The 122,163-nt window shown below is 41.0% G+C and overlaps 1 protein-coding gene across 1 annotated transcript; it reads right to left on the reverse strand.

Moving 5' to 3' along the window:
- Positions 1–34,336: 34,336 nt before the first annotated feature.
- me1 (malic enzyme 1, NADP(+)-dependent, cytosolic) lies at positions 34,337–121,609 on the reverse strand. Its single transcript, XM_055042030.1, has 14 exons — positions 121,409–121,609; positions 89,632–89,765; positions 86,381–86,530; positions 60,570–60,645; positions 58,652–58,813; positions 52,541–52,644; positions 44,741–44,850; positions 42,860–42,957; positions 42,551–42,664; positions 41,251–41,356; positions 41,012–41,154; positions 39,225–39,398; positions 37,693–37,791; positions 34,337–37,599 (listed from the first exon to the last, which is right to left on the reverse strand). Exons 1-14 carry the CDS (start codon positions 121,535–121,537, stop codon positions 37,432–37,434), a joined length of 1,767 nt encoding a protein of 588 aa, XP_054898005.1. The 5' UTR covers positions 121,538–121,609; the 3' UTR covers positions 34,337–37,431.
- Positions 121,610–122,163: the final 554 nt, after the last annotated feature.

The following is a 122,163-nucleotide window of genomic DNA, read 5'->3' on the forward strand; positions in this document are numbered from 1 at the left end:
AGAAACTGCTGAAATATCTTCCATTGGGGCCAAGGGTGGCAAGGCCCACGAAACAACAGCATGTCTCTGGTAAAACAAGCCATGAGAGCTTGTCTCAGTCACTCAGCCGGCTTCGACTCGGACAGCGTTGACGTTTCCAGACCGCTTCCCGGCCGGCGGCCTCCCACCCCCTCCTCCGGAACAGGCAGACCGTGAAATCTGTGCAGGTAAAGCCGACGTACACAACTGGTCGGATCCAGGTCGGAAGAGATGGAACAAATGACTTCACGTGCGTGCGGGCCCACCGCCCCAGCAGCACGCCCAACACGGCCCTGGACAAGATGGAGAGCACGGATTCAAAGTGACGGCAGCTCCGCTGGCGGCCTGGTTGTCTCGGAGCAGGTGAGTCAGGTAGAGTAAACACATGCAGCTGGTTTCGCAAAGCAAAGTAGATGGATGATGCACATAGACACAAGGAGGGGGAAAAAAAAGCCACAAGGAGGATGCATGTTGGCATGCATGCACACTGCTGTGGGCGGACGAGGGAAGGACACAAGTTGTAATCAGAAAGATGGACGGATGCAGAAAGAATCTCAGCCCACCGCTCAAGCTTGTACTGTTAATCCCAGATTATCACCCAGCCTGTCTGTCAGTCGGGTTAGCAGCAGGTAGGAGGTTTACACTGTGGCACACCAGCTGCGGCCCACTGGTGCCTTCTCCTCCTCTGTCCCTCCGCCGCCTTTGCGACACAAGCACATGCTAAACAGGCCGCCGCCGCCCACATTCAGCTGCAAATGAGCCAGATCCCCGTTTGATGTCGTGAATAATGAGGGTGAATTTTTCATTTTCAAAAATCAAAACAGCACAATTTCTCTTTTACAGCTGTCGCACCAAGCAGTCGGGTCTCTGGAGTCCTAGGTTCAATCAATGAATTTCAAATCTGAAGGTGTAAAATGTCAGAGAAAAAAAATATAAAAAATTAACAAATGCATGCGGATGGTGTCTGATTGTCTGACTAGCTGTTCCTTTTTTTTCCCCCAAGGCAGGTACATCCAGGTTTTGGGGTATTGAGAGGCGTACGCCGTGACACACCATGTAATCACGAGGATGTCATGATGGAAGTCTGACAAAGTGAATGTGAAGGATTTCCCCTTTTGGCAACCTTCCCCAGACAGAGCAGGCGCTTACAAATAAAATCACTTTGTGGGAAAGGCAGAGAAAAGGCAAAGCAGGGGAGACCAGGGCCTCGCAGAAGTCTTCACACCTCCTGACCTCTTCCACGTTTTGTCACGTCTTGACGAGTTGCACGACGCGACGGATCAGTGTGACAGACGTACGGGAAAGAACGCATTGATCTGCTTCCAAATGAGGTGATTTGATAAACTGATAAAATGCATCCATTATTTTTCATGGTTTGCCGTCCAGCACATGAAATCCCCGTAAAACGCTCCAATTGTTGTGGTTGTAACATGTGAATAAGTCGAAGATTTAGCGTTGTGTCAATGTAAACAGTGAATAGGTTTAATGATACTGGAGTGAAGTTGTCCTTAATGTGGGAACCGCAAGCTTAGACTTGGTGTTACAGCATCTTAATTAAGTTATTACACCACCATCCAACTAAAGTACATCATAAACTTCAGGCTAAAGACATGAAATAATGTGTAACATATAAAATGTATTGGAAAATAAAACACATAAACAAAAATTGTGGCGATAAAATGATGCTTTTCATCATTGTCATTTCAACAACCCATATTAACTGTTTGGCTGCAGTGAAAGGAAAATAAAAACATGTCTGGGGAGGTTGTGTTGTATCACTGGCTGCATTTCCGTTATAAATGTGCGCAAAACTTTGTCGATATTCTGCTAAAGTTGAACAAAAACAATTTTGTAATTGTCGCGCTTCCATTACATAACAGGAAACATGACAAAAAACCCCGCACGTTACCAACTACTTCCTGTCGTCTTCTTCGTCTTTTCTGGCAGTAGTAAAAAAAAGTGCTTCCATTGCAGTTTCGCGAAATGGACTAATTCTAAAGTGTATGTTGTCCGAATTGCACAGCTGAAGTCCACAGTGTCATGTAAATCTAATGAAGCTTTGTGAACTGCTGAGCAAACTGTGACTGGACTGTTCAAATGCTCTAATTTCCTCATAAATTTCTCTCCCTAACCTCTTCACATAATGAGGATAGGTCTCGGCAAAGCCAAAAGGCCAAGAGAACACGCTGCTATTTGATTGCTGTAAATGCTGAACTGTATCCGAGTGAAACCAGCAAGTCCTGACCGTGACAGTCAGCTTTATCCGTTTACGACTCCCTGAAAATTAAAGCGAGGCGCATCAAACCGTGTGAAACTGAACAATGAGCCACTGGAATGTAAGGGCTTCTGATTCTAATAACTTACTGTAAACGTTATCTGTGGCAAACCTTCAGCAAGTGCGATGAATTAGCTGAAAGACTTCATCACAAACAGGACAATATCTAATTCTTATTTTCCATGAAATAAAACTGCTCAAACCGACTTTGTTATCTTAGATCGTGTGCTAATCTAAGATAATGGTCATTGATTCGCCTTCCCATTTTCCCTTTTCTATTCATCGGATTGATAAAATAGACATGTCAGAGGATGCTGTTTCTTTGTACTATGACTATTTTCCATAATTTGACTGTGAAAAATGATGATGGGGGGAAACAAATGCTACAATTGATAAACAAGCGAGAAAGAAAGGTAACTGGTGAAGCACTCATCAAATAAATGGTGGGTAAATGGTTGAATTTAACTGAAGCCTACAGGCTAACACAAGCCAGTATTGATCATCTGTTTATGGGACTCTATAACCGAGGGAGAAATTGTAACTTTGGGTTATATATCACACACAAGTACTTTAACGTTTAGAATCTAAGACAGAGAAGATTTATTTATTTATTTTATTTTATTTTATTTTGAAAAAAAAGCATATTTGATGATAAAGCTTTAAACATGTTGAGTGATGGCAATTGATTTTCCAATTACCTTCAGTCTACTAAACAACCCAGCAGCTGCTAATGCACTGGTCATTACCATTCAGCGCGACAGGCATGGTGTGTAAAGGCAGACCGTCGCCTCGGTCGTAAAGCGCTTCAATCATTTTATTTTGTGTTGCATTGGTCAGAAGTTGTCTGACATACCAGGTTTTTTTTTTTATTTAACCTCATTTTTTGTTACTGTTCTGTGCTGAAAAACTAAAACTATGCGGGTTGTGTCCTGCAACCATGACAACAACAACAACAACAACAAAAAGTCAATAGAGATAGAAGAAAGACAGAAGAGATACATCTACCAAGAAAAACTACATGGATTTTGAGATGATGTTATCAAAGCAAGTCAAGTTCTTTGGATGCATTTTGTTTTTTTTTTTTGAAGGATTTTTAAAGATTCATGATGTTTCAGTCCTAAACCAAATCAAGTCAGCAAAAACATGCCGTTGGTTAAAACGCTTACAGTGTAAATCAGCACTATGACTTTTTTTTTTTCTAATTATCATTATGTCTGATGTAACATTTCGTGTGTCTGAATGCAGATGTTGGGCTGAACTTTATACTCTTTTGACCAAACAATGAAATATTCCCCCCCCACCCCACCCACCCTCTCTCGCCTGACTTTGACATCCTGCGGAGACAACCATTACCGGCCGTCACAAAGGAGCGCTATTTAAACCCTTGCTCCCGCCGAAAGCAGTGGCGCTCCAAGAAAAAAGACGGACGAAGAGAGAAAAAAACAAACAAAACAAAACAAAACAAAAAAGGAAACAAAAGCTGATATGGACCCCGGGACGACATGAAGAGGAGAACTGGGATGGCTGAAGACGGGAAAGAGAGCGAGGAAGAGAAAGAAGGAGGACGGTGCACAGAGGGACGGAGATGAGGAGGCTCCATTGGGGTGCAGTGGGCTGTGAGACGGGTCCATTCACCCCCCATCTAAACACAGTGTCCCACCGCGCATCATCGCTCTCACCCGGGCAGCCAACGCTGTGGCCACAGACACAAAGTTAACCAGTCAACTCCATTACAGTGCAGGGGGCGTGTACAGACCTGCCACACCAAAGGGATCACGCAGGCCGGCCAAGAATATTAATTGCTTTTAAATGAAGTGGAAGTCTCTTTATTGGGTGTCTGGTGTTGGTTTGTTATCTGCGGGGTTGAAAAAGGCCTGACTGCTCTTTGGTCTCGCCGCCTTTGAAAGAGAAAGTGACTCTGGATGAGGTCATTGATCAGTGGGGGCCATATACTCCCAGTGGGTTTTTGTGTGTCCTGCCCCTTTAACTACCCCTTTTATCCTCTGATCCATTGATGGCTCGTTGCTCTGCAGGTTGATATACATACTTGTTAATGGCGCTTCCTCTCGTTCGAGGACACGGCCCAGTGAGGATCTCTGTTTTGCAGAGTCAACATTAGAGACACAGAATTGAGCGGTGCAGTTTTCCAAATGACTCATTTTTGAAATGTGGTGCTAGTAGACAGAGTTTTAGCTATGAAGCTGCATTTAAGATGTAAAACACTGTCTTTCAAAAATCATTACTTCTGCGGTTACTTTCTGAATACCACAGTGCAAAAAAAAAAAAAAAAAAAGACAGTTTGGATTATTTTCATAAAGTGTGCAGTTCTGAAACAGGCCTGAGTTACCGGCTAAAATGAGTTGAAGCGACTATTGATTCATAATATATTCTAAAAGGGTATTTGCGTTGCATTATTTATAAAGAACAGTGTAAAATGTTGCCTGTCAACATGGAGTCTGTGACCAGTCCTTTGGTCGTAACGTGAATGTGGATCGTTCCTGGTTCCTGGCTTTTCTTCTGAGTTCTTCTGGGATCAGGAAAGCTATGAAACTATTGTGCTGGTTTCCACGATAGAGCACACAAGTCAACATATTTACATATGTGTCTGGATAAAACAGCACAAGTCTCACCAAAGCATTTTTGCCACACCTATGAGCTAAAACAATGTTAAAGTAGGAGACACATCACCTTTAGCAAGTGTTGTCAGTGAGGAAAGGTGCAAAAAAAAAAAAAAAAAAAACACATGACGAAAACACACAAGTTCACGAGGCCACTGTGAAAAATTTGTCAGGTTCTTCCAAGGAGTTGAGATTCCCTGCAAAAGCTCCTCTGTTGAAGTACTGCTCAAAAAAATAAAGGGAACACTCAAATAACACATCCTAGATCTGAATGAATGAAATAAATATGAAAATAATTTCCACCTGTTGTCTATTCTAATATTGATTGTCAATCAGTGTTGCTTTCTAAGTGGACAGTTTGATTTCACAGAAGTTTGATTTACTTGTAGTTATAATGTGTTGTTTGAGTGTTCCCTTTATTTTTTTGAGCAGTATATTTTAGGGTCAGATGTCGGCCTGTTTGTCTTACACCTGAAGTTTAACCAATGGCTCCAAACACAGCAGGATATGTGTTCAAATAGGACGTAAAGGTTGCAATGGCCCAGTCAAAGTCTAGAGGCAAACATCTAATGAAATAAAGCAGTGTTGAAAAGTCAACCACAGTCACTCAAAGTCCTCCAGAAATAAATACAAAAGGATTGAAAATATGCAAATCCTTTAATCGTGGAGAGTATTTATTGTGGTTTTGCACGTTTCTTAGCGATAATAGGCTCAATTTTGGTATCTCCCAATCTGTGAAACACAGGAAGCGAAAAAATAACGCACTTTGTTTGTTTTCTTAAGTGTAACTACAACATCTCCTGGTGACCGCCATGCCCAGTGCACGGTTTCTACTTTATGCCAGTCACCAACTCGCTGTTGTTGACTGCGTTGCCACCGGCGAGCCCTGCCAGGACTGCACAATGGCTGCTGTAGCTCAGATCATGTACGGTACAGTGTATCCACCACGGTGGTCCCCGCTGAGCTGTGTGCGTCTGAGGCCTACAGCAGGCTGACGGGGAACAGTGGGGTGGTGGTGGGGGATAGAGGGGGGTTAAAGGAGAGCGGATAGAGAACATTATCTATAATTCCCCCGCGCTGTCTCTCGCTTTCTCAAAAGGGGCCCAGGCACCAAACAAAGCCTTGCTGCTAGACAGCTCTGAAGATGAAGACGACACTGAGGTTTCACATCCGCATGAATACGGCTAGATATTAATCCAGCTAAGAGAAGAAAAAACATGCTACAGGTTGCTTTCTAAGCTTTCTTTGTGGGAGTATTTCTTTGTGTTGCTGCCTGGGTCTTGAATAGAATCCCCCCCTCCATCCCCAATGCCCCACCACCACCTCCTTTGCTTCTCACTATGTCCATTGAAAAAAAAAAGGCTTCCAAATAAAAGCTATTAGAATATTTGTGTAGATGAGTAATAAGTTATTAGTTGCAATTACTGGTCATCTATTAGCCTGGTATAATAGACTGATTAGGCAGTGGGCCTTTTAACTTCTGAAGAAGTAATTTGGAAGGCAGCCCAGCTTTGAGAAGCCAAAGAAAGGCTTCCTTTGTTCGGCCCGTATCAGGCTATTGTACTAACAGACATGTTATAATGGGATTACTAGCGACTACCATGGACGGATAAAATCAATGGCGAATGCATCATTTTGTATAATTCACAGGTACTGGAGATGAGAAGAGATCTGTGCTAGTGAGAGGGCACTTCAAACGAGATGAATAGGGAGTGGTATATGCATCTTGCCACCTATATTTAATGTAATTGACCGCATATGGGAGACGGTGGTGGGACGTTTCACTGCCTCTGCCTTTTCCCGCGGGCGGCCTCGTGCGTTTTTTTTTCCTCTTTTCTTTTTTTTTTTTTTGACTTCGGAAGCGATTAGAGCAGCCTCGTGGAGCGAGGTTGCATTTTTTTTGGGGGGGTGACATGTGTTTGACCTTGGAGAAATGGGAAGCGTGAACTCCTCTGCACAGGTAGCGGCGCTGGTCCTTTGTCAGAGACGATGGCGAAAAGTTCCATTTAAATTCAGACTGAGCTTTTCAAAGACACCCGATTGTTGGCAGACATGCCCCCTTAGCTGAAAAAAATGTTCATTCTGAACAACAAAAGCGTCATGGGGCAAATGTTCCTTCTTCCTTTTTTTTTTTTACCTAGTTATTCTTTGCCTTCGTTGTTATCCTCAGTCCAAAGAGATGCTGATAAAATTCAAAGCTCTCTTAACCAGCTTGTTCAAATTTCATAAAGTAATATTAGGAAAATGTGAGGTAAAATTTATATTTCTCAGTAACTTACAGAGCTCTGCAGAGGTACAGATTTCTATTTTCTTTTCTTTTTTTTTTTTTTAAGGCAAATGTTTCACATCATTCAGGTTAGATTGCAATTTAATTTAAGGAGAAACAAACTATCCAAACCAACTTGACCCAGTGTGAAAAAGTGACCCAACCCATGCAACTTAAATAGAGCCGGTCTGACAACATGAAGTCGGGTTAAAGTTCCCACAAAGCAACACGTCAAGCCCCAATCTAATGGAAAACCAGAACTAATCAAAAATGATTGACATCCGTCAGACTTGGAAGGGTCGTCAATCATTTCCTCGGCTTTGAGTCTTCAATGAATGTCACTGAGGGCCATTATCCACAAATGGAAATAGCACAAAATTGCTCCAATAGCCCATTTCAGTTCAATCTTCCATTTCGAGATCCACACACATTCTTTACGCCTTGAAGTCGCGACATGAAGAAGAGACGGATCAGGGCAATATTACAGCCCTGATCCGCCTCAGCAGGTGGTCGCGGACCCTCCGGCAGAACAGAAAGGGGCGACACGGGACTGCGGCAGGAGTGTGACGTAGCGATGAAATTCAAAGCGAAGACGGCTTCGCTGCAGAATCAGCAGACACGCCGTATGATCCTAAAGAGTGAACTCTGTGTTTCTTCGTTGAATCTGATATGAATGCTAGTATAAGAATGGCTCGGAGCAACTTCTGATGACTTTTGCGTGTAGAATCCAGAACCACATCTAAAGAAGTTGGCCCGGGCTGAGTTCTGAGCAGCAGAGAGTGGGTAAAAATGCCGTAGAGTTTCAAAACAACAAAAAAAAAAAAAAAAAAAAAAAAAAAGACCAAAAAACACATTTTTTTAGTTTCATGAATTATTCTGAAACAAATAATTCAAGACCGGTGAAAATATTCTTTGCACTGGTTCAACAAAAGTGGATTACAACTAAAAGTTAAAAAGAATATAATGAATACAATTAATCATGGCGGTCGCTTAATCGTCAAAAATAATCAGTAGGATAATCGATTGGATTTGTTATTACTCAGGTTAAGTTTGGCTGAAATTGGTGTGACCACAAACAAAAAGCCAAAGCAGAATAAATCTGTTCAGTAACTGGCAGAGTGACCAAAACACCAAACCACCAGAGAAGTTTTGCTCCATGTCTCCTCATTCAGCGGCGGCCGCAGATGGAGCGCCGCATTGACACCGGGCCAAATAGCCCAGTACAATATCATCCTCCTTCCACTTGCAAATGACAACAGCAGCGCATTGCTGTCTTCCTGAACCACTTGTCTGCTCTCTTGGGAGCGACGCGTCTTCCCTGCCTGTTGTTTATTCGAATGCGGTCCGCGAGGAGCAGCTGGTGGTGACGCGGCGTTGATTACGCCGCTCTCACAGTGACATACTCAAAGGCAACAGGGGAGAGCGCCATTGTTGCTCGCGATCTGCGGATGACAGTCCTGCCTGTTGAACCAGCTCCACTGTGGTAATCTTGCGGTCAGAGGGCAGCGCGCCGTGCAAGCAGGAACACGTGCAGGCCGGGCTGGCTTTGAAATGGAAATGTTGGTACCTGGATAGTTGTTGCGTCTTTTTGATGAAGGTGCATAACTATGAAACACCCAAATATTCTGACGTCTTAATTTGCTATAGGAGGTATTCAAGATAGAATCAGCACAGCTTTCGGCACTAACCCTAAAAATGAGGCAGTCTCCGGTTTCGGTAGGAGTTCTTAAAGGGATTGTTCAGGACTTTTTAGGTGAGATTTTGGTAAAAGATCATCTGCGTTTTAGACTCTGAACACGACGTTGACTTGACTTTTAGACCTTTTAAGACCATTGTGAATGAAATTGAGGCCTGTTTCACAACAATAAATCACGTAAATTACAGGGGTCGGAAAAAAGAAGTGAGCCAATATTTAAGACGAACATCATCCAGCCAGCTGGAGATAAAACTGGCACTTATCCACGATGGACATAAGAAAGCTGGCTCGGTTTAGCAGCTATTAGCAGCTAGTGATTGGTAATGTCTCAGCAGTCTTCCATAACGGTAAACTCCTGGATGAAAAAAGAAAATTGTAGAATATGTGTTTCAATAGACCTGCCACAACCAAACGTAAGACATGTGCTTAATGCATTTAAGACTAGCTTATTTTTCTCTGAATTTAAGGCGTTAATTACAGATACATGAATTTAAGATATTTTTTAAGGATGTGTGGACATCCTGGATTTATGCGGAAAAATTATTGGTGGTGCACAGCCTCCAACCTCAACTTGTCGTGTTACTGATACATGGTTTCTGTGTGAATGACTGATCACTATGGCTCACCAGCATGCAAAATAACACGTTTCCATCTTTATCAAAAAACATGTTTTTTGTTGTTTATTTAAATTTCTGCATTTCATTTCTTTCCATAATTTCCATTTTTGTAATTATGTATGTGGTCCATAGAAACACAGCTAGTGATGAGTTTTGACTTGAGTTTTACTTTGGAAGTCAAATTTAGTGAAAATTGACAACTAAGCATTTAAATTTGAACTTTGTTGAAGAAATAAAGATATTAATTTCAACTGGTTAAAATTGTCGATGTGCAAAGGTTGTTTGCGATCTAGTTTAAATGGATCAACTTTTGATAAACATAAAGACTCATAACTGGTTGGATTTTATGGCTAGTAATCTTAAAAAAACAAACAAACTTGAATGCACTGCCTTAAATCCCTTAATGATCACAATTACTGATTAATTCCTCATCTCCAGGCTTCGCTTTGCTCTACATTATGAGAAAATTGCATATGGAGAAGGGTTTTTGTTTCATCTAATGCCTGGTCTCCTCCACGTGTTCGCATGGCCTCCTATGCGCGGCGCATAAACACTCGTATATGTCTTGAAGCACTTGCTGCCCCTGTTCAAAAGCAAAGGATAAAACCATAAACACAAGCAAATAAGAATAGGAGAGCCGGTCAGTCAGTCCAGCCTCTTCATCACTAGGCCCAGTTTGGATCATTTGGTCCGTAATTGGTGCCCACAAGTGAGCCACTCCACATGAATGGAAGTGCAGTAAAGCGACAGTGGCCATGATCAGTGTCTGCTCCCAGGTAATATATCTCGTTCCCTCCCCCTTCCTCCTCTCCCCTTCTCCAGCCCAGTTTCCCTCTCCCTGGCTGCTTCTTCTGTTGAATGAGGGGTTAAAAGTAGGAAGGACGACGCAGAGAGGGATGGGGGGGTTTGAGCAAGGAGAGGAGGGCCGGGAGAGAAGGGGTGGAGGGGCAGCAATATAGGCAATCCATAATTACCTGTAATGAGACTTTTGTCTTGGAGCATTACGGGGATGTTCTTGAAGTCGCTGCGGAGGTGGTTTTCAGATGGAAGGAGAGCTGCGCGCGCCTCAAGTCCTCTCGTGGCCCATCTCATCCATATGTGCAGTAATAAGTAATTACTGAAGTCTCATTGAAGTCCAGGCGGAGCATCCTCCGTCCCTTTCTCCCGAGGCGGATGAATACCCGCCACTCACCTATTACACAAAGTGACACTCCTGAAGATCCAACGTGTCATCTCAATCTTCCTCTTGAGTCCTCCTCGTTCCTGCCTCCATCCCCGCCTCGGTTTGAGAAAACAGCTGGCGTCCTTTGATGTCTGACCGGCGCTCGGCGCTGGGTCGCCGTCACTGCCGCAGCCGACAGGGTAGCTATTCATGCCAACCTCGGGGCACTGAAATCATTTTCTATATAGCACCATGTTGCAAATAGCTACCCCAGGCATCCTGTGCTGCCGCCTAACACCTCAGTGGCTGATAGCTCTCACACAGGGAGCAAAATTACAGAACTGCTCTGCTGGCTGTTTGGTCCTATTGGACGTCGTCTCCTAAGTCCACTTGGAAAATCTGCCCCATTACGTGTCAGTTGGCAGAAACTGTCTTACAAACCAATTCATTAAAATTAGCCGCTCTTTAAGGCAATGCAACCCAAAAATCTATATGGATTGAAAATCTTCCTGCATGAAACACATACTGACAATCGGCTGTTTTTAGAGTCTCACTTTTGTACTCAAACGTCATGTTGCTGTTGGATGGAAAAGTCACAGAGCGCACATTTACGTATCGTCTCCAGGTGGAATTTCCAACACTCTGTTAATTCGTTAAAGACACACAGCTCATTAAGCTGAAATGGGAGCGACAAATACGAGAGATATGAGTTGAGACAGATAAAATCTGAGGCTGATCAGCTACAAAACAGTAAAATGACAGGAAGTGAATCACTGCATTCCTTCTCAAGAAAATTGAGCAATGGAGAGATCCTTAACTGAAGCGACCCGCTAACAGAGTGAGACTTATGAAGTCCTGCTGTTTGGCCTTGACGTTCTGAGTCTGAGAAGGCCACATGGCTTTGGAAAGGCTCTGAGACTCGCATCCTTTTGGCTAAAACTGTCCAGGAAGGAACATTTAAAGGCAGTGACACCATGAAAGCATGTTTTTAAGAAACAAGGACAGGCTGTTGAAAAATGTGTCCCTGCAGACAGAAAGACACATTTGGCTGCTGAGAGAAAAAGGGCGTCTAGAAAGCAGCAATTTACTTTTTCGGCCCGTCGTGCTGCAGTGGTTTTACTCGGTGGTAGACTGTGTCTTTCATGCTATGGTACTGACAGGAAATTGCAACATCATATTTTGAACTTGGTGTTTGTTATGTGATGAAATGTGAACAAGTTCTTGATGTATGTCCCTCCATCTCCAATTTCTCCTCATTCGTGAGCACATCCCGGAAACAAACCAGCGGGTGTCGCTTTGGTAAATGTGTAAAAACATGTCCAAAATGTCCAGTCTTTGACTGCCAGGGTCCTGCAAATATCAGATGCGCCCCGTTGGTCTACATTCAAATGAAATAACTCCATTGCTTCCTCAGCCTGCAACCAAGTTCTACAGGGAATGACCCGATTAATTCATTTAGCCCGAAGTCGAAAAGTCGTAAATCGATGGCCGGAGATCGAGACACCTGGTCCAGACGCTCGCCTTTGTTCGAGCAGAAATATTGTACCAGCACCGGCTGACATAAGCCGTGGCAATGGCAACAACCACAGCGAGACGTTTTCAGACATCTTTTTATTCCTACTGTACCAGGATGCAAACGTAACCTGCTGCAAGCCGCTCTGCAGAGAGTTGTGGCAACACTCTGAAGACGGCTGTGACCTTGCTGCTGTTGGGAGGACGACTGGGGTGAAAGGGAAACAAAAACACACACTGCGATGCAACAAAGAGATTTTTATTTTTTAAAACATAAAAGCTGTTGCTTTTCCTCATTGCGTCGCCGTGAAAACTAATTCAGCGATGTTATGCAGCTCCTGTAAAGCAACGGCAATGCATTCCCCCCATCAGGCTATTCATTTGTTTTCAAGGCTTTAAGTTGACACAAGCCACCAACATACTCATTAAAACAGGCAAAGGAAAATTCGAACGCCGTTTGAAGCATCTCCAAATGTACTTGAAGGGTGGCATAATTTGAAGTGCGTGGGAGGGAGAAAAACACACACACACACACACACACTTGATATGTATATGAACTTGAAAATGGAACTGAAACCCTTTCAGCTCGATTGTTCAAAAGAGAGAAATACATCTCTGAGATAAGAGCTGCTGTGGCTGGGAAATAAATACATATGTTCAAAAAAAAAAGTTGAGGCATTTATGAACTAACAGAAACACACTGATGAGGGAGATGCTGAATGCTTGATCCTGAGCCTCAAACATTTGGCTGTCAAAGCAACAAATGACCCTCTGGTTGCACGTCGGCGTGCTCAGACTCACACACCGACGTCCGCACTTGTGCGGCCCGTGCAAAACAAAGCAGCCGTGAGGGTGGGCCTCGTTTTTGGGCCTGCTTCGTTTCTCCTTTGACGGATGGGAAGTTGCATTGCGCTGCTGCTCTCAAAAGTGCATTCTGGGGCGAGGGAGCGTGCCATGTGGATCGGTTTTCAGGGTCCACTTGGCGCTGGGGCTAATTTGCATTCCATTGTTTACAGATAAAAGACACCTATTCGGAGGACAGAGTTTACCAGCTGCCGTCCGGGACTAGTCCTTATTAGAGCCCTGCTGTTCCTCTGAGAACGCCAGCACATGTTCAACATGCGCCGGCGCTCACACACGGCCACGGGGCCCACGCACACACGCACAGACACGCTCAAGGACGCACGCGTGCCCCACCCGGAGCTCTGGCAGCGATCCATCCGTACACGAACCGAAACACACACAAAAAAAGAAACACAGGCAAACAAAAACAGACACAAACTTTTCCAAACAAAAGGAAACACTAGCAGAGGATCGAAGCGGCAATTATCTGCCCCAGGGGCAAAGGCATCAAGAAGAGGGAGGGCAAAAGGTCAAACTCACACAAGTCAAACTCAGACCCTGGATAAGCCACTTCTGTCATTTGTTTGGAAAGTTTTTTTGTTCCCTCCCATTTTTGGAAACATTAAAAACTGGTGTAACCCAAAGCATCATGGGTTGCATTGTTACATTGTTGCCACTAAATGTTGGCAACAATCTGGCCTGCTAAAAACCAGACTCTTGTTCAACACTAAGAGAAAGGTCTTGACCTTTGGTTGTTGAGAAACAATTCCTTCTTGGAGGATTGGGCTGCCACTTGCTAACCCAATTGCTAACATTTGCTCGTGACGTATTGAACGCGGCAGTTCCACGCTAAGCAGTTCGCAGGAAATAATCTGCCCCGAAAACAACCGTGTGCCGAGACGAACAACGTCGGACCAACAGGGACTGAATGAACTTCGTGCCATTGCTAAAGAAAAAAAAATCAAAAAGAGGAAAAAAAACAAACTTCCTCTGTCCAGTGATTGGCTAGGTAGAGAATCTACTGAGGAGAATCCACTTCAATGGGAGAAAGACTGAACAGTGAAGAGAAATTTAAGACACAACTAATATGGAGCTTCTTCCATCAGATTCATCCTGGCTGAAAATGTACGTTTGTTCACATCAAATACCCCATTTAAAAATGGCCTATTCCGATAGAGTTGAATGCTTTTAATTTGCTGAAATTCGGTGAATGTCTTTCAGGGAGTTTCATTCGATGAGAAGTTGCAGTTACCACATTTTTCACTGTTTAGGGAAAATTCTTTGCGGTCAGTGAACCCGAACTGACCGTCATCACAAGCCGCTGTCGGAGAGTGGACAAAAAGGAGAGGCGCTCAGGGGATGCGCAGCTACCACAAATTACCTCACAGAGGACTCTGACCACTTCATTAGTTATTAGCGGCACTTTGTCGTGCCTCCTATCAGAGGTCTATTTACTCCGAATGTCATTTAATTGCAGATTGGGGGGGGGGTCTCAGGATTGAAATAGAGAAACAAATTGTTCAATTTAGCCTAATTAACACAGAAAATGAAGAGGGTGTCGGTGTGGCCCTGGCTTGAAAAACCTAATAAGAGCAAGAAAGGACTGTCTGTCCTCGCCCGCAAAATTACAGGCAAAAATTATAATTCACCTTAATGAAATAATTTACATGAAACTCAAATATACTCCCTTAATGGCTACATTGGTTAGGATTTTTTGTTTTTCTTTCTGGTTTACAAAAGGTCTTCCGAGGTTCAGTCTGCTAAGTTTGGGTAATGTTGTGTCTTTTTAAAAAAAATAAATTTAGGATTATAGTCAGAAATACAATGTGGTGAGAAAGTGCTTACCCTCGTACAGAAGACTTCTGGTTTTACTTTTTGGGTCATTTAAATGTCTCAAATCAATTTAATTTAAATGTCAGACTGAAAAAAAAGTAAGTAAATCTTTTAAAAAAATAGCAATTTATTTATTAAGGAAAAAAAACCCAACCAAAAAACAAAAAAGAACGCACGATAAACCAATATTATTCTGGGTGGAAATATAAGTAAAATACGCCTCTTATTTTAAATGAATTATGATTAACCAAAAATGTTTTTGGCTCAATTTCTTGCAGATTTTTCCTGGAACATTAAGTTGACTAGGAGCTACAAACGGACACGGCGGCGTTAGAAAGTCTTACGTTTGACTCGCTGAAACATGGGGATGCTTCGTGTTCGCCCGAACTGGCCTGTTTAATAAAAAAACCAACATGTAAACTTCACACCTCGTCACTGAAGGTCAGAGCAAACGGACGCCAGTCATCCGAGCCGTCACCTTGTTACGAAAAAATAATCAGACAGAAATATTTAGAAAATTGTGCTCGTGTGTAAAACAACCAAGACATTACCTTGTGGCAACAACAACAAAAAAGCAATAATTAGATTCCCTCAATATTGACTAGTTTAATTAAAAATCATTGTGGACCACCGCATGCAGGTGAACGCTAGTCACTGAACTGAATCCAGCCCCTGACTCACAACCTAAAGGTCGTATGAAACGGCTGTTAACTGTGGCGACTGGGTTTTTGTAGCCATTACTCCGATTGCGGGATCCTCAGAAGTTACAGTGGGGCCATGCGATGGAGTGTGACCGCTGTCACAATACAGACAACAGCAGGGCATGGCGAAAAATGTCGTTTGCCCTCCTTTTTGGCGGGGCGCGAGGAGGGAGAGCGACTCGGCAGAATTATTTGCCTGCAACTGCTAGAGCTTGTGGTGATTACAGTAATGATGTCACCAAGCCAGGGCAGAGCCAGTGCGGCGGTCACACAGAGGCTGATCAGAAAACACAGAGCTGAGGGCCCAGAAGGCTGCTGCATTCCTCTCATTATTACTGCATGCTAATGCACTGCCAGGCATCCTGGCACCACAAATGTGTGGTGAGGAGGACAACTCTGTTGGGAAGGGATTCCCCAATTCTCGGTGAATGCCGACCATCGTTTCCGTTTGCCTGCAGCAGATTAGTTGAAATAAATCTAATTCACACAATGGGAGACCGCCCAACATGCTGAGCTGGGATTTCTTTGAGGCGACGCGTCATTCAGAGGTTTTCACTGTGTCAGCTTTATGTTTTACTAATGGTAGCAAATCCACTTGAGCTTTTATTTTGTCAAAAACATTTTTTCCAACACAGTGTTACTGGCTGATGAGACCCTTTTTTTGTCAGTTTGTTCAGTATACAGCAACTCAAACACTACTTCCTTTCATACTTCAAAATAAAAGTCTCAAGCCCAAAGTTTTTACCTCCATAGTGGGGGTTCGTGACAAAACTTGGGAGTTGGTCACATTATGACAGCAACTGGAAGACTGACTCTGCATTGACAAGGCGTGCGGCGGCCTTAGACAGACGCTGAAGTAACCCTGCTCATGACCTCTCAGAGGTTTTAAAAACCTTCAATTTAAGTTGAATTAGTAAGTGGAAGTGTTTTGTTATGTTTTCTTTATGAAGCTAAACGCTTAAACAACCCGAAAGCAAAATGAAATAGCAGGCCGTGATTTTTGAAGCGCCTCCAGAATGTTAGGAAAAATGCATCAGAGGGCATCTGGAGGAGTTTACTTGCCCAAATAACTGAGTTTAGTGAATAGCATGAAATAAGACTGAATTGGGAACACAGCGCAAAGCTCTGCAGCAAACGCAAACCAAGAAGAAAGGCCCGTTCGATGGACGTCCAAGAATTGACAGCAGAACCGAATTTCTAACTTTTTAAACAACCCTGATTCCAAAAATGACACACACTCATCCAAACGCAGGTTTATGAATCTTTAACAGAAACATATTTACAGTAGGCAGTAAATTCTGCAGAGACTGATAATTATTTTCCAGCAAATACAGGTAGGAAGCAGTACATCATCATCCTGCATGAGATTAGCCTGGCCATTGCCTTCTTATGCAATTCCACGCAATTCTCATCTCCCTGCCGGGATCGATTTGGGATTTCTCCCATTGCCTTGGATTCCTCTGGTAGACTTTTTAACCAGCCCAATCAACAAACAATAAGCAGAGTTGTGAATGATAACGTCGATTTTATGCTCTGTTTTAGAATCGTAGTCTGGCTGTAATTTTAGCAATGGCAGAGGAAGACGTGACCAAAGTCATTCAGCTTGTGCTAGCTGCGCTTCCAAATACTGAATTCATTGTTGAATTAGCATGAACAGGATGGTCGTTCACAGCACAGGCAATTTTCTTTGAGCTTCTTAGCGTGAAACTGGCGCGTTTCAAACGATGCGGCAAAACGTTGAGTAACATTTAAAACTTCAACAGAGTCCATTACTCCAGGAAGTAATCATTTCTCAATAGTCGAGAGCCTGCAGTAAAAAAAAAAAAAAGAAGAAAAAGGGTTATTTTAAACTGCAAACCCACTTTACTGTTATCAGATTGTTATTTCTAACAAGGAACACTTTTGTCTTAGCTCATGTTTCACAAGGGACGATGACAGACGATGCACCATTCGGACCTGAGTTTTTCATTTACGCCGTTTCTTTGATATTCTTTGTGTTATTTTATACATAAACGTCTTACTGTTTTTCCACTGTTGCTGTGTGATTGTTTCTGTGACTTTGTTGAACTTTTTTGTTTTCTTCCCTCCTTGCTGCAATGACATTTCCTGAAGAGAACAACAAACAGAGTGACACTGATGCTTTCAGTTTTAATTTCCTGTCTAATCGTTCATCACATAAAATGCTGTGACGTTTAAGTTAAATCAGTAGAAGTCAGCTTTTGTGTCGGCTCTTGTCTTTAGCTTCAAGCTCTATAGCAACCGACTTGAGATTGAAGGTGTTTTCACAGGCGATAGTCCAATCGACTCGGTTCGATTAGGAACCAACATTGTAGCGTCTGTTACGTTTTCAGCTGCTGCAGTTTCCCTTCACACCGCACTGTGTCAAACGAACCAATCCCTTTGAAGAACATCTTTTGTCCCTCTCCTGTGGCGGTGCTGTACCAAGAACCAGAAATGAAGTGGTGTCAGATCATTTACCTTTGGGAAAAGAACATGATCCGTTTCTCCCTCTTGCTCTAGATTCTGGTGTTTGTTTTAGTTGCATTCACCCAGAATGCCCTGCGCTATAGTTTGCTTCCTGCTTTTGGAGCAGTCTCTGGTCCACTTCCATCCACATATCGATTTGAGCTGCGTCAGAGTTCACTTCAGTCAAACTGATTCCTGGGTTTGCAGACAAACCAGTTAGTTTTACTTGGTCGGCATTAGAGTTCAGTTACTCGTTCAAGCCTCTCCGAGCGAACCAAACTTTTGAGGCAAACAAACTAGTTTTTGATTAAGGAGGACTAACCAGGGCTGGTGTGAATGCACACTAAACATTGGTAAAGACTACGTCAAATGTTTACTTTACTGCTCCTGGTTTGAATCCTGAGTGATCCCCTGCAGGAGAGCAAAACGAAGAAACTCAGCCTCTGTCAAGAAGAGAGTCTCCTGCTAAAACACGGCAAAATCGGCAATTTCTCTGCGACCCCGTCCTGAGAAGACATGGTGGACATGCAGGGACTGTGGGCGGCCGATTCGCACAGATGTTCCCCCTCACATCTACGAGGGTGACGCCGCACTCACTGGTTGGCGCACCGTCGCCTGGCGCCCGTGCGCCCACTAACACATCTCCTCTCGGGTCCCCGGCCCTCCTTACACACAGCTCCGCTTGAGTCTGATGGGTCCTGAAAGCCGGGAGACATACGCAGCTGTAACAACATCAATGCGCTTCGCCAGGTTTTCAAGTCAGGGGCCGGCGTCTCGTTATAATTACTACCTACGTATTATTTATTTTGCTCCAGAGCGGGGACGAATTGTCATGGTGCTTCACGGGGCGGTTTTGTGTTCACCTCCCCTCCGTCCCTCCCTCGCCTCTCTCTCTCTCTCCTGTCCTCCTTTTTCTCGTCCCGGGCAGCAGGAGCGAGCACAACAGTTTGGGAAGGATAGACAGGGTGAGGGGCAGGGGGGAGGTCGGTGGGGGCGGCAGCGATCTGCAAATCATTTATTTACGTTTGGCATCTGCATAATGAGGCAGGGAGCCAATGGCAGCCGAACACAGGGTGGCATGCCTTCAGTTTTAATGGGCACGTGGAGGAAACTTCCAATCCTTCTTGACGTTTCTCATAGCAAAATAAACGTGCTCCGGGTCGGAGTGTCTATTAGGGAGATAAGAGACGAACAAGTCAATTATACTTCAATGACTGCATAGCCAGGGGACCTCATTAACATGATCAGGAGGCCCGTGCCGCAGCAGCCCCCTTCATTCCCCCCTGTGTGTAGCCCCTGATTAAGTTCTGGAAGAATGACATGGCCTTTTTTCATGTTGGGAAAAGAAAGGATGAATATATTCACTTGTACACAAGCAAGTACAAACCTACACACACACACACACACGAATGAAACGAGCAGACATAGCCAGGACGTGGTGTCTGGCCAGCCAGCCAGAAATTGTTGACACATTCAAATAAGAAAAAAAAAAAGAGAGAGAGAGAGAGAAAGTGAGAGGCATCCTCCACCGGAGGTTTGCGGGGAGGTTTAATCCGCTGATAGGCTCTGAGAAGTGGATGCATGGGGAAAACATTTGTGGCAGCGAGCTGTCATGCACAGCCTGGATGCATGGCCTTGGGTTGCAAGTGGAGAGGGGTGATGGTGGTGGTGGTGGTGGTGGAGGAGGAGGGGTAGCAGGCTGAAGCGGGAGGCTTGGGTTAAAAAAAGCAGAGCCTGGGGTTTCTTGGGTGGAGTGGTACATGTTTTTTTTTTCTTTCCATCTTTCTCCTCCCCCCCTCTGCATCCTCCATCCCCTTCCTCTTCGTTTTCTCAGAGAGGACGCTTCGATCTGCTGACGTTGATGGGATGAGTGCAGACAGGGCACAGGGAGCGCGGCTTGTCTTTTCTAGTGCTTGCATAGTGTGCATCATCTCCAGCCGCCGCTCGGCTGAGGCTCTAATTATTTAATCCGAGCACTTCTCTCTGGATCAGCGAAAATTGATCAGCAGCCGTCGTATCGGCGGAGAGATGCCTCTTGCACCGCAGCGCCTCTTTTCAAAAACAGACCTCAAAGCCAGCTTGAAGCGGTTTCAAATGTATGCATTTTGCAAAACTCGTGCTTACATTTAGCTTCACAGGAAAATCAAGAATCGGATTCAACGGAAGCAAGACGCCGTGGAGAGGCCACCGTAAGGTCACCAACACACAATCCTCCCACATCTTTGAAATTCCTTCACACATCTGGGTTTTGTTTGCATGAAATGCATCTTATTTCCATAAAAGAGAAAAGTAAGGCGTGTTTGTGACGAGGCCGGCCTTTGTCCCCCGAGCACACACTCAAAAAGCAAGTGAACATGTTCCACTTGAGAAAGGAAGAAGGTCCTGCACGTCACTGCTCCCTGAAACAGAACTGATTTGATTATTTGATGACAGCTTATTTCTTAAATCTGTTCCGGCACCGTATGTGTCTAATGTGCGGCCCTGACGGAGGCCGTGCCCCGGGGACTGCGAGAAGACCGAGCAGTTTTCTCCCCGACCTGGAGGGGAGGATCGGCTTGTGAACTCAGACAGGCATGCTTCCTCGCTGTGCAAATGCGCATTGGACTGGATGTAAGTGCATGTTCAAGGAAACGTCCTCCTGCTGCTGCCGCACTTCGTCTCTCTTGCTCTCCCACGTTCTGTTTTTTTAATATATATATTTTTATTATTATTACAAATTAATTATTGCTGCTTTAGGCTAAGAAGGGCTGCTTGCGAGCGTCTTGGCCCGGACGACTTGGGCAAATCGGGCAGAAAGGAGCTACAGAAAAGCGCCGTCATTATTTCCATCCCTTCCAGAGGAACAGTCTCATTATCATAATTGGTCCCCCGTTTCCTTTGGTCCTTTTCTTCACTGAGGCACTTTTAGAAACGAGACGCACATTCGAAACTAGCATCACCTGCCTTTCCAAGCATTTCCAGCTGTTTCACTGGCTGCTCGGACGATCTAGTCTAAAGTCGCGGCGCCATTTTCCCACGTACGTTCCACGCGCCGGGTACCAATCAAGTCAAATTCTAAGATGGCCGAAATTATGAAATGGGAGACATTCAATATAAATACTTCAACGATTAGCCTCTCCTCTCTTTGTCCAGTTCAGTTCAATTCAAATGACTTCTGTGATGATCCACTGTTCTGGTTGACTTTAACTTGAAGTTTCCTGCAATTTCAAATAACATGATGCTTGAGCGACAGGCGGTTCGTTGTGCCTCCGACTGATCAACTACTCAATTATATTTTTATGTCTTACAGTCACATCAGTCAAATTAAAATAAAAATGTTTACATTTGCCCCAAATCTATCCATAACCCATCTGTCTGAGAGGTAGGGTTGCTTAAATCTCTCTTTATCCAATAGAATAGGAGTGATGTATTGCAACATGACAATATATTCATTCTTAGAATCACAGTATCGACACTCGGACCGATGACGCATCTTGTTACTAAAATAACCAACTGTTCTACCAGTAATACCACTGATATGTTTTAAACAATTTATTAGGCAAACAAACGACTGATAATAAGTTTGTCATGCTCAGTGTTTTTCTGTTTTCTTGTTTTTCTAAAATATGGAGTTTTGCAAACTCTGTGTTTATCTCTATGGCGTGTGAATGGAAAACGTCTGTTTCATTGTTTAAATCTGGTCACTAAGATGTTTCTACTTCTTTGTATCGAGAGCCTCGTTAGCATCAGCAGCATTCTGCATCAGCCATTCTTCCTTTGATTGGTTTACATAAAAAAAAAAATATATATTTACAAAACATCACATTACAGATGAAGTAGTTAAAAAAAAGTCCATATACGTGTGTGTGTGTTCACCAAGAGACGACGCATCCTAGCTTGTCTTTTCCATCGTAAGAGACTGACAGGTCTGTTATATTTACACTCCAGAGACACAGGAAGTTGTGAATTACTTAATAAAGATTCCCCAGAAACTTAGATAAGTAAAACTAAACGCAAAAAATACATGTAATCAAATAATATTATTTACAATATGAAATTAAGCATAAGAAATAAAATGTAACCAAATAACTACAAATGAATGAATGTGGAATTATTAAATAATTTTCCATCGAAACGGAAGTGAATACAGCCACATGTCGAAAATGTGACCATTTTGACCAATGCAGACTCCTTCCCAACAACACAACAAACAAACAAAACAACTGTAATCATCAAACTGTGAGATTTAGTGTATTTCCTAAAAACAATTAGGGAAACCATGAAGAACATCATTTATCTTGATTCGTTTTCTGCCCTCTCAAAACAACTTTTCCCCCCCCAGCAGTCGGAGCGTACCAGCCTCGGTGAATCAAACCCGATTCACAAGCTCTGAAAGAGGTCACGCGGATACACGTCTTTTTTTATCGAACCGCAAATAAAGCGTGGCGCCGCTTCAAGGTTTGTGCTGAAACATTTCTCAAAGGAGGGAAACTGCAGCGAGGGCACGTTCAAACACTTTGATCCGAATCTATTTCGCTCCTGCAGAGCCAAAACCGGAAGTGGTTTCGAAGACTCACTTCGATTCGCAACGTGGGTGAAAAGGAGAGAGGTTCAATGCTGGGCTTTGCATGCGTTTGCCATTGGAAGAGGCCTCTTCGGCTTGTCACGTCTGAACTACTCAGACCTCGGAGGACAGGACTCTTTAACCGACAAACCTCACTTTGTCAGACCATTAGGTCTGGGGAGAGAAGGGAGCTAGTCAAGTGATTTTAAACGGGGAGCAGAATGATTGATTTTTGTCTCTGCTGCCTCAAACCTCTGCTGAAGAGACTGCTGTAACAAGACATGCTGGTCATGGATGACTTCCTCCCTCCGAGGCTTGTCGGCAGGGTGGGGGCAAAAGCCCCCCAAACAATCGGTCGAAACGTAACGATTGCGGCGCACGATCATCGTCTCACTCTTTGAACGTCTGAAAGACCAAAAAGCACCAGTCAACTCAATACTGCCCCTTATATCGTCATTTTCGTAGGGATTCGGATCATTGGCTCGTCTCCCACTAATGCTGCTTATTACTGGGAGGAACTGAAGCACATAATATCTGTCCCTGCAGTAACTTGAGAGCCATACGAGAGCTGTTATTTCTGGAACAGAGGACGGCACTGCGCTGCCTTGTGGCAGATTCTCCCACTCTGCCATCGCAGGAATAAATAATGCTTTACTGTCGTTTCAGACGCGACTTTTCAGATCGGTCACTTTGAGCATTCTGAAGTGAAGGCAGATGTTCTTGAGGAAAGGAAAAGCTTTGATGAGTTTCGTCCTAATGGCTCGCACTCAAACCCGCTTTGGTAAAATGCAGAGTGGATGACGGCACAAAATGAAAACTATTTTAGTTTTTAATAAAGTGTCAGTTTGTTTTATGAATGAAGCCATGAAATCTTCATTCAAACGTCTCAATAGCCGTTTGAAAATGGACTCGTGTTTAAGCTGCACAGGCTCCTAATGGCGGGTGACAGAAAAGGAGCTCAAAAAACAAACCGACCAGACAAGACATGACCGGAAACTTGAAACGGTGACTGATTGCACGACCGCTGACACACAAACGCTGGTCAGAATGGTGCTGAGCAATAACCTTTAAATTCGTCCAACGCAATTAGGTCAGAACCAGCTGCCTACAGTGAAAGGAAAACGGATGAAGTGGTGAAAACAAACTTCACCTCTCCTTCCAAACAGGACAGCTTTCTCCACCTGCAACTCCAATTTAACTGGCAACTCAAAACACAAAGAGATCAATATGCTGCACATTAACCACCGAGCAAAGTACAACAGAGCTGGAAATAAAGTTAACTGCATGTGCGCTCTAAAGAGTAGGGCTAATGAAAACGATTTTAGTTTTTAATAAAGTGTCAGTTTGTTTTATGAATGAAGCCATGAAATCCTCATATTGTTGATCCATGTTCTTTCAGGTCGAACCAGCAGACGGCATAATAATAAACTGAATCATTTTATTACTAGGATCTAAGCTACGTGTTTATGCGGCCGGGCTGAGTTGACTTCATAATACCTTTGTCTTTATGTTGCACAAACTGAATTTCTTTTTGGGACAAATTGGATTTAATTACGTCGTGGAGTTTGTTGTCGCTCGTGGCTGGAACTTGGCAAAAGGTGGGAAGAGTTCAAGAGTGCAAATACTTCTTTCAAACGCCGTGTCCTTCAAGAACACGGCGATTCTGGGGTCCACAATAACGTTGAGCTGTCATTGAGGCCGTTTCCGTGAAACCAATCATTTTACGCTCGCAAACATTACCGGGTTGATATTATATACGTGGCCGTGGCACCAGGCCCGTGTCCTTCTAAATCATTTGAGCGGCGACGCATTTGCGAGACGCGTCAGCGGCGTCTTGCTCGAGAGCGCGCATTGAGCAGATTCTATAGAGCTCCTCTTTAAAGTGCCGGCATTGTGCGGTAAAAAGTTGGACCTCAGGAAACGTTGCTCCTGCATTCATCCGTCTCCCGAAGGCTAAAACGGGTCAGTGTCAAAACACTCATGTGAAGATTAGTGTTTGCTGTACTTTCACGCTTCTGCATGTGGTGCCAAATGGACTGGTCAGTAATTTGATTTTAATTATTCTTCTCCCCTCCTCTCCACGTTGCCTTCATGTTTGTTAGATACAAAGACAAGGCCTGTTTTCATTGTCATATTCAATAAAGGCGGTTTGGGACGGGGGCAATTAATACCTTACAGCATCCCAACACGGAATGAAAAAAAGAAAAAAAGTGGAAGCTAACAGGGGCGTTTCCTGAGGACATCACAGAGTCTCATTACATCAGCTCTCATTTGAGCAATTGTGCCTGCAGGGAATGGGTTTGTCTTAAAGGTCACACCTAGAAAATGTTTGGATAACCGAGATCCTGAGCTGCAAACTCCGATTAATACGGGGATGAAAACCAGAGATGGACATGCTTGTCAAAGTAGTGAATAACTTTTACGTTCCCGCTTGCCTTTTGTTGTTTTTCAACACTTTATGCTTCATTTTGGTGCCAAATGTTTTGAGCAATGAGAACAAAAACATGGACGTCTTTCATTTGTAATTTTCCTGTTAACGTGAAGATTGATTGTGATGAGTAGCAAGCGCTTCAAGAATTCTGCATCTTGCGTTTTTCACCTACGGAGTTTGCCGTTTTCGTCACCTGTGCAATGCATGCTGGGCCGACGTGAAGGTCAAAGTGTAGTCCAGTCGACAAACAAAGCAAGAGAAGTGGAGGTCTGACCGGGACGAGACGTCTGGACTGAGGCAAACGGACTCAAAGTGCCTGTTGAGACAAATGTAGAGCTAACACCATCAGCAGGAGCTGACACAAAATCAATGGACAGTTTTTACATTTGAAATTAATGTTCCTCAAAGTCTTTTTCATCTCAACTGATCATGAAGGCCTTTAAGAATTTGATCTCGCAACAAATGCAAATCAGCTAACGTGTTTCGATTTTCTCCAGTAATAAAGCAGAAACTGTCAGGAAAGTCGAACGGTTAATTTCTTTCTGGCTTTGAAAAGTCCTTTCACAATCCAGTGAATTTTTTCCCCCCACTGCTGTCACTCTGATACCACAACCGCTCTTTACTCTCTGGTAGTTCGACTGATATCTCTGTGTGTCAGCTCACACTGTCCAGGGTTAGTCCAGACTCTCAGAATTGTAACCTTATGATCCTCCAGGCCAAACTTAATGGGACACCAGAATCCCAACCCGCCCCAACCAGTCCACAGGATTAGTGCTACTCCTATCCCATCACGTCCGGGCCCATCACCAAGGCTCTTCAGGCCGCAAAACTGAAAATACGAAGCGGCATCTCCGAGCCCAAGACCTGCCTGAGTTTACCCATCGCCTCGGGGTCGTGTGGCTGTGCGGACCTGCTTTCATGGCCTGAGGAAACGGAACGAGCGGCAGCGGAGGAGAGGGACTAGAACAAGGCCTACTGACCCAGAAAGACCCGCAATTTCAGAAACAGGATAGTTGGACTCAACTGTTTTCCTATATGTGAAATGAAGAGCATATGAAAGGTATCTCTGCAATTAAAGGTCCAGTTTGGGATTAATGTAGGATGAGGAAAGACCAGCGAAGGAAAAGGGTAGAAATAAGACAAAGTATGACGTGGGTCTGGTTCTGAAACGCTACATTCCTACATTCGATTGATTGAACCCTGTAACCTTTACTACTTTGCAAAGGTTTTCATGTTAGAACACATTGAATGAACAAACTGAACTTATACAGCGATTTTCCAATCATTTTGACCAATCAAAGCGCTTTACACCAGAGTCACATTCATCCATACAAACGCATGATCAAGACGACTGCTCTACCCTCCGTCTCCAGAGCTGAAGTTTGTAGTTGATTTGTAAATCATGGTCTTCTGGATGAGAAAGAAATGCCCATGCTTAGGATTTCGTCTCTAGTGACATTGATCAGACAAGGAAATCACTCTGTCCGTCTGCCCATGTTTCATCTTTGCAGGGTCGTAAGTGTCCAGGCCATCGCACAGCAACACAGAGTCCGAAAACCAAACCTAAACTACAAATCGGCCATAATGACCATCATTCAATTTGGAAGAAAAATGGAAAAGTCGGGAGTTTCTTAACACAATCCCAACTGAGAAGTAGAATGATAAAAGCATCAGGTTGTGGGGATATTTTGCTACAGGACATTTTGGTGCACTTCTCAACATTAATGACAACATTGTGACTAAATAGCAGTTGGAAGCGGAAATATTGAAGCAACGTCTTAAGACAGGAAGATAAAGCTTTGCCGCAGGCGGGTCTTTGAGATGGCAAAGAGGTGTGAAGCACTCTGCAGGTGCGCAGAACGAAAACCTGCACGATTTGCTCTCTGCATGGGCAGATAACGAAAACAATGGCGGGTAGCATGGCGCTGTGTTAGCATGGCAAGGTGTTAGCATGGCAAGGTGTTAGCACAGCACTGTGTCAGCATGGTGCTGTGTTTGCTACTTAACCTGTTCAGCTTGAAGTGACTTCTGATAAGGAATATACTTGTGACATGACATCTTCCTTCATCTGAGTTTTCTGGAAGCTAGGGACATGGAAGCCAAGGGTCAAAATGCGTGTTTCGACAACATCCTAAAATCACAGCGCCACCCAGTGGCCTGGCACGACAACCACAGCCGACTCAAGGTGTTGTGGCGACCTCTTCTGAAAAAATGATGAATAGTAATATCTGAAATCTGAAAACACCGGCGGTCTCCAGACAGAAGCTTTGTGCAAACCTTGCCCAAAATTGACTTTATTGGAGGACATTTGTTTCATTTCGTTCCAACAAAAGACAAACAAGGTCAGTTTTAACTTCGGAAGCACTATTGGTCGAGATCAGTGGACAACAGGAGACAATGTTGAAATAAACTGATAGAAACATATTAATTGCACTGGCTGTAATTTGTGTGCGTGGACATTTAGACATGTATATGTACACATGTGAGAGACACACACACTCAGACACACATCGGTACAAATATTATTTCGGACCCATTCTTTACCTATCAACAGATACAGGTTTTTCTGATTAGAAACCCGGCTCTCCATTCATCGTCTTTTCCATTATGCAGCAGTGTTTTCAATTAGTTACTCGCTGTTTACAGGTATTGTGCTCACAGAGACCAGCGCAGCCTGGCCTCCAGGCTAGTGCCGCTCTCCACAAAGGATAATTAACCATCCACCTATGCGCGGCCTGCAGAGGATGGACACACACTATGATTTCACTAAGACAAGGATACAAACATGCTTTCATGTGTTGTATTGATTGATTTGTTCTGCTTGTTTTTCCAGGTTTTTTTTTTTTTTTTTAATGGCAACTTTCTTTTTGGAGTTCAGGATATTACAGTGGCCATTCAGCACAATGTCAAGAGTCAAGACATAGATAGATGATAGGGGAAAAATGGACCTTGTTTATAATGAAGCTGTTTTGAGGACTTTTTTTTTTTTACCACAGACAACACACCTTTGTCACAAACACGGCGACAACATAAATGGATTTTACTCCTGGTGATTCTGTGGATTTCTATGATCACTCTGAAGCTCCATCGGCTCAAACTTAAGCTTATGTTTCCTCCCTATGAATAAAAGCAAACGTGACAATAACAATTTGCAGAAACCTTCCATTAAAACCTGGATACACATTATTAATATGCGTCTTTTGATAAGACGGAAAACAGAAGGAGGTTTGACGAAACTTAATGCAGGGAGGCAATGCTGGCCACCAGATGGGATTTTATGTGCATATTCTGATGAAATATAGTTCAGGTTAAAATGTTACACTTATACTCATGTAAGTCTTGGATATCAAATTATGCATGATCAGCATTTTTTTTTGCAAGATGAAATATGAATGCTACTACTGGAATAATAATAATAATAATAATAATAATAATAATAATAATAATAATAATAATAATAAAACCTCAACAGAATTAATCAACATTATGCAGAAATGTGGGTTTGATGAAAAGTCTGTTCAAAGGTTTTCAAATATCCTCAGGGCCAAAATTTCTGCAAAATATTGTGCCAAAAATATTTCACCAAAATCATACAGTTTGAAAGGGAGCGACACCAAAGAAAACATATCTAAGAGCCTCGCTCCACTGTGATCCTTGCATTTATCAAATGCGAGTAATTTCTGTAATTTATGTTATAATTGCACAATTTGACACCCCGAAAATAAATGAGCCGGAAACGCAAAAGTTTCGCAAACTCTTGTTTTTGATCAAAAGTTTTGCTGATAGGATGAGGAGTTTTTGTCGTTATTGTTTTCTTTTCTATTTCACAAAACTGCGACGGAAACACCGTTTTCGCGTCACACGAGTCACAGGTTCAACGGTTTGCCGGCGGCGTGTTGGCAAACCACAAAGAAGAAGAAGACGACAGGAAGCAGTTCGTTGTTTTTTTTTAACATTTCTCGTTTTGATAGAAGCGTCGTGTTTGGTTTTTTTCCCCCCCACATTGGCGAAATACTGACAAAGTTTTGCGCAAATAAAGTAACAAACAGATCAGAGAGAATAATAATAATTAAAAAAAACCACAGAGCCTTTGTTGGTTGTTGAATGCATCCGTCCGTCAGGCGGATGGACTCAGGTGGGGCCTTCAGCAGGTAAGGAGATAAACACAGCAGGCAGATTTACATGCCACAACTGATGCTGACCACATCAAGGAGGACCTGGCCGTTAACAGGCAAAGGGAAAAACACTGGATCACCGTCGCGTATACGTCTGACCGCCGCAGTGACTCACATTCTGTGCAGTGGGACGGGCACCATGACCACACAAGCTAAAGGAGGCAAACTACTTTTTATACCCCATAACAAGCAGGAGCTGTTGTTGCCTCTCACAATTAATTAGGCAACTTATTGAGCTCGAGATGCAATATGCATGTTAATTTAATGGGCTAGGTCTGGTTCCAGAGAGGATGAGCAAGTGCTTTGATGTTGACAAAACTTGGCAGAAAAATCACTGGCGGCGAACAATTACAGAATTAATGAAGACCAAAAGAACAATCGCAGAAGGCTGTCCCTGCAAATACATGCATGCTAATATCTGGGGGTGCGCGCGCGTGTTGAATGCGACGTTGGCCAATCGCGAGCGACCGAGCGCATTCAGGCTGAACATCAATGCTCTCCTACCGGTCATGAGAGCATGGAGTGTGTTGGTGGGCTTACCTTTCTTTGTCAATGAGTGCTGTTTATTTTGGAACAGGTTCATACTCACCGAGTCCACAATACAGGAAAGAAATGCACCAATCATACAAAAAAGGCAAAGATATTGTATTTAGGCGTCGCCTTGTGTTAGATAAGGTACTTAATAGTACTTATAGAAAAATTATCGCACCAATCTGAGCAGTTTTTTTCTTTGGCGTGTGGGAACTGCTGGCACCAGGTCCTCTAGAACCTTGCAAGGATAAGTAGGGATGGATGGATGGATGGATGGATGGATGGATGGATGGATGGATGGATGGATGGATGGATGGATGGATGGATGGATGGATGGATGGATGGATGGATGGATGGACAATTGCATAATCTCTCTCTTTTATGGTAAAATATTGAGTTGCACTCCCTGAAACTATTGTTATTGTTTCCTAACAAACCTCTTTAAGTCTTCACAGAACGGCTGTATCAATTGTAGGGCCGTCCACGTTAACTCTTGCGATTAATCTAAATGTTTTGACGCCTCAATGTTATGTAACGCAGATTAATCGCATTACCTATTTTGACCTGAAAGCCTCTCTCCTGCGGAGGGTTACTTAATTCACAGAAGATCTTGTACTGCTGTCAGCAATGCAGCAAAAATGTTTGGGTGAGACCATGATACTATGTAACCTACTTATAGCAACCATGTCTTATTCTTCCAGTTTATAGTTAACATTTCTAAATTACATTTGAAACAGAATGACTTCTTTTGAACCTTTATGAACATGACAATTGAGATGCTTGATTTGAATCATTTTCTTGTAACATTTCAAGCTTACAGAGTTAAGCATGACGATTAATGACATCACTAATCTGAATAAATTCTTTAACTGACCGACTATTTGTAAAAAATAAATTTAGCCTTTGAAATCAGGTTGACTCTGAATGCTATTTCATTTAGGAGCATCAGGTTAAGGGGGACTCAATACAAAAAGCACGCCACACTTTTCAGGGTTGTTTTTTTGGGGTGGGTTAAACTTGTTTCGAAAACCATGTATCATTGTTCTTCCTCATCACAATTGCACCTACAGATTTATTCTGCATAAATGTGAATAAAATGCAATAAGGTTTGTGATCGTATCGTGTTAAGAAGTGCTATGAATCTGCAATGGAGGCAAGTTCAACAAAAATGTCCAGTAAATATCCAATAAACATCACCAATAACAAGCTTTTGAGATGTGTAGAAAAATTCAAAGGATGCGCTATAAAGCTTATTACTCGCCTCGCTAGCAGTTTGCTTTTCTGCCCTTTAAAACATTTTCTCATCCATTTTCACTCATTCCTTCAGATCGTTTCTCAGCATCTACAGCGGCCTCCGTTTTCAGGCAACAAAGGAAGCGAGCGATTTGGGTCACATGCAAATATCCCGCCTTTCGCATTCTCACCATGTGTTAGTCCATCTGCAGCATGCAGCAGAATCACAGGCAACAAGCCCGTCCACCGTCCACATTTAGTCCAAAAGCGGCAAACACATGTTCTGCAGCTGAAGGCGTTATAATGCCGCTTCCATAAATGTTGATTTTTCATCTCTCTCTTTTTTTTTGTCTTTATTTTTAAACTGTGTTTCAATCTGCGTGCTTCAGCTGAAAGCCTGCAGCCTGCAGCCTACTCACCACCTGTTGAGTTTGATGTGAAACACATAAACATAAAAAAAACAAAACAAAAACACTCAAGTGTCTAAAGTGAAAGCAAGTGTCCCATTTCAGTTTGATTTTGTTATTTTATTTATTTATTTATTTTTGCTGCAGGGACTGAGGTCTGAACGCCTCGTGCTGCGGCAATAAATAAATAAATAAATAAATAAAAAGGATTTAATTAAACACGACTGTGGGTCGTGATCACACATGTCACGTCGGATTTCGGGGCCTTGTCCAATTATGGAAAAGTCGTCAAGGCTCCTGCTTGGTAGCCGCGCGTGGTACCCGCCTGAGAAACAACAGGCTGCCGGAAACCTGCGCCCGCCGAAGGCCCGTCGTGGCGCAGGTTTCCGTCTGTGCCCTTGTCTCTCTGAATTAGAATTCACAGGGACAGCCGAGCAGCAGGAAGCTGCTGAGCAGAGGTGGTTTCTGGGTAAATGGTCCTGGTTCAGCGCTGGACATATCGCTGAGGGAACAAAAGTCCCTCCATGTAGCTAAAGCTAGAGCAGAGCTTGAGGTGGTGGGGTGTGTTTCTGGGTTTGTTCTGTCTTGCTTTAATTGTGGGATCAGATCAGATGTGCATGTTTACTCTTATAGCGAGACAAAAAGAAAAAGAAAAAAATTAAGCAAAGAAAAGAAACGTTCAGTACAAATAACTCGGTGGGGATGAAAACAACATGTGCAAATTCAAAAATATCTATATTTTTTTGTCCCTGAAGGAAAATTAAATGTTGTAACTTATATTCAAATTCTTCACTTATTGGAAATGGTTGTTGGCAGTGAAGATCTTCTAGCAGTCTGTATTACAACAAATTCGAAGAAGCCTCTGACTGAAGACACTATTTTTCGAGACAGTCTCGTGAACAGGGCGGTCAGTGAAGCCTGTGACTTCTTGAGTTTATGCCATCTTCCTTAAAGATGAGTCAAACTGGACGGAGAGCATAGGTGAAGATCTATTTCCATCCTTTTGCTACATTTTGTCAGTGAATTTTAAGACTGGCCTTTGACTGGACCATTGTAGCACCTGGACTTTGCTATACAGTTGATATGGTTTGGAGATCCAGGAGAAAACGCTTGGATTATGTTTCTTGGCTGGCCTGAATTGGGAAGCTGAAGCTTCGCTCAGGTTTATAAATTTCTTAGAAGTGCATTCATGAGACAAATAATCTGTGGAAAAAAAAGAGAAAACAATTGAGCTCCTCTGTCTTCACCCAGAGCCAACTACACACAGCTTGGTCAAGAACAACCAATATCAGAGCCAGGGTCTCTGCACTGTCAATCACATCTGTGTGCACGCTGCTCACAGCCTGCCACTTTCTACACTACAGCTGGTTGCCACACAACAAAGCCTGCCATAAATGCTAAGGCTAGTTAGCAAAACCACCGATGACGACGGTTAAACAGCTTTTTCCGTAACGGTGAGTTGCTTCTCTGCCGTTAGCACATAGAGCAGCATTGATTGACAGCGCTAAGCCTCTCCTCCTGGCTCTGATTGGTTGTTTCTGACTGAAAGTGGTGGATGTTTTTGCAGAGGGCAATAGTAGAACTGGAGGAGCTTGATTTTATTTTAGTTTTTACATGTCTCATACTTTTATTGTCAAGACATAGAGACAGTTTTCATAAATGTGTAAAATTCATCTTCGTGACGCTTACATGCTGCAGCGTTGAGATTTCATCCCAGAAACGTCCTGAATGTTGTTCCACCCACCAACACTGACTAGTTTACATCCCCACAGTCTGACACTGCCACCACCGTGCTGCATCATAGGGCTTTCTGGACGAGTGCTCAGTGACATTCTGCTCGCTAATGTCCTCTGGCAAATACACGAGTTATGCACTGCTTTCCTTTCATGTTTACTGGTGACACTTAACGATCAATACGCTTCTTCCAGCCGTCGGCTCTCGCGAGCGTGGCTCTTTGTGCGCGAGAGGAAAAGCGAAGAGAGCGGCACGCGCAGAGAGTCCTTGAGGCAGCGCGAGCCTCCGCTGTCCAGCGGACAACAGAGAGGAGCTGCACCATCCCCGCCGCCGATGGAAGGCGGCTGAAACAAAGCGTCCACAAGACCTTCATCCAAATAGTTTCCTTCCCCTCCACCACCATCACCATCACCATCACCATCACCTCTCTCTCTTTACTTGTCAAGGCTTGTGGTGTTTGTGTCGACAGTTTCATATGATTAACCTCGAGGTTTTTTTTTTTCAAACAGAAAAATATTTTCTTTTTTTCCTTCTTTTTGTTAAGATTCTCATATGTATATATATATATAGGCTATGTGTGTGTGTGTGTGTGTGTAGTTACTACACAGACTGAAAAGAAAAAAGTAGGTACAAAAAAAAAAAAAAAGACAGCCAACATTAACACCAGAGTGTATCTCGGAAATGTATTAAAATTGTGTCAAAAGTGTTGATTTATGTTGCGCTTACTTTATTAAGCACTAGGGCTGGAAGTCATTTTCTTGGTAATCAATTATTCTGACGAGTAACTGATAAAAATAATAATAAAAACAAACAAACAAAAAAGCTGACAGTGTACTTAAAGCAATGTTAGAAATATATTCAAATAAACAAATAAGTTCTCTTTTTACGTGAGAAAATAAACACTTTGTTGCCTAAAATGTGCAGCATTCCTTTAGTGAGTTTGAACCAGGTGAAGCTAAAACTATGAAACTTGAGACAACTAATTTTGTACACTTTTGGTTTCAGTATATCTTTTTTTCCCCTTTTAGCGAAATGCCATCTTTTGAGTCCGATCAGTTATTTCAATAATCGATTTGTGATGATTAAAGTGATTAATTGAGCAGCAATTATTAAAATGCTGATATGAGATTTACTCCTGTGCAACATTAATGTGATTATTCACCATCTCCATGATCCAATAAGTCTCATTAGTTCAGGTTATCAGTATCATCAGGAGGGTTTGTTTGATCCATAAAACTCAGTCCTGAGAGTAAAAGCAGTCTTTAATAAATCAAATCAAATCAAATCACATTTTATTTATAAATGTATAGCACATTACAGCAGCAAGGCATTTCAAAGTGCTCTACATCATAAACACAAGAACACAAAGTCATGCATCATATAATAGACAATGCATTGTTACATATTACGTTTCAAATACAATTAAACAGGTGTGTTTTTAGTTGAGATTTAAAGGAAGTCAGGGTTTCTGCTGTTTTACAGTTTTCTGGAAGTTTGTTCCAAATATTTGGTGCATAGATGCTGAAAGCTGCTTCTCCTCTCTTGGTTCTGGTTCTGGGGATGCAGAGCAGAACCAGAACCAGAAGACCTGAGAGGTCTGGAAGGTTGATACAACAACAGCAGATTGTGATGCCAAACCGTTCAGTGATTTGTAAACTAACAACAGTATTTTAAAATCTATTCTTTGAGCTACATGGAGCCAGTGGAGGGACTTCAAAACTGGTGTTATGTCTCTATCTTCCTGGTCTTAGTGAGAACGCAAGCATAAACTTCAAATTCAAATACAGTATGTTCTCTATTTAATACTGCATCTATGTGGTTCTAACCTGAGATGCATCAAACGCAGCAATGGAAGCTGAGAGCGTCTCAAATAACGTGTTAGTGCGCCCTCTGCTGGGCATTTGCAAAACCTTAGAGTGCTCCTTCACTTGAGGGAGGTAACTCTGAGTTGTTAGGGTTTAATGACTTTCGTAGGGTGAGTAAGATAAAAGACTAAGCTCACCGTACCAATAAGGACAGAGCGTGCGAATCATTGGCGCTGGAAGCAATGGAGGCTGTTCTGGTCTCATAGCTTGGTGGACGTAGAGAGGGAAATGTGAAATGGCAGAGGACGGGGAGGACGGCTAGACACAGTCACACTGTGTCTAGCCTCAGGGTTTGGTGGGGGGAGGTTTACTGATTAGCACTAATCAGAACGTCCAAGTAAGGTGCCATTTAATGAAACTGCAAACAAGGTCAGAGGGGTGTAAGGTTACAGATGCCAGTCAGAGTCTGTCTGTCTGTGACCTCAGAGGTGTCAAAGGCCTGCAGGGCGGGGCCAAAATGTGTCAGGCAGAAGCTTAAAGTTAGCTCAGAAAAACATGCAGGCAAAGCAGCGTTCGCTCCACCAACATCCTGCTTCTCCTACTGAAAAGTGGACAGAGATAAATGGGAAAACCCATCACCGTATCTGAACGACTGAAACTACGGGCAAGTTAATGAAGCAACTTGTGTGATCTGCTATATAAGGTGGGACCTTTCATCACAACCATTTTGAGTGGCATTAAGTATAAAAGCTGAAATGTTTAGCAGCAGATCTGGAATATTATCTTATTGTGTGTAAAGTGTATGTAGAGCTATATTTTCTTTTAGGGGTGTTCTACTAAATCTGCATGCAAAATAGGGAAAATAACATTTTGTTTCTTTCTAGAGGTACATTTACAAAACCACCTACATTGTATATCAGTAGATTTTGATCAATCAATGTGAGCAGCAATTGTCAGTGCAGCTCACAGTTTACAGCTCAACGACTGTAAACTTTTAACTTATTTTTCAGGGCAATTTTGCTCATCTAACAAGAAAACAAACAAAAAATCTAAAACTCGCTTGTGATTGAATCTTAAAAATGTTACGAAAATCTATTACGTCTATTTCAATTAGCTGGCATTTTAACAGTTTCCCAGACAACCACAGCCAGGATGTACTGAGAATGACTGGCTTAGCTAGCCTGAGCTCGCTAACCAGCGTTAGCGCTGGTTAGCGCTAACGCTGCTAAACTAGCTGCGTCTGGATAAAACCGGAGCGCTGTTTCAAAACAAGTGTTAACTTTTGTGAGGTCGAGGTACATTCATTCCTCGGCTTAAACATTTTTAATGCCGAATATTTAATGCGATCAACTACTTAGGCCAACAGCAACAATAGCTAAAAATCTCTGAGAATCTGAGCTGTGAAAAATGTGACAGTCGCTCAGCTTTCTACACAAATGCGCAAAAATACTTAAATCTGGTGAGAGTGTTTCTGATGAATACTGGCAAAGGATCAAAACCGTCTGCAGCCTGCACACTTAAACTGGCCCCTGGATGGTGCCGACATTGAGACATATTGATCATCAGGGCAGAACTGGGGTTCCCTAAGGCCAAAATGGGGGATTTAGTGGCTGAGCGAACGGAAGGACTTGGGAGGACCGAACGGCTCTGAGTGCATTGCCTGAGGAGGGACGCCAAGCACTGGATGCTGACTGGTCTGTTTGCTTCAGACGGGCCTGGCTAGTAGGCCAGCCCAGGCCTCTGGTAGCCCACAGACTGTTTGACTAGTTATTGATCGATTAAATAACGTTAGTCTGCCCCCCCGTCTCCACAGTTTAACCCACACCCCACAATATACGATCACAAACGGACGCAGCAGACGAACTGCTGAGTCCGTTTGTCTTTCATTTTACTCATGTTGCTTGTGCTTTTCTAAGGCCTTGGTTTAATTTACTTTATTATTAAACCTGAGAAGAGAATATTAGTTTTGGTAAAATTGCTGAACGCACAGTTACATGAAATCACATGTGGAGTGAGTGCCTCGGTTGTGGCAATCCATATGTCACAATGACATCAACTGACCACTGGAGGGAGCCAAAACATCATCCACACGTCTGAGACCATCAGGGGGAAATCCTGGACTTTTTCATGATTTCTTCCAGCAGAAGAAATCATAAAAGTTATAGAGGTTAAAAATGAGCCTCCATAACTCTGAGAGCATTAAACTGACCAGAGAGCGTTTAATCCAAAACTTTTTATTAATTTGGCAAAGTGTCTGGATTTTAGCCGACACAGTCATAAAATAACTATTACAGTACGATTAAAAAGTTACACCATAACATCACCCTCTATGTAAAACAAAGTGGTGACAGCAACAGACGCAATATTTCATAATGCAAACCAATAAAGCTCGAGTTGTCTTTGATTAATTTAAAGTACATTAATATGATCAAAGGGAAGGTTATGCACACATCTTTTACATCCCAACTCTCAATCCTTGGATAACTTTGCACGTCAGTGGTAATAATCCCCTTTAAGGGCTTTTTTTGATTTTTGGTGCTTCTTTTGGTTTCTGTGTACAGAACATCAAAGTTTGCACGTCTGCACAGCTGTGCAGTCCTCTGGCCACTGGTACGAGTCAAAGGTGAAGTCGTCGTAGTCGGTGCTATAGCAGATCGAGCGAAGGTGCGCTTCTTTGTCGGACGGCTCGGGGTGGAGAGTGGCCATTTTGTGGTGGTAAGCGTAATCCATGATCTGTAAACGGAAATTGTTGAGAGGGTTTCGGGATGGAGCGATACTTCTTGCTGTGTTCGCATGTTGGATGTAACATGGTGCTGAGGGTCTCACCTTAGCAGCCAGTTTAAGAGAAACCTTCCTCATGGAGCGGAGAGGAGGATAGAGTCTTCCCTCGGCGAGATCCTCGTCAGTCACCTGGTCAGCAAGCGCCTGCAACAAACCGCTTATGTCAGCGTAAAGAAGCCAATCGAGCTACTAGGAGGAATTGCTTTCGTTTTAAGATTATCCAGAACCTATATAAACGTTTATGGGGAAAAAAATAAAAAAATAGGCATCTTATCTCATAATTACTAGACCCGGATCTTGTAATTATGAGAGAAGAGGTTGTAATTAGGAGACAACTAGAGATGTGCCATTTAAAGACACAGAACGTCTGATATTCTGTCGCTGGTATTCAGAGACTCCCATGGAGAACCATCACTTTCATTATTGACTGATTTTCATTTTCCAAGAGTAAGGATGTTCATTAACCAGCGATGCTCGATAATAAACTGTTTGTGGAATGGCTTTGTTCTTTCAGCAAGGTAACGAAGAATTGACTTCAGAATCTAATAATGCCAAATTATCCGACAGACGAAAAAGGTAAGAAAACAAAAAATTCTTGAACGCATTTTGTAATACTTTCTGCCGCGTTATGTAATAATGTTATAATATTTTGAACCGATTATTGAAAATACAGTGGTTGCTATTTTAAAAGCATAACAATATGGCCAGATAGAGGACATGATCCTTTGCTTGTGTTCGTCTTAATCAATATGCTTCTAAGAATAATCACGAATTAGGTTATGGATTTTAAACTTTGATCAATAAATAAATAAATGCAAACTTTCAGTTGCAGACACTCACTCTTAAACCCACATGTCATTCAAGGCAAAACAATCAAAACACACAACTTTTTCAACGCGTTGTTTTTTGCGACATCTCGTCTCGTAGTGATGAGATGAGATACCTGTTTTTTATTTTTTATTTTTTTGATAATTGCAAAAAAAACAACAAAAAAACATCTAGTGTAATTTCAGGATTTTAAGCTACAATATTGTGAAATGATTTGTCTCATTATGTAATGCCTCATTGCATTATGTAGCAATGTAACGATACAAGGAGTATGTAGTAAAACAACATTAAAGCCACGTTATGCAATAACACACAGTGATGTATTTTAAGGTAGAGTTCTGATGATGAGTCTGAAAAGACACCTAAAACACCAAAACCTCAGTGTTTATTGACCAAAGTTTCAACTGAAATCTGCAACATGATCGTTATGAGGAGTGTAATTATTAAGATGTTTATGATTGTTTATTATTACATTCCATCATCGCTTCTAACAAAAATGAGTGACCTCCACATTTTGCACAAAATGGAATGCTGTTACATCCTAAATAAATGCAGAAAGAAGGAAAAAAAAATGCATTCAAAGAATTTCACGACGTAAAGCCATTTTAACAAAGTTTCATCACATTCTGAAGTCCGACTCATTACACTTTCACATGATGCGGCATAATAGCTCAGCCCATCTCTGAATCCTCTGTGTGAGCGCTCATCATTCAGTTTAGCCTTGACATCTACAACCGTTCGTGCATCACCTCTGCAGTGGTCAGGAAGACATCCTGGGTGATGTGTCGCAAGGAACACGCAGTGACGCCCAGGGCCATGCCGGGGAAGATGTAGGCGTTGTTGCCCTGGCCGGGATAGAACGTCCTCCCATCAGGCAGGGTGACGGCGCCAAATGGACTGCCGCTGGCGAAGATGCCACGGCCCTGCAGCAAGAGGGAGTTCAATATAATGCAAGTTAACCTCTCGGCCTCATTATAGACATGTATAAACCACTATACATATACATATTATATTATTCCCTTCTGGTTCTTATCCTCTGAACTCGGGTCCTCTACCAGAGGCCCGGGAGCTTGAGGGTCCTGCGCAGCAGTATCTTGGCTGTGCCAAGGACTGCACATTTCTCTACTTATAATATATATATATATATATATATATATATATATATATATATATATATATATATATACACTACCGTTCAAAAGTTTGGGGTCACCCCATTCAGTACTGTAGCTTCTGTGAGGAGCTAAACTGTTTTCAGATGTGTGCACATGGTTGCACAAGAGTTTTTTGAAACATCAATTAGCCTTCTGAGCCAATGAGCAATCACATTGTACCATTAGAACACTGGAGTGATAGTTGCTGGAAATGGGCCTCTATACACCTATGTAGATATTGAACCAAAAACCAGACATTTTTAGCTAGAATAGTCATTTACCATATTAGCAATGTATAGAGAGTATTTCTTTAAAGTTAGGACTGGTTTAGAGTTATTTTCATTGAAAAGTACAGTGCTTTTAGTGACATTTTAATGTCACCCCAAACTTTTGAACGGTAGTGTGTATATATATATATATATATATATATATATGTGCACTGAGAAATCAGCTATTTGTCTTATTTCCAAGGATTTAAATGTGGTTAAACTAAGCTTTATCGCAAAAGTCATAATTATAAGCTAGCTCGATGAAATCACACTTAAGATGACCATGGAAATAAAACCATGATTAAAAACAAAAACAAAAAAGTCATAGTTGTGCTGCTTCCAAAACTACAAAAAGCAAAAATCTTCACAAAGTTTGATGATTATATTTTATAAACATGCTGAGTTGTAAAATGAAAACTAAAAATTGACAAGACCAACATTTTTAGCCCTGCTCTGCTTTTTATTTCTTGTTTTTTTTTTATTTCCAAGACAAATCTGGTGGCGGCAGCAACAGCAGCAGCACTTTTTGGTGTGGAAGTTGTTTCTCACAGTTTGCTATTTTATCCATTTCCTGTAACAGTGAGGTGTTTAAAATGAACTCGGTGGAAGAGCAAAGGCGTTAGAAGCTATTTAGAAGAACAGTTGATCCAGGCTGCGATAGAGTGAGAGAGAGCAAGACTTTCAGCAGAAAACTGAAAGGCTGAGTGGAGAACAGTCTCTGGTCTATCCTTGCGAACTTCTAGTCTCCTTCGGTCACTGAATGTATCGAAAGAAGAAAAAAAAAGAAAGAAGAAAAAAAAGGGCATACCCTACTATTAAGGTATGCCTTTATACTTTTAGAAATAAACACGATGAGACTGCTGATTTAGAAATGCCTACTTTACTAAACTACAGTAACAACCAACATGAAACACAAAAGCTTGTTTAAAATTTAAAATTCATAATAATTTTTGTTTGTTTTTAAAATAATAGTTACACAATGTTTTACATAGCCCATCCAATCACACAGCAGTGTGTAGCTCCCGATACTCCTACTATAAATATCTAATGGCTATTAATGGCACATAAAATAAATAAGAATTGGAGCTCTAACCACAGTGCAGCACTGCGTACCTCTGTGAATGTGTAGCATTGCTCAGCAGTGCACTCGGCTTTGCTTGTTGGATTGCTGAGGGCGAGGATGATTGGTCGTTCATTGAAGGAAGCCATGTCCCTGATGATCTGCTCAGAGAAAGCTCCGGGAACAGCGGCAACACCTGAGATTCAAGAACGCTGAAGTTCAGTGGGGGTACTGAACCGTGTCTGGAAACGATCTGCCAATGTCTGACAACATGAACAGAAGTGTTGCTCACCAATGATGGCTGTGGGTTTCAGATCCCTGACCACGTCCTCCAGGTTTCTCATCTGAGGATGCTCATGGGCGAATTGCTCCTTCTCGTGGGTCAGGTTGTCTCGGCCCTGAGGATGCCGAGTGAGGGGATGAAGTTTTAAAATATCAAAGAAAAAAAAAAGGAACATTACTCATCGGAAAAATATGATTAATCTGCATCTTTTCTAAAAATGGTCACAAGCCTGCTATGTTGGTTTGAAATGCACAAAATACCCTGAATATCCTTCCTGAATATTTGAACATACAAAATCTTCCAGGCAGGTAAAGTAACCTATAGTTCTCTAACCTATAGTGCCACCATGTTTTCTAAACTCTCCCAAGAACCTTTAATCATTCGTCCAAACCAAGGGAAAGTTCAAAGTGAAAACCAGGATTCAAAATTTTGCTCTTAAAAGTTCCAAAATTACATTTCTTAAAGGGGCAGTGTTATGTAAGAACCCACTTTTTTGAGCTTTTCTTCATCTCATAGTGTTATTCTTCCATTAAAAACATACGTGGACTGTGGCTTCGATTCTTTTGTGCATATTTGAGAAATCCTTTGACCTCCCTTGATAACCAATCAGCTGTGAAAAACGCCTGGGTGAACCTAGCCCCGCCTTCGAGACAAAGCTCCTCCTGAAAGCTGCAGCTTCTGAGCTTCGTAGCTTCTGCCTCACAGAGCGGCCCTCCCTCTCCGCCACTCAGCTCCTTCAGACTAGCCAGAAGCAATTAGCAAACACCTGCTGAGCTCTGAGCTCATTATAGGAGCAACTTTTCAGTGAAATGCTGGTGAAAACTTTGTTAAAGGGTTAATAGAGGAACTATGTTGTGACAACATCCTGAAGGCGAAGATTCAGAAAGAGGCGGCGCTTTTAAAGAGAGAGTCCCAATTTAAAGGCTTTAAATTGCAAAGTAAAATTCATTTTAAGTCATATTTAATATATTTTTTAACAACTGAAGGCAATAGTCTAATGATTGTGCTATAAAAACACATAAAACCTCCCCATTAACGTTTTCTAACAGCACAACCTTTGCGTTGGTCACTGCTGTGAGAAAATAAATAGCAACTCAAGTGGATTTTCTTAAGCTAAAATGTGAAAGTAAAAAAAAACCTCTCCAGTGCAACATGAACCAAGGACCACAAGTCTCCTAAGTGAATATGAACATGTGAAGACTTTGGATTGGAAACACAATTAGCCAAGGCAAATCATTGTACATATAAATTTCTCCCTTTGTTGTGTTCGGTTTAGTTTGCGTGTGTCTTTTCAGGCCTACTAAGACACCTTGACGATGAGTCCCTTTGAGTCAACCATCCAGATTTTTTTCAAGCATTCTTCTTTGCCGAGTCCCTCCTTCTCCATTGCGGAGGAGATGAGCTCGGCGATTCCCATCGCTGCCTGGAAACAGCAGAGAAAGAAGGGGAGAGAAAAGGACAAAAGGAAAAAAAAGAAAAAAAAAAAAAAAAAAAAAAGAACAGACGCAACTTTATTTTTACTCTGAAAGTTCTGGCTTCAAAACGTGTGACACACATCGGTCCTATTAGAGACCAGACCATGATTTTTCTATTTTATTGGTATGGCTGATGCACAAACCTCTCCTGCCCCTTGGAACACAATGGTGTGGCTGCTCATTTTGCTTTTGGTGATGCGGAGGGCGGAGAAGAGTCCCGCTACTGCGACAGCTGCTGTGCCTAAAGAAAGAGACCGGAGTCAATTAGACTTTTCTAACACTGAACTCAGAGTTTATAGTATTTAATGATGCTGCATGTTAAAAGACTGAGTTTTGAGTGGATTTGAAAGAAATAAAGAAATAGCAGATCAGAGCTGCAGATTCTTTCTGGGCGAATGCCGTCCGTACATGTCTTATGGTATACGTAAAAGTCTTTTTGTCCTGAGCTAAAACCCTGAAAAAAAAAGACTGTCGTTCAACGCTGAAGACTCGGCTCCTCATTAAGCTCATTAATGACATGAGGAACAACAAAATGTTCCACACTCTGACATTTTATTGGCTCACTGTTGACTTTATTGTTCTGCGGCGTCTCAGCCTTCCCGTTCAGAACAGACTGAACTTTTCTCTGCCATGGTCTGCTACTGCTCTACATCGTAACGTCAGTGGTGCTACGGTGTAGAGGTTGTGGCTAAACCGCCATGATGAGCAATGTGTGGAAATATTGTCCCGTTTCCACATTTGTATCTTTTTTAAATTCAAAAATGTTCAGAAGGTGAAGATGGATCCTGACGTTTGTCTCTGTCGGACTTTTCAACCTGTGATATTGCTTTTGTAGTTATAGCTTCTTCCTCTATAAGTGTCCCTTCTTCTCAGCGATAAAATAAACCATTTTAATGCGGATGAACACATGCCAGGCGGCCATATTTGTGCCTGTCTACATGATGAATATAGCATCTTCAGGGATCCTCAAATGGAAGCCCTTGGTGAACCAAACCTCTGAAGGTTCACAATTCTGCTCCTCATATTTTGTCAATTGCTTTTTTTTATTTTTCTTTGATGCCACACAAGGAAGCAGTGTCCAGACACACACACACGTGTGTCTTTGACCACCTTAAACGTTGTGTAATCAGCAGTTTTCCGAAGTCATGACAGCAACACACCATCGTGACAGACAGAAGACTATATCACGCAGTTAAGGCGGTCGTAATAAGCAGTAAATTAATTAATCTTATAATAAATTAAAAATAAACTCAATAATTTATCGTTTTCTCTTTTTCTACCTAAAACTGGATGACAAATCTTCAGTCTGGTGTTTTAGTCTCAACTAGACCTTTTTTTTGTTTTGTTTGAAGAACACTTTTGTTTATCATTCATTTTATTTCTTATTTCTGTTGTTTGTTGAGATACTTAAAATGTCTTCCAATTCCAGTGTTAAATGTTGAATAGAGTTTAAAGTTTATTGAACTTTGAGAACATGTTCTTGTGTTATTATCTTCAAGTTATATTACTTGAAGATGGTCTCAAAACAACAATAACATCGTTTGTCTCCATAACGTCTGGCGACAATTTATTGTCCATCAAAATTTGCTATTGCGACAGGCCTAGACATGGTAAACTTAGTCCATGTGGATTTCTAAATTTGAAGGAATCGTTGATGCAGTTTCTAAAATTCTGTCCGCCAATATTCTGCCAATTATTGGATAGAAAGCATTTTGGTTGTCCTGACTTGATGTAAAACAAGCACAGATGAGTTTGAGTCAAAGTGAAATAGTAGGAAAAAAACTGCATATGTAAAAATCTGCCAAATGCATTTTCTTTCTTTTCCACTGGACGGCTTTTACCAAAAGCCTTTTACAGTGGCTCTTGATAAAAGCCGTGACAGTCTAATGTGCTGTTGCTCCTCTGGTTGGTTCCGTCGTTCTTCTTTTCCGCTGCTTTAACCTCACTTTTTCCTCTTCATTCACCATTTTAAACCAGAACTCCTGACACTCTGTTGGTGTTGGGTGAACGGCTCCCCCGGTTACCTTGGATGTCGTCGTTGAATGTGCAGTATTTGTTGCGGTACTTGCTCAGCAGTCGAAAAGCGTTGATGTTTGCAAAGTCCTCAAAATGAATCAGACACTCCATGCCGTACCTGCAAGCAGAAGACATGCATTTTGTTCATTGCTGAACCGACGCAGTGGGAGAAAACAAAACGCATTCACGAGGTGTAACTCGGCTCAGAGGGAGGAGCGGCCGCTCAACACTTCCTCTCAAGCAGATGAGAGGAAGTGTGGACCTTTAGCTGCTAATTGAAAATGAAGCTTTGTGGAGAAAAAGGCAATAGAACATTTTCCACCTGCGTGCCCCCATGTGATTTTAGGAGTTTTAACGAGGGAGCTCAAACACCCAATAAAAAAAGGGCAACAAACATCTAATTTCAGGGGAAAGAGCCAAAAGCAGTAAACCAGCGGTGTTCGGTTTTACAAGCTGCTGCTTAGACCACCTATACTACCCAGACAACACCTGTAGGCTCCTCAAAGAGCCACATCTCTTAGCAAAACTTAAGCCCAGCACTACAAGGTTTGCATCTGGACTCGTGACAAAGAAGTTTCTCCTCTGTTGAAACAGGAAACAAAATGATTCTCGTCTTTGTTTCATGTCATTCTTCACATCCTTTAGCCTTTTCTGTAACATTCTCCTGAAATAATGACCAAGGTCTGTTTTGTTTTTGTATGTCAGTCAAAAAAAAATACATTCAACAAAAAATTACTTAGGATGATACTTTAGGAAGATGACAATGTACTGTCATTTTTAAAGGCAAACATTGTGTTAATAGGAACAATTTTGTTCTGCCTCATTCTTACAAACAGGTCAATGGTGTCAACAAACTGCAACTTCTACAACAGAGAAGTTTAATATTCAAAAGTTATTCTACATATGAATATACTGATATGAAGACGACAGAGTGGGTCTGTCAGAACCACCAGAACTGATTTTAACAGTAAGAATGGCGGCTGCTGCTTGACAGCAGACGAACCGAAACGGCGTAGTGCTTCATTCTGGAAGGAAACAGTTTGTGACTTTTCTTTTTCCGTCTTCTCTATAATGTAGAATTGGAAAATGAAGCAGGACCAAGTGCAGCCATGTTTAATAATTACTGAAAAAGTTCATTTATTTCAGTAAATTCACAAAGTGAAACAGTTAGAAATTAATTAGTTTTCATTTTTGTTCATTATAATTAGTTTCTGTTAACAGATCATGAAAATGTGACATTTAGGATTAGAAAGTGACATCAGAAATCATAATGCAGAAAAACGGGCCTGCCGAAAAGCAAAGTTTAATACTTGTTTAAAGGTTGTTGTTTTTAAAAATATCTGTTTTTTTTTTTTAAGAAGGCAAACAAGCCTCATTGTACTGGCAGGAAACTAACACTGCACAGCACACTGAACACATCGCCTCCACACGGCAGTGGCAGGACCAGAGTGGGAGTGGGGAGGTTTCTGTGCAGAAGTTCAGGGGCAAATTCTGCTCTGAACTGTTTGAAACGAGGCCGTGGAAAGAAAAAAGGAGAAGGTTCATCTGAACTGGAAATTTAAGAAAACACAACTTCTGTTCCAGTGACAGAGCGACGGAGGAAATTGGGGACAGGCTGGGTAAACATCAACTTCCAGGACAGAGACACTGGATAACAGAGGGAGGTGCTTGTTTTCAGCCATCCTTTCCTTACTGTTTCCAGGTATTCTGCTCTCCTTTGCTTCCCTGGGTCCTCTGTGAGCAAAGCACCGTCATTGAACAGCTCTGCAAAGCGGTTTCCCACTTGTTACGGCAACTGCAGAACCGCTTAGGTTTGCAAAGAGCTGGGCGGAAGTGAAAATCAAAAAAAACAAATGATAAATTTCAGATGCAATAAAACTTTACGTCCTGTTGAAAGATTTCTGTCCCGTGACTCACAGCAGGACACTGGACGCGCCTGCGCAGACGCTGACGGCGGCACAAGCTTCCCGCCAACACCGGAGCAGCGCCGACGCGAGAGAAATGTGTTTTCTATCAGAGACGCAGCGCTGCTGGGAGACGGCAACAAAGACGAGGAATTATGAGGCCAAAAATGGGAGCTATAAACATTTCATTGTGTTTCGGCTCGAGGACAAGGAGACGGGCGACCGGCGCGGGGTGGATGCGGGCACTGCCCTATTGCCAAGGAAAACGGCGTGAGTGAGAGGTCACGCAAGTTCACAGGCTGGCTTGGGTTGACTCGGAGGAGAGCTGCATTGGTCTGCTGCTGCTCGGGCCGCTCGCTGGGAAAAGACCGAGCTGCTTTTCTTTTAACTTAAGCTCGAAATAGACATTTTAGCGTTAACCCTAATTGCCTCTTAGATTGAACATAAAATAAACGCATGCATACTTATGAGCTTTCGGTGACCACAAATTGCAGAGTGGATATCTATGATTGTGGTGTTAAACAAAGGAACATTGCCTCTCTGCTGAGGCGCTTCGATCCGATGTACGCACCAATAAAGATAGGGTTCTTGTTCTGTGTTTTATTTTATTTTATTTTTTAACAATGTGTGTGAGGTTGTTTTTTCTGTGGCAAAACGAAGCTTCTGTTCAGCGATCGGTGTCTTTGTTTTGCGGCTGTAACTTTCACTGGACCCCCAGGGACCTCGTAAAGTCCCAGCGTGTTCCCACGGCAACTCAATTAAAGAAAACGACAAAGATGGAAAGACATGATTTGCTTCATGTTCTTAGTGAAGAAGTATGGGCAGAAACCTACCCAGGCCGAGGCACACCCAGATTTAAATGGCTTAGTATTATTCCTGACCATGCTCTAAGAAGCAAACTAATCCCTGAGCAGCAGAGCTTGCACTCAACTACCGTAAGCACTAAAGGAAAAGGTGGATTTGTGATCATTGACCATAAAATTGTGTAACTTAGCATTTTGAAAATAAAATTGTCAAATGGTACCACAGCAATTAAAAAAACAATACAAAAAAGCAATAGTTTTTTTTTGACTAAAGTAATTGGGCCCTATGCAGTAATGTGTTACTGACGTAGGGGCACGAATGATCTAACGCGTTGCTATTTCAAATCCAGTAGTGAGTCTACAGTTACGTATTCAAATCAATTTGCGTTACTGTGCATTTCATTTTCTCTAGTGAATGACTGCCGTTTCTATGCGACAGTATCAGCAGCAACAGAAACATAAACAATGGCGGAAGAGGGAGATGCGCATTTTATTGCTGGAAAAACAGGAAGTACTTTGAGTTTTGCTCGCCAAGTTTGATCATTATAAGCGGCTTTGGGCTTGTTTTTTTCTAAAATCATTTGCAGATTCAATGAGTCGTGGGTTGCGGTTTTTGGGCTTGGAAATAAGCCGACATAAACCCCAGAATTTGTCTAACATCCAGTTGGTTTTAGTCAGACTCTCCCTGTCCATCATTTCCCGGATGATCCGTCCCGCTGTGTCTTTGTTAATGTGAAGATAATATGTTACCGCTGAATGACGTCGACCTACGCGATGTGCTCCAGAAAACTGAAAATGTCGAGACTAATATGAACATCGCAATAAACGTGAAAACAGCCACTAATGAATGAGTCCGTAAAAGAAAACTAAACTAAATTTATAGTTTTCCAGGCAACATTGGAAAAAACACGCACAAATTACTAAAGAGTTCATGTAACCATGAAACGATCTCCCCTTGAGGTTAACCTTATCAGTGGAGACTCATTGTTGATTTTACAATTATAAAATAACTTGCAATTAAGTATTGGCAAAGATCAATGTCATTTTCACAGGTGGTGGAGCGTTGCTGTTGTTCACAGCTGCTGAAAGTAACTAAAAACGTTACTTTTAATGTAACCTAGTAACTTTCCAAATCAAGCAATCAGTAATCTAACCAAGTTACTTTTTCAAGGAGTAATCAGTAATCCGATTAAAGCTACGTTTTCAAAGTAACTATACCATCACTGGCTCTATGTGAGTTATTTTTTTTTTTTGCCTATCGAAAATGGTTCATTTCGCAAAACTGCAACGGAAACACTTTTTTCGCATCACGCAAATCACATGATCAAAAACCGGATGTTACCACTGGCGCAAACCACGAAGAAGTCGATGACAGGAAGTGGTAGGAGGAGGATGGCTTGACAAGTTTTTTAACAACTCACCGTGTGAACAAGCTTATTCACATTTGATTTCAAAGGCACTTCTTACTTAATGAAACCACTGTACCTGTGAAATTGTGATTTTTCAACATTCGTGAAATACTGACAAAGTTGTGCGCAATATGAAATAGAAACAGCTACTGATGCAGAAAAAAACTGTTAATGTGCAACAATGGGTGATTTAAATCTGTTTTGGACAACCATCTTATTCAGATTATCATTCCCACTTTATAGATTGTCAATTTAAAAAAATGCAAACTTCATCTGCATACGTCTTCTTTCAAAGCTGGGGTATGCAAGTTTTATATATAATTATATTAAAAACACTTTTTTAGATATTATTTAAAAATGTCACTATGTCATATAATACGGGACAGATAATCTGCGTGTGTTGAAGAAATTTGAACAACAGAACCTCAAAGTATTGAAACCAATATGGGGCGGCGGGGGAAAACAGTAGTCTGTCAAAGCAATCTGAGCCATTTCACCAAAACAACACAAGACTGTTTTTGCCTTCAACTTTTACCTTCCTGTGATTTATGAGTCACCACAAGGATATGTTGAACAGAAGCCAGGGTTTGCAAAAATGTTATTAAGACTGCTGCACTTGTCTTAGGAGATCTTTTAGCCGACTTTAAGAATCTCATCAAGACCTACTGGAGATAATTGCAGATGGTTGATGGAACGATATGACAAAGCAAACATTCCTCATTTCCATGTGTTTGTTTAGTCTATGGTTCTCATTTAGGTTCCTATAGATGTGATAAGTGACTCTTTCAAGAAACTCAATCTGCTGTTATTACAGCTGAAATGTGCTGCTAGAGGGAAGTAGCGCGACGCATGTTACTTTTCCTTCCAGTGCAGAGACTGGAAACTGATGAGGAGGTACGAACCGATTCGTTTAGCAGGAGTGCCTTCACCAGGGCCGGAGAGCCCAGGACGACCAAAACAAAGGTCACAGACAAGGGCACTCTGTCCAAACACAGCTGTTGAATCTGTGTGTATATCCGAGCATTGGCGTTCACACACACACACACACACATTCATAGGATGTGTGTTACCTTTGTCCCTAAGGGGTTTTGTGGAGGAGGCCTTAATAAATCCCCAGCCCACTCCTGTTCTCCAGAGAGCCAGCATCTCTCAGCACACATTATTTCTCAAATCCCTGAGCCCATCATTAAAAAGAAAAAAATGAAAAGAAAAAAAAACACATTCTTTCTCTCCCTTTCTGTTGCTGCCTCCATCGGCCTGTCTGCCTGGTTCTCACTTTTTTTCAGTGCCAAGAGTTTTAAAACAGCTGATAGCATTCCTGTACTATTTGTATGCCAACAAGCCTTGTACAGGAACTGTCTCGGATCACCAACCATTAAAAAAATAAAATAAAATTAACTGGGTTGTTTGGTTTTGAAAGACTTCAGGTTTCTGGACAAACTAAGGGTGAGTTCACACAAGTTCGGTTTGGTCGGTTTTAATCCATCTTGCTTGCCTCAACGGTTTGGTTCGTTTTGGGAAAGCGTGAATGCAGAACCAAACTCTGAACTCTGGTCCTCATAAAAACCTGGGTTTTGGTTCATTTAAAATGAACTTTGAGGCTATTTGAATGCATGAAGGCCAAGTGGACTGGAGGCCGCCAAAAGCAGGAAACGGACTATGATGCAGGGTATTCTGGGTAAATATAACCAAAACAAAGTAGTGTGTGTCTGGCACTAATTTTACCAAAAGGAAGAGAAATGCTACAACTTCTAAAATCTGACACTTCTCCATTTTTGTTTACATTTTGTAAAATGTAAACAAAAATGTAAGTGTGTGAGTGAGTGTGTGCAGTCATGTTACTGGGATCATTGTGAAAACTCAGGAGTTAAGCTGGACGGTCTTAAACCAAACACGAGACTGCATCACGAATCGATTCCCCTTAGCAAGGGGCGGTTTTGACTGAAAGTCTAAAACTCACTTTGTCCCAGACTTCTGCTCATCGATGATGACTCAGTGTGGAGTGTTTTAGCTCTGTTTAGATTCTTAGAAAACTGAACGTGAATATTACTTTGGAGCTGTAATCATTCATTGAATGTCTGAGCCCATAATTATTCATTTTCCGCCAATCTGGCTCCGATGGGGAGAAAAAGAAGAAAAAAAGAGGCAACTCTGTTCCCTGCATTTGGGAAGCTACCCGGTTATTAAAGTCATGGTTTCCTGTTGCCAGCTGGAGCAGACCCAGACCCAGACTTCTCTCCCTGGACTACAGTCTCTGTGGGTTGAGGATGAGGCTTAACCAGGCCAATGTGTGTGCACGCATGGCTTCGTGGCACATGGGCACAGACATGATGGCACGCGGGGGAAGAATGTACGAAGGTTCTAATCAGAAACATGACTGCAGGAAACACACAGGGTAATAATCAGACCAACCAGAGTCAATCTGTCTCAAACAATTCCTGCTCCTCAAAGGAAGGGACAGCTCAGATGAGAGTCAACCAAATAAGCAACACGTCCAAGCAGTAAACTTTAACAGAGGCTTCTGCAGTCTAGTTAAAGAAGAAACAATGAGCAATATAAAACATTTTTATGCATTAACATGGCATTATACAACAACATTACATATGTTATTTGACTGGAAGGGGTTTTAAGTACTTTTCCTGGATCCTGTTACCAGGACAAGCAGAAGAAAACAACAAAATAAAGGTGCCCTTACCCTTCTGTATTCCAGCTCTAGCATCCTCAAAACACTCTTCAGTGAGGGAGTTAATGAATGACGAGGACTCAACGGTAGCTATTTTCAGTATCGCTGTGGTGTTTAAACTGAAGTCACAGGTGTAAAAAGCCTTTTGAAAGAAACTTGCTGTAATGTCTGTCGTCCATTTAGAGAGAGAGCAAAAAATTCAGCAGGTATCAGGAAGGCCTAATCCAGTTCAATAAAGTTTTTTTTTTTACAGAACTCTTAACTATTTAAGCCTCAACTTTTGTCTTTAACGTGCTAACAGTCTTTCGGGATTCTCCAAGTTAAAGAAAGTATCAGCGCTAAAGGGAATCCACAAGTCCAGGAGACTCAGTTTGAATAGGGATCAAAACTGCAACCTTGTTAAATTTTTGGCTGGTGTGGTTCACATTCACACTGCACTGTGTCAACCAAACCAAACCCCTGGAGCAACTTGTTCCTCCTTTCCAAGTCAATGGGAGAAAGCGCAGACGTAGAATTAAGAAGGGAAATTAATTGAGAGGAATTATCCAGGAAGGCAATGGCTAGGCTACATCTCCCCAAATGCATCTGACTTTCAAGGCAAGTCAACTGGAGTTCACACCAAAAGGGTGCTATCTTATGTAAGATAATTATATTGGTATCAAATGTCAACACTGTATTTAATTTGTCTGTTGTGTTAAACTACAACTAAAACCCTGTTTCCAGTCTTCCACAAAATTATCCCATCGTCATCCGAGATTGACAAAACAGTGACGAATAAAAACATTTGGCAACCAGAAAGTCAAATTGCTTGAAAGGAGGTAAAACTGAATTAATGTTGAGGTAAACTCCAGACCTCTGAATCCTGCAACAGCTGGCCACTTTGCATGCTAAACTGCTTAACATTTTTCTTTTAAGGGCCCTGTGCGATTACTGGCCTGAAATGACGATAGCAGACAAAAAAAAGGAAGTGGGCAAATGATGGCTGGAAGGGTCAGTGCGGTCATCGTACCTGGCCGAAACGGCTTTCATAAATTCATCGATCAGGTCATCGTAGGCCTGGCCTCGGACTCTCTTATGCCTCAGTCCGATGTAGAGGGGGTCCTTCAGGAGTGCCTGGAAAATTAATAAGTAATAAAAAAATTAACACATAAAGGAAGTGGTGATTGATACCAGAAATTTCTTGAGGCTTTGCAGCAGGGCTCTCAGTAAAAATTTATGCTGCAGAGCTTGAACACCTTTCTGTGAGACTTCACCGAAGTTGCTCTGCAAATGCAATTCACACCAGATCAGCAGTCCCCAAAATTACTCAGTGATTCCATGCCTGATTATGTGTACTCCTTCTGCTATTTTTTTTAAAGACCAGAAACACAGCTCAGCATGAGCTCTGACTAGTATTCCTGCAGTTTTTGGACCTCTGTGATGACAGCCATGTGTTATGGTGAGTGAGAGCGGTTCCTCCTGTGACATAAATTCACGTCGATCTGCAGACACTTCTCAGAGTTAAGCAAATCTTTCAGTCAAATGATATGGTCATGATTTATGAGAAGTGGTTATTGTAACTATGCATCACCAGAAAAGCTGTGTGATCCCTCATCTTGTGTTATTTTTGAAAGGAGCATTCATTGCTTTAAATTTGTAGCTGTAGGAAACAAGTTCAGATTGGGGACAAATGTGACCCAGTGGATACAGCAAATCGGTGGGAGGACTGATATGACCTTTTGACCAGAACATCACAAAATTATAAAGAATGAAGGAATGCTAATGTGAAGTATGAGGAGTTAGGAACTATGTATATCACTGTAAACCATTCAGAAGGAAATGAAAAGAAACAGAAAATAATTTTGAGTCAGGTGCAAGGAAAGGTCATTAGTTCTTCCTTGACAAATACCTTGAAACCTTTTTCACATTCTGTCAAACTACACACACAAATTCAAATTTTCCGGGTGTAGAGTTGCGTTCCAGACAAAATATTCCAGCTCAGTCAGATGAGATGGAGAGCGTCTGTGGCTCTCAATTGGATTTAGGTCTGGGAGATTTAAACTCTTGGTTCTGCTTTGATCTAAATCATCCTGTTGGGCTTCTGGCTGTATATTTAGGGTTATGAATCTCCCACTTTGAAGTCTTTGACAGCCTCCAACATGTATTCTTCCCAGCATTGCCATGTATTTAGCTCAATTCATCTTCCCTTCAACTACAACCCACCTCAACTAAAGTACTCCCACAGCATAATGACACCAAAACCATGCATTTCCAGCTTGACTGTTGAGCTCCATTTGTTTTTCAACCAACTCTGTCCAAAAGGTCCAAAGCATGATCAAAGATCAATGACCAATGTACATGGCCCGTTGCTTTAGGTCTGTCTTGTTAAGTCAGCGTTATATTTTTGGATGATATAGAGACAACTCAAAAACCTGGGAAGTTATCCTAAAACCTAGCCCTACTTTAGATGCCCCTACAACTTTCTTCCTGACTTGTCTACTTTCTTCTTTGTTCTCCATGATGTTGTTTCCCATGTTCTCTAACAGACCTCTGAGGCCTTCACTGAACAGCTGCATTTATATTGAAATAAACTGCAACAACACAGACTCTATTTACTGATTGGGAGACTTCTGAAACAAGAAGTCTGCAGGGTTTAATTTCAGAGTATGACATTAAAGAGAGAGGAATATGAGAGTATTCCATCACCCGATAGTCCGGTAAACTCGGTTCAACTGGGGACCAAAATTACACCACTTGTTACGTTTTCAGCTGGAGTGGTTCGCTTTCAAAATTGATTGTCAAATAATTTAAACCCTTTGAGCAAGTTGTTCGCCTCCTTTGCATGTGGTGGCGTTTGGCCAAAAATGAAATGACCCTCTGAAGAAAACACTAAGCACACATTCGTGAGCGTGAGATTTTTGCGATTGTAGAATTTTTGTTTGTTTTCACCAAAAGACCATGAGCCATTTCCACAATTAGCACCAGACACATATTTGTTTTGATTGTATTTACCCAGAATGTCATGGGTTGTAGTCTGCGTCCTACTTTTGGAGTGGTCTCCAGTCCTTTTGACATTCATATATGCATTTGAACCACACCAGAGTTCACGAGGCCTAGGTTTTTAGGTGAAAAAGAGTTTGCCTAAAAACTCTGGTCACAAGTTTTTAGGCAAAAAACTTTGATAGACAGTAATCAAACACCCGCTAGCATCAGTATTCGATTACGCATTCAGACCTCTCCATAACAACCGGACGTTCAAGCCAAACAAATCCCAGTTTGGTTAAAGCGGAGTAAACAGGGCTGCTGTAAATACGGCCTGTAAATACGTACTTAAATATGGCCTTTAAGTAGTTTACTGGTTTTGTTTGACATGCATCGTCTTGGAGAAAGTTTACCTGGGGTGCACGAAAGTTCACATTTTGTCCTAAAGGTCAGTGGACTGCTCTGCAGCTTAGTCATGTCGTACCGGCATAGGCAGCTCTTACTGCAAGACATGTCAAATTAAAGGCTGTCATGAAGATGGGCATTACTTTGAGAAGACATAAAACAAACTTTCCATGGCATGGTCAACAGTCAGTACATCCAAGAACAGCTCAAAGAGCTTATGCTGGACATTTATTTAGAAATGGCAACTCATTTCCTGGCATGTCCTTAACAGATAGTTATAGGGAGGGTTTGGCCGAGTTCATTGGTAACTAAAGCAGGGGAAACCTTTTTCTGGTAAGTAAGTACAATTTATTTATGTAGCAGTGTCATTATGGCGTTTCTCAAGGAAACTGGCTTCATATCATGGTGACATTATAATAAGAATTTAAAACAAACGATGCAAGAGCTTGGGAAAGAATGAAAAACTCAATGAAAGGCAGTTCATTTAGAAATGGGGACAAAACCTGCTTCGTGGGTGAAAGAGAAGAAGCCCTGAGTGGTTTTAAAGTGGTCCGATCTCATTGACCTGGGATGAGCTGCTGACATGAGTTGTCTTTCTGTCCTAGATTATCTTCTGTTATTTGACTGAGCTGTCCTTTCTATTCTACAGGCCTCTTTCTCTTGGAAATTAAACCTCTCATGAGAGGCAAAGCTATCTTCGCTCACTAAGGCAAAAATGTCAGCTTTAGGGATAGCGATATGATGTGTTAATATTAATATTTAATCTATTACTTTACTTGCCCTGCTTGACAAAGTTTCAGTGGTGAAGAAGTTTATGTTATAAACTGGACCGAAGCCTTTAATCTCAGGAAAGAGACACAAGAAGTCATGACATCCGTAAAAGACAAGAACTTTAGCTGTAAAGTCCCATCAGTAATTTACACACAAACAGCACATCGTCTAGGATGACATGGTGCACTCATGAGCCAATGTTTGCGCTGCGCTTGTTCCTAAAGATGTTAGACTGAGTTCTGCCTGTTTTGCTCATAATTTCTATCTGACAGTGCTAGCAGGACACAAGGACAGGAAGAAATCTAGAAAGTTGTAATTTATTTTTGCAGACTAAGAAACTGTTAAATATGAGGTTAGAATGACCTCATATTTAATAGTGCTGAAATAGTTTGTTACTTTGGATATAGTTAGTTTTCAAATGTAAAATATAGTTAAACTAAGATTAGGTTTGAAGAAGATTGCTAACTGCAACACCATGGAACGTTGCATGGCAAATGGACAATGCTTATTTTGTTTATTAGCTGCCCATAATTCCTTGATCAGCATTGCCTGTAACTCGTTGGCTAGCACTGCCTGTAACTTCTTTCCAGACATGCATTCGATAGTAACCAACCACTTCACTGGCTAATGGATGGTTGGTTCACTCTCTTCACTTCCATGACCACTTTGGGCTTCAGTAATGCACCACAGATCCAACATTATCCGCACGCTCGTATCTTCACCCAAGTTTAGAAATGTTGCTATTGAGTCAGGCTAATTATTTCTTATTCTTCACCATCATTTTCAGGTCTACTTGATCTGTGGGCAATTGCAGCTGTGAATGATCCCTCCTGTAATCCAGGGAATGAGGATTAGCAATAAAAATTTGTGGTCCGATTGTTTCAAAAAGGTCAGATTTAAAACTGTGCCTGGATACTCTATGCCTCAAACCACGCTGCATTCCACGCAACCTTGATCAGATTGACCACTTCCTAAGTACGTGTGTAGGCAGGCTCTCCATGGCAAGCAGGTTTCCATTTTCCATGCAGGAAGATTGTTGTAATATCCATTGAAAAAACAAAAAAAGACTCCTGCAACAAACACGGCAAAAACCTTGTGCCTCTGTCCTCAAAATATAAACGCTAACAAACATGCTACCCAGCTGCTGACTTTACAATTACTGCTAAGATAAAGTATCGCCTGGCTCATCCAGCGAAAACCACAAAGTAAATAAGTCCTTAAAACTTAAATTATAAGTTTGGAGAAAAGAAACTTCAACATTCTGGGATCTGTCTGTTTAAGTTCTTGGCTGTATTCGTGTCTCTCTATTAATCCCTACACCCACTCAAGGATAAACATAATCCTTTAATAGTAGTCATTTTAATAATTAGCCAAAGCAACCACTGCCTCGTACCCTGCCTCCCGCTCTTCTCCCATTATGCGTCCAGAAACGGGGCTGCAGAGTGAAGCAGGTTACCAAGAGGCCACATCCTGGCCTGCTGTCTTCGTGAGTCTAGTCAAGATGAGCTACACTCACACACGCACACGCACACACTCTCACACACTCACACTCACAAAGCAGCTCCATTTATCCAATTACATCCCATTTAGCTTGTCATCCCTTCAGAATGGCAGAAATAAAGAAACCTCTAGCAGGGCTTGGCAGAATACAGTGAAATCTCAGTTATAAGCGTTTGCAGGACAGAAACCAGAAAGCCAAATACATCTGCGCCTGCATATATATGTGCACGGTGTCTTGCAAAAATATTTACACCCCTTTAACGTGTTTGGAAACTTTAATGTGTTTAATTGGGGTTTTATGCTCTGTTAGTTTTTATCCCCATGCAAGACGTCCAAGACATTGGGCTTTAATCGATCGTCGGGCACTTACTTCCTAAACTTTTCCTCATTCTTTCTAAGAGGTCTGTAGATTTTATTTGTTAAAGTCTATCTGAACTGCACAAAGGTACGGACTAAAAACTGAAACAAACTGATGATTGAAAATGGCCAGATACAGTATTCATGTGCTTTAAACTGTTATCCAAGATGGGACACACACTATGTAATATATTTTCAAACACTAATGATGTAAAAAAAAACAAACAAACAAAAAAACATCTAAATAAAAAATTTTTGGAACAAAGCTCATATTCCATATATATAAAAACTGCCGTGCAGTATTTATTTTTTACTTGAAAAACATTATTTAAAGTTTTGTTATCGTAAGTTAAATTTGCGTTGTCTTCATGGACCAGAGGAAATGGTGAAAAAGACAAAAAAATCAAGTAGAATTTTTGGATAGAGAGCCCCATAAAGAAAGAGGTCAGCAGAGTTACTGCAAATGCTGTAACCCTGTAAAGATTAAAAGCTCCAGTGGAGGATTTGGCAGACCAATGAACAATTTTACTCTCAGTTAAGTTTGAACGGCATTAAAACAACTGACTATTATATCTTCTGTGTGCTTTATTTTATTTTTTGGGGTCGAGGGGGGTATGCTGGTATTTTTACGGCTGAAATGGAAACATTTCCCGTGAGCCAAATACTAATTAAATGATCAATGGGAAAGCTCCATCAGATTGTGACCTTATAATTAATGAAAAACTGTCTGTTGCCGTAACCGAGAGGGCAGCATAAAAAAATTAAACAATTACAGACACAACTATGAGTCTCCAAGCTGCTTTTCAGCACAGACTGGCAGAGGAAAAAAAGGTACTTTCCCAACCGGAATGGGCAGAGATGCTTAGCTCACCAAAGCACAGAGTGTTTCCTGATTGTAAACTGTGAAATGTGTTAGCTACACTTGGCTGCCCCTCTGAGGCATGACTAAGGAGGAAGAATAACTTTACTTCTTTTTAAAACAATTACAGCCTTGTTAAATATACAATATACATTTGTGTTTGGGTTATTAAGGGAAGAGATGGTCTAAAACCGCATCATTAGGCTCCTGAAAAAAACTGGGTTCTATTTAGGGTGGTTATTGTGATTTGCCGACATCACCGCTTACCTCGTTGTCTGTGCCGACATCCAGCATGACGGGCAGACACTGCTGGGGAGGCATTCCCCCGCAGGCCGTGTAGAGGGCCAGCTTCCCCACTGGGATGCCCATGCCATGGCAACCCAGATCCCCCAGTCCCAGGATCCTCTCTCCATCCGTCACACAAACAGCCTGTCATTCGACACAAACCAGAACGGAAACACATTCCTCATCTCAGGCGACAGATTTGTTCAAATAAAACAAGAAAGTACTCTAATATCCATGTTTTGCATATTTAAAAATAAAGCAATTTGATTTAGACAAATTAAACAGTGGCCTTGATTTGCCTAAAATTTTTTTTTTCTCCATTCTGTCTAACTGCAACGTTCATAGAGCGAACCTGAAAGGTTTGTGGGTCAAAATGGGGAAACCCAGAGCTGATTAACATACCAGGCTTTATTGGCTATTCATTTTGTTTTGATTTTGTCCAATACGTTTGGCTTATAAACTCACAGCCTTGTTGGAAAATGGAGTCAAAATCCGGAAACTTCAGAAAATGTATATTTCTAAGTAGACAAGTCAAGTCACCTGTAGAGAGTGTAGACGTGTCGTTCACGAGTGATTGTATTCTTTTGAACGGCCCTTTGGTGTGAACAGCAGGACTCAGTCAGAGCTGGTCTTTGTTTCTTTATTTTGCCATGTTTGAACAAATATGAACTTTTACACTATGAGTCCTCGAGGAAACCCTGCTTCAAATTTAATCAATAAACTTTCGTTTACTGCTTTACACACGTCATTTATGTAACGCCTGACGTAAGAAAAAGAAACTTTTGCACTTTTGCAAAAAGTGTCACTGAAGGCGCAACACTTTCACAGCTTTTTTTCCCCTCCAAAAATCTCACAATTTTGGAGTGTGCCTGATTAGTTTCCATGCTGTTTTTTTCTTCTCCCTTCTTGCCAAATGCTGTTAATATGTTCCAGTAGCGCCTCGGGCTCATCAGAGAATGACAACCTTGGCTCCTTTGTGAAATGTTGAAAGTAGGACGTACCGACTTAGGTTACAATAAGACCACCTTCAGAACGCGCAGCAGCAGTAGCAGAGCTCAGGTACAGTAAATGCCTTGCTGTTGACAGCTGTGAACAGGTGGCTGCGGCTGCAGGTAAAGCCGACATGCGAGGAATGCCTGACGGTGTCGTCATGCTGCCGAGAGCGCGGCACGTTTTTTTTTATTTATGAAGTGCAAAGAGAGGAAGAGACTGTTTAGCTTTCCTCTGGGGTAGCAGAAAGCACACTAGGGTTGACCAACCTCAGTCTAATGCAGCGGTTCCCAAAGATTTTCTTCCCCCCAAAAAAGAAAAACAAAATCAGCTGGACACACACATCGTTCAACCCGACATAAAGCTCTACACATATTTTGTTTTCAAACTCCACTGAAGTTTATTTCACACTTCAGGTAGCAACAAAACAAATCACAAACCATTTTTACAATGAAACACTTTTGTATAACTGTTTCTTTTATTTTTATTCATCCACACTAATGTTTTTGTTTGTTTGTTTGTTGACCTGTAAACAAGCACTTTGACACCCTGGGCAGGAAGCCATATTGCTTTTATGAAAATATTTTGAGAAAAAGATTTATTTTCCATTGCTTGGGTTTTGCTTTTGGAGGGATATGACTAATAACTGGTTCCCACTAAAGTCTCTGCAGTAGACTTTGGTTGCATTATTTCTGCATATTTTTCTTACAGTACACACTGTTTTATGTCATAATCGATCAGTTGCCATTAATTATTTCCGATCAATAAAATCCACAATATTAAAAACCTCCACTTTTTGTCTGCAATTACATTCGAAAACAACATATTCTGTGATGCACTTTGTTTTGAGTTTAGCACAAAAAAAAATGAAGTTGAAAAAATAGAACAAACTTTCAAGTCAAAGGTTTACCTTTATGTCTTTTTCTGGCCAGTTTTGGAGAATTGAAGCAATGTGCCCTCGGTCATGAATGGTGATGAAAAGCCCCCTGAAATCACACAAAAATACACAACAGGCTTCAGCTTCCTTTCTGTGAACGTGGTTTTGCCATTTTCTGTGTTTTTTTTGCTTTTTTTGTAAAAAGTGCTGCGTGCCCCTTAAACATTAGATGCAACACAAAATCAGCACTTTTGAGCTTTGGACGAGAAGCAGCTTTAACCTCGGACACTGATGTCAAGACGGTGTCTTCCCCCAGCTTTTCTTTGTTTGACCAAAACTTTATTAAATTCTGATGGCTCCTAAGTGCGACTTAAGGGTTGATCCCGGCGCTCAGGACCCCTAACAACTGTGTTTAAGACACTGAGACGATTCAAAATATTCATTTAGCTTAGAATCACACCCTTTAAAAGAATCTTCCCTCCTTCATTATCCTTTGATCCAAGAGAACTTGAAGGAAAACAGTTCTTCTCCAAGGGTGACAGGAAAAAAAAAAAAAAACAGGCAGCATCTTTCCAGTCTAATGCTTGCATTGTGTTGGAATTTTGCGAAAAAGTACTGACGTTTTTTTTGATAATTTAGTAGATCTCTGGTCACTACTGGTAAGCAAAAGCGAAGTGAAGGAAATGCAGCGGCGAAAGAGAGAAGCCACAAACATGTCATCCTAGAACGCTGAGCTGAGGTAACCACAGGTTGTAGCTTCAGGTGAACTGCAACCTGCAAGCACAAGGAACAGCTTTTTAAATATCTGATTCTGGCAAGTGGAAGACTTTGAAAAGTAAAAAGAATTCAGTTTCAGATGTTGGTGTTTGTTAGTAGGAATCGTGTGACCCCAGTGAAACTCAGAGGTCACAGATTGTAAAGAGCCTCAGACAGCGGCCCGAGGCTCTGGCATGTTTGCTCTGCAGGGGAAACCGTATGTCTCCTCTAATTGATTATGCAGGTCAAACACCTGAGGCCATCAGAAAAGCTTTTTATGTTTTAAAAAGGCACAAAACTGAATAATTTGAGTTTTAAATCAGTCCTTACATACATATGTAGGCAAGTAGGCTTAGAAATGGATAAATCTCTTATAACTACTAGTTGCTGTAGAAAGTTACATTTGATCTGTTTAATAGCTAATTAAAATTTAGTGTTGTGATCTGGATTTTTTTTAATTACTGTTCAGGGTTGTTGGGTTTATTAGGCCTTACATGTTTGAAATAAAGTATTTAACAAAAACCGAGAACTGTTTCTTTAAATAATTACAAATAAAGAAGAAATAATGAGAAGCACTGCCCAGGATAAAGCTTTTTGTTTTGTACTTCTATGTTGGCGAAAGTGAAAAAGGTTCCACTAAATAAGTATTAGATTTTTTTAAAAATTATGGTGATTTTAATAAAGTGATGCTAATGCTATATTACTCGAGGTGTAATAGCAACCAGAAATTCTGGTTTGGTAAACAACTTTAAAGTAACAAGGTTGGTAGGTCAAGAGAAAAACAAAAATGTGTACATATTTTACCTGCATTCAACTGTGAAGAAAGTATGTTCAGATTTTAACAAAGATGTGTCAAAATTAACTTGAGACTTAAATCTTACGTGTCATTAAGATAGGCTAAGACTTGTCTTAATGAGACATTTAAGAGATGTCTCATTAAGACAGATTTGCTTTGATTTAGTCAGTTAATAAACGATAAGTGGGTGAAAAAAAATGGACAGAAAGATGGATCAAAAAAATGAAAATAGTTATTGTATATGTGTAAAGGAAAGAGAGATTGACTTTTACTAAAAAAACAAAAAACAAACACTGACTGCTGCTGTAATTTATCCTTCCACCGCAAAGTTCACAGGAGGGTCACTAGGCCACAGACATCTGGCATTTTGCTTTATTTGCATTGTAAACTTTATCTGTGCAGTCATCCACACTGACATTTCTACACTGCTATGCCAAAACAACAACCAACAAAACAAACAAAAAAGAAACTTTTTCAGGTGGGGCTGATCCTTCAAGGTGGCTTCAGAGACTATTGTTAACATCATTACAGACAGCGCTGACATTGGACTTGTTAAAAAAAAACACAAAAAAAATATGAAAGTTGGAGAAGAAAAAAAGAAGAAAAGCCTAAAACTAAAATGACGGATCAAATCAGACAGGCAGACTGACAGTAATTCCTAATCTGTGCCGTCTTGAAACTCACCAAAAACATTTTGGGTTCACCTTTCAGTTATTCGCTCCTCCTTCTTAGCTTATGTTCCTCCAGAGTGTATGTTTAGGGCTGCTGTCAACCTCCTGACCTATGACCCAAGAGAAGCCCTCAGTACTTTAGCACCACTAATAATCTACAGACATCTCATTAAGTCAGGATTCATGCTGCTTTAAAGTCATAAGCGCTGTTTATCAAGGTAAAAATCTCACCAAAGAAGAATTTCGTATACATAATCCTATTGTGTTTTTTAGCAAAGATGTCCATGTTCAGTGCATCACCCACTAACGTACAAATCAGTGGCTGATTGATTCATTCACCTGTTTGCGTTGATGCTTTATATTCGACTTTTGCAGATTAAATGGCAACAATCGACAGCAGACGTCCGGTGAGGAAAGCTCTCTTCATACGAAGATAATAAGAAGTGTAAAGAAAACAACCCGATGACCTGAAAGCAACCTCCCATCTTTGACCTGCGCCTGCACTAAACACCACCAGCCGCCATTCTTCACGCCAATTTCATAACCTTAATCCTCGGTTTGCCGGGTGTCGTCAAAGGCACACTGACAACATGAGCGCCGATCACTGAAAAAGAGCGTGAAATTAGTGGGAAAGGTCAAAATCGTGCAATATAAGGTTTCTCTAACTGATTAGGTCCTAAATCCATAATGACAGACAATGTTTTAAGGGTCTCGGGTGTCCTGGAAGAGAGCAGAGGATTTGGATGTTGATTTTCATCATTTATTTATTTAAAAACCGACTGCTGGTGCTGATACCCAGCTATGTGAGTCTTTTAACAGCATAGATGTTCACAGCATAGACTTTTTTTATATACATGTCTGAAGTCGACATGTAAAAATGCAACAGATCTGTCTCTGTTGGTAATGACGTTATTTTAAAAGAGGAAGTGTGTTTTCCAGACACATAGAGGCATTTTATAGCACAATCAAGTAACTATGTGAACCTGAGATAACATAAAAATACTACATATCTAAAATAACTTGAAATAAATTTTACGCCCTAACTAAATGCCTTGAATTTGGACCTTTGTCTCTTTAAAAACATCTGGCTTATTGAAACTCTGCCCTCAGGAAGTCATCACAACATGGCTCCTATATTGACCCTCTACCAACGTTTTTACTAGCATTGCGTTGAAAAGTCGATGCTAGGTTCAGTTTTTCCACAACTGAATGGTTGCCTCAAGAAATTAAAAAAATTCTCAAACATGCATGAAAAAAAATAATAAAACCAACACTCCAGGTGTGTTTTTGATGAGGGAATAACGTTATAGAACATAATGTAAAGCTGAAAAAAGATTTGACATAACACTGCACCTTTAACAGCAAGAGACTAGGACATCAAAGGTCAAGGAAGTTCAGATATTACCTCACTTTTGACTGACTTCAGTCAGAGAGAAATCTGTGTGGTCGGTGTTATGAAGCTCCAGCTAACCTGAACTGATTGTCATGAGCAATAAATAGACCACAGCCTGAGAACATCTGGTTGGTAAATCAAACGTACCCTGTAACAGGATAACGTGAACCCCTTTGTCAGAGTAACAGTCTGTGGCTTACATATGTCAGACATTCTCCCCGCTTACAAGATATACCAGGTTTTCTTGATAGTCAAGTCCCAACCCAGCAGCCTGATTTAAACCTCAAGCTTTTAGAGGGTGAATATAAGTTAAGTCTCAAGTCTATCTTTGTCAACTGCATGTGATTAAAAAAAACCAAGTGTGCAGCTTTGGAAAGCAGTTTTGTGCCCGTCAGTCACCAGAAATAATGCCCTTGTCTCACCAACGCCCTCCTCTAACTTTAACATCTCCTTTAGAGAGAAAGAGAGAGAGAAACATTTAGGCCCTTTTAATTTTAGTCTGTGGTCCATGACAATGTCAATTGAAATAATAGGAGGGAGACACCTTCTTTGGCTTGGGGTGATCAAAAGTACTTGGACCACATTTTGGCCACCGGTTGTTTGGTAGATTTGACTTTACTGTGACATGTATTTTAAACCTACTTCATGTCCTTTTATGTTTATGGATCTCGTTATTATCAACGAACAATAGTCCTTTTTGCATGACATTCACACCTGATAGTCCTGTAGACGTATTTTGACGGGAGCTGAAAATTGCAGCATTTGCTAGATTTTCAGCTGCTGAAGTTTGCCTTCACATTGCACTGTGTCAAATGAACCAAACCCTTTGAACAACCGATTTCCTCTGTCACCTGTAGTGGCGCTGCACCAAGAACCATTGAAGAAAAAGACACACAAACCTCTGAAGAAGACACGGACAAAAAATGGAGTGGCATCAGATTTTAGCGGTTGTAGGATTACTCTTTTATCATTGGCAAAAGACCACAACCCATTTCTGCTTCTGTTTTAAAGCCAGTTGACTGAAATCCTGCCCAAGTGATGAACCACTTTCACAGAAATCCCTCTGGAAAAATCCGTATTGAAGGTTTTAAAGCATTCCCTTCTTGTGTTGTCCTTTCTATAGGTCTGATTCTGTCAGTGATGCACATTTGAAAACTGGATTGTCTGGAAGGAAAAGAGACTGGTAGATTAATTGCGTGGATTGTGAATTAATCCCACACACAAACAACTATTGCCATTACAAAGAAACTAATAGAAAATCTCTATGTTCAGAAGTGGGCTTTGTACTGGCTTTCCATTACAATGTGGTGTCAAGCACAGTACAAAGCCCAAGGTACATAAAAGCTGACAGACGTCCAAACTATGCTAATAAGAGAATCCATTTTATTCGGCCGTCGGGGTGGGAACCCCCTTGTGGAGATCTCTGGCTTCTGGAAAGTAGTTCAAACAGGATCATCCTTCCAAAATTAACACTGGATCCGGCTTCCAGACCAGTTGGGATATTTCAGGCTTCATTTTATTAAGCCAAGGAAGTTCAACAGGCTCTTGCAAAAAGCAAGAGCCTGTTGAACTTCCTGTTTTCATTAACAGGAGATTATTAATTTGAATTTCATTAAAGGGGATTATTTACCTTGGTTAGAGTTTAAATGATGATTCAGAATAAACACAAAGGCTGAAAAAGAAAAGAAGAATTTAAATGAGACTTGTTCCAGCCAAAGTTTAATGTCAGAAATAAGCAGAGTGTGGCCTCTATCTCTTTAAAAACACAGGAAATAATTTTTATCATAGTTAAAACATTATTGGTCCAGGGATGTCCAGTATTGTTGACTGACTCTGAAGCCAGTTTTCGTTTATAAAAGGACAAATATCTATTTTAAATATGCTGGCCTATTTTGGTATCATGAAAAGTTCTGCCAACAGGAATGACCTCTGTCAGATTGGCCAAAACTATTCATCTCACAAACTTTTGATTACTTCCTCAGTATTACTTCCTCAGTATTATATTTCAATTTAATTGTTTTCCTGATTAATAACAGACTTTGGTGCAGGTCATTAAACTGTAAGAGATCTGAGCAGAATGCTTGACGTACACAGACATTCGAAGCACCTTCATGGAGACAGAGTTCTATGTCTGGACATGGTATCTAACCACAGGTTGTATAAAAAGGGAACAGCAGCCCAATATTTAGGCCATAAAACTGCTGGTTTCCACTTTCATGCTTCTTTAGCTACAATTTAATAAATTAATGGTGTTCAGCAGAAAACGGAGAAGTCATTCATTCTGGCGCACTTCGCAACCACCAGTTTCAATTAACTTTATTGGGATATTATGTGATAGACCATTACGAGGTAGCCCATAAATTGTGAAGAGGAAGGTAAAAGATTCATGATTTGCAAACATTTCTACAAAAAGAGAGCTCCGAAAAAGAGCGGCAGGAATTTGTGATAGCCCCCGTCTTACTTTAAAGATTAGTGAACAAACTGTGGCAAAACCCTACAGTGGCCCCGAGGTGCAAACCACTTCATCAATTCACTAAACACAACTACAAATTTCAAAACACAGGAACATCAAACACAAATTCAGAAAACAACAATAACAAAACAGAAGACGTAGGTCCCAGGGGGAAACCTAAGACACTGCTCATTTTACGACACCACTTTTGACTTTAGCACTGGAAGTTATTCTGGCCTTGGCACGATTGTTGAAAATGCAAATGACATTGCTGCTATGCAGGAATATTTTAAGTCGGGACTTACTACAAAGCTAGGCTGTATTCTTTTTCACAGCTTGGGCGAAACAACACAATTCTGTGACTGGAAAAGCTCTGATCACATGACACACAAACATTATGCATGGTGAAAAGCTGACACTCAACGTTAATGTGACAGAATGAAACATGAAGGCGGAATAAATGTAACTGAAATGATACTGCTGAACATCTTTAGCGTCATGTTTATTGGAAGTAATCATCAAATGAGGGAATCAAGGGCTGTGAAAGTCTATCAAACAGGCCAAAAATATTATTGATATGCAGAATTTGCATGTATTTTACTTAGAATATAGCATTCTAAACACATGCAGCCTTTGTTTTGAAGAGAGAATAGTTCAAGAGGAAGTAATACTTTTGCAAGGCGAGACATATTGCTGCATAATTTGGCTGTAAATCACCACACACACAAAACTGCCACGTAACTCTTTTGTTTTCATTAAGAGGCCTTCAACAGAAGCCTGAGATTGAATTAGGATAGCTTCGCAAAAACACGCAGAAGCTACGATTCCGTCAGCCAAGCAGCTGACAGAAGCAATACAGCAGAAACAAAAATAAAACTCAGCAACAACATGGGGTCTGACATGGTGGTTAAAAAAAAAGAAAAAGAAAAGAAAAATCACATTCCTGCTGCAGTTTCAGTTGGCGCAAACTCTGTTTAGATTAAAGTTGGCACAATAAAAAGGAAACCAAACATGCAGCAGAGCTTTGTGTGAACACAAAAACGAGTTTGGGGAACAATCCTGCATCAGCTCAACACATTAATTATATGTACCCATAATCCAGCATTTCATCTCTGTCCATTATGTCTATTATAGTTCAATCAGGGAAGAAAAACTAAAGGGGGGAAAGGGATTAAGAGAAGTGCTAGGTGTGGGTATTTTTCTGGGGATTTCTCAACACACTAAAAAGGCAAATACCCAGTCATTTCAGTTATTGTCACTTCAAAATGAAAAACGACAGGCAGAAAATTTCCACTCCTTCTGATTCACTTTCCTTTTGCTTCACGCCCTCCGTTCATTGTGCAGTAGGGCTTTCTAGAGATACAATCCTCTCTCCTCTTCTAAGTGGCTTTAACAGGATTCCATTATATAATGAGGTTTCAACATGTTGCTTAGATATCCTTGTCTTTGCACACCAAGCGAGAGCCACTTCCAGTCATTGGCCTCAGAAAACCATAACCCAGCTCCCACCTCATTCCACTGCAGCCCACTGAAGACATCCGCACTCAAAGACCTTTAGGAAGCTTTTCCAAGCTTTGGGAAGCAGCTAAGTGCAGGGAATTCAAGAGGAATGAGAAAATAGTTTACCAAAGACGACTGATCGTTGCTCATTTAGGTTGATACGATGAGACAAAAGTGTATCAAAATACCACGGCCAACGTACAGGTGAGGAAAAAAAGCAAGAGTAGAAAGTGAGACAATAGATTTCTCTAATTTGTCTTCCATAGTGGAAGTTTCTCTGAGTGAACTCAGGACTGAGAACCTTCAGGCAAAGGTCTGTTCTGGTCCAAACGCCTTGCAAAAGGAAGAAAAAGGGACGGACCTGATGAACCCAGCTGGTTAATAGATGAAATTCAGATGTCTGCGCCCAGCGTTTCCACTCATCTCCCTTCTGCCTGACATTTGAGGCACGTCAGTGACGTCTGGTTGTTCCTCAAGTAAAAACCGACCACAGGTCGGTTGAACGCCGCATTGTGTTTCCAGCGCTGGTTTGACAATGCATCATGGGAACACTTGGATCAGTCCAAACACATATAACTCTCGTAGTTTTAAAAGAAAAACACCGACAGACGGCAATGATGACGATGACAGAAAAGTTAGAACTTTTGTAAAACGTTGAGGACTGACTGAATGACAACGATTTATGGTCCATGACATTGTCAGTGACAGTCAGACAAAAATATGGATTTTCTTTTCAGATTGTCTGAGGTGGCAGCAGGGTAGCTGTTAGCATCCACTATGAAGCAGATGGAAAAGAGCTTTTAGAGTATCAAATTTTTCACTGTCTACCGCGAAGGAGATAACTCATGGAGTGTATGACACCAAGCGAGATCGTAAATGAAAAGCCAGTATATACTTTTGTGTAGATTGATAGGTAAAAAAAGTCAGGAGGCCCACATGTTTATGTTCTCAAAAGCATTTTAGTATGCTAAAAGATGGCCTTTAAATTTACATCGGGATTAGAGAATGTGGAACATGGAGACGATTGAAACCTGAAACCAAATAAAGGAGAAAGTTTAGGTGGCCATTAAATATCTAAAACCAACGATTAAAATCGGCAAACAAATGACTTCATTTTGGTTTTATTCATCCCTTAGTTATTTCCAGATCTGATTATGTTGTTTTATTCAATGTCTTCTAAAGACATTTGCTCCAATGGATCAACAGCTTTGTGCTTTGATTTGGATGAGGGTCCCACCACAAAGCAATGACTAATCATGATACTTCAGTCATTATGGCACCTTTGTAAAAGGGATTGTTTTTAGGAGGTCTGTCCAGCAGACTGAAGCTAACCACTTGAAAAAACCCTATCACTTTAAAAAACGTAACCCTTGTCAGGTTTGAATTAGATGATTATGTGCACCGAGACTGATGAGGATTTAAAACTGCGTGCTACAAATGGGTCGGTCAGTCGGTAGGAACTTTATTAAACCCTTAGGGATTTAATGATCCCAAAGGGTTTATCAAATCCAAGGTGAATTCCTTCAATTCACCTTGAAGGAAATTGTTCCCATCTCCCACACAGAACCAATACATCAAAAACGTAATGTTTTTTCTTTTAGTACATTAACAGCACGGCCCTATAGAGCCTCTCTTTCTGTTGCGCTCCTGTTAGTCCTCCTTCCAGCCTCCAGAGAGGAGTTGAAGAGTTTAATTGCACGAGGGACTAATGAGTTTCTCAGTCTGGTGGTCCTGCACTTTGGAAGACACAGTCTCCCCCTCAATCTGCTTTCCTGGCTGCTGATGACAGTGTACAGAGGGTGGCTGGCACACTGAGTTGTTCATTTTACTCAAGTATGCCTATAAAGACTAAAATCAGAGAAACTGATTATTTTAGGTGGTCTCTTCATTTTTTACAAGATACATGTACCTTTTACACCACTTTTTTTTTTTTAATTTCAGACCATTGCTCTGAGTCCAAGAGTCTTGAGTCTTTCACTATCAGCCTGAGTTTCACACAGGAAGATCACTGGTAGCTACTAATGATCTTACTGCCATTTCCTGTGCAAATAATAATCATTGTTTCTGTAAATAACCATGTAACCCAGAGATGCTGACAGTTTCAAACTTTAGAAAATAGTGTTCGCACAAGTCACCTTGAAGGATTTGTTTGACGATAGATGGCCAATTTTGTCTTGGTCCCACTTAGCTCCAGCCTATTCACCAACTAATCTAGATTAATAGTAAATGAAGACGCCATGAGTTATCTCTTGTAGGTAAGGTATACAAACTTTTTTGCAAAATCTCACTTCAAAACTGCTCCGCAATCCTACATCCAGAGACATGTAGGATATCTGGACAGCAACGCAGCTCTTTTTTGATTCAGGACAAATCACATCCAACTCCAAACATTTTTTTTAAGTCGCCATTCCCGTCATCGACTTTAAAAGGCTTTTATGTGTCTGACAAAGTAACAGAAACTCTGACTGGAGCAGGACGGAGCCTGGAATCAAAGTAAACGTCCAGTTCTCCTAAACGGACATCAGGCCACACATCATAAAAACACTTCAAAGAGACTCTGGGGCAAGTCATCCGGGGCTTTTTTGTGACTCCTGGAGAAGACTGTATCAACACTAATGCTGCGCTTCACTTGCCTGGGAAGATCTTGTTTATATTAATGACATCACATGCAAATTGAGCGAGTTCCACTTTCAAGTCGGAAAACCTTGGGATTTGCTAATTCATGTGGTTACTTGAGAGATCAGGCTAAGCACCATCGCTGATGCAAGCCCAGCAGCAGATTTCTCTCCCTTTTAAGAGCACGTTCAAACATATGCATTGTGGCAGCACCAATGCAACACAAAATGAACCAACATGTTTGTTTTTACAACTCTCCTGATTTGTCTTTCCCTATTTTTTTTTTTTTTTGCAATGTGTGGACTTTGTATTGAATTTGAACTTTTCAGGCACAGCTATGACAACACTGGATTAGTCAAACAGTGCTTTTTAAATTCTCTTTACACACTTTATAAAAGGGAAAATACCTCATTCAGGCAACATATAGGAAACACTGACTGCTGCAAAAGCTCATGTTTCCTGGCACAGAGTTTTATGGAAGAACAGATATAAAAGCAGTGATTAATGAACACTATGTTGACTTTCCTCTTATCAGTATTAAGGAGGGTCTCATTTCAACTTGAGGCTGACCCAGTGTCGAACTGGTTTGCTCCAGGAAAAAACATAACAAAACAAAAAAAAGCATTTGCAAATTGATCTGAAGGAAAAATATTGTTTTTTAAGGGTGACATTTACATTTGTTTAAACAAACAACTATAAATGTACACATGTGGTATGTTCAATCTTAAAGAGGAATTTGAACTGATGTTCATTCATTTTTGTACCCTAATCCTAACCTAAATTTAAACTCAATTCACACCTTAGTCCTAAACCTAATCCCAAACCAGCACCCCTTCTTGTGGGCTATGGGATTTGGGTCCCATAAGGAACAGTGGAAATTCACAACATCCTGATATTTTTGTTTAAAAAATATCAGGATGACGTTTTTGAGCCTATGTTTCCATGAAATGTTACTAGTTTTTATGACTTGAGTGAACTTTATGTCCCGATATCTTTTTGACTTTGGTCATTCTATTCATAAACTTCAGAGTAATAATATTTACCAAAGTTAGACTCCGAAACTGAACTAGCTTTACTGTTTGCGAATCTCACACCAGCCGTCAACAGGAAGGAATTGAAGATGTTCGATCTTAATGGTTAATGGCGCTCTTTAGTGGTTTGGCTTCTGTTGATATTTATGCATTTAGAAGTTGAACTTTAGCTATATTTTCCTGTATTGAGCGGTTCAGCATTGGCTTCAGCTAATTCTTTATACTTAGCATTAGCTTTGGCTAATTTTTGCATGAGTTTAGCATTAGCTTCAACATTTGTTTTGTTCTAAACAGTTTAGCATCTTGGCTTCAGCAGCGCAAGCACTTTGTTTTGTGTTTAGCGGTCTAGAATGAGAAAACTATGATTTGACGCAAAATATTCCTTTGTGGTTTAGAGCAAAAATAAAAGCTCCTTCCTTGATCATCATGGCAGCCGCATTGAATTTTTCAGTGGCTCACAATCTTTCTGTGTTGTTTTTTTTTCTTTCCTTTTTTACAAATCGCTCCTGGGATCTGTGCCAAGTAAGGTTCTTGTATCCACGTGTGAAAGATTTTGCTGAAATATTGAATTATGTGGTGATAAATAAAATATTTAACTATATGGCATTTACATGTCCCAAATGAATTGAACCTGTGTGGTTCAAGGGTTTGAATCAACTCTACTAAGGCAAGGGTGATGCTCCTAAAATAGCTTTAAAAGAACCACATAAAACATCTGCTTTGGCTTTCAACACACACACGCACACACACACACCCACACACACACACACACCCTCCCCCCACCCCCACCCCCACACACACAGTCAACCTTGACCAGAGTAATAAAGGAATTAAATGTTTCAATTTGTAGTCCGAGTTTAAAGAGACCCTGCAGCAATAACTGCAGAAAGACAACGCAGTTAAAAAGGAATATATTAGTACAAGAGCTGGAGGTGACAAGCATTTGCAAACATCTGACTTTTCCAAAGGAATTGAATTCAACTCAACAACTTTTCCTTATATTAAGTTCAAAGGCGCAGATCATTTTTGTTTTTTCAAGGCTGAACACTTTTTATGCATGCTGAATTCATTATGTTTAAATTCCTGCCACTGCAACTTTGTCCTCTTGTCCCAGAGCACTGTAAGTTCCCGTCAAAGTCATCAGAGGACTTCGTGGCCAACCTACGTGACATGTGCTGGATACATTTTGAACTTAATGCCGCTAAAACACCACAAGGTTGGCCCTAAAACTGCACACCAGACTCTGTGCGACTCACCCATTATATCAGATAAGCTCTAAAGGTTATTTAGCAACTCCTCGTTTTCCAGTGTGGGCTGGCGAAATATTACCACTGCTGACCAAAATTTGGCATAGAGGCCAAACAAGCTCCGCTCTGTAATTTTGTCCTCTGTGAAGATGTGAAGTCATGTGACGCAAAAGGCAACAGTAATTCTCAACCGGCACGTTCTTATGAAAAGGAGGAAAAAGATTTTGGAACAAATGATTAGAAATGCACATTTAGCGTCATCGTTTAGGAGTTAGTGTGCACCACAAAATGGATTTCATACACAATTAGTGGACTACCAGAAAATACATTATTTTAGTTATTCTGTCTCCATACATGTGTAGTGACAGATAACTACTTGCGTGTCTGACTCTGACATGAAAGTAAGGTAGACATATGTTTACTTGATTGTCTTCATCTCTACAACTTCATTAACAATGTTTCCATGACAACTCTGTGTAACTGTAAATAACAAAAAAATGAACCCATAATACTATAAAATCATTTGTCTTTCTCCATGGTTCAAAACGTGGGAAAAAAAAGTAGCAGCTTATTGTCGGAAAAATACAGCAAGTACTTAGTTTGAAACTGAGCTGAGTATGAATTTTGAACTAAATTACATTTAGAAGTGCAAACATAACTTAGTGAACATTTGTCTTTGAAAAATGAGCAACCATTTTTTCAAAATGTAACCCAAATAATGATGTTAACTTTTGCTGCGGGGGGTGGGAGGTAGTCCCTCTTTCATGACAAGGACACTTCATTTCCTATTTTAAAACATATAAAAAAATGATACATTTTAGACCACACCTTGAAGGCTGCCAGAGCATGTGGATTTAGCATGTTCCCCTTATACATGAGTTTTTGCTCACTTATGTTTTGACAGAACAGCTGTATTTATTCTGACGTGAAATCACTTGCAGGTGAACTCCATTTATAAACCAGGTGACTTCTACGTAGTTTGAAAATCCTTAAGTCCTTTCCTTCTCCTATGAAATGCGGACAGGTTTTGTCTAATGACTGGATCTTTAACTCTACTTCCACCTAAACTAAATGCACATTTTCATTGTGCATTCCTATTTTTCAGTAAACATGGTTTTTGACATCATAAAGCTTGTGAGTCTTGAGGAAAGTTTTGACTCACAAGTAAAGTTTTTAAAGCCGCAAACCCAACATGTCTTCCTACTTCTTTCACAAAACATCAGCAAGTCGACAGACCCCGACTGGATGAAGACCAACACAAAGAGAAGCTTGTCTGCAAGGTAGAAAAAAAACACGAACGGGTGCTGCCAGGCGGGCTTTTAGGCTGACAGAAACAAGCCTTACCAAAAACCTGAAACGAATACTCCTGCAGAGATTTTAGATTTTCCAATGGAATCAATGGAAAAGAAAAAAAAAAAGTGAACTTTCTCCCAACCACCTGGCTGTCCTTTCAGAACACAACACACACACGGAAACATGTGGCAATATGAATTTGCAATGGCCCATAAAACTTCAGGTCGCACACGACCCAGCCAGGTAGTCTCAACTGGGATATATGCTCATAAAAGCATATATTTAGTTTGATTGCTTTCCATGTTTATATAGTAAATTGTACCTCTGCAGTGGATTGCAGCTGAGCATTAAATACTACATCATTTATTGTACTTTGGAGGAAAGGAAGGGAAGGACACGAAGGGGGCCAGGCGACGGCTCAATTGTGCTCTGAAACTTTGCTGCCGTCACCAGGTGAAGATGTTTAACGGACATAAGCCGTATATTTTTACGCGAGTCATCAAAACCCAGATTGAAATGGCGTCCGAATCTCTGACGAGGCAAAGCAAATAGGAACCCGACTTACTACAACTCCTTTACATCATTGACACAAAAATAACACACGTCATGCTGTTTTGTGGTCAAATATGGCAGAATCTATATCTGGCCTTAATGGAAGACATTTTATACACGTCTGTGAATAATTCAACTGAAATGTCTCCACCCAAGCACTCACAGTAACTGAGTTTAGGCTACAAACGTGTGTAAAACTTTGCCGATATTCCACCAACATAACGAATAAGACACAGTTTTCCAATTTTGGTGTTTTCATTAAACAAGAAACACAATTAAAATCACACGTGAATACGTTTGTTCATGTGACAAGCCATGAAAACACACACATCGTCCTCCTACCCAACAGCCTCCTGTTGTCTTCTCCGTCTTCTACACCAGTAGAAAAAGTCGGTTGCTGATCACGACTTGTGTAATGCAAAACAAGCAGCTTGGTGAAATAAAATTTATTTTAATATGACCTGAAGATCACCTGACACAAAAACGTTTTATCAAAAATAAAAAAACACAAGTTGTTTTTCAAAATTGCCCTGCTTCCATTGCGCCAATTTATTTTTGGAATTCTAATTTGCTTAATTATACGGTCAATGGAAACACAGCTAGTGTTATTCTCTGTGTGGCCTTGCAACGTTTTAAGATCACATCCTAAAAAAAGCCCACCCTAATCTGTAGAGTTGGAACACTTCATCATCCAGCGTGTGTCCTTTCAGATGAGGCCGAGTCGCCTTCAGATGATGCCTTTCATTAGAGGCTTAAGACTTCCTGCAGCTCAGCCTCTGATTTCATCAAAGCGCCCTCCTCAAGACTTCCCATGGCTGTTCGCAGCGCAGTCCTCGTCTCGCTAATAACTTAAACATCACTTCGTTTGGTTTGCGTTTTCAGACTCTCGGCGGCATGTAACAGTATTCACATTCCTCAAAGTTTTCCACATTTTCTCATTTTACAGCCACAAGCTTTGAAGTTTTTGAATGAGGTTTTAAGTGCTACAGAAACACTTATTTTTTATTCACAACAAATATAGGCAACAAGAAAAAAATAGGAAAAAAAAGTTGGGAGAGGGGGGTGTTTATCTGAACTATGAACAACCCATTATTAGACTCCACCAATTAGAAATTTAATTGCAGGATAAATAAAAGCTGTTCTGAGAAGACCTTGGAATCAAATGTTATTACAGCTGAATTTTTTTACGGCACTCTGTTGAACATCTAAAGCTTTTCATTTTTCCAATTTCTTCAGTTTCCCTTAAACAAATAGTGCTTGACATGCATGACAGGTTGATTTTGTTCTCCTTTAAGTGGAGCCCTTCCTCTCTTCCATGTGTTAGATATGTCCCCTATGAGGTTTGTTGTAAACTCCACGAGTCATCTCATGGCGTTTTAATCAATAAATAACTATCTTAAGTTGCAACAACCTCCTTGTTTTGAGTTTGTGACCCTTTTGCTGCTAGCACACCCAAAGTGGGGAGTTTTGTTCCTCCCATGAGCTACTTAATAAATTACATAGACTTGTTCTGTTTTTATGTGTGTCTGGGGTTGTTTCTGCTGTTGTTTGTCTCTCTGGTCGTGACAAACACAGTGAATCAGCTTATTTCAGTTACACCCAGAAGGGCTTTAGCTCAGATCCCATATGACACATATTAGTCTCTGATACTCGTTTGTCAGTATGATTTAAAAGTTGAGTTCTGTTTTGTCAAATCTGACGTTGGTCCTATAAAAACCCCATTTACGGAGATTTTTAGGCCTTGTGCACACGTAGCTGGGTCTCTTATAGAAACAAATATCTCAGCTGCACCTTTTTAACCAATATGATAGACACAGAATTGCTTCAGAAAAGTTTTCAGTCACATGAACCCGCATAAATAGACAAACACGTAGGGAGCAATGTAGAGCAAAGCTAAAACCAATCTCGGCCAATCAGATTGCTTCAAAACAACCATGACTTCCTGCTAGGAGTTAAACATGGCACCAGGAGGTTCATTTCTGTGGACCGATGGATAGGTTTAACTACTTTTTAATAGCATATTATAATATAAAGTTACAAAACATAAGACGATGTCGGTTTGGAAATTATGTCAAAGCAAGTATGTGGATATGTTGCTGCAATTTTTATCGCAGACTTTGGTCAGAGTTTTCATAAATAATTGGTTTTTGTGGAATAAAGCAGATTTTTTTTTTCTTTTGTGGATGACAGGCCAAAATGCATAAAAACGTATCAGTTTTCTCAGATATCTGACCAAGTCTAGTCTTGGTCTGAGATTTGATCATGAAATCCCTGTCAACACTTACTGAGTTACGTGTTGACATGATTTAAATTCACACCGGAAATGAGAGGCGCCCCAGGGAACACCGATACATTGTTCACTTGAAAACAGCTCCAGATACCTGTTTTGGCATGATTTATTCAGCCTCTTATGTCATTGTAGAGGAATGGCGTTTCCACCAAACACAGGGTTTCTATGTGCAGGTTACTTGATTGTCAGTAATCTGTACAACTGCAGAAAGCGAAGTTTTCCTTCCCTGTCTCTCTACAAACTTGGAAAAACAAATAGATAGCATTTGTCCTCGCCCTCTGACTTTCTGAATGCCTGGCTGGCTTTTATTTTTCCAGATCCTGACAGACAGCTGGAGAAGTCAGCCAACTCTTCAATCTCAGAGAGGGAATCCACCCCTGGGATGCTCATGTCCGTAATTCTCCATCAGCCAGATGGATTGGTTTGTGTCACTTCCCTCAAGAAGCCCTCGAACAGGCAGTCTGTCTCTGAAAAGTGCACTATTGGTGTATTTAGACAGTCTGCGTGAAGCGGCGTCATGGAAACACAACCTCGCGCATGACTCAAGCAAGCAGAAGAGCTTTCATCCTGAACTCAGGATTATTTTTCGACAATTACAACATCATCATTTATCACCGGTTAAAACTTCCAGCTGTCAAACAAAATGAAGATAGCTAATATTTACGAGAACAAACTTCAACTGTGATAAAAAAAAGAAAGAAAGAAAAAAAGAAACATTTCTACAGCAGTGCTTTCCCAGTGAGGAGGTGCGTAACTCCCACCCATGGAATAATATACGATCCATCAGGGTTAGAAAGGAAACAGAGATTTTTTTCACCTGAGTCATCCTTGATATTGCTTTGTTTTGCAAACAAATTAAAAATTATTAGAACGTCCACTAAACTTCCCTTGATATCCCAACGCATCGGAGGGAGGAAGATCAGAGTCAGCCATGTTTTGACTCTTAGTGGCGCTTGACCTTTGACCTCCTGCACACAGCCAGTTGCCAGTGTTTGGTCTCAGTTCAGCAGATTAACTGGTAGGACAAGGAAGGACCACTACTTCTACACAGAAAGTCTTTATACCTGAGAGGCTGTGATTAGAGGGCTAGTCTGCTACCATGGTGGTCCGGAGACACACGCACACACACACACACACACACACACACACACACACACACACACACCACACACACACACACACACACACACACACACACCACACACACGCACGCACGCGCACACACACGCGCGCACACACGCGCACACACTTAGTTGAACATGTGGTAATCCATTAAGAGGATTTCTACGGAGACGCCTGTGAGTAAAAAGTCAAATAGAAACTGAGCTGTTTTCCTCTTACTGTGTTGTTCTTGTATACAAATAAGAAAATGATTAATCTTTTAACACATCAGTATAAAATTATCAGCAGCAGGACTTTGTGCAATGTTATTCTGCTAATAATATGACTTTGTTCTAAAAATATTATAATTTTATTCTCATAATTTAAAGACAAATTTTCTTATGTCACTGGCCGTATCACTCATAAAAGTCCAACAAAAAAAATACAAGAAAATATGTTTTTCCAACTACATTTTCTAATTTTATTGACCTTTATCAAACATGTTCATATCATGAATAAACTACGGATGCCCTGATCTGAATATGTCGCCTGCTATACCTTTTTGAGTACTATAATATAAAATGGTGAGTGCAGCGTTCAAGCCTTTCTCCTGTGACCAATTGTTAATTACTTTTTAGAGAAAGTACAAAGGCAACTCACACAGTGAGTGAAAGACTTCACTAAAAACAAGGACTTTGAAATTTTTTTCAACAAATTTTCAACACAGTTCCTGGTTTCAATAGAAATGTGCATCTTATTCTAATAGTCTATTTGGTTAACTGCAGCCATGTTGTCAAAAATATTATCAGATTGGAATAATTAATGCGTTTAATAGATTGAGTAAAAATAAATATGGCTTTCTCCTGTTTTAAGATAATATTGGGGAAGTTTCAAAGCAGATGTGCTTTTTTCAAGAATATTTGCAAAGACAGCTGCTCAGACACTTGGAGATGATGGTGGAGAAAAGACAGAGAGTGAGGCATGCTGGGAGAAGATCTGGTTAATCCAAGTCGACAGCAGTGCTTTCCCAGTGAGGAGGCGCGTAACTCCCACCCATGGAATAATATACGATCCATCAGGGTTAGAAAGGAAACAGAGATTTTTTTCACCTGAGTCATCCTTGATATTGCTTTGTTTTTCTCCAGCTAACTGGGATTTTTCTGAAAGGAGGTCATTTCGTGCTTATTTTGTTTAAAAGAAATATGTATAAATTAATAAAAATAAATAAAAAGTTGTGAATTTGCGAAGAATGGGTCCCAGCGGACATACTTTCCCAAACACAAACTGTTTGTTTGGTCTGCTGTTCAGAGCGGCAGGCGACTCGGCGAGCTCGTAAAATGACAGCGATTGCCGTCGGTGACCCACATCCAAAGATGCTGATTCTGAACAGAGGCAGAAACACTTTGAGTGGTAGTTGCTTTAAAAAAAACTGGGATCAATAAATGAGAGCAGTGAAATTAACTATATGTGTTCTGATATTTGTTTAGGTTTAACAGAACAACTCTGAATAAATTCAATTCAACTTCATTTTATTTTTAATATGGATAAAATATAGGAAACTGGAATATTTTACTCACATTAGACATATGAATTTGATTTCTCCACACATTCCTCCAAGCACTTGTGTCGCATCTTTTGTCGTGAGATTTTGTGAAAATAATACAGTAATTGTCAGTTTGTTTATTGCTATATCATATTATTCGTATTTTAATTAATTATTTTGTGTTACACCATTGGATATACAGTTTTTGTGTCATTATATATGTTATGTTATATATATATATGTTACCTTCAGTTACAAAAATGTTATATATATATATATATATATATATATAAAAATTCCCTTCTCACCCACCGCGGGTGGTTCTTATCCTCTGAGCTCGGGTCCTCTACCAGAGGCCTGGGAGCTTGAGGGTTCTGCGCAGTATCTTGGCTGTGCCAAGGACTGCACATTTCTGGACTGAGATGTCTGATGTTGTTCCTGGGATCTGTTGTAGCCACTGCTCCAGTTTGGGGGTTACTGCCCCGAGGGCCCCGATGACCACAGGCACCACTGTGGTCTTCACCTTCCAGGCCCTCTCCAGTTCCTCCCTGAGGCCCTGGTATTTCTCTAGTTTCTCGTGCTCCTTTTTCCTGATGTTGCAATCACTTGGTATTGCTACATCTACCACAACGGCTTTCCTCTGATGTTTATCCACTACGACAATGTCTGGTTGGTTCGCCATTACCATTTTGTCTGTCTGGATCTGGAAGTCCCACAGGATCTTAGCTCTGGCGTTCTCCACCACCTTTGGGGGTGTTTCCCACTTTGATCTTGGGGTTTCCAGTCCATATTCTGCACAGATGTTTCTGTACACTATGCCTGCCACTTGGTTATGTCGCTCTATGTACGCTTTCCCTGCAAGTAGCTTGCACCCTGCTGTGATGTGCTGGACTGTCTCAGGGGCCTCCTTGCACAACCTACACCTTGGGTCTTGTCTGGTGTGGTAGATCTGGGCCTCTATTGCTCTGGTGTTTAGTGCCTGTTCCTGGGCTGCCAGGATGAGGGCCTCTGTGCTGTCCTTGAGTCCAGCTTTTTCCAGCCATTGGTAGGATTTACTGATATCAGCCACTTGGGTTATTTGCTGGTGGTACATCCCATGTAGGGGTTTGTCCTCCCATGATGGTATCTCTGGCACCTCAACCTCCGTTCCCTGTTGTCTGAGACATTCACTGAGCACATTGTCTGTTGAGGCTTTGTCTCTGATGTATTTATGGATCTTAGTTGTTTCGTCCTGGACAGTGGTTCTCACACTCACTAGTCCTCTGCCTCCGTCCTTGCGGCTCGTGTACAGTCTCAGGGTGCTGGATTTGGGATGGAACCCTCCATGCATTTTTAGTAGCTTTCTGGTCTTAATATCTGTGGCTTTTATCTCCTCCTTTGGCCAGCTAATTATTCCAGCAGGGTATCTGATTACTGGCAAGGCATAGCTGTTTATCGCATGGATTTTGTTCTTGCCATTGAGCTGGCTTCTCAGGACTTGCCTTATTCGTTGGAGGTATTTAGCTGTGGCTCCTTTCCTTGTGACCTCATCGAGGTTGCCATTTGCTTGTGGTATACCTAGGTACTTGTAACTGTCCTCTATGTCTGCTATTGTTCCTTCTGGGAGTGAGACCCCTTCTGTGTGGATGACCTTCCCCCTCTTTGTGACCAGCCGACCACATTTCTCTAGTCCGAATGACATCCCAATGTCAGTGCTGTAGATCCTGGTGGTGTGGATCAGTGAGTCGATGTCTCGCTCACACTTGGCGTACAGCTTGATGTCATCCATGTAGAGTAGGTGACTGATATTGGCCCCATTTTTGAGTCTGTATCCGTAGCCAGTCTTGTTGATAACTTGGCTGAGGGGGTTCAGGCCTATGCAGAACAGTAGCGGGGACAGAGCATCTCCTTGGTATATGCCACATTTGATGGACACTTGTGCAAGTGGTTTGCAGTTGGCTTCAAGGGTGGTTTTCCACAGCCTCATCGAGTTTGCAATGAAGGCTCTCAGAGTCCTGTTGATGTTATACATCTCTAAGCATTCAATGATCCAAGTATGCGGCATTGAGTCATAGGCTTTCTTGTAATCAATCCAAGCCATGCACAGGTTGGTGTGTCGGGTTTTGCAGTCTCGGGCAACTGTGCGGTCTACGAGGAGTTGGTGTTTGGCTCCTCTGCTATTTACACCGATACCCTTCTGTGCCGTGCTCATGTGTTTATCCATGTGTTTGCTTATCTTGGCCGCTATGATGCCTGACATGAGCTTCCAGGTTGTGGAGAGGCAGGTTATTGGTCGGTAGTTGGGTGGGACTGGACCCTTTGATGGATCCTTCTGGATTAGGATTGTCCGCCCTTCAGTTAACCATTCAGGGTGAGTCCCACTTTGTAGCAGCTGGTTCATTTGGGCTGCCATTCGCTCATGGAGAGCAGTGAGTTTCTTTAGCCAGTAGGCATGGATCATGTCAGGCCCTGGTGCTGTCCAGTTTTTCATACCTGAGACTCTATCTTGGACATCTGTCACAGTGATGGTTACCGGGGCTTGCTCAGGGAGGTTGCTGTGGTCCTCTCGTAGAGAGATCAGCCACTGTGCATTGCTGTTGTGGGACGCCTCCCTTTCCCATATGCCTTTCCAGTATTGTTCCGTCTCCAGCCTTGGTGGGTCTGCTCTGTTGTTATTGTTACCCTGCCATTGAGAGTACACCTTAGCTGGTTGAGTGGAGAAGAGCCGGTTAATCCTTCTGGATTCATTCTCCCTTGTGTATCTCTTTAGGCGGCTGGACAAGGCTTGGAGCCTCTGTTTGGCAGTCTCGAGTGCTTCAGGTATGGGCATCTGCCTGTACTTTCTGGGTACTGGTCTTTTCATTGCACCCTTGTGGAGCTCTGACAGTTGGCTCACTTCCCTCCTTGTTACCTTGATTTTAGCCTCTAACCGTCTTTTCCATGGTGGGTATTGGGTCTCATGGTTGCTCTTATAGCCAAGTATCTCAAGGATCACTGATGCTGAGTTGTAGATCAGCTCATTGGTTTCTGTTATGGTGTTGGTAGGGATCGTTCTCAATGCTGCATTCACATTCTCAATGAGACTTTCAGATGGTACTTCACTCAGCCGTTGTAATTGGCGCCGGGGAGGCCTGGTTGTCATTCGGGTCATGATTCTCTCTCTCAGGTCAGCAGCTGTCTCGTTCAGCTCTGTTTCGCTCATTGGGGCCGTGTATCCCCTCACTGGGTGGGGACTTGTAGTTAAGTCCCCACAGTCCTGACATCCGGGTTCCTCCCTTTTGCCGTAGCATTTGTGTTGTATCTCGTCAATCTCAAGTTGTGATAGCAGTTGCCGTTTGCGGATGTTGGAACACTGAGCTACTAGTTGTTTAGCGCTTAGTGTTGACTGGGGATGTCGAAGTAACCATTCCTCCCCAGTCTTTGCATGTAACCTCTCTCACTAGGGTTACTTGAGTAGTAGCATTCCAACAGATCCACATTTTCATCTCTCGCCCATTTCCGTCTTGTTCCAGTAGCCCATTTGTCATCAAGGTGCTCTGGTTCCCCAACACCTGACGCAGACCTTGTTTGGCCGGGCGACGTCTGAGCCGGCATGTTATGCAACTTAGTATCTCTCATGGTATGAGGTAGGCAGTAGCTTGAAGGGTCTTGCCTAAGGACCCAGACTGGATTCGAACCCTGCCCTCTCGGGTGATATACTGATGCCTTATGTATTGAGCTATCCAGTCAGCTATATATATATATATATATATATATATATATATATATATATATATATATATATATATATATATATATATATATATATATATATACATACATGAATCTTTAAAAAATTTTGGCCTCGTGAATTTGGCCTCTGTCTCTTTAAGAAGCTCCAGCACGGCATCATTTTTCCATTATACTATTTACAACCAGTCTTAGCTGAGTTGGAGTGAAAAGTAGTTTGCATGATGAGCTCAGAACAGGTGCAGTTTCAGCAGGTGTTTGTTAATTGTTGTTGCTGCTGCTAGTCTAGGGTAGTCTAGAGAGTGAGGAGTGCTCTGTTACGAGGAAATAAATGGCATTTTGCGAGAACAAACGTTTGTGGCACTCCAATAATTGCCACGGGAGATTCAAAGAGTTCTCGAACATGAATGAATCAAAGCAACACTCCAGGTATGTTTTTGATGAGGGAATAATATTATAACATGATGTAAAGCTTTAAAAAAAAGTCAATTTTACATAATACCTCAGAAGAGAAATGGCTTGACTGAAATCTGTTGGGGCTTGTCAGAAATATACCAGCTGGATTCTGGCTAGCAGACCCCTGCCCAAATTAAAAAAAAAAAAAAACAACAACACACACACCACCTATAGAAGCTGTGGGATCTGGCAGAAGTACCTGCTCACATGCACAACCACTGAGGCGGAGTGTAAAAGCTGACTCTTCCTGCCAGCTGAGTGTGAGAAGAGGGAAAGCAGGATGGAAATAGTTTCCAGTAAGTTCTGCGTGGATGGAGAAACGGGGAGATGTTGGATAACGGCGATGTGCACATGGGAGAATTTGTTTTGCCAAGGCATTTCTAATTCATTAGGAAAACCCGTCATTCCACAACTAATCATAAGCACAAGAATAGCATGACTGAAATCATCACCAAACAAAGCAACACCACTGCACAGCGAGTGGCCAGTTGGGGGAACATCCTCAAAAATCTATGGCTATTTGGAACCTTGCCATATTCCTAATGGATGCCATGTTTCAAAGAATTTCCAAGATCTTTGGATTCCAAGAGTATTTTTAAAAGGTTGGCTGGACTGTGTTCCCAGAATATTCATCCTTTTAATTGTTTAAAACAGCAGTAAGTGTGTTGTGAGAACGAGAGGGTTCAAAAGACAATGGGGTGGTCTTTCTCCTTTGATGCTAATTAGAGTAAAAACACTCAAAACCTCATGGATCTGGTTAACATCAGGGAGCAGATTCAAGAAAAACACATTGTAGCCCTGAATACACCTCTGGTGGAGGTAATGGGAATGGGGGGTGTGGCTCTCAGTTGGTTGCTGCTGCCGGGGGTTTTGGAGGAGTTGCTTTCTGGGAAAGACGTGGACCAGACGACCCTACAGGGAAACACAATTTATTTAAAAAGGTTCTGACACGTGTGTGAGAATGGAAGTGTGGGAGAAGAAAATTTCATAACTCTGACTAAGAATGTACTTTTTCCACTTGAGACCGGGGCTCCCTTGATTCCACTCGGATATTGTTCCCTCTGTTCTCCATTAATTTCCAAACTGAAACTCTGCTCCCAGGAACCCAAACACACTCTGTACTTTGAGGTCCTTCAGCATCTTTGGCATCTTTTGGACTTATGTTGAGCAAAAGCCTCAGCCACAAATGCTGAACCGCTAAAGTTTTTACCCGTCGGCCATCATCACGTTGGATGCTGCTAAGTTGTCTATTTCTGTTTTCACTTACCTTGTTATCAAGGGAGAAGTGCAATGTAAGTAGTTATTTATAGTTTTTTTTTTAAAGTGATATATATCTGGAGAATTGCATTCAAATGTCTTTGTGCAACGTTTCATTGTTGCGCAATAACAATAAATATTCTATTCTAATTTGGCTCTACCTCCATCTGACAAGGGAAAGTGTACGGCACAACTGCTAACCTACCAAGAAATGGACGTCCGTGTGAGCTAACAGATGTAGCAATAAAGGAGATTAATCAGGGAAACAGACACAACTCGGGTAAATCTAAAATAAATCTACATTTTCCTTGTCAAAGCAAGGAACCCTGCTCTCACTTCCAAATGAATGAACGCAGTCACTGAACATTGCTTTCTCAAATCGAACACTGATTAAATGAAACAACTGAACACAGAGCCAGAGAGTCCAGTTTCAACATAAGTTGGGAGAACTATAGTTTTGATTGATAAGTGCAATCAGAAATTACTTAGCCAGGGAGTTTATGCATTTACACAATGCCAAAACGACATTTGCAGTCATTCAAAGACTGCATGTTTCACAAACCAAAGTGTTCATGATGTACAATCAAATTTGGATGTCCTACCAGTGGGTGATTTCCTAAACTCCCAAGTGGGAGTTTGAACTCATGTGGTACGAATTTTTTCCACTGTTCTTTGTTATACTAACGAGACAAAAAAAGCAACAGGTTCTCCCCTCGGAAAGGAACAAAGGCTGGCAGCAGCTCCTGCATGATGAGTTGGTTCCTTCCAGTCGACTCCATGTGCTGCGTTTGTAAAGAGGCTGGCATGTCCAGTGGAATGATTTTGCCACACATCCAGCGATTCAAGTGTAATGGCAAAACAGAACAAGAGGCACTGTACAGCAATTAATAAAAACCGGGTGGGGTCACGCTCCCATGAACTGAACAATGAGATAAAATAACAACACATTCTTTCTTTTGAGATCAAGGCATGCTTCTGACGCTACCAGGTTTACGCCACAAACCAAAGGGAGGTAAATACACTGGACTAAAAATTAAATATCACAACAGGAAAGAGACACAACTCCAATAACAATGAAGATTTGACAGCAAATGTCTACAAAACATGAAAATGTGGGAGGTGTTTAAGAAAGGTTGATGAAAATGACCAAACAGCAAAGCGATTACCAGTAATGTGATCTACCTTGGTCTTCTAAAGATGAGGCCGTACTGCTGGCAGGCCAGGCCCACAGTGGGAGTGTAAAGAATGGGCATGAACCTCTCCACATCCGATGTTATGAGTCGGTAGAAGAGCTTCTCGTTCCGGTCCATGAGCGCCATCAGGAACACATACCTGCAAGAGTCAGAGAACAAAGAGAAGCTGTCAAACCTTAACGCTCTCCGCATCTCAGTGATGACGTTTGCTAAACCGAATTCTTAAACTCAGACATCTGTATGGGTGCAATCACTGTACCGTACAGCAAAAACGCTGCGTGAGCAAACTGCACTCAGTTCCGATTTCTGCAGAACAATTATTTTTAAAGCCGTTTTTGTTTTACTTCCAAATGACTGAAAAAACACACAAGATGAAAGTGAACCTGCAGACATGTGACACAAGCTCTTTGTTCCATAGGCCGAACGGGAAATGAAGGCATGTGTGTGACCTAAATTAAGCGCTGTTTGCCAGAAAGGACTCAGTTCCTAATCAGGGAAGTTTCCATAAAGCCATGAACACAAGGTGACTGTTGTTGAGAGGAAGAGCAGCATGCAGGCTTTGTCTGTTTTAGGTTAGGCTCCACCAGCTGCTGGACTGTGTTCCCAGAATATTCATCCTTTTAATTGTTTAAAACAGCAGTAAATATATGTTTAAAAAGGTGAATTAAAAATAAAATTAGCATTAGAAAACAAACAAACAAAAAAAATGTTCTTGCATCTTATTTCCTTACCATCTGCTTTATGTCTGTCCACTAAACAGCAAACTGATGAAAGATTTCTGTTATATGGAATAACAAGATCAAACTGCTGTTTGCAAAAACCCAAAGTCTGTCTGCTGAGGGAAACCAGAGGCTGTGATGGACGGACAACAGCCAACTGAGGTTTAAAGGGGTGACATTTTGCATTTTACAGCACAATTGAGTAACTATCTTACCTTCAGTCGTCATAAAAATGCTATGTATGTCCAATGTTACTTAAAGGAAATTTGATTTAGTAAATTAACACCATGAAACTGGGCCTTAGGCTCTTCAAAAGCTCCTGCTCTTTCTGAAACTCCACCTCCAGGAAATCATCACAGCATTGCTCCTCTATTAACTCTTCAACACCTATTAGCAATGTTGCATTGAGACCTAGCTGGTATAATGAGCTCAGTAGATGCGCAGATCTACCAGATGTTTGCCAATTGTTGCTGGCTAGTCTGAAGGTGAAACTGCATATCCAAGGTTTAGCTAGGTCAGCCCAAGTGTTTTGCACAGCTGAATGGTTGCCACGAGAGATTAAAGGATTTCTCAAACATGCATGAAAGAATCTCGGCAACACTCCAGGCTTGTTTCTGATGAGGGAATAAAATTAAACCTTAGGAGTTCATCTCGGTCATGGGCTCAATCCGACAAGCACTGAGAATCAGTTTCCAACACCAACCGATCTAGATTTATACCAAACAAAGAGACCAAGCGAGCTAATTATTTTATGTTTCCAGTAGGACTTCACTTCAAAAACCAATCTGAACTTTCCCTGTAAACCAGTCACCCATCATAGCACCATACGTCTCGCAAATGTAGTTTAATGCATTAAATGCAGAGACATATAGCATTGTTTTACAAGCAGTGCTAATTTTTCTTGAACTCAGAGCAATAATGAACAAATCCCAGATGCTTTTTAAACTTGTAACTGATAGAGGGTTAAGTTGCGAGGGAGTGATGTTATTCCTACATGAGCGTTATAACTTTTACAACTTTTTCGGTAAATGGAACACAGCCTGAATCACCACATCAAGTTTCAACACATCACTGCAGATTGCTACTGCTAAATTGTGTGCTGGGCCCTGCTAAAAAAGCAGTGAGGAATTATAAATCATGGTGGGTACTAGTCCTGCCTCGGAAAGAGCAAGAAAAACACACCACTGCATCATAAAACAGTACAATAAATGCTGATGAATTTTGGCTTCTGAACATCAGCTGCTTCATTTTAGAGCTGCTGTGGAATATCTTCCCTTTTTTTTTTTTTCTTTTGCACTAATTACATGCATATGTCTTCATTACAGTTGGGAATCCACCTCTCCTGATAGAGTGGTCACGCCATCAATCAAAATCATAACCATGTTCTTGCTGTGCGGATCTCCTAAAATATACAGCAAAAATGTCAGACGACTGATGAAAATGGAACTGAAAGCTCATATTTTAAAAAGTCATCTAAATAAACGATGACATCCAGCAATCAGTACCAAAGCAGAGCTACTTTGAAAACAGACAGGAGCTTAGTTTCCATTGTCCATACAGCTGCACAAAAAGAACTTCACTTAATGGAAATGCGCTGATTTATATTAAAAAAAACAACAACTACGCGCTAGGACGAGGTTTTCTCTGGCTGTGTCGAACAGGCCTGTCGATCTCCCGCTCCCTTCTTCCCTCATTCGTGAACAAGATCCCGAGGCACTTGAACTCCTCCACTTGGGGCAGGAGACCCCTGCCCCGACCCGGAGAAGCCACTCTACCCTCTTCCGGCTCAAGACCATGGCCTCGGATTTGTCACTTTTTCTCTCTGAGAAAATGTAGAATAGTGCAGTTTTGGATGAGCACCTGATGATTGAGGGTTGGGTTATGGAAACCCACATTTGTTGATGATTTCAGCTGCTTAAAACACAGATGTTAACTCTAGTCCTGGTGGGCCACTTCCCTGCAACTTTTAGATGTGCCTCTGCTGCACCACACCTGAATAGAATAATTAGATCATTAGCTCTGGAGAACTGATCTACACAAAGAGGAGGTAATTAAGCCATTTCATTCCAGTGTTTTGTACCAGTGGCACATCTAAAAACTGCAGGATAGTGGCCCTTGAGGACTGGAGTTTGACAGCCCTGGCTTTAAAGAACCCAAAATGAAAGGTTAGCACATTGGTTGTGTAATGCTCGCAGCCAGTGGGTTGAAACGTGCAAGTTAGCGTGCAAGAAGCTTTTATTTCATCACAAAGGACTTTGTAAAAACAGAGAAGAAGGACTAAATGGAGGAAGAGTGGAAAAGGAGGTCAGGGAGCATGAAGTAAAATTAATGGTATGAGAAGACAGATGATCTCAGAGGACTGATAGCTAATCTGCCTTCTGTGTTTTGAAAGGCTCTGCTCAAAGGATCTGGTTGCACAAACAGAGGATCAGATGAGATTTAACTCATGCACAGGATAACATACGAAGTCTGTTGGAATGCACCGCGACATCCTGGCTGGTTTCCTGCGGAAGCGTCTCACCTGTCCAGGTCGTCCCTTTTCATGTCGTAGTTTTTGAGGACTCTGAGCATCTGGACGTCCTGGCTGACGAAGCAGGGCGGCACCAGGCCGTGGATCCCCAGGTGGAGACGCTCCTCCAGGGAGAAAGCCATTTCCTGTAAGGACAAAGATTTTGACAGTGTGCGGAGGACGTGTGACGATCACCCACACACAGCGGCTGAAACCAAACACGGCCAGCGAGTAACTAAATTACTTATCTGATCCAGTGGTGATATAAAAGTGTTTATACCTCTTTGGAGTTTCTCAATATTTTGTCATGGCAAAAAGTCTAGGCCAGATTTACCAAGGGGGCCAGGGAGGGTTCAGTGATTTTCATGGAAGCACAGAAAAAAAGATCAGGAAAAAAACAAAAACAACAGCCAATATTTCATTATTTAATATATTAATGGTTAAACAAATATTTTGCATATTTGTTGAAGCTATCACTGTTGTTAATCGTTAATTTAAAAAAAAAAAGAAAAAAAATTGAGCTCCTTTGATTTTTCCCAGTGCGTAATACAAACAACCAATCAGAGCCAGGAGGCGGGTCTTATCTTTGAACGCTAAGGCTACTTAGCATAGCCACCTAAGATAGCATTTGAACTGTTTTGCTAGAAAGGTAAACAGCCATCAGGGTACAGGAGGATGATTGACAGCTGTAAGGCCCTCCCCCTGGCTCTGATTGGTTGTTTTGTTGGTGCATTTCTTCGGAGGGCAGCTCAGGGAGGATGTGGAGGAGATGGATCTTTTCACAAATCGTCTGTCTCATATTGTACTATGGCAACATGGTGACAATTTGAAAAAATATGTAAAAAATTTTTTTAAATAAAAGTTCCATACTCCTCTTTCCATGTCTAGAATCGTCCATGGATTTGTGGATTGTGGATTTTCATGAGAAATAATCCTGTCAATAAAAATTTTCCCTACCACTATGGATCTCTGCTACTTTTCCAGAGTTAGTTCCACATGTTTATAGGTTTGAAGTTACGCCATGCTGAATGAATATCATCACCTTCCTATAATAATGGCCCAAGTCATTTTATTATTTTTCCACAAAAAGTCATCAACTCTGTGATTTATGCAGACAAAAAAAAGAAAAAAAAATCACTATTGGCAAAAAAAAAGAAGACATTTTTAAGAAGGGAACGATATGATACGACACTAAATTCTAAAAGTGGCTGGAAACATGCTGCACAGATTATTTTTTAATGGAAGAAACATAGAACCACAAATATTTCCTTCAGTTCCAAAATTGATTCTGGACATGCTTTTTCAAAAATTATTGTCATTTTAATTTTTATTTAAAGTTTGAAAACGCGTATGCACACCAATTCAAAAGCAGATGGCAAAATCCCCGTCAAAGCGAGGAACAAAAAGAATGTTCCTCGCTTTGCCAAAGCAAGAGTTAAACTTACTTTGCAGGGAGGGAGAGAAATCGCTGGCCAAACAGTCTTACAGGACAGGATGTTTATTCTCTGGCATATACTTCAGGGCAAGTAAGACGAACAGCGGGTCAGATGAACTCAACAAGTTACAGGAATGTAGGTGTAATAGTGGTTCGGCACATGTATTGTGTTCCATCAAAATTAAGTGTTGCTTCAATGTTTGACGTGTAGTGCAGGCAGTTTTCTACACTTTGGCACGCTTCTGATTATCCATGAGAGATTTAGTTCCCCTATGTTCTCAATTTATAAAAATCTGTCCCACAGTGACATAAAATTACTAAGGTTTTGTTTTTGTTTTTTTTACTCTGCAAAGAATCAAAACGTGATTCATCTTCAAGTTTGAATGTTCCTCCCAATAATTGTTCGATACTAAATGACTGAAAAGCTGGAGTTGGAAACTCCCTCATTAACCTTTTTTGTTTTTCTTAAAAAAAAAAAAAGAAAAAAAAGCAGAGTTCAGTTTCATTTAACCACAACAAGGTCTGAATACAGCCTGTAGAATCAAGAGGTTTCTTAAGTAGAACCTGTTGGACAACATGAAGTAGACCATGAAGGCATCACAGAAATGCACTAACTCAGGAACAATGTGGAAAAGGTTAAAAAGGCATTTCTAAGTTTTTAGGACTCAAGCGAAATACAGTGAGAACTATTATTCACAGGCTGAGAGAACAATTAATGGATCGACAATAAATAAATAAACAGACTGGGGAAAAACAATGGGATTAACCGGAAAGTTTCAAGGCCAAAACCACCTGTGCCACAGCTGGATTAAAAGAGCACAAATTTTGATTAACCTCAAGACTTTTTGAAAAATATCCTGTTACATTAACAATCTCTGTCTGTCTGATTTTACAATGTGCTAAATGATTTGAGACACTTTTGTGCAACAAAAAAGCAAAAACAGTAGAAGTTTGTGGGAAAGCCAAAACCTTTCTCAGAACAAAACAATTTTGTAGGAGACATACAGCTTAGCTTTGATATGTAAAACACATGGAACATAAAAAGTGGCATGTCAAGCCGTGGTATGCGGTGTTTGATTACCGCCACGATAAGGAATTCTGATACATAAACACAATCAGCGGCGGCATGCATTTGTCTGTTTTACTGGACTCCTGATAATCCTAACAGGTTGACATGACACATATTGTTAACATTTCTCCAGCTTGTAACAGAGCAATACAGATTGATTGGACGCCATTTCTTTCTTTAAAGTGAAAAATCTCATTCTGATCCATTCTTTGTCGGGACACAAGGGTTGGTATCTCAGGTTATGTCGTTTCTAAATGTGTGAAGGAGAAATGTTTATTTTCTTACACACAAAGCAATCACTTATGTCGCTCTACAGTTCACACCAAGGAATGCTCAGAGAAAAGATTTCTAGTCGCCTCGTAAATCTTCTGACCCGCCAGGTTGTTTTTCCCTGAAGGAGCTTTGTTCCAGCCTGGTGTTGAAGGGACCGTTGTTTGCTGACAGTCTGGTGTGACCTCCACTCTCAGAGTCACTGACTCTTGAACAAACTGCATACAGAAAACGGACACTAACGCCCTCTGAACTTTTACGGCTTCCTGTCTTGCTCACCGTTGACAACCAGCTGCAAATCATAAAGGAATCCCGCACCTGCTGCATTGCAATTTGTAACTTTCGGGGCCGCCTCACCTTTGACCTTTTGCGGTTGTTTCAAAGAGAGGACGCTGATCTTCCTGCGGACACAAAGCCCACCTGTGCCATCGTTTATTAATCAACTCATGTGAGGGGGAAAAGGTTTATATTTACTGACTGATCGCTCAAGAAGAAAGTAGAGGACAGTAGACAACCCAAAAATTGTACAACTAAGAGTAGCACTAATTCAAGTCATGCAAAAGTAAAAAATAGCTGTCCAAGAAATTCCTCAAGGGCAAATAAGTATTTTATAAACAAGTGTCTCGAGTACCGAATCATCAATCATTTCATATTTAAAAATGACATCATCAGCCAGGCCAAAATATGAAGTTCTGTGGAAATTTTCATGTTTTAAGCATCAAAATAAATGATTTTTCTTTTCTCAAACCAGTTTCTTTCAAAATAAAATGTATGAAGCTTTAACAAAAACTACAGGTGTGTGCGCGCATGTGTGTGTCTGGCGCATTGTTGGTTAGAACTAGCTTGTTCTTCATTCAGCAGATTACCAGCAGCAGGACGAGCAGGACAGAAGTTTTACTAAAGTAAGAGTCGCCATACTTCAAAATAAAATGACTCATGTAAAAGGAAAAAGTTCAGTGAAGCAAAAAACACGCCAAGATACTTTTTTTCTTCCCCAAAATACAAATGTAATTAAGTAAATGTAACCAGTTGCTACCCAACGCTACAAATGCATTGTAACGTTGGATGCAGAGTGGCATCCGAGTTGAACCCGGGACAGCAAGACGGACAGCAACTCCCTTTTAGCAAGAACAGTTCGCGGTTATAATGTAGTAAAATGGGAAGAGATTTATTGGCAATGAATGCTGCGTCGAGGAACACTACCTACCAGATGCTGACTGCCACGAAAAGAATGAAGCCAGGCACTTATAAACTGCAATGTTTACAGTTTTTCAAAGCCCCTGGCACTTTAAGCATGTCTGGTTGTGCTAAAACATTTCTGAGGTATTACAAAAAAAATTGAGATCAAATGCAACACCTGAGAGAAGTAGAGAGGCATTTATCACCTAACACTAAGTTTGATTGCAGACTGTAAATATTGTATTATTCTTCTGAAAAAAAAACAAAAAAAATCCAGAAAGCTTCAAAGTTGTAGACGGAAGATTTTATCAAAATGACTCAGAGGAAAAAGCAAACACAAACACACAATGGAAACCAATTTCCATTTGGCAGCACATCTGAAATAATTGGATTATGTGCTTTTTTGACTGTCTGCAGGACACTCTAACCCGAATGATTGTATGTAATTACAAAAACCAACACCGTGTAAATGTCAGTTCACATAAGCAGTCTTAGTAATTTAGCCTACAGGACTAGATCTACAGCTGACTTAAAAAAAGAGATGAGGAGGAAGAAGAAGAAGAGGAAGAAGGAGGAAAACACACACACCAGTTGTTTGAGAAAATGAAACACACGTCAAGAACTATGTGTTACATGAGGCGGGGAGAAGCCTGTACTTAAGGGACCTCAAATAGACAGACTCAGCTCAGAATTACAACCTTCTTCCATTATCAAAAAACATTTCCTATTTTCCAGAGAGCCATGTGTTCACATCAGAGCCGGAGCATGTGGAACAGCAGCTGGTTCGCCGGCACTCCTGCTCTCTGCAGCAGCTGACCGTGAGCAGAGAGAGAGAGGGGAGAAAAAATAGAAAAGAAGTGGGGGCTCTTAAAATACAACACATGAGTTTAGCATGGACATTTAAAAGGAGAGCCTCTCGTTGGCTTTCTGTGGTCTTTCATTAGTTGGGATATATTCAAATCCAGCCCTAAAGTCGAGTTTGTAGGTTTATGACACAAAGTACAGCTGCTCATATGCACGAGAGTTTAAAAAAAGAAAAAAAAAAGGCAAAAGAAAAAAAAAAGAAGAGAAATCTGGACTTTTTCAGTGAGAAAAAAATACATTTTATTCATGCTTCCTTGGCGAATATCTCACTGGGCGTTAGAGATTTGCGCACAATTCTATGTTTACATTTCATTCCTCCCCCCAAATACTTTTACTGTTCCCAGGCTAATTGAGACTTGGGTTTTAAATGAGCGTCGATTTCACCTCATGCAGGCAGGTTAGATGAGGTTGAAGAGACTAAATTTACTCATCAGATCAAGGGGACCCGAGTGACTCACACCGAAAAGCCCCAAAAGTTTTTAAGCATCGAATTAACGCAGTTTGAAGTGGAGTTTGGTGAGGATCAACCCGGAGGGAATTTTCATGTTTACAGAAGAATTGCACAGCTCGGTTGCACAATTTCAGCTTGGCTTAAACAATCTGGGTTTCTTTCAGATGGCTGAACAAAAAAGTAATAATCTAATGCTTCTTTTGACTGAGCTGGATTAAAATGAGTGCATAGCAAATAATCACATTTGAATTAATCCGACACATTCTCTTTGGATAAGCTATTTAATCAGCTTTAGCAAGATATGAAGCATCCTGGAGCAACACCTAAGACATCAACGTCTTAGAAATATGTTGTTTAAAGGGCCGACCGAACCATCGATCTAACACATAGATTCACAGGCTACTTGCAGTAAGTTGGGGCAGAAGTAGAAAATATTTTGGACTATGTTGCACACAGTTTCTTAATATTTAACATATAAGTCACATCTAAAACTCAATTAGGAAATGTAGCAGAATCTTGTGCTTCACTTATCGCACACCTTCATTTTCTATCTTAGATTAAATGCAATGAATTAATGCAAAACAGGTTCTTGCATCAAGACAGAGTAAGTTGAATTTCTAATTACCAGTTAAAAACCCAGCATTCTCTACAAAGTCTATAAGCACACCCAAAATGTCAAATAAATACCAGCTGAGTTGTCAGAAAGTTGATCCTATTCTATCCTATAGATCAAGTACTCGGTATCCTAGGCTGTAAAAGTGCTCATCAGCGCAGACACAGTGTCTGCATGAACGTAACAGGTTTTGATTAGTCAAACATAATATAAACAAGTTAAAAATCCAAAATAAAAAACAAACAAACAAACAAAAAAGCATAGCTCAGTTTATTTCATCTACTGTCTGCCTTAAAAAAGACTTCAATTATGACAACACGTTTTGGTGCAGCCCAGGTTAAGGTGGAATGGATTTTCTCTTTTCCACTGTTATTGTTACACCATTTTCCCTTCACTACAAAGTGAAGGGAAAAGATCAAAAGTTTTCAAAATGTCAATACTTTGGCAAAGAAACATTTGTGACAATTGTATCTCCAGATGTATTTTGGAGAATGTCTTGATCAGCTGTATCAGGAAATTGACATATTTGGTCATTTAGCTCCATTACACAACTCAGGCTAAATCAGGTTAGACGGAAAATGTCTGAGCCAAGTCTTCCCACAGAATCTCATTAGATTTAGATCTGAATCTGAGCCAGGCTAATTAAAACCTCTGGCAGACGAAGCGGTTTTATTATTTTTAACATGCAAAAGTCCTTTCAATTAACCAGACTTCAACTAAAGATAGGCTATTAATGTCTGGGCATATTGATGAAAAATCTCTTTTGGGTCTCGCTGATATCTCATTAAAAAAAAAAAATCGGAGGCATGTATTTGGTTCCTGTCCTCTGCGTGTGAAAAACAGAGGACACTTTTCACATGCAGAAGAATCCTCTCTGCTCCGTTATTTAAGGAACTCCACCCTGAAACCCAGTGATGCTGTTTATCGTTCTACGTTCAGAAGTTAAAAGTGACAAATTATTCTCTAAAACAAAAGTCAAATTGTTTAATTATTCACAGAAGGAAATGTTGGACTATTTAACCAAGGATAAGAACAGGAAACACAAGACTACACACTGTTTATTGAGGAAGGGAAAAACTGGGCTGGGTGTTGTCTCTTGGACTGTCAAGTTAAATATTTCCTTGCAGTTGAACATGTGAAAAGAAATCTTAGATTTTTTTTCATTATTTTTTCTGATAGGTTTGGTTATCTTTCAGTCAGACTTTAGTATGTTGTTCCATGAGAAAAACTAAGAAGGACTTTCCCAAGTATAAGCCACAGGAATGATCCTGTCAATTAAACAAAGGAGATGTTTATTTTCCCATTGAAACGGCGAGAATGTCTAATGGTTGTCATAGTTACATTAATGCAAGGTCCTATGAAATCAATTTTATTATATTCCAAAGTCTGTTTCATGTTTTTCCCCAATTCCATCACATTTATGAACCCAAAAAGATCTCATTATGATGTTGAAAAGCAAAATGGCCAAAAACTCTGACATTTTTAGATTAATCTCAAAAATGTTCTAGAAATATGAAATTATGGAAATTTCTAAGTCAAACATGTTCAACTCTTGAAACACAAATTTCAATGTTTTTTCTATGAAACTTCTGGGATTAGTCTCAAGCTTTCTGAGTTTTTTCTAGCAAACATTCCACTTTTCAAACTTTTTCTTTTCTATAAATTTTTTTTCCGTCTTGATTTATTAATCGTGTTTTCTTAAACCAAACCAAAGTTTGGTGACAAACACATTTACTGCACCACATGTCCAAAGCTAGTCATCAGGAAAATACACACACACACAAACACACACCCACACACGCACACGCACACACATACAAATAAACATCTCTGGGTTTGTTTGTCTGAACACGAGTTTCGGACTGCAGCGAAGCCCGCTCTCCCTCCCTTTGGGAGTTCTAAACTGGGCTGGGTGGAAGAAACCCTAGAAAGCTTCCACATGGCCCCAACCACATCTGAAGTGCCCGCACCCCGTGCCAACACTTGTGATGCCCGCAGCTCCGCGTCCCGAGCAGCTGAAGTCACAACTAGACCTGTAATCCGCCGAGCCGGGCAGTGCCAGCCCTTAACCTCGGACTGCTGCCATGCCCACCCCAAAAAACACTCTGCTGGGAGAGGAAACAGCAAATTAGCTTCCCAGATGGCTAAGCAAGTCGGATGAAAGTGCAGGCTCTCTGAAACTGATAAAGGGCCTTTCTGTCCTTCCCAGGGAGTTCAAAGAGTGAGTTTTCAGTTAACATTTCAGTGCAAAGAAAACTCAAAACATTCTGCTGCCTTTTAATTTCCCCCCCTCTCCCCTCCTCGACCCTTCAACCACAACCGCATAAAGCTCCGTCTAACAGCGAGCTTGTGAGCCGGCTGACAGTAAGGCCACTCCCTTCTTTACCGAAATTCCTTAATGCCACCGGAGGAGAGAGAGAGAGAGAGAGAGAGAGTGCTTCTTATCGCTGCAACAACATGGCTCTAAAGTCTTCTCCCACGACACGCTCTCCCGTGATACGACGTCTCATTTTTCACATCCCGTGTGAAAACTGTGAAGCAAGACCGCCAGTATTTAGAAAATCACGCAGTGACAGATCATAAACATGGAAAGGAAAATTGCGGAGCCTGGCTCTGAAATAAGAGGCTGCTTTCAGCAGGCATGTAGTTTGACATTCATTCGATCGACGCAAATAGACTTCTCACGACTATGTGTGTCTGAGATCAAGAGTATGACCCAGCAGCCTGAAGGCCTTAATCTGTACCAGGGCAACAAGTGTATACACACACATGAACACTGTAAGCACCGCAGTGTTCACACCCCTGTGTTTTACTGTGAGTTTATGTAATAGAGCAAGGCAAAGTAGTGAAGAGTTAGGAAGTGGTATGAAAGGATACCATCTATGTTTGACAAAATGTCTATTACAAAGAGATAAAAAAGTGTGGTATGGGTTTTGATTCACCCCCTTTCACTACAAATCCCCTAAAAAACACAGCGTTCAATTTGCGTTGACGGACTTTATGGATGTGCAGAAAACAGAAAGTCATTGATAAAAGAAAGTCCTGTTTTCCAGCTGAGAAGAACAAGGTGTTCTGGTCAGATAAAACCAAACGTAACAATTTGTTCTGCATATCAGCCCAAACACATTGTCCTTTTCCTCAGCAGGGACAGGTAAGCTGATTGGAGTTTCAATCTGGAGCTACATCGGATAAAAATCAAATACTCTCATGTAACAGGATAGCCTAGTTAGGGTCCGAACGAGAATCTGTGCCAGGACTTGAAAGCTGCGGTTCACGGAGTCCTTCCGTCTAGTCTGAGTGAGCGTAAGCTGTTTTACCAAGGAGAAATGTTTAATATTTGAGTTTTTAAATGTGCAAAGCTGTTAGAGATACTGCCCCAAAGAACTTGCAGCTGTGATTTTACATGCTTTTCAGATGAAAAGTAAAATTAAAAGCTGCATATTCTGTTAAAAATCTCCAGTTGTACAACAGTGTGTCACCCTGCAAATTCACACTGAAATATGTTCAAGCTCGTTTAAAAAAACAAAAATCTATTGCGATACGAATACATTTGAAAGGCACCAACTGTGAGTACCAGCAAACGTTTTGACAACACCAACCCCCAAAAAGTTTCACAAACAGTTTGTAGACGATCCCACAGACATCTATTTTTTACCTTTGAAACAATAAGAAGCTGGCAAATCAAACTATTCTAATAGGAGCAAAAAAGTAAACAGGTTGAAGGTGAAAGAGAGTACCTGAAGTCTTTTCTAGAAAAAAAAAACAAGGTGCTTTCATTGCTCCTCCCTCTGATACACTTATGTCAGGACAGAAGCATTTCCCAATCATTTGAAGAGCTGCCTTTCGTTGACTGTGGTTATCCCAAAAGCGATTGTAGTTGGCAGCACTGGATGTTGATGAGCCCTAACAACACAACACAGGCATGGCAACAAAAGACATTAAGGGATTCCTGAGAGCATTGAGACTCTTGTCACAGCTACTGCAGCCACTGGGGGGCACTGTCACTGACTTTAATAAATTCCTGGCACAAATGACAGTAAACCGCCTTAAAGGATCACGCTTGTTGATTTTCTCTATTCCTAACCTAAATTTGTCCTCATTAGAGTTATCCCTTCTTTTTTATTACTATTATTATCAGTGCCACCATGCTTTAATTTCCTCTGGTTTGGATTTGTTTGCACTTTATGTGGCAGCCGCTCCACCCTTTAAGAGATCTGCTGCGTGTTTAGATCTGGCCCAAATTTGCTCCAGACTGTGCTCATCTTTAATGGGATGAACGGGGGACACATCACATGTGACAGTAAAGCAGACTTCTTCTCCATGAACAGTTTGAGGTTTTAATCCACCCTCCCCCTAATAAAGTTAAGGGGGAGCGTTGCTATTAGACAAAATATCTTTGGTCCACAAAACCAATTTTGGCAATCTGCTGATGCAGAAAAAACAAAACAAAAACAAATGTCTATGAAGGCTTGAACTCTTGCAAATTTCAAAGAAAACACAAGAATGATGTAACTCTGACCAAAGTTATGGATGGTTTAGCTTTCTTGGTTTGCCAAGTGAGGCAAGAGTTGCAGAAATATGGATTCTTAGTCACCAAAACCAAAGAATTATCCATTTGTTCCTGGAGAAGCTAACCATAGTGAAAGAGAGTCAAATGTGTCCAAAAGGCCTTTTTTTTCTCCTACCGGGTCTCTGCATTTTCAGAACAGACATGGAGATAAAAAGCCTCCATGCTGTCGACAGTGAAAAAGGGTTAAAGTGCTTGGCACTGTGATGTGTTCTGGCAGAGACGTGTGTGTGGCCAGACAGCACTCTTCTATTCAAAGCTTTGTGGGAGAAAAAGCACTTTCACTTCAAAAGAGGAACATCCCAGACTGTGCACAATGTAACCGGTCCTGTCATACTGTCATTATTATAACACTTGGACCAGTACAGTGATGGTTATTTGAACACAGCATTTCCTCTAAAGAGTCAAAATAGCTTTCAATCTTGGATAATTACATGTATTAAATGCACGTTTCAATGACTCAAAATGTCGATTTGTAGATCATCCAGTACTTCACCAACACTCTTCAAATAATATATTATATTGGACAAAGGATGTTCAAGATGGGCAAACACATGTATGAGCTGCACAAGAAATGTACAAGACAGTTAATTGCATGCAGTTTGGTACAACCCATTAGTCAACAAATCCTGATGCACAGCCTGTAAAGATCTACATGTTGCAGGAAACTAGATGGCCCTTCTCCAGCTGGTATACAAATGCATTTGACCACTGTAGATCCGTCTTCTTATTCACACCAACTGGATCTCTGATTAGTTTCGATGGGAGATCTTCCAATTTCTTAGCCTGGTGATAGGGTGTCTTTCTCCTTCCTGTCTTCCCCTTCTCACATTTTTGCCTTTGGAGTTGCTGTGGTTCATTCTGTTGCCTGAACTTGGTCCGGTCCATTGCACCAGCATGCACAATGGGACATACACAAGTCACCAGGCGTACATCCCCTTTTACTCTTAAAGAGTAGCTAACATCCAAATCAGTCTCTTTTTGCTGAGAAACTGTCTGAATCGGTTATTTAGAGTTCTATCTCTATGTTTCTGTGCAAAATTTAACATTTCTGTTAAACTTGTAATAGTTTGGCAATACCTGACCTAAAACCGCCTCACTGCTGCCGCCCTCTGGTCGAATGAAGCAACACCTTCAAACAATTTTCCTCTTGTTTGAAGGTGTAGCATGGTACAACTACTTGGCTTTGTGAATGTGGGATTTGTTTGCAATGTGGAATGGTCATGCTCTGCTCTGACTATTGAAGATGGTATGATGTTGAACGGATAACTGCATCATACTGAATGCAGTGCTTAGGTAAGCGGGAGAGATGAAGGCAGCACTCACTGCTCGCTCAGCTGCAAAGCGTTGTTGCCATAATTCTCCAACAAATAGAGTTTCTAGATTTATCACTGGTTGGATTTTTGAGAAAAAGTCACCAGAGGGATCAGAAAAGTCACTAAACAAAGTGGTTAAGTTGACAACAGTGCGTCTTTCGTCCTGATCACAGCACCACTCACCCTATCCATTCACCCTCACACTGTCTCTTGGCTCCACCCACTTTGCTGGACTTTTTCAAAACCTATGAGGGGCGGGGCTTAGCTTTACACTTTAGGTGCACCAATGCTGTAAGGTATCAGCCTGCCTAAGCTTCAAGGACCGACTAGCTAAGTTAAGGTGTATGGAGCTTCTAGGCTGCAAATGTTTGGGTGCGGAATGTGATTTCAAATTATCATAAGAGTTAAAGTCTAATGGGGCGAATATTTGTGAACAACTCAAAGAAACCAGAAATCAGATGAATACAGCCGCCATTGCAAAAACCAGAACTAATTCACTAAATCCTGACCCTTTCTTTTTTTAAAACTATTAGGGATTTTTCCACTTTAATCTAATATGTCATAGTTGTGCTTGACTCTACAAAAGTGAGTGAATAAATAGCATCATTGTGTTTTCTCTGAGCTATCACTGGAAAGTACCAGAAAATGTTTGTGTTGGCAGTAATAATGAAGCACTCCTTGGAGGGCTTTCAGCTAAAAATACAGTATTTAAAGTAGCCCTGAATCGAATATGGGAAGGCCAGATACTTGCGAAGTGTTGAGCTGGACTGTGAGAAAAAGCCAGCCAACGTGTTTGTGTTCCACCATTCTTTTGATACGCCACGCAGAGCGTTGTATCTGGGCTCGTTTTCTTCTGGTGATGTCAACGTTCCTCAAAAACCCAAAAGCCCCTCTGCAGCTGACCAGGGAACAGCAGACTGCTGAAGTTCTCCCCTTAAACAACACCATCAGCTGCAGAGGGGCAGTCTTATTTACTCTACCCCGCCATTATCGCCACATGTTCTCTGCACTTCACACTGGGCTTTCCAGACTGTTACCGCCAGCCTTGTGGCATCGTTCTAAAAGAAGAACCTCGGTTAATCATACTAGTCCCAATGAACAGTTTAGACGCGAAGGTAATCGAGTCCAAAGAATAGATCCAAACATGTGGACAGGGATTTGGGCTTGGATTGAAAGCAAAGAAGTTCCTGGCCTCGAGGGTTCAGACAAGTCCATGCACGTTCTTCACCCTGAACATGATCTGAGCTCCAGACATGCACAGTGAGTCCATTTGGAAACCGCAGCACATGAAGGAGACGGATAAATACCTCAGAGTCAACAGAAATAGAATTAGAAGCTTGCTATCACAGGAAACCTCCTGATGAGTTGACTGGGCTGGCCGCCGGTGACCCATACTGGGATAGACTCTGGCTAACAGCTGGAGGAAAGACTGAGTCACCAGCCTCTGTGCTTCTTTAGCCGCTGCAGTCTCTATAAACACACACATGCATAATATACACAAGCAATACGAGTATGATGATGATAATGTGAAAATCATCACAATCTTTATGCCAGCCGTGTGCTTATTCATGCAGACAGTGAACACACAGGCACACTCTGCTGCTTCGCCAACACACAGTGTACACGAAGCCGCCCTTAATGTACACTGTACTCAGTCTAATCGGGAGGATTTTTAATCCTGCATCAGGGGAAGAACCGCGCTCCATGATATTCTCATTGTCCAGCGGCATACCATGCCCACCTCTTGTTGCATTAATAGCGGCATGTGTGTCTAGACGCTGTAAAAACAGCTGGTGTGAGTAAACGGGGGAATATTCCAGTGGAAAGACAGATTTACTCTGCAGTTACGGCAAATGGGATTAGAGAATAGGACTGGATTCAAAGATAAGGTAAAATGGTGTGATGAAGGAAGAGCAAATGAGGTATGATGTACTTGTGAGAAAAGTGTTTCTAAAGGTTTAGAAAATTATGTACAGTAAATAAGGAATAAAATATAGTCCAACAGCCATCAGGCTGCAGTAAATATTTCCTATGTTGTAAAAAAAAATTACGCAGCAGCACACTACTTTTGCATCTAAATAAATGGTGTGCAACACCAAATTATTACATTTCCTCACATAGGCGTTGCTCTGGGACGCCTAAAAACAGCTAATTTAGATGTTTATTGGCCATTTTTATCTCCCACATGACATCAGCACTCCAAATCCGTAATGTGGTGAGAAACACATTATTGTGTAGGGAGCTTCAGTCATACAATATGACTTGAGCTAAATTCAGATTAGGCAAAATCATGGTTCAAAGGGCCCTGTGCCAATGACATCCATCCTCTCTCGTCATTAAAAGGACATCTTCCAACTGATCTGGAACATAGAGAAACACTGGTTAACACTTTTTAGCAAAAAAGAAAAAAACCAGGAGATGCTGTTGGTGCAAAAGCTGAAAAGTTTCTGGTTTGCATCAGTATGCAAGTGAAAGCAGATAAAAGCATGGGAGATTACTAAAAATACATAGAAATCTCACTTTGGAGAAGTGATGTGAACTGAAATGGCCCAAGACAGTTTTACTGGAAACTTGTCACCTACAAGAATTAAGCTGTCGTTTCTCTGACAGTAGGAGAGCTGCGACGACTCCCCGGAGTTTCTGTATGACCTATTATACTTGGCTACAGTAGGATGACGTAAACATCTCCCCTACAGACCATTGCAAAATACGGCATTAAAGCTTCTACCGCGCCATCTCACAGCAAAATGGGGAATGTGCAAAGGCCAAGGGAGTGCCATGATGGACGTAAGAGAGCACATTAGAGCTTCAGGGAGAATTTGGGAGGAAAGGAGAAGAGGGGTGGGGATGAGGATTGTAAAATATCTGAAACTGGAACCAGACAGACCCAAAAAGCAGGTCAGTCATATACACCCTTTTAACCCCTTGAAAACTAAGCCTGTATTTTTGGAGATTTCTCGAAAATGACACCTCCAAAATAAATTCCATGTATCTCAGGAATGCAAGGTGTATTTGACTGGTTCTGGTATCAGAACAAATTTAATATTCCAGAGAATACTCTAGAGGTCTAAAAATCAACATTTGTATTACTGAGTGAGAGCAAGAAGTAAGAGTTTTTTGTCCTAATTGGCTGATTTAATCTTTGGTGTTCAAGGCTTGTAGTGCAGGTGTTCTTAAACCAATGACTAAGGTACTTAACTAGCAAGCAGGAAATGAATACACACGAACCTAAGTGCCAATCTCAATCCATGACTGTTTAATGTGATGTCAGTTCAGCTTTTGCAGTTACAACAGCCTCATTCCTTCTGAAAAAAAGCTTTTCTACTAAGTTTGGGACGATGTTTATGGGAAATTTGGAAAGTTTCTTCAAGGAGCACACATGCAAGCTCAGATACTGATTCTTGACGAGAAAGCCTTTCGCAGTTTTCGCTCCAATTCATTGTAACGATATTCCGTCTGTTTGTGAATTCAAATTATTCTTCATCCAACTCACCTATTCATATCTTTGTAGACTTTGTGCGCTGGTGTGCAGTCACACTGGAAAAAGCAGGGGCCATTGCCAAAGAGGTCACTACTGCTCCAGACCCCAGTGGCGGCATGTGGAGGTCTTTTCGTAGATATTTTTGTAGAGATCTAGCGATATCTGCCCACTGTGGGCCGCAGTATTAAGCCAGTTCTATACTGAGTTGAGGCCATTAGAAATATCTTTTACTTTTCTTGTGTTTCCTCTAATAGTTGATGAATTTTTTAGGAGCAACGAAGATAAATGCCTCGACTTACTGCAGAGATGCCATCCTATCGTGACACCATTTTGGAATTCAACAAAAACTAGAGAGACATTTTTCCACATCGGCTTTTACAAGCAGTCTACAGGACTATAGGTGCTTGATCTTATGTACCTGTGACCAAAGAAAATACATTTAGAACACCATAATTCATTCATTTAAATTGGGTGCCTAACTATTTTTGACAATGTGTTGTACATTCAGATGAATTAGGTCGTGTCACTGTAGAGTTTTAAACAAGGCACTAAGTATTTTGATTGGGTCTTGGTCTTCATTGTCCCGCCACAAGATGCTAATGAAAGGGGTTCCATCCTCTGGCCCAGCAATGACTTAGTGCCAAGATGTAACCATTTTTGTGTACCACAGTGAGTTGTTGGTGTGGTAGCTAAAGAAACCTAAAACCTAAGACAAACTGGCACTAATGCCAGTTTTTCACTGCAACCCATGTGGTGGAGAAACCCACATGGAGGTTAAAAGTAGGAACTGAAAACAGGTGTTACGCCTCTGTAGCGCATCTTCGGAGGCTTCAGTTTGGTGATGTGCTACATGTTCTCATGTACTCTCATCCATTTTACATTAGAATAAGTGGCTGAGTGTGTGTTGAATGCGTGTCAAAAGAAGGGAAGTGGGAAGGAGAGGGAGCTAAAATGAATGCATTCTTTCACGCTAGTGTGTGCAAGTGAGCATTCACGCTCCCCCTCTGTTTGAACTGCTCTACACAGAACGGCCATGAATTCAAATGGTGGAGGGAGCTGGGCTGGTTCTACTCCAACACAAATAATGACCCTCATACTGAAGCTAATGACCCGTCCACTTTAACTCTCTCCAGCATCTCAAGAAATACTGGTCCTCTTCATCCAAAACTGCCCTCCCTAGCCATCCATCTTCAGCTTTAGAAAGGACACATCAAAGACTGTTAAATATAGATGTTGCACTGAATGATGGGATAAATCCGAGACCATGGGAGGTCCAAGCCTCGGGATCAATGTCTGTCATTCAAACTGTCCCGCTAAAAGGAATCTGTTTCTCCATTTCAGAAAGGCTAATTGAGCAGGTTTCATGGTATACTTGAATCAGCTACACGTTGGCGCCCACACGTTTTGAGGAAGCTTCAGCGAACACGTCGGACCCAACTGGCCCCAGCAGACATCCTACACTATGGAAATTCCTTAGGCATCATCAGCCAAGTGGAAAGAGATGTAGTATCAGAAAGTTATTTGTCCTGAGACAGAGTACACCCCCGTGTACCTCTGAGGAATGGGATCCAAAACTTAGTCTCAACGCCATGTCACTTTCTGATTCTAGCATGTTTTACATATAACACATGCATATAGAAGCAGTTCTTAATGCAGAAAGTTATAATAATTTACTTTTTGAAAAGGATGCAATTTTTTGAATCTACAATATAAGGCCCTTCATTCTTGATTATATATCTTTAGAAAAAAAAATTATAAAGGAAGATGATTTTAATGCTCTACTTGATGGTGACAAAAACGATGCCACGGTTTCTGAAATGTACAAGAAGAAGAAAATAAAAAAATAAAAAAGTATTCTGTGGCAAATGTCTTTATGGAAGTGCTACCAATACTTTTTATAGTTGATTTTAGACAATAAAAAGTGTGATTTAGATTTCAACCCACCGATTTGTGAATCCCATAGCTTGATTCACAAATAACCTTTCTTATTTCTTTTAGGTGGTTGTTTTTAAGCTCCATCGGCCATTATGTCATAAATGTCTGCAACAGTACATCATTTCATTGGCCACTTAAGCTGCTGCGGGATTGACTTGTTACAGGTCAAGTCTTTTTCTGACATGTCTTTATCAGAAATGACAACCCTGACCTCTTAGATGGAACCCGACCTTAACCAACCAAACAAATCTCCTGTCAATATACCATTACGCTACGCTTATCATCTGTTCATTCATCCTTGCAGCACCCTTTGACCTACTCCCCACACAAAAAACATCTCTCTCTTACCAGTCTTGACTTGTGTAAAACATACAAAAATCATCATCAGAAGAAGAAAAAAATCTTACTGGTGGAAAAAAATGAACTCAATCACGGATTTTCTGATATATGAGCTGCACCAAAAACTCAGATTATCAAATAAAAGAGACATGGTACAACATGGTACCATGACAGCAGTGCTGTTGTGAAATTTTAATGAATACATTGCAGAAAGATGAACAGTGTTTGCAACCAGAAGACAAGAGGAGATTAAGTTCAAGGCAGCAATGACGGAGATCAGTATCTGGGTTTCCATTGACCTTGAAATTGCACAAATTGGAATTTCGAAAATAAATTCGCTTAATAGGAGAAATGTTGATTTCGGTGGGAAAACAAAAAACCTCACGGTTTATTAAACATTTTTCTGGTAAGGTGAGGTGGTTTTTCCAGCTGGATCGAAATTTTCAAAACTGTGATGGAAACACTTTTTTTCCACATCACACAAGTCATGTGATCAACAATCATATGTCACTACTGCAAGGGCTGCATGTTTTTCTTTTTGTTGTTTTTAGCAATTTATCTCGTGAACAAACATATTCACATGTGATTTTAAATGTGTTACTTATTCGATGGAAACACTGCAATTGCAAAAGTGTGCTTTTTCAACATTAGCAGAATATTAACAATGTTTTGCACACCTCTGTAACGTAAACGCAGCTTGTGTGGCCATTCTTTCGTCAGGTGAGGTCCCACTACTCCCTGATGAGTACAGACAGATTTTAGAGCTTAGTGTACCCACTTTGAGACTAAAATTACAGGTATTACACTGATGAATGAAAAGCTCCATTGATAAAAACTAAACCTCTTATCTCGCCTTTTTGTGACCCACATAGTTGGTGTTGTTAAAATGTTTGCTGCAGCATGGTCAGAATCTGTGGACCATCCCCATTCTTTACATTCACAGCTTATCTTCCATAAAAGACACAGGGAAACCTGCAGGAATGTGCAAGTCATGGAGGTCATATGAGATGCACAGGGAGGCTGTTAATCATTCTTATGTTATAGAAAAGAAAACGTTTGTCCACTTCACAACTACATCGTGATTCATAGCCGAGCAAATATTTACCTTGGAGATTTCCAGTGGTTATTCTACAATGGTCAAACTCTGTTTTTAAAGAATATGTCATTTTTCAGATCACTCATAAGGAAGTTGGTTAAGTCCCTCACTAAATATTCATGTCCTGTGAACTTTTTCACATTTTGCCTCCTTGCAACCAGAAATTCCCATGTATTTAACTTTACACACCAACATCGCTCACATTTGTCGAGAGACAGAAAAACAATATTTCACTAGTAGAATAGACTCTTTCTTCTTGCACACCTAAATAAAACCCAATCACCTAATTGACAGCAGAAACATGGCTCTATTCTGTGAAGGTTTCATAGGTATGTTGGAGAACTGCCAAACAAACACCATCATGAACATCATGACAGGTCAAAGATGAAGCTGTGGGAAGGTACTGACGGCTCAGACAGAGCTGTCCACCTAAACCGAACAACCAAAAGGCCCTTGTGGAAAAAACACTAATCCAGTCATCAAGTAATAATGGCAAGACCCATTCTTGAGCTGTTTTTGAAAAAAACAGCAAAAATTTCACAAAATATGAAAAGGTTTAAGGGGAATGAATACCTTTGGAAGTGTATGATAATGAACTAAAGAACCTCTGTGTGCCGTTCTATCATCTCGGTTCTGGATTTGTTTGTTTCCAATGTGAGGACATGGAACAGCAGCTTTCCCTGTTGTGCAGAGACAAATGCCCTCCTTGCCAACCCCATCTGTTTTGTGCTAAAACAGCAGCTGTAGCAAGGTTCAAGAGGATTACCCTCACAATGAAGCCATTTAAATCCGCCCGTTCATCTCAGGAGGGAGAGAAAACAGCACACTTCAGCTACCAAACATCTCTTCGGGATTCTACCATCTGACTAAGCGTGTCCCAACACGCCACGTATGGTCCTGCTGTGCACCCTCATTTCTAAAATCCAACGGACAAATATGGGTTTGTTTTGTTTGGATTTTAAATTTACAAAGTGAGTGGAAATTTAAATCCACAAACTTTGACACACCCTTTCTTTGTTGGAATCCTTAATAATTCTATTATGTCACAGAAATTACTTCCTCTCCAGTCTCAGCCTGAGTCCATCTTATGCAAGTGTTTTGAAAGATAATAATCCTCACTGAAATACGGATGGCTTTTTGTTTTTGGAGTGCTGATAGCAATCAAAATAAATACAAAAAATAAAGATCAGTATTGCACAAATCAGATCGGGGTGTTTCAATTTCTTGAATGCTTTTCCAGTCATAACATCCTCATTGAGAGATGTAATCTACTGTACAGCACCGACTCAGACTTAAAAAAAACACACAAAAAACCAACTAACTTCTATATTAAGGAATCAAAGTTCAAGTTGAAATCAAAGTCATGAAACACAGAGAAAACAGTTTGAAGTTCCCTGGTCTAGAGCTTCAGCTGCTAGACCTGAAGCTCTAGCAGCTTCAGGTATCTGGCTGACCGGGACTTTGCCTCTATTCACCCCTCCCTCCAAGAGTCATGACCTCCACCTTAGCAACGCCGACTTCCAAATGAGACCAGTGGACCGTCTTTACCGCTTCGTCTCGGGCAAACATGCTGACGCAGGGCTCCCTAAATCAAGAGGTGTCAAGTTGTGAATGCACAGGCACACTTGTTGGTCAAACAGCCTTGAAAACCAAACTGCTGTTGACTTTGGGAGGGCAGCCTTAAAGCGGGCGGAGGAGGCAGAGCTCCCTTGAGGCATCCCCTTTCATCCCGCGCCGTTCGGGTCCCCCAGGAGCCCGAGTGCTGCTGGGAAATGGTCCAAGGCAATCAGCAATCTCTGAAGCTCAAAATGTGCACCGCTGGCCGGTTGTGCCTCAGCTCTTGAGTTGCTGTCCTGTCACACACTCAAAGGCCTGAATAAACACATCGTGGGGAGAAAAGCTCTTGCCTTAATAATAACCATCTCTGTGGGCTTCATCCGAGCCGCTGAGCCGAACACATGGGGAGAAAACTATGATCAATGTTTTCTACACAGACTGCAGACTCAGACACAGACTCATTGGATTAGAATGGACTCGGCATAATAATGGCGCCACTTGCCTCTGGAATCCTCCCTCATTGATGTGCACAGCAAAACAGCAATGCAGTGTGGCAACGTAGGAGAACGGCTTATTTACTGCATGTCATACAAATTATAAGCCTGTTTTGATGCATTAGTGGGACAACACAAGTCAGTACTCACACTTAATCACTTGTCTGGTCAAGTTCATTTTCATCGTGTGACTGGTAACGTCAGTACATCATTCTGCAACCAACGGTTATTTTAGTTATCGATTAATCGATCGATTAGTCTTACGATTAATCGGATAAAAGAAAATCCACGTAGCTGTGACCTAGGGAATCTTCTGCCTTCATAAAACTCGTTTCAGGTGTACTGAAGAGTCTGTGCTTCTTGGTTTTACACGCATGTTAAGGGAAATTCTTCTAGAATTAGGAATATTCTATATGGGGTATGAATTCGCTGATTTTGAAGATGTCTCACGCTTCCATTTGACTGGTAACATTTAATGTCTAAGGATTAGAAACTAGTTAATTCGTTACTTATTTACTTGAGGTTCAGGTTCACTGGACTAAAAGAAAAAAGAATTCAGATTTTGTGTCAAACGAAGTCAGAATAGAAATAGACAGATATTTGTCAATTATGTCAGTATGTAAAAGGAAGCACATGTAACAGCTTTTTCCTTGCTATAGGATTTATAAACCTTCGTTAGGTTTGAGCTGTAAGACTAGATTTACCTGATGATGCATAACCAGTTTCTCCAAAAACTGTTGAACCTTTGCTTGGTGAGCCTAAGGTTTTAAAAGTTAGGCTCACATAAATTTGTTACTAATTTATTCCAGAAATGAATATTTAGGGACAATTCTGAGATGGAAGTCACTGTCTGTCAAAATCCATATGAATATCCAACCATTCCCAGATGTATCTCAGTTACACATAAATAATCACATAACGGCTTCTTCCTTATTATCGGATCTGCAATCTTTTGAAGATTTGAGTTTTGTAGATTTTGCCTGATGATTTATAAACAATTCAAACAATTCTGATTCTGAGGACGAATTTCGAGATGAAAGTCAATTTTTTTTTCTCTAATCATTTTCCAAATTAAATGATTTAACTTGAGTAAAATATTCATTTAATTCAGAGCAGTATAAAATGATTAGGAAATACCTAAATGACTTTTCTCTGTTCTACTTTCTTTATGTTCCACTGCGAGACTTCCATCAATTCTAATATGAAGATTTATCATATGACAAGAGCTCCCCTGCTGTAGCACGGCAGACAAGAGCAGCATTGAGGAGAGCTGAAAGAGGTGAGATGCTTTAGGTGAGCTTGATGGGCAGGTGATGAGGCTCAGACAGTCTCCTTCTTTCTGTCTGGGACAAACTAATGGCTTCTCCCTTGTATTTGGTGCTGAATAAACCTGGCATTAGAGCGCGTTTGATTGCAGTCAGCTGAATTGACAGACTTATCAAATTACATTCTGCTGGTCCAGAAAACAACCCCGTTAAACGGGCGTGCAGAACAGCAGGTTAACAGAAATATTCAAGTGTGTGTATACAGCTTTCCGTCTGTCTGGGCGATCCACTCCAGTCTATCACAGGAATGTCTAGTCACCCCCGGAGCGTGCGCAGTCAACCTGAAACACCTGGCCACACCTGGCACAACGCAGACACACACACATGCTTCTGTGGCACACACACATGCATGCATTGAGCTCTGCAATCTGCACAAGGTGCAGATGTTTTCTGTGAGCCCTGAACAAAGACTGACCTGTCACGGTTTTCAGTTCACTTGAGGGAAGCATTGAAACCTAAATGTTGACCTTGCTGTATTTAGCTTTAAATATGACAACCGATCTCTAAACTGACTCTTATTAGTGCACAAACACACACACTGAAGCTGTTTAATATCTGTCCAGATAAAAGCAATTTGAGCCCTGTCCACACTTTTGATTTTGAACATATTTCATTCCTGAAGCACTTAATGCTTCTGTTAATTTCCTTGGAAACCCATATTGGAAATTAGTGATAAAGTGTCCAGTTCAAACATGAGGTCATAAGTCAGATGCTCAATGTGTGCGTGTGTGTGTGAGTAAAGCGTTTTGATGTCATTGGGTTGACAAGCAGCTATACAAATATGTCATAAAGGAATTTAGCATATATCTGGAATTTATCTAATGAGTTGAAGGAAGTGAAGTCACTTGCATCCCCAACAGACCAGCACTCTATCCAGAGGTTTAAAAGCACCTTGTAACAAACCCACATTTTGCCACAGAGGTCGATGGCAGCTTGTGAAGAAAATGTTAGGTTAAAATAAACCTGATTACTATATGCAGCTCTGTAAATTGAACCCCACTGGAAACCTGGTCATTCCACCAAATAATGATTTCTGAACTCTTTCTGAGTTAAATCATTAGTATTATTGTTTCTAAATGAATAAGAACTGGTTCTCTATGCAATATTTAAGGTTTGAAATCAGTGCATCTCTTCTATCATTTCGACCATTTCCAATTTTCTGCTAATAAATACTACATTTTTGTTTAGAATTTCGGAGACATGTCAGTAGTTCATAGAATAAAAGAACAATGTTCATTTCACTCAAACATAAATATTACTTACAAAAGACATTTAAAAAAATAGCAAAACAATATATTTTAAAACTCGAGAAACTTTATGAAAACCTGCTGTGTGTCTGAACTGAACTGTTGGGTGACCTGGTCGCCCAGCTTTGGGACGTTCAGTCCCTTGACAACTCCTCTTAATAAATTTCTTTCCTGTCAAGAAAACATCCAATTTTCTGTTCCAACCTTCCTATAATAGAGCATTTGTTCTCTGTGCTTTCAGGGTGATGAATCATCTTAACCCTTTCATTTTAGAGAGGCGTGCTCCGAAAGGTTCAGTCGGAATTAGGCAAGTATTTTAAAATTACTTCTCTCCCCTGAATAACAATGGGACAGCAATTGCAAGAAAGTTATTTTCATACTCAGGATGTTTTGAGGGTTTTCTGCCTCCAAAATATGCAACTCATTATGATAATGTTACTTTGTGGAACATGTTCACACATAAATGTTGTACTATGAGCATAATTGAGTTTTAAAAAATGCACAGCTACTGGTTTTGACGCTGCAGAAAATGAGAAAATATTGACTACGTTTTGTATGGGTGGCAGTCGTATCATATTCTGATTTCAGGACCGCTCGGGAATCCTTGGCTGTGCTAATTACTGTTTTAGTTGCCTTTTATCTGGATCTGGAATTTGGAAATTGCTAACTTGGTTCTGGTTCTAGCCGACTCTGCACCCACAGAAACAGAAATAAGCAAGGATGAAAAAGCATCCAGCCTCTCTGCACAAAAAAAAAATCTAGAATAATCGTTCTGAAAACTGCAAAACATCCGAAACACTGAGTTCCTTTAAATCAACTTGCATTGGACCCACAATAACCGGAACACTGATCAACATATTTGATGCATATTGGTGATTCTCATAATGCCACTCGATAAAATGCAATGTCTCCTACTGGTTTCACAACTCGCGACTGGTTAATGTGTTCAGGACGTTTTTATGCTGTCCTGATGTGAAGCATTTTGAACTGCCTTGTTTATCAATGTGCTTTACAAGAAAACTTGATGGATTGATTTAAATACAAATGGTCTGCGCCGCAAGTAAACACTCACTCTCACCAATTCTATTCTTTTTTTAAAATCCCATAATTTTCTATGAACAAAATTATTAAAGTAAAAGTAAAAATACATACAACAGATTACGCTTCATCATTGTGTATAATGAGTGAAAAATGAATCACACCCTATAATGCATAAACCCACAGAATTTAACAAGCTACTCTTTTTGGGGTTTTTTTTTTGTTTTTTTTGTTTTTTGTTTTGACACAACAGCTTTACTAAGATATCTTCTTCATCCTGTTTTCCTACTGATGAACTTTTGTTTGCAGTTTTATGATTGGACAGAAGTAGCATTTGTCATAATTAAAGTCATTAATGACTCTTTTTTTTTGATTCATCATATTAAAAGAAGCTTAAAAACGAAGCTGCTGCTCATCATTAACGGAAGAATTTTCCCACACACAGAAAACAAGGATGGCACATGTTGACGGGAAGCCAAGGAGGGAATGAGGCGCTGTCAGTAAAACTGAACCTCAGCTCACAGCATCCACAATACGCCACTCAGTTTTTCCAAAGAGTGTCAGCAATAAACTTTTATAACCAAAAAATAAGCTTCCTATTTTCATGCTGACAGAGAATTTTATGAAAATCCAAGTTGCAGATAGCTGTTTCTGAAATGATACCGCTTCGATTTATATACCGGACACATTTAAATAAAATTGTGATATATCCCTGTTTGAATATTTGGAGAAGAGCCTGTTTGGTGACGCACAGAAACTCAAACATACCGCACAAAATTCCTCTAAAATAACAAAAGAGATCACAAGAGCAAAGTTTAAACAAAGTCTGGCACAAAGTCTGGCCTGTTTTTTTGTTTGGTTTTTTTTTTTTTTTACAATTTAAGTGCTGAATGTGAAAACCTTTGAGTAAAGAAAAACTCCCAAGTCTGCAGAGCAAATCTGAATGAGTGAAAGCAGCAGCCAAACCAGAGTAAGTCTAAACTGGGAACTAAATGTTGCTGCACAGAGTTATCAGGACCGTCGCCATCTGGCATCAGAGCCTCACTCCCTAATCATTGTGCGCTGTTCAGCACATGCCAGAAACAAATACCCTTAAATACAGTGTTTTATGGCGCAGTGTCGTCTGCGGTTGCAAATGGCAGATCTAATTCAAACGCTGTCTGCATGTGAGCTCTCCATTTAATTTAGTATTCTCAGCCCTAAATGATGCATGCTGTTTGTAAGTTTTATAGACTTCAATAAACACAACTTTGCTCTTTACTCTTGGGGATCAACACGAGTTTTGTGGGATTTAGCATTAAAGGGATGAATGACAGCTTCATTTTTCATTTCGTGGCCCTCTGTTTTAGAATGTAGGTCGTTGCGGGTCTTCTATTCATCATCTATTCACTGCTGAAAGTAATTTTTTTGCAGCTTTGCAAGCAGGTAAAATCTACGTTTGAAACAGTTGCCATGAAAGGCTGCCGGCCATTTTCTGCTTTCAAATTTTGTGGCTAAAATCTGACCCCACTCCATTTTTGTTTTGTATTTCATGAAGGAGGAAGTTGCGCTCAGTGTCTTCTTCAAAGGACTTTGTGCCCTTTCCTTCATTGGTTGTTGGTGCAGCGCCACCTACAGGCGAGGGGCGAAACAGGTTTCTCAAAGGGTTTTGATTTTTTTAACGCAGTGCAGTCCAGCAGCTGTAAATGTAACAAATGTAGATATTTTGTCTACTAGATAATCATGTGTAACAAAACCCTAAGGAAAAACGGGTTTTGGAAAAGTCAGAACCTAAATCTAATTGCCATTATGTGTAATTACCCCACCAGGCCTGCTTTTAAACATTGAGTGAGCCAAAATTGCTACACATATCAAAAAAGCCTCTCAACTGCAGCTGTTGCCCCCAAAGGTGACTTAGCAAGAACTTTTAGGGGTAATTACTTTTCTATACATGGGCAAACTGGTTTGGGCAGTTTTCTTTTTTGCCCCCAAAAATCAATGAACTTAAGAAATAACAACATGAGGAAGTAGGGCTACAAATTGGCACCACTGTGAAATTTTACTTTACCACAAAGGAAAACAGCTGCAATTGTCATTCTATTAATCTTTTCCTATTATCTGTATTTTCCAACAGAAAACCAGTGAATGGCCATCTGTTATCTCAGTCGGGTGCTTGACTTGATTCCGCATCTCTAATTAGACGTCAAGAGACGGTTACTTTTTCAAATGTTGTTGTTGCTTTCCAAAGTGACACCGGCATCAGAGAGCGGCAAAGAACTGAGATGCACACAGATACCTCATTAAGGTGATCAAGCAAAGTGACAGAGGACTTCTGTGGAGCTCTGCTCACCACCACAGAGGTTCCTTTCTGCACCTCATACCCCACTCTGTCTCTTTATTGCGCACAGAAGGCACCTATAATATCCACCTACAGAGGGAGGAAGGGAGACCGGTAGTGCTGTGTGTGAGTCCATACATCCGCAGAGCGAGGCGTACGCAAGCAGAGAGATTAGAGGGAAACGAAGCCTGTCGATGTGAGGACAGGCTGCTTTCAGCGCTGCATCCCTCAGCATCAATTAGCAGGTTGTGCCATGACTGGCTCCTGTTAGGGGTGAAGTGGAGCAGCTAAGAGAGGTAAACACACCTCTTCCCAAGGGCTTGCAAAGAGCTGGACGAGGGTAGCAATGTCACACTGCCTGAGCCACAAGGACCCGCCTGTGCCCGACTCCCAACATGCTCCAGCAGTCATTTCCTACTTTCTCCTTCAATTTCCTGGCCGCCGTCTCACGAAGAGAACTGACAGTGAACGGTTCACCGGGCCGCATAGGCGACCGTTTTTCTGCCGCTTCACCCACCTGGGTGTGTTTTTAGCACGGCCAGTTCATCAGGTACATCCACCAGCTATCTTGTGTCTACTTCAACACATACAGCAAATTTGCTTTTGTTTTTTCCATTTCTTTAGCCTTTTGCAGAACAAGCCATGTACCAAGAAGAAACAGGCACATCGCTCTTGACTGCTTTTTCCTAACTAAAAGTTTTCATGCCAGCAAAAGTCGCCTTATAAAAGTAGATTTTGTTCCAAAACAACATATGAACACAGCAGTTTGCTCATTTAGGATGGCCAGCTTTGAAGTGAGATGAAAAACTACCTTGTAAAAATGAAGAACAAAAAGACTGTGGCTCATAACATTCACTCTTTACACCACTTGAAAATAAGAAGGCAGATTGGGAGAAGAGAAAAAAAAATAGGAATAAAATTATGAGAGTAATTGATTTAAGTCTGAAATTTCAAGATAATAGTCTGTTAGAGGTAATTTAAAAGATCAGCTAAGGTCAAGCTTATGACATACTTTGAATGGAAAAGATTACACTCTTTGTTGGGATGAAAACATTTTAATTTTATGCTTCTAAAAATCCATTTTACTGTTCATGTATGTTACTTAAATTACATTTGAAACCAGAATTCAAGGCCCAATTTGGAATTTGTTGTAAAGTTTCAAAACCTCAAAAGTTAAAAAAAAAAAAAAAAAAAAAAAACATTTCAAACACTCCAATATTCCTGAGCATGTTGCACAGAAACTGGAGACCATTTTTACCCATTATTAAAGAGAAGGCATTTAACCACTTCTGATAAAAATGTAGAGCTCATTTAAAATTGGTTGCTTTCAACATTTCGAGTGAGGCTGCTTGCTGTTACCCTATTTCCAGGAATAGTTTTAATGCATGTGTGGGACCATGTTGTAACACCCACTTGTAGCTGTTTACTTCAGGTGAAGTTCAACACATTAGGAGTGGAGATGCTACCTCGAATCTTGGTCCTGTCTGACTGTAAAGATTTGCTTCACAATCCGTTTTTATTAGTACCCTGGCAACCACCGTGGAGGCATGTAGCTTGCATGTTCTCCCTATGCATGAATTCTAGTTACTCTGGCTTTCTTCGAAGCATGTTAGCATAATTAGCATCCCAACAGTGCACGGACGATAAAAGGGTATATACAACCCTAACCCAACCCTAATGCATTTTATTAGTCAAGAGGTCAACCAACTTAAGTTTCTATGTTACTTCACAATTGACATTATTCAGACATTAGTGTGGATATTTTTTTATCCTGTATGTTTGGCTCTTTTAAAGTTGTTGGCTATACACTCATTTCAAAAAACAACTCCGAGTGTGTGAAAATTACATTTGTGCCCACGGCGAATCTATGTAAACTAATGAGCTGCCAGTCTTATTTCCATGTAGCTCCCTATATCCAGCCCGCTGAAAGAGGGTTTACTGTTCATTGGGCGCGGTCAGTGGCCCCGAGGCGTAACCTGAGATGTGAACAAATATTTCACAGGACTGAGATTGAACGCAGAGGCTATAGGTCTTTAAGGAAGCAGTAATGTAAAGCGAGGATGATTTGTATCAAACCGGTTATGCATTCTGATGAAAATTTGTCCCGACAGAAAGAAAGAATTCAGGTCAAAATGATAGGTTTTCTTTTATTGTATGTTTTCCCAAACTTAGCTTTGGAATCAAATGTTAAAATGCCTTAGTAAGTAAACAGGATTTTCTTAAAAACAAACAAAAAAATAATAATTTGTACTTAAAGAGACAACATAAACTTCTGAAGAGAGCAACTTCTCAGGTCCATGAAGAAGGTAACTAGACAAGCAAAATGAGAGCTGAAACAATTAACGGAATTAAATTGATTATTTGTGATTCATCAATTGTTGAAATAATCAACTAGTTTAGTAATCGATCAATTGTTGATTGGACTATACAGACCCAAACAGGCCATTTGATGAAAAGAATAAACACATTCAGAGCAGAAATTAAGTCAAATATGTCTTAGGAAAAACTCCTCACATGGTATAGTTTTACCTTCACCTGTTTTAGCTTTACTAAAGGAATGCTACAATAGTTTTATGTAATAATATTACTTAAAATATATTTTTTATATATATAAAAAAGAATTGAATTATTAATTTAATGTATTTTTAATATTGTGGTTAAACGAAAAGTATATAGAATGTGCCATTTTTTAATCAACAGATTAATCGATTACTCGAATAATTGTTAGTTTCAGTCGTAAACAAAATAAGACAAAGGGAACTCAGACAACAAAGCAGGATATTATAACAGATGCTGAGTCGGTAAAATGTGTTCCTGCTGTATCAAATCAGATTCGAAAGCAAAAAAAAAAATCTGACTTTTTTATTGTTCTTTTCAGGAAGTGTGAAAAAAGCAAAGCAGAAATGTTGCAACGTCCTCTTTGTGGCAGCAAGTTTTTCTCTATCAGCAGAGACCCGTCACGCCAGGGATACCTCCACAGTGAGCATGGAGGGCCATAACACGCAAAGGTAGAAATTATTTTTGCTTTTCTTCCAAAGAATCGTTGGTCAACATAAAATGAAGTTGAGTGTGCATGAAATTCTAACAAAATCTTTTCCCTTTAACGTCTACGCTTTCACTATTAAAAACATATGAAAAAGTGGAACCTCTACGTTTATCCAGACAAATTAGGTTTTTGCGTTTAGCGCCATATCTTTCAACAGAGCACACACACACGTGTCACTGAACTCCATACTGCAATATGGTAAGTCAAACACATGGTGGTGGTGGGCAGCTCTGATGGAGCCATTAGCAGTCACCAGATGACTCACGCCACAGATAACCACTATCCGACTTATCGAGAACCTTCCTGACATCTCACACCGCCGCAGTAAACCAACAGCCACCTTTATCAACTCCGAACACCTCACTATGCGAAACATGTTGCTTCATGGCCTGACTACAAGCTTCTGTGTGTCGCATTAAGAACACAATGTGTTGCTTAATTGAGAAGTAGAGATTAGACGATGCTTGGTTGGTCCCCTTCATTTACTCTGCTGCCCCTTAATAAAATCCAGTGCAACCCATAGTCGTCAAAAGTGACCTAATTGCCCAGCAGCCTGAGCCTAGAGATCCCCACTCTGACCCACGGCGGTGGGAGGATCATGTTTTTGAGACCATCTTTTGAGCCACAGTGGCAGGAAAGAATACTTTTCAGATTTGTAATTGTAAAATACTTTTGAAAACCATCCATAAATTCCCTTCCACTTCACAATTTTACACCACACTGTGTTGGACGATTACACACACAAAAGCATTCCAATAAAACACGCTGAAGTTTTTGGCTGTAATGTGGAAAAGATTTCAAGGTGTGTGTCTACTTTCGTGAGGTACGGTGCAGAGTTTTAGCATGACTTCTTCTTAGAATAAATCAAAGATTTAAAATATTATTTTAATTATATTCCAAAATAATATTTTAACTTTGAAAATTTATTTTATAAGAAAAAAAATTTAATTATAAAATAATTTAAAAAATGTATTTATAAAAGGAACACACATGTTCCTTTTTTCTCATTGAAGGAATATATGCGACAAAAAGAAACCCTCAGAGTAAAAAAAAAAAAGATTGTTAAAGAATTCTAATTTAAAAAGGAAGACTTTCTAAATGAGAGCAGTAGGACAACACTGTGGACTGAGTCAGGCGGTCAGTCAGCACCATGGACAGAAGCCTCTTTGGCCACAATTTGAACTCTTGGGGCCCCAGAAACATCATGGGGCCGAGAGAAAACTCTGGAAAGCTCACTGTAAATGAGAATCAGCCTATGTAAGCTAATTTAGGGCTATTTACATAATCCATTGTGCATCTTGTCATCCCTCTACAAACGACCAAATAAACAAAACCTGAGGAAATATTGGTTGATGTAAAATATGGGAATGAATGGGGAAGCTACGAAGTCCAAACACCAACTGGCTCCTTGTGTTTTTGTTTGCTTTTTTAAATCGGGAGTACTGCCGGACATTTCCCTGCGGAAGTTACTCAACACCGTTTACTGCCTGGTTATGTAACTTTTCTATCTCAGTAAAGCCATTTAACATGATAAGATGCAACATGCTGAATCACGCTCCTTTACATGTCCTTTGACTGGATTATTGCTGCTCTTTTGCTGTGTTTGAAGCAGTCCTTCAGTGTGTCTGTGCGTAAGCTGCTTTTGGTCTCTTTAAATTCTAAATATAACCGAGTCTAAAGCTGATGGCCAACCGTCCCGGCTAATGCGACGTTCACGGCCCGCCTCTGGGCTCCGTCAGCGCTCTGTGTGTAAACGCAAGCTACATCAAAGTCATAAACAAATGCGCCACATTCGTCTGCGTTTCGTTTAGTAGCTTCTGCTCATGTAATGGCAAAACCTGTAATGTCGTTCGTATTGTAGGAGACACTAAAAACGTCGAAAGTCTTGCTTTCTAATTAGCGGTTGGCTAATTAGAAAGCAAGACTTTGTTGTTCTGAAGCACCTCGCTGTTTGGGGAAACTTCACCCTCTAAAGGTTTTTCTGAAAACCAAAAGAAAATGATACGACAGACAAACACAATATCTTCTTGCTCGTAGCGTAAGCTTAAAATTAAGTTGCCGTTTTTCGTCCCCAGTGCTAGAATCTCCCACAGCTCCTGAACTCAGCAGCTTACTTGTCAACGCTGCTGAGTTTTCCCACGGACACCCACCTTGTTGAGGTGGGGGTTCCGGATGACATCGTAGCCCTTCTTCTTGGTGAACACGAGCATTTTCCCCTGGTCTTCGGACTTGTGCATCTCCGTTTCCACGGACTCTCGTCTGACCTGTCCGCGTGCCATGTTGTCGCCTCTTTAAATAGAGCCGCTCTGGTTGAACTGTTGTGAACTCAACAAGTGGACGCGCAGGTCCGGCCGCGTCGCTCTGGTCGCACGTCCGCCACGGAGGGGGGGGGGGGGGGGGGTTAAGACGAGCAGGAGCCTCCTTATCAGTGGAGCTGTCCACTAAAGGTCAGGGGGTGAGCCAACAGGAGCCTGTCACTGGCACCACTAAATGGTCGCTCAGGAATCACCCTGGAGTTGTTTGAATAACTTCAGCCCAAGTTTGCTGTTCCATTCAAATTTGCAGCAGAGGTCATAAATCAACATGAAAGATTAGCTAGTGCTTTGCAAAAAACAAAAACACAAGTTTCCCCACACTGCTAAACTTGTCACACGACTGCTACCGACTTCTAAACATTTTTGGGGATTTATGTAAAAAAGTGATTGCAAAATTCAAGTTTATTCTTATTCCATATTTCAACAATTATAGTGGTATAAATGCTTTGTACTACAACACAACAGCAAGTAATGAAACAAGTAACAAATTATTTGTTTTGTCATTAAAAAATAATTATTACATATGCACCAAAAATGGATCAATGTTCCAGTTTTTTTTTAAATCAAACACAACTCTAAACAAGTATGTT

Source organism: Poeciliopsis prolifica, unplaced genomic scaffold (genome assembly GCF_027474105.1).
Source record: "Poeciliopsis prolifica strain line A6 unplaced genomic scaffold, Auburn_PproV2 SCAFFOLD017, whole genome shotgun sequence".
Lineage (NCBI taxonomy): Eukaryota > Metazoa > Chordata > Actinopteri > Cyprinodontiformes > Poeciliidae > Poeciliopsis > Poeciliopsis prolifica.

Bases quoted from the DNA above. Each gene is read 5' to 3' on its own strand.
- me1 (XM_055042030.1), bottom strand. From the start codon at position 121,537: ATGGCACGCGGACAGGTCAGACGAGAGTCCGTGGAAACGGAGATGCAC. The intron at 60,646-86,380 runs GTAGATCACATT...GTGTGATTTCAG, and splicing joins CTCATCTTTAGAAGACCAAG to GGGGCTTTTCATCACCATTC. The intron at 42,958-44,740 runs GTAACCGGGGGA...CTCTTTCTTTAG, and splicing joins ATTCAACGACGACATCCAAG to GCACAGCAGCTGTCGCAGTA.